Raw genomic sequence first — 144,179 nt, forward strand, 5'->3', positions numbered from 1 at the left:
TACACTTTTGAAAGCTACTCAGAATATACCATATATACAGGCTTCTATTGCTTGTTATGATCATTAATGTCTCTTGGTATCACAAATCCCAGTCTGCTTCAGGGGGTACCTATGTCTGAGCTGCACCAAAAAAACCCAGAAAAACAAACAAAAAAAAAACCTGCCAAAGAACAAAAAAACCCCACAAAAACAAATTTTAAAAAGCAACACTCAAAACCCAAAAACCAAACCAAACTAAACTAAACTACCAAAACCAAAACAAAACCAACCAAAAAAACAACAGAAGACAAAAAACCCCAAACCAACCAACCAAAAAACACCAGAAAACAAGACCTGCAGCAGTATTGTTTGTATTTAGAAATATTCAGGGAAGGGATTTTAGCAATTATAGGCATACCCAAAATAAAAACAAAACAAGACAAAACAAAACAAAACAAAACAAAAACAAAACAGAACAAAACAAAAACAAAACAAAACAAAAATCCCCCAAACAAACAAAAAATTAAAAACAAAAAACAAAAAACAAAAAAAAACCACACACACACCAAAAAAAAAAAAAAAAAAAAAACAAAAAAAACCCCACCAAAAAAACCCAAACAAGAAGTGTGTCATTACATGTAGGACGCATGAAATGTGATGTCAATTTTACTGAATCTGGCATTTAGGAGCTAATCATTATCATCAGTAACTGGCAACATGGTAAGGTCTGCTATGATTTGGATCTGTGTGGCCAGTTGTTACCCATATGCTGTATGCCGTAAAGAAAAATAATCTCCTTAAACCCTGCAGAATGGATGACTGCTCTTCAGAGAGTTGCTTAAATCTTTAACATGCTGCAAACATTTTAAATAATACTGGAAAGAAGATACCATATTGTTATCCTTTTTCTCTGTGTTTGATCTTAATAAAAAGTTAAACAATCTGCTAATAAATATAGAACTAATTAAGCTGCATTTTCAAAACCATAATCCACAGCTGGATAGTACCCTATAACAGATGAAAATCATCTTTTAGAAGATCACAAGTCAGCAATAAGCTGACTTCGTGGGACTCGTTCTTTGATACAGAGACTAGAAAACAGCAAAGTATGGCTATTCTTTTTGAAGTCCAGGACTAAATAATAAGAGTGTATCTAACTGGGCAATTATATCTGAGTCACCATTCTTACATGTAGTATTAAGAGTACTAGCATGTCCTAAATGCTTTGCATTTTGGAAAAAATCCTCTGTGTTTGTGCTGACTCCACTTTTGGTTCTTGCCTTCATGGTATCTTCGGTGAGGCACGTTTGTCACATATATGTGAAAAGCTATAGTCTTCGGAAAGGGGGTGTCCAACCCTGCACAGCAATTTAATGGGAATGCAGGCGGAATGTACCCTGTGAGAGACACTGTGCTGCACATCTCCTGGGTGATGCCACACTGGGGAAGGCGGACACCTGCCCAGCTGGCTTAGCAGCAGCTCCAGCCCTGCCTGCACAGCAAGAGTCATGGGGATCTGTCCCTTCCTTCTCAGCCATGCCCCAGGCTTCTCTGCTAGCCAAGGGCTCACTTCCATCTCCCTTCCTCACGCTGAGAGGTGCTTACTCACAGAAGTTATCCCAGTGACTGCTACAAATTAATCGACAAAGAAGAGGCAATGTGTGAGCTCCCCCTGCAATGTGTGAGCTATTAACCAACTCAGAGGGAGCCCAGCTGGCTACCCTGGTCGCCTGTGGTGAGGCAAGCGTGTTCAGCTGTTGGGCTGATGTTCCTAGCTGTCAGCTCTGTTTCAAATAGTTCCATGAGCAAAGCCTAGAAGTGACTTATTCACTCCCTTTCAGTAGCACTCAAGAAGGATGGAGCTGTGGAGTTTTAGTATGGCTGTGTTGCCTTTCTAAAAGGGATTCTGACTGGATCCAGGTGGAGTACTGGATAGTTAGCACCTTTCAGGATACATACCCGTGCATGTGAAAAAGTACATAAAACTTTTTTGTTTTATCTGTTACATTCCCCACAAAAACAAAACAAAATAAAATAAAAATTAAAAACAAAATTAAACTATCAAAAAAACCCGAAACAACAAAAACCACCACTAAAAACCACACCTTCTTCTAGTAAACAGACACCATTCAAAGACCCAAAGACAACATTTGAGTACCACGTTATCTCTGTTTCTGGAAAGTTTCTTCTAGGGAATGGAAGCTTCAGTCTCGCCAATGAGCTGACACCTTGTTCCAGTTAAAGGTCTGGATCCTGAACTAGTGAAAATGTTTACAGTGTATCTTGAGAAAAAGTTGTACAAATAGCTAGACAAAACAGTAGTGGGGAAGGGAAGGAGGGGAATCATTACTGTTGCCATTACACATTACATAGAATACTCTTAGGTGTATAGGTTCATGCGGAAAGTATGTCAGAATGCACGATGTATTTCCTCAAAGCTTTAGTAGGATTCTCCATGGATAATGTAGGCTTAGATAACACTGAGTGGGAGGAGAAAATCATTTGCAAAGGCCGAATGGACATTTGCCTCTTCTTGGCTTTTTCTGGTTGGTTTGTTCTCAATTGCTCATATTTATAGGAGATTCTAAGTGGTCCTCATTCTCGGTAGTATGAAAAAGAGAAAACAAATCCTCCAAGATTAAAGTACCTCCTTGAAAATACTGCCTTTTTGATTATATTTGTGCCACAGAGTAGGCAAAACTGGCTGCCAGCAGACCATTACTAAACAGGGTCATTGTCCAACCCACACACATAGCTATTTATGGCACTGCAGCTCAATGTCTGGGGGTCTGTAATCTCCTCTTGCTGACTTTCACAAAATGCATTTTTTACCGATTTCTTATTCTTCTCTTAATAGCTGTATTTTCCAAACAAAAATAATACAGATATTTTCAAGTGTCATACATCTCTTTATAATTTATTTTTTGTCAGACACAACTTAACTATAAATGTAGTTTGAGGGAATAACTATAATTAGCATTTTAGAGAGAATAAATCACTTTCTTAATTGTTTGCTCGAAGCGCAGCATTTGGACAGTTTTGCCAATGCATTCCTGAGAGACACACATACTATTAATCTAAGTAATGCAGCAAAACCCGCCTGGTCCTACAATTTCTATGTCTCTTCACAAGATGATAACCTGTGCAGTCCTAAGGGCTGCTACCTTTTGTTTGTGTTTCTCAAAAGAAAAACATGAAACAAGGTATATTCCAGTTAATCATTACCTATCACCTGTGGTAGTCCTAGCCCAGCCAACACTTTGTTCTTCCACCAGATCTCAGAGTGGCATCTCACACCTCTGGAGGACTCAGCCTCAGCCTGGGCAGGGCACTTGGCCATTCTCACCACTGGTGGAACCAGCTCTGGTTTAACTTCATTTTGGTTATCTCAGACACGTTTTCCATGTCTCTGTTATGTCTGACCTAGAAACGCAAGAGGTTTTGAAATAAAAAAGAAATGGTAAAACATGCATTTTATTAATCTTTCTAAATTCTGCTTGAGTTCTTCTCCAGTTTTGTACACTTGGTTGGAAGGGAGTGCGCACAGAGGAGCCAAGGAGTATGCTTTCACTACCAAGTCCCACTACAGGCAGCTAAAATAGTGCTCTGATTTTATATGTCTTATTCTAGCTACAAACACACGGATGAGTTACACCACCTGCAATCTTCACCTTTGACAATTTAAGAGTTTATATGATACCTCATTCTATACATAATATTGGAATAATATTAGTATTTTTGACACTTTTTAAATGTCATGGAGGTACATGAAATGGTAACAAATAGAGATTAAATTGTGATTTTGCAGGTTTTTCAGAGAAAAAAACCTTAAATTGTATTTTTTTCCTCAAGCTTTAAGACATATCTTTTTCTCAATAAAATGCAATGGCCTTCAGTCCCTGTTGTTAGGGGGCATGAACGACACAGTGTAAATATTTCAGCAAGCATCAGTGTATCTCAAATCAAACAACTTGTCTCATTGATGGCTGCTGCTATGTGCCATTGCATTTTCTTTGTAATTCAGAGATTCAATGCTACAGGCTGGCACAGAGTGGCTGGAAAGGAGCTGGGGGTGCTGGTGACAGTGACTGACCATGAGCCAGGGTGTGCCCAGGTGGCCAAGAAGGCCAATGGCATCGTGGGCTGGATCAGCAATAGTGTGGCCAGCAGGAGCAGGGCAGGGATTGTCCCCCTGTGCTGGGCACTGCTGAGGCCACACCTCGAGTGCTGTGTCCAGTTCTGGGCCCTCCCTGCAAGAAAGACCCTGAGGGGCTGGAGTGAGTGCAGAGAAGGGAACGGAGCTGGGGCAGGGTCTGGAGCACCAGTGCTGTGAGGAGCAGCTGAGGGAGCTGGGGGTGTTTATCCTGGAGAAAAGGAGGATCAGGGTGACATTATCACTCTCCACAGCTGCCTGGAAGGGGAAGGGCCCAGGTGGGGATTGGCCTCTTCTCCCAGGCAACCATGACAGGAAGAGAGGACATGGCCTCGAGCTGCACCAGGGAAGGTTTAGCTTGGACATTAGGAAGAATTTTTTCACAGAAGGGATGATTAAGCATTGGAATGGGCTTTCCAGGGACGTGATGGAGTCACCTGGAGGTGTTTAAGGAAAGACTGGAAGTGGCATGGTCTGTTGACAAGGCGGCATTCAGTCACTGGCTGGACTTGATGACCTCAGAGTTCTTTTCCAACATAACTGAATCTGCAATTCTGTGATTCAATGTTGTATAATAATACCAAGTTCTGCAGTTTGGATTTGACATACAGAGGGAGTCATCTGAGCCATTTATGGCATTTGGCATTCTACACCTCGTTTCTGGCAGAGCTGCCTCTCTGGCAGTGACAACCCTGGACGAAATCTCTCTCAATGAAATCACTGGCAAATTTCCCAATACCTTGAATAAGAACAGAATTGGGTCCCATGACCAGAAAATGCATGTGCATCTCTCATACTGTCAGCACAGATGTTCATGATCACAATCTAGCAAACCTAACTGAGGGACTTGTGACATCTGGGAGTAAGCTAATTATTTTAACACACAAAGATATAAACAGAACTTATTTGCACCCCAAAAAAAGATAAGACCTTGACTAAAGGAAATAATGCAAGGCAAAACTTATTCCAACTACGTTCAAATAATCTTTGTCTGATCCAAGTCACCTACTTAGCTGGGGAAAGATAAAAGCCCAAGAAAACCCAGTCCAAAAACCCCCAAATACCCAAATATCTCTCCTTGCTGATCAAAAGACAAAGACATGACATCAGCTATTGCTAAGAGGTTTTTTTTAATTAGTGTATTTTTCGTTAAAATTCCCCTGTGCAACTCATTTCCCTGAATATTCTTTACAGAAAAAACAGCTCAAAAAGAAAATTCTTAAAATATTTTTTACATTTTACAAACGTTTTGGAAAGGAAATGTTTTTCTTTATTTCGTTCTGGATGGGTCAAAGTAACTCATCATTTATAAAACTGCAGTGCAGGAGGTATTTCACAGAATTTTACAGTGATAAAACAAAACAGAAGCACTGTTTTTTGAGCAGCAGGTACCATTTCTAGTCTAGTACTGAAGGTAGCTGCTTTTCAAGCTTAGCAATGAACAATTAATAAAGAAACCCATTAAGGTCTGATTGTTGCTGCTAAAAAGGAAGGTTGAATTTCAGGCCTTTGAAGTAACTGAGAATGATTCAGGCCTCATTACAGAGATATAATCTACATTCATACATTTATGTTAGTGATTCAAATCTATTGGGACAGATTGAATTCCGTTAAATAGTGCATCTTTCCTGTGGAACTTTTCTCAGGCTTTCTCAGGCTAACCTAAGAGGTGACCTGACAATACAAAGTAGTTGGGTATTTAGGGATTCAACTGTGCTATAAAAGAAAGGCTATACAGAAAGTAGAAAAAAGAATGAGATATAATCTAAAAAGCTATGTCAGCTTTTCATTTGGACTCTGTTTTGTAAATGCCCTCCTTGTCATCACACAGGATAGAAAAGGACTCTATGCATTGCAGTAGTTTAAAGTACTGCCCTGGATATTGCACCTGCCAGAAGCAGATCTCATGTGAAATTCTGCTCATGTTGAATTTTCTGTTCTTAAACATGAAATCTTACAACCGATATACAGACAGTCATGAGGTAGAAATAAGCTTAAGCAGAACTCTTCTTGAGTAAATTCAAGACAGTACCTATTTTTCCAGGGTTAATTATAGCTGTTTAACCCCCAAATTATTTCTGATCTTAAAGAGATCTTAAAACGCCAATTCACTTTATTTTGCAGCACCTGACAGGAAAAAGAGAAAAACAAAAAAGAGAGATTACTTCAAATCTAAAACTTTTAGATATTATAGAAATTGTTTATAATTTAAGTTGTTGGAATCAAAATAACTTCAGTATTAGAAATAACGCATTGTATCCTTCATGACAAAGGCAGCACTCAAACACTGACATAAGCTTTGTAGACACACATGTAAGCTGTCAGGCATTCACAGAAAGGAGGGGTTTGCTTTACATTCTGGTTTTTTCTCTACTTTTTTAAAATTAATTACCATAAGGAAAAGCCTTTGGCAGAAGAAAATCCTAAATCAGATTTGCAAAGAGAAAGATTTCTGAAATGCTTTGCACTCAGTGCAAATACATGCAGAATAAATACTCTGAAGTACCATAAACAACATCGTAAAACATATTGATTCTAACATTAAATGGTTTCATTTTTAAGGCTGTTTAAATGTCACCCCCAGCAGCTGAACACATAAATTTAGGAACCAACTCTCTCCAGAATAAACACCATAATTGGAGAAAATAATTTCTAATTTCTGTTGTGAAGTTAACAATATATTTAACATCCTAATCTAATGAATCTGTCTAATTTTAGAACTGTTTGTTCTTCCTGCATTTTCTGTTGTTTAAACTAAGATTTACTCCAAATGCCAAATGGAATCGCATAGGAAGTTTTCCATTGCATTCTACTGATCTGCATTATTTAACTGCTTCTATTTCAAAAAGGTTTTGGGTTTATTTATTGAGCTACTCACTATGTTTCTGTATCTATTTCCTTGATATTCCATTCTCTTAGCAAATGTTCCATACACCCGTGTTCCAAAACAGGTATTTAACAACACTAAATACTGATTAAATATAATAGCTTGCAAGCTGCCCATACCCTGTCAGTTCCTGATGCTTTATTCTGGTGTTAAAAGATAGTACATCATATGGAAGATGCTTGTTAATCACTGGGAAAGTTGACAGTTCAATGATGGGCTAGAAATATGAATCTGTCACAACATTAAGTATGTGAAATGATAAATCTACTAGATGAGATGGAATCATAGGAAAAACCAACAACATATGCCCCTCCAGGAAAATAATAGCTTGAAAAAATCGCTTAAAATAGCCTTGAAAATGGAAAAATTGCTTCTTTCTGGCAAGGGAAACTGCATTAGTTTAAAAAAAAAATTAAAAAGACAGCAAAGTATTCAGACAGATTTTATGGGGAAACCTTTGCAATGCCAATAAAATCCCTTTTGCTTTGAAGTCAGACGCGTGATTCAGTAAACGACTCATGTTAGCAATTAGAAAATGGTCATTTAGGGCCCTGATTTCTTTTGAGACAAGGAGAGTGAGGGTGGGGAAAGAGACACAATAAATCTTGAGAGGCTTAAAAGGAAGAGCAGGCTAAAGTGTGAACTTTTTATTTCAGCAACGGAAGCGAGAAATCAGTGATTCATTGAAGGAGGGAGAAAGACCTCCATGGAAGCTGGCAGAGAAGAAGGAAAAGGAGCTAATTATGTCTCTTCCCTTTTTACTCTCTCTGACCAGCATATAATCTGCTTTTCCAGGGTCTGCCTGTAGTATATACTCCTTTCCAACCTCTCCACCCAACCCCTCCTCCAGCAGGGGGGAGGGGGAGATCTAGCAGGCAACAAGCTCCAGGTGGCTTTCTCAATCACTTCACTGCCAAAAAAAATAAAATAAAACCCTCCACTAGAAAACAAGTTGGGGTTTTGAGGGTTGGTTTTTGTTAGTTTGGGGAGGGGGGGGTTAGGGGAGGAGGTTGGTTGGTTGGTTAAGGGGGGGTTTCTTTTTGGGGGGTGGGGAGGGAGAGTGGAGGAAGAGTGAAGGGGGAGGGAAGCCTCCCTGGAGGGGATTGGTTCAACTTGGAAGACAGGGAAATTAGTAAAGCATGAGTCTCTAAGCCATGCTGGTGGCCGGCGCTCCGAGGAGAAGGACGCTTTAGGAGCAATTAGCAGCGAGCCGAAGGCGGCGGCTGCCGCAGCTGCCGCAGCCCGGGAGGAAGCGAGGGCAGCTCCCGGGGCTGCCTCCGCAGCAGGCACCGCTCGCTCCAGCTGCAAAAAGGTTTCAGATGTCCCACCACTGCCTGACCCCCTGCAAATAAGGGCTGACCACCAGAGGCACATCCCACCTCTGACTTGTAATCGCTGACATTTAGGCTACAGCTTCCAACCTGTTTACAACCAAAGGGGGAGGGAGAGGAAAGGAAAGGAAGGGCGGGGGGACAAGTTGGGATTTCTCCCTCTCTCTTTCTCTCGGGATTTTTTTTTTTTTTTAATACTGTTCTGGAGAATTCAAAGCAAAACAAAGAAACTTCCTCCTCTGGGGCTGTCAGTGAGAAAAGGACGAGTTGTGCAACTGGTTTGGGATTTGCAAAAAGGCAAGAGGGTGGGGATCAGAAGAAGGTGCAAAGCCACAAAGTGTGAGTGCGCGTGTGTGTAAAGGTGTATGTGTGAACCATCCATTCCGGCGCCCCTCTCCGCTGGTTATTATTTATCTTAGTCGTTGTTTTTGTTGTTGTCATTGACTTTGCTGTCATCTATTTTTCAGACCTTTCTGCATCTAAGATGGTGAAGAAAGGAGTGAGGAAGAGAACAAAGTAACTACTGGAAAGTCTCAAACCAGGTTGGGGAGTGTATGTGCATGTGGGGGGGTGGGGAAGGTAAAAAGGAAAGAGGATTAACCACAGCAACCCCCCCACCCAAAAAAAAAAAAAAAAAAAACCAAACCAAAAAACCAAACCAACAACCAACAGTTCTTTTTCCTGAGGGAGGACTCGAAGGATTAAAAGGCAGCAACTTCTGAGGCGATTTGTCCCCTGAGTTATGGATGTTGGTGCACTTACTTCAGGCCAGATCAGAGCTCAGAGGAATCTAACCAGAAGCAGCAACCACCGTCTCTCCACTTGCCTTTTACCAGGTTTTACCCTTCCAGTATGTTTCATTTGATAAGACATTTTCCAGCGCCCAGAGTTTCAGTACAATGTGCAAATGGATACTGACAAATGGTGCCTCAGCCTTTTCCCACCTGCCTTGTTGCTGCTTGCTGCTGCTCTTCTTGGTGTCTTCTGTGCCTGTCACCTGCCATGACCTCGGCCAGGACATGCTGTCCCCGGAGGCCACCAACTCCTCTTCTTCATCATCCTCCTCCTTCCCCTCGTCCTTCTCCTCTCCTTCCAGTGCGGGGAGACACGTGCGGAGCTACAATCACCTCCAAGGAGACGTGCGCAAGAGGAAGCTCTATTCTTACAACAAGTACTTTCTCAAGATCGAGAAGAACGGCAAGGTCAGCGGCACCAAGAAGGAGAACTGCCCGTTCAGTAAGTACGGCGGTGCCGCCGGGCAGGGGCCGCTGCGCCCCGGGCGGTGCCGCCCCGGGCCCGAGCCCCGGCTGGGGAGGGAAGGGAAGGAAGGGAAGGGGGCGCGGGGCAGGGCTGGGTGGGCTCGGCTCCTCAGGGACGCCGCTCACCACCAGCCCGTATCTGCGAATCTCTCCGGTTACATTTGTTTTGCAAATGGCCTCGCTGAGCACCGTTTGTTTCTTCGCCTGGCAGAAGAGCAAATTAGAAAGATTTGCAAGGAAGTGGCGGGGAGTGTGTGGGGGACATTGTCTCCTGAATCTGAAAATCATTATCCCCTGTCATTAGAGCGCCTTGACGAGAGCGCTGCATTGGAACAATTAATCGATGGCCCGCACGCTCCTCTCCTCTCCCCGAGCCGCCCGCTCCGCGCTCCTCCTCGCCGCTGCCGGGGCAGGGTGCTCGTTCCTGCGGGCCGAGCTCTGGCCCGGCTGCGCTCCCCGCCGCGGCCGTGCCCGCCGGCGCTGGAGCCGGTGCGCGGCCGCGCTGCCGCCCGCGGCGCGGCGGAGGCGGTCCCGGGCTGCAGCGCCGCTATACCGCTACTCGCTCCATTGTAAACATCTGGGGCTGCCTTCCCACAGACCTCACACGCGTTTCATTGTCCCTTTCTTTCTTTCTTTCTTTCTTTCTTTCTTTCTTTCTTTCTTTCTCTCTTTCTTTTTTTATTATTTTTTTTTTTTAATAAATTATGTCAGAGCAAAAGGCATATGGCAGTCCCCATAGCTGAAGTTTCGAGCTTTTCTCTAGAACTAATTAGACGCTTAGTAATAGCATGCTTCTTGTAATGTGTTTTTGGCTGTTAGTGCTAGAAATGTACCCTTTACTCGGTTTTCCTGTCTGTGCAATCTTAAATTGAACTGTACTAAATCACAATATATTGCTTTCTCTTGCAAATCTTAAGTGACTATGCCCCACTATAGGAACATGCTGAGAAAGTAAGCTCTGTTATGCGACTCGAGGAAACTCTAAGGCTTTCTTCAGTGGTAAAGACCCACATTTTGGTTCTTGTGTTGTTTTACGTAAATCCAGATAAACCCGGGAATAAATCTGCTGTTAAATTAAAACAACTGAAAGCGAATTAAGTAAATCCCTTGTTAGCTAATGTGTAAAATACAGAGTACTTCAGCAGGTTGCCATGCTGTATAGACACTGCTGTTAATTCAGCTGTATTTCTAGTAAATACCCATAATATAACCTTACAAACAGTGAGAAAAAGGCTGGAGTATCATGTGTCGCTGCTTCACTTGCTCCACCTTGCATCTTCATGCTTTATCATGCGCTCTAATGTTTGTAAATGCTTTAGATGTCAAAGCAGCTGAATCTTGCCACCTCCCTTTCTGTATTTCATAGAAAGGCTAATTGTTAAAAACAGAGCTGTGAGGAAGGCTTCACTTTGATGGATTCGTGTGGAATGAGGTCCTAGAATGGTGTTTCTTAGATTACCTTTGGATTTAGAGGAAAGTAGCACCCCTAAAATTCTGATTTCGGATTCTGAAAGCTTTATGTGCATTTCTGAGAACATCCAACCATTCCGTATAGCACACTGCTGCCAGAAAGGGCTGCAAGGTGCCCACTCTGACAGCAGTGTACTCAGGGAAGTAACTACACGTCTGAGCAGTCCCACTTAGCCAGCAGAATTGCTCAGTGAGTAAACTTATCCACATGCTTGAACTTCTGCAAAATCCTGCCAATAAGAGGTAGAACACATTGAAATGAGCATATACATCTCCCCACCTTTTCAGGCTACATGCAAGAACACAGTTATGGGAGGGGATGTGCATGGTCTGTCCTGGTTTTCCAGTGCATCAGAAAGAGAATTGGCCTTCTCAGTGATGTCATAGTTACCATCACATCTGCAGAGTGTCTGCTGAAAGAGAGGAGAATGTCATTTGTTTCATATAAAAGCAAAATAACGCCTTTATTATACATCATTTTGTCCTATCACTGATTATGTCCAGTGAAGAAAAGATTGCCATCGTCGTAAAACTTGTAGTTCCCTACTGTACTTACAAAGGCAGACCTAGTGTACATCCTTCAGGTCAAAACTATTACCACTCAGTTGACAGAAGTCAGAGTTCTATGTTGTTGATTAATAGTCATTATAATATGCAGTGTGAAACTGTGTTTTCTGTAAAAACACAGTCTGAGACAATTCAAAATGTATTTATTATGCCTTTATTCAAGGCTGTTTGTGCAGCAAAATGTTGCAAGTGAATTCACTATGTCTGTGTTTTTCACAGCATCATGTGTAGCCGTGCTATCATAATACTGCTATAATCCCCAGCTGGACTGATTCAATACAAAGATATGGTGTCTTTTCTATGGTCTAAGTAAGTTATTCCATGTGAATAGATTTCTGCCATGCATAGAGTTAGCCAGAGAGGCCACTAAATTGTAGCCTGTTTAACATTACAGGCTATTTAATCTTTAAAATTATTTTCTCTCTCTGAAACCATGTTTTCCTAAACAAATAAGAGTGACTATTGACACACAAGACTGAAATGTTCTAATCTAGAGGCTAATTTTCTCATATGCTAATGTTTAAAATCCATTTATGCTGCAGTAAAGCCTTATCAGTAGGTCTGTAAGATCGTGATATGTTGTGTAATTAGACAACAGCTTTCATGGCTCACTGCCAATTAAGCACTGTCAAGTAAGAGGAACAGTTGGAGAAAGTCAGAATAAACATTCAGAAAACAGAATTTAGTCTCCAGACTTTAAATGGCTCAACCAGCATTCATGGATTTGCTCTATAAATACTGTGTAGAGTGCACTAAATTAAAGTTTACTCTGGCAGCTGTATTACAACTTGCTTGCTTGGAGCTATTCCATCATCCTTTCTCTACCTGTGGAGTACCAGGTGGTTCCTGACTGTTCTGTCAGAAGACTGGCAGAACTTGCAGCAGTTGGCAAGTCTGGAGGTGTCTGTCACTAGATAGATGTAGGACACTTTATTTTATTGTTCCATGCATCTGGAAGTTAGTCCTCAAAATGCAACTACTACCTCGTCCTGCAGCACCACAGCTGTGAAGTCCCTTGCCCCTGTTCTTGACAGAGCCCTTCACAAGCACAAATAAAGAGAACTGTAGTGTTTTCGGAAGGCTTACACAGTAGATGAGGTTCAAACAAATCCAAAAATCCTCCAAAGAACAATCCTAAAAGCATTCACTATAGCTTGAGCTCTGGGATCACCAAGAGAAGCTTAAGGCATATATTAAAATTGAGAGGGAACTGCATGTGTGGAGATTCTGACTTTACTCTCACACGGACAGTTCTCTTGATAAAGATAGTGAAACTCTCTGGGATTAATGGTTGGCATGCATTAAAGCTACATGACATATGATAAGCTATGATATAGGATAAGCTGGTCCAAGAAAACTTGAATGTATATCTCAGTGGTATACAATGTTCAATGGACTTCTAGGGAAACCATTCACAGTACTATAAGGCACACAAAACCTCAGATTTGCAGGACAGACGTTATGAGCTAAGAAGAACAAAATACACAATACTTCATTTGCAGCAGCTGACCTGCAATCTGTGGAGGGAGTTCTGCCTGAGCAAAGATTTCGGGATCAGGCTCTTACTTAGGTTACCTGTTCAGGGAGTGCAGTCTGTGTCACTGAGCCTGGAGATGAGTGGGAAGAATTGCTGGAGAGATTCCTGTGGGCTTTGGACCAAGCAGTGCTATGCAAAACCTACAGTAGATGGCGGCACAGCCACTGCCTGGTGTCACCTTTGCTCGGAGAGGTGGACAAGAAGGGTCTGCATCCTCAACTGTGCAAGCTAATTTAGTTCAAGCAAAGCCAAAACGGGCTTGCACCAGCAGATATTCTATTAATTTGCCCTCTGACCGACCCAAGTGGACTATTTCAAGAAACAGGCACTGTGTTGCAGAATAAAAGTGTATGTCAGGGGAGCTAGCAAGAAATAATTAGCCACTTCCCACAAGCTAACCTATTCTGGGCTTTTCTTCTGAGCATTCAATTATCTTTTCTACTAAGCTTTAAGAACTCTTGAAGTCTCTGATAGATTTTGGTTTTGCTTTGGTTAGTGTGGGATAAGCTTAACAACATAGTGAGTGAAAGCAAGAAACTTTGGAGCCTCATTCTTTAGACCAAAAGATTGTAAACAACCACTCAACCACTAGAATTGCCGAACATTACTAATGAGGATTTTAATTGTGTGCATATATACATGACATATAAATAGGTATTTGATTATAGATTGTCTTATATGCAGAAAAATAGCATTGAATGTTTTTTGATTAAGTATACTTCATTTGATACTCGTTTTTTTCACCACACCTGTGGTGAAAAATAATAAAGTGCCATAGGTACCTTAACATCAGTTATGAAGCTCCAAGCAGATTAGAATAATAGGTAAAATACACACTTTCTCTACTGAAACTTTTGTAAACTGTTTGGGATTATTGACTCCTTATCATATTTGTTTGCAAATTAATTTGAGAACTTTTCACTGTTTTTCTAAAGACTTATTAGTGTTTTGCTGGTTTACTCTCCAAAGAGTTCTGTTTTATGGCTTTACCAATCAAAATACTTTAAATAGGAAATAAAGTGAGTGAAGTAATTCTAAACGTAGGCTCCTTACTGTGAAATGTGTATTTTCTTATTTCTCACTTTCAGTTTTATTAGTTGGTTTTTGGGGGGTTTTTTGTTTTGTTTTGTTTTGTTTGGGTTTTTTTGTTTGGTTGGTTGGTTTTTGGGGATTTTTGATTGGTTGGTTTTTTGTTTGTTTTTTGGGGATTTTTGATTGGTTGGTGGGGGTTTTTTTGTTGTTTTTTTTTTTTGTTGGGTTTTGGGTTGTTTTTTTTTTGTTTGGTTTGGTTTGGTTTTTGTCTGTGGAACTCAGTTATATAATTTATAACCAGCGGTATAAAACTGTAGGCACTTAGGAATTATGAATGTGGAAAGAACTGTACTATTTAATGTCTACATGACACTCTCCTGTTACCCTTACTGCATTCCTGCCTTGTGGACCCTCCATGCTGATACTGTAGCCCTGTCATAAATCTTTTCAAAATACACAGTTGTAAGAAGTCTTTTTGTCTTCATAAATCTAACTTATAGCCACTTGGGAAAAAAAAATCCGAAGAGCTAGGAGCAACTGGAAGTTTGTTCCTAAAACCCCAGAAGAAAGAAAACAAGGGACTTACAGGTTTATAGATGCCATGTTTCTGTTTTAATGGGAGGGTTCACAGGTAGTGGCTCGGTCAAAACTTTCCTTGAAAATGACATTAGCTGAGTGAGCAGTATAGAATGTGCTTACACTTCTGAAACATCTTGGATGCATTCACTCATAGGATAAGATCCTCTGTTTTGAAATAAGGCATTTTAAGATGACTTTCAGATGTCTTTGAACTGTGTGTGTGAATAGGGGCCTTTTCACTTCAAATGAGAGTCAGATCAGATCCTGTAATAGGGGAGTTTTCATTTATTGCAAAGAGCCTTTCATGTAAAAAAAAGAAAAACTTTTCTATGTGCAAATCTTGTTAACTTGTGTCTTAAGTTAAAAATTGCAGGTACCTGTATGAACATAGAGCAGCAACTCATGTGATGTGGATGGCTGACTTTTCCTCTGAGAAAGTAATATGATTGCACAAGAAATACTCTGAATAGGAAAAGATGTGTATGTAAATAATATATATGTATTTTTAGGCTTAGTATTTGGTCTGATAGTGTCAACAAAGCAGAGAAATTAGTTGGTCAGCTTGGGGTTTCTTATATACTCCCTTCTTGACATTGATATGCTATGTCAAAACATTATTTTCTATTTTGTGGAGAGCTTTTTGAATCAAATTCTTACAGTATCTTTTTCCCCAAAATTGCACCAGGTTGAAATTCCAGCTTGCTCATCTAAACACTTGCTACTACTGCTTGCAGTCATATATGTCACTGAACTACTTTATCCCAGTATTCTGGGGTATATAATCTAATGACCTCTTTATCACTTGGAACAGCACAAATATTTTATCAGCATTGCCAACCTATGTGAGCTTGATGAGACTGCATGGAAAAGTAACCCTTGCTTTCTTCGGGCTGTGAATACCAAACTACCAGATCAGAAATGGAGGACAGGTTTAGTCAACCTTAGCATGTCTGTTTCTCACTTGGTAGGTGTATTGGTGCCACTAGTCTGTGTGTACCTGTCAAACAAATTTTCTTTCTTCTGCTTCAATAATTTATTTTTATGTGATATTTTGCTATCTTGCACCCTTTCATTGCTGAGATGCTTTAACAGAGAAAAGTAGTCAATGCTTGCAGTGTTAGTTCTGTTAACTAGAGGGATCCTTCCCTAGCTCCCCTAATTGCTTCTGGTTCTTGTGCCAATTTGTTGTAAAACATCTCTGTTGATTACAACATAGTAAAAAGGAGACAGGAAACAGTGTTTCATGAAGTTTTGAAAAGTCAGCCTGGGAAAGCTCTCTGTTTATGAAGAGAATTAAAATCTTCAAGGGTAGGAGTCAAGAGGAAGTAGCTAAATCTTTAATCACTGAATGGATATTAAAAATTAATTCACTAATTGTGCAGATTATTAAAATTGATTTGGGTGCTTCATGAGTACAGTGCAACAAATGGAAGTTGCAGGGGAAAGAAATGGTTACAAGTAAGCCAAGTCTCATACTAAATAGTGGATTTAAAGGCACTGTTTTTAAATTAGGTCACTTGTGAACACAAGTTTCTTTGAACATTCAGTTCTAATTGCAACAGTAAATCAAAGAATACGCTCAAAGTAGATTCCCATGTAAGGTGGACAACTGGACAGTGCCTTTTTACTGCTACTAACACGTGCATCCAATTACTGGGTTGATATACTCACAATGTCAGCTGTAAAGCATTCCCCTATTTTATAGTTAGCCTAAAGAATTATTAGCCTGTCCCCTTTCACATTTACCTCTAAATAATCTGTCAGTAGTGTATATCTTCTACAGTTAAAGAGAAATTTTCACACACATCGAAGCTGACTTTCAAGAAGAAACTACACCAAATAGTTTTATTCCTTTTCTCTTTCCTCTCTTCCATAATTTTTGGTGTTGTCAAAGAGAGGAAAAGGTTACAGATAGTAGGAACATGAATGATTGTGCATGTTATATAAAAATAAAGATCAGATCTTTCATAAACCTTAATTTAGGAAAGCAATATGATGCCTACTCCTTTCATGGTGGAAAACATATGTGAAGGACAATAAGTTTAGTTGGTTTTTGCCTTTCCTGACTTGTCTTCCAATGAGGGGAGCAGAAGTGAAAATGAGGGGGTTGCGGGGGAGGAAGGGGGAACTGTGAGGAGTCTCTTTGCTCTTCTTTCTTCTTCCACTGATATTAGAGGTTCAAACGTTGCATAGAAATAAATGAAATGTAAGTTTTCTTTTAGGTTGCTGACACACAGCTGTGCAGCTGTAGTCAGCATGTGTGGGAGTTGGGGAGGGAATGCTGAAGCATTTTGGAATCATTCAGGATGTTATTTAATTGGAATTAAGGCACAGTGCTAAGTGGAGACTGGGTATAAATCAATGATATTGTGCCCGCATTAGAGGAAGTGGGTGGGATGTGTGACAAGTACCAGATCAGTACTAGAAAGGATGACAAGAAAGAAATAGGGGCAGCATGTGTCATGAGTGGGAGAGAACTGGGGAGAGGGGGAGCGTGGCTTGCCCTTTTTGGCAGCTGTGAACTTCCAGTGATGTTGAGTTGTCCTGTCTGATCTCACTGTAACATCTGTTTGCTCACAGACTGAAACGATGAAGACATTAAGGTGCCTTTTGAATTTGTATGAAAGTGTGCTTGGTGTTAGGGTACGAACTTTCCACTCCCAATTTGATTTTGTCTTCTCTGACCCTATTCTGTAGATGTTAGATACTATTTGGTACCTGCTCTAGAGTTTTCTTTTCCATTTTATCCTCTTCAAGAGGATTGATAACCTGCTTTATTCCTAATATCAAATTCAGTATGGAATACTTGCAAGCAGAAGAGTGGGTGAATTGGCCCTTGAAAGTAATAAACTATTTGAAAGAGCTACAAGCTCTGTATTAAAGAAAAAGAAAATTGGAAGAAGAAGTTGTTGCTACAGTGAGCAAGGGAAAATGTGTGATATAAAATGGAATAGATGACTGTATTTAACACAATTAATATTTTATAAGACTGCGTGTTTACTGTCTTTTCACAATTTTATTATTGCATTTTAGGAGAAGCTAAAGCTTCTGATGTTCTCTGAAGCGGCCTTTTAACTTCAACAGAACAAAGATTTTTCTCATTTATTTCCCAGATGCTTTTTTTTTTCTTTCTTTTCTCTATGGTTTTTCCTGAATGTAAACACCAAAAGTATAAACCATGTCATAAAGCCGTAGAACTGTAAAATATCCCAAGTCAGAAGGGTCTCATAACAACTGTTGTGTCCAGCTTCTGATCCTGCACAGGGCAATCTGGAAGTTGATCTGGAAGTACCTCGCTTATCCTCATGAATTATCTTAGTACCTGTGGCACGTTTCCCTTGGAGACAAGCTAATGAAAACCTTCCCCTGAACTGTAACCGGGGCTCATGACTCTGCCCCTCTGCCCTGTCTCGGAGGAAGCAGAGTGGTGCATGTGGTTCACATTCTGATGACAGGACACCTTTCCCTTGTCAAAACACTAGTGCTAATAACTCCAACACAGAAATTCTGTGCTCACTGAGGGTCTGTAACTGCAAAACTAATGGTAACATGGAAAGATGCACAAGAAGAGTCTAGAGCTAACCCCATCAGCCAAGGTGGGGTTGCTTGCTTTTATTCTGCTTCTGTGTCTGCTGGTTACTTTGTGGTTACTCTGTCTCTTCAGATGCTCAAAAGATAACCTCCCATACAAGATATGCGTGTAGTTTTGGTGCTACCCTTACAAGTAGCTGGGTCAACAGTTCATACTTAAACTGAAGAGCTGAGTTAAGGCACCACCATGTGTAAAATGGAGCAGAAAATTATTACAAACCTAATTTCAGCAGGCATTCTGACATACAAACCATTGCAAGCTCTTTAAATTTTCACTTCATGTGATTCTGACAGAAATCGTTTAGAGAGTGAGTAGAATATAAGAAATGGAAGGAAATTATGATTGTTTCAGTTGCTTAAAGGTGAAGATGCTGATGAAAGCACATGTGCAAGTCCAATTCTTATGAACAGTGACACCAATTCTTACAAACAGCAACATTTAATGCCGTGTCTGATAGTTTTTATTCATAAAGCAGCTTGACCTCTATTTCTAAACACCCAGGAGCACAATTAAGCAATGACATTTTAGCCCAGTCAATTGCTTATACCACTTAAGCAGCAAATAGAAAATTCAGTAAGACAAATACTGGGAGCTACAAGATATGCCCTTTATGAGACTTAAGGGTAGATTCAATATAAGCAGTTTTGCTGCTTTTCTAGGATTTTGTTTTGTCAGCAAACCTACTCCTAGGCCAAGAATGATGGAAGGAGATGCTGAGGTAATGCAGACTGGCAATTCCATTCACCCTGGGAATGAGCATGTTTCCTATTGCCAACATACAGTGGGAAATACTGCAGGACAGGGAAAGGGGGACAAGGGTAAAAAGAAATCTGTGCTCCAGGTGCTGTGAACAGACCATTTCATTCACAGCATTCTGTGTCTGAATAACCTGAGAAGTGGCAATTGGAACCCAGCCTGTGAATGCCATGGTGTTTAAACTACATAGAAACTCTGTATTAGTTACTCCTTAGTACTTCTTTTTCTCATATGACATAAACCAGTCAAGAACAGCGACTTCTGATTGCTTAAAAGCTGGTGATTGTTGTATATTAGGGAACTGAACGCACTGACATACTAAAAACATTTTAAGAACACTCTATGGAATACTGAAATAATACTGTCAGTAAATGCAGTGTATAAAATATCTAGATATAGGGCTTTGGATAAGAAAATACTCTTCATGTGAATGAAATACCTCACAGAGCAGCTATTCATTTGAGTTTGTCTGGGAAAGAAAAGGTCCAACAGCAGCTTTCTTTATAGAAGAGATTGGAGGGTATTTGAACTTTAGAAAATTTCTTAATGGCTGTGGTGGATTTTTGTCTCTAAACAAGACAGAAACAGATGCAGTCTGGAGTAATGATGTAGGATTGTGGAAATGGTTGGCCTTCACCGTGTGCTGTGAAAATACCGAGGGGATAAAAAAGCAGAGGGAATCCTTGGAACTCCTAATGGTCCTCATGGTGATTGTCAGGTAGTAGAGAGTAGGAATCTGCTTAAAGGGAGAGGGTAGAAGACTGCACAATTTGGCACAAGGATAGTCTGCAGGAATTAGACTTTGAGTATAAGGAATTCCATAAAGTATTGGGAAATAATAGGAAATAATGTTGGTTATCTGTTGTACCTCAAAATTTTTGAGTCTATTTGAGTCTAATTCCTTCTTAGCTCTTTGCTGCTTATAAAATGAAGTTAGCAATACTTCCTATACAAGCAAGGGTGCTATGAAAGGCAATTATTTGTGAAACACAGCAGTAACACCATGATGAGTGCCAGGAAGTAAAAAAAACACCCAGAGGCTAATCATCCTCTTCTCTGAAAGGCTGGGATATAAGAAATAGTAAGGGCAGTTTTGTCTTCCTTTAGAGCAGGGAAGAATAGGCTACTTTTTAATTCTGTCAGTCTAAGGTATTTTTGTCTTTCAACAAGAAAAACTCTTGCTTTAAAAAAAATAATAATAAGTATAACCTCTCTTGCAAGCATTCTGTCAAGATTACCCAATAGATTTTTTTGCATAGAATAAAAAAAGAATCTATGTCAAAATAGCTCCTAAATAAATAGCATTAGTAGAGACACATATTGGATCTGTCCTGTAAAACTGGATCTGGTTCTGCTGCATGAGCATTATAATCACAAGCAATGTTAAAATTTTTTTGCTTTGAAGGTATGAACCTTACAGTGTTTCAGCTCAAGGATCTGTATAATTTCCACAATTAAACAGTTAAAATGTAATTGTTATTTCACTGTCTTTACTGTCAGGCCTATCAGTAAAAGGAATTTGAGTATGATATCCTCCTAATATTTATTGTATTAATGTATTATGTATTTTTGGAAGTGCCTTGATTTCCCTGAAATATTGTCAATCTATTGGATTTAACCTACTGGAATTATATGGGGGTTTATTATTTTTTTCCTACCATTTTTTAAATTATTGATACTTCCCCTGTAGTGTCACAGACATTATTCTTTCAGTTTAATTTATTACAATTACTTCTACATGTCACAACTTTGCTTTGAAATGACAGCCATCCAAGTTAAAGTCTTTTCAACTTTAGTGAAAACACTTATAATGAAGCTGACACTTGGCTCATGTGGAATTAATCTGGTCTCTTGGTCATTTCTTCAGTTTCTTCTACTCCAGTCAGCTCTCAAAAAGACATATCTGCAGCTGGGGAGTACATAAGATTAACTTCCGCCTCTCTGTGGCTTCTTGCCTCAGACCACACACCAAATAATTCCTCAAAGCATCATCCAGATTTGCTCAAAATTTGCCATGCTTGCTTTATTCCTTTAGTTCTGCCACACATGCATTTGTGGACTCTGCTTACAGCTGATTCTCCTTATGAAACAAAGATGAACATTTAGAGACAAACACTCTTGTAAAATATCTATATTAATTTTTTTGTAGAACTCTTCCTTTTTCTGGTTTTATTAATTTTATATATGTACACGTAGATCATAATGGTCAACAAGACATAACTTTTTAGTTTCCGACTTACTAAGGACATAATAAAGATTGATACAGCTTTTCAATACCAGATGAATTACAGTAACTCTTTCACCCAAAATGTTTTTTTTTAATAAAAAAAAGAAAAACACAGTCCTTATCTTCACGAAGAACTTTAGTGCTGTGTGAACTATTAAGTTCAATAATGTTATAAAAAATTGCCACTGGAGGAAGTGGAGTCAGGTCTCTTATCCAGAGACCTCCAAACCTTAATCACTGTTCAAAATCTTTTGAACAGGAGTCACAGATATGAGGTATCCATACATGTACTCACACAGCAATGCAGACTGAAAAAGTATCTAATGATTAGCCAAAAAACCTCAGTAGATAAAAATATTAATTATTTCCATTACCTTGTACTTTGTGCAATAAGTTATAGATGAGATTTTATTAAACCCATAATGGGGAAGGGAATGTAATTTTGGTATTTGAGTCAACTGCAGTCTGGCATTTTCTGGGACTCCTAATGTTGGGTTTTCAACTAAATATTTTTTTCATGGGAGTTTCAGAATGTTTCTGCTTTCCAAAGAGCCAGTATGTGTATATAAGCTATTCATTTGTAGCTGTGTTTTGTGTGCTAAGCTATAAAAGTTCAACATGCAAAACCCTCTTTTCAGATATACCAACAATGTAAGGGTAGATTGCAGGACAGTGCAACTAATGTAGCACATAAGATGAAGTTTCCAAAGAATCTGTAGAGGCCTCATTGAAGAGCACACTTGTATTTTGCCCCAGCACGAGAAAGATATTTAGCTCTTGGAATGAGTCCAGAGGAGAGCCTCTAAGCTGGTCCCAGGCCCAAAATGCCTCTTGAGAATAAATAGAAATACGTGCCATTGTTGCAATATTTGAACACATTAATACCTTCAGAAGGACTATAACTTATTCTTTACCTAGAAAAAGATGACAAGTGTTAGAGACTTCTAGACATCTAAAAGGAATTTCAGAGTTTAGTCAGTTAAAGAACTTATCTGTTCTTCAGCTCTCTTGTTCCACTGGTAATGAGTCCTAGTCAGCATGACCTTGTAGCAGAGTTTGTTGCTGTTGATTTTTATTTTTTTTTTTTACATTCCTTATCCAAATGGTAGATTTGTTTTCTGATTCTGAAGGAGAGCTAATACTCACAAGTCATTTGTCACAAGCCACTAAAAGTGTCAAAGTCTTACAGCAGGTCCTTGGTGGCTTGTTAATCTCTCCTTTTTTACCCCCCCTCCTTTTTTTAAAAGGAAACAGACTAATTCACTTAAGCATAATGAGAGCCATGCTTGCTTATAGCCTACTATGTCCTACCAGCCCAAGTAAAATCTGTCTTGTTTCTTCACCTCCTTTTCTTGGCTCCAACAATTAAACACAAAGCTGAAAAGCACAGGCTTTTATGGCAGAGCTATTTCATATGTCAAATGAAAAATGGAGGCTGCCGTTTTCGTAACAGAAAAATATACAAATGTGCTTTTCCTTTGTGCCCCCCTCCCTTCCAAATTATCATCAGCAACATGCAAAAGATAAACCTCTATGTTAAATAGGGAGACCAGATGTATGTTTAACCTCTCACCCTCATTTTTCTAACTGGCTTCCATTAGGAACAAAAAGTTAATATATTCTAAACAAAAATAACTGATATGGTAAGGTGAACTTTTCAACTGGGTAAGAGTTCTTTAGAAAGAGGCAGCATTACAGAGTCCTGTGTTAGGCTAACAGGCTGTTTTACTGTAGTGATATTCAGGACAATAACTCTGGTTACTTTTGATCAGTAGTGGCTGAAACTTTGTTGAGTTGGGGCAAAACCAATTGTAACAAGTACTTAAATTCTCATGTGTTACAGAAAGTCTAGAAATATGTTATAGATCCCAGGTTCACTATCCAGTGTTAGAATTTTTCATCTCTACAGACATTTCCTAATCCAAACATAGAATATAGCTGTATTATTTTCCTCTTCTTTGGAGACAGGGACTGAAGCAGAGAGTTTAAAGATCAGGATTTTCTCTATTTTGTCTTTACTCAAGCTTATTCCACTATAAAACCATTGATCGATGATTCTACTCTCTTCATTATTTTGTGTTCACAATACAAGGATAATATGCTCATTCATAAGAGATAGGGGAATTGAAGGATAAAGGGTAATACTGTTCAATTTTTATAGCAGAATATTTCTCCAACTTAGATGTATATGAACGACAGACTAGACGACAAATCACTAATTACAGATGTAGAAAACAGAAGTCTACAAAAGTGAGTAACGAGAGGCAGTAGACAATTCTGTCTAAATACAGTGTTTTTACAAAGTGTTGTCTCTTGATAAAAATGCCCATCAGACAGTGGAGTAAAGAGGCAATGTTTGATAATGAGGTGTTCTTAATTAGCAAAGTTAGGAGCTGCATGTAACCTGTAAGGTATTCTTTGGAAGAGTTTGGGAGCTGAGTTTGCTTTATCATGAAAGATAAATGTTTAAAGTGCTGTTAATGTATTCACTACAGATTCCATCTGTAGAGAGTCTGTCTCTTTGAAATTACACAGTCTGAAAAACAGCAGATTTTGCATATGGAGTCTAAATTCATAGTTTTAATTTCTTCCTTTTCATACCATCAAGTTTGTATGGATAAGTTATTATTTAGGAGAAATTTAATATAAGAAAATATATTCACCCAGGAATCAAGGAGAATTGCTTACAGAAAGACAGGAGAAACAAGTCTGAAAAGAAGCTATTGCAATCAGGGAATCATTACCAGAAGTGAGTAGAGGAGAAGCCCTCTAGCAACTTGTTCTTACTCCTCAGCTGGAGGTTACTAAATCTCACCAGCTCATGTTAGCATTTCAAATTTTCCCACAAGCAAAATCACACATCTTAGCTTTACTGGCATAAATACAAGATTTCAGCCATTCTGAATTATGTTACCTAAAGCAAGAATACATTGGAGTGTTTGGAGAACAGCTAAGCTCCATCTGGGGAAATAGCATAGAGTGGCTGGTATAGATTTTTTCCCTTTAGGCATGATTCATAAAGAGAATGTGAGGTGTTTTAAAAGGGAAAAAAAGAAGTAAAAGGAGTGTTAAAAATTACATGACATTTGAAATAAAATTACCAAAATCATTTACACTCTGAACAGAGAGGACAGTGTTTTGACCCTCTCCAGAATCTCAGGATTTCAGTTATGTATTTCTAGTATTTCTCTGAAGTTGGCAATGTAAAGTAGTGAATTTATTTCCACTGTGATTTCAGTTTCTATCAAGAGTATCATTTCAACACTTTATAATACCACCTTAGAACCTAATCCAGGAGTAAATACAAGTTGATTTTATGAGCTATGCCAGTCCTGGAAAAAGTTGCAGATGTCAGCTTTGCAGAAGGCTGAAATAGCCAAAGGAAAAGGTCAGTTGTGGGATAAAAAGGAAAAGGAAATTAAAAAATAATTCCTTGTGCTGCAAGATGCAATGAGGGGGTAGAAGCATTCTGAATTCCTACAATAAACTCCTCATTTTTTTGTTCCTTCCAACTACTGTAGAAACTCTGTTTTCTCATTATCGGCATAAATTTCAAAGGGAAAACCTTATTGGAACCATTCTTACTGGATAGTTCCAGCAGGCAGTTTCTGTGGAACAGCAGCCCATTCACGGCAGCAATTTTTACCACATTTCCAGAGCGTGTCATCCACAGGATGGGCATTTTCAGATGGCCTCTCCCACCAACAAACATCTGTCTGTGGCAGTCTGGGAGCTCTGGGTAGGTGGGAAGTGGCTTGCAGCTCTAGAATAGGGAGAATGGTTTGGTCTAGAATAGGAAGTTCTGTAAAGCCATGTAACAGGTAACCACTGAACTTACCATATGAGAAAACAGTATTTGCTTATCTTTCCCTGACTTCTTGTAGCATCAGCCTTTGGTGGATCACTTCAAAGTAGCCAGGCAGGCCTTGTGTCCCAGGAAACAGTATTGCTCTGTGATTTATGATGATTGGGGAGCTCTGTTGCAGGAATAGCCTTGACACAGGCATTTGTTATACTTAAAAAGTGTGTCTGTTAATTTAAAATGTGTCAAATCACAGAAAAGGAGGACCAAAGAAAACCTCCTGGAAACCCTTAGAACAGCTTCTGTTGTCACCAGCGTTCATTATGTAAGTTTGTTTGTAAGTTTAACAAATTCAGTCAACACCAGATGGGTTTGCTCACCATTCTCCTTGGCTATAGGTTGTTCCACAATAGAAGGGCTACAAATAATTCTAACTTTTAACCAAAATGTTGTCAACAGGACAAGAGGAAATGGCCTCAAGCTGCACCAGGTGGGGGTTCAGGTAGGACATCGGGAGCAGCCTGATTTCTTTTCTGAAATGTTGGTTAAACATTGTAATGGACTGTCCAAGGAGGTGGTGGATTCACCATCCCTGAAAGTGTCACCATCCCAGGAAATGACTTGACGTAGCACTTAGTGATACAGTTTAGTTGCCAAGGTGTTCAGCCAAATGTTGGACTCACTCACCTTGAAGGTCTTTCAACTGTTTCACCCAAATAGTATCTTTAACTGACCCAAAGATTTTATTTTGTACGGTTTACTACACAATTTACGTATAAGAGGCAACTGTATTCTCTCCTTTTTCTTTTCCTCTGCTAAATTTCATATGCTAAGTTCATTGCTAAACAAAGAACAGTGTGCAAAGACACAGCCCACTATCTTGACCCTGAGATTAACTCAGTGGGTCAGAGCATGGTGCTAATAACACTCAGATTACGGGTTCAATGTTCTTGTGAGGTAATGCTTTCATTTCCTCTCTTTCAAGAACTGCTACCATGTCCAAGATCTCAAAGAAGAATACTAAGATTTCCAAAACTAGTAAGCCTTGAAACAGACCTCATTTCTGCCACTTGGCAATGGCTACTTTCTCCCCATTAGTAAACTAAGTATGGGCTGGGCCTGGTTTACAGTGTATTGGACAGGGCAAAGTATGAAAAGGCTGAACTACTCTGTCAAGAGTGATGGTTAGAATGCAGTGATGCAAATGAGTGATGTAGACAAAAGTAAATTTAAGACATTAATTGTTTATTGTCAAAAATGCAAATCTCATTGATTTGCATATGAGACCACTTGAAATTTGAAAGGATAATTTTAGTTAATGGGTGTTTTGGGGAAAGAACTTATTTTCCCTACTTTCTTAATTATGTTGAAATGCCAAAGCATTTTCCAAATAGAGTGAAAAGAAATATTGAGAAAGATTTTCTTACAAAATTGAAGTCCAAAATAATGTCAGTTTAGATGAAGCATGACATTTTCTGGGAAATAGTTAGAAATATATCATGAAAACTGTCCAATATAATTTTCTTCTTCACTATCATAAGTTTGACAAGATGTTTCTCTGTTTCTTTTAGAAGTATAAAAAATTAATTTTATCATAATATTTAGAAAATTGAATTGCAAATTTGTTTGAAGCCCATTACTTCTATGGGGAAATGAAATTAATTTAGTGATATTTTCAAATGAAATAATGTTTGGTTATAAAAGTTCCATGTACAGCTTACTAATTCAAAAAAGGAAAAGAATTGAAGAAAAAGCACATGCTCAGAAGACAGTTGTAGTATTCTTTGCCAAAATAATCAAACTCTTTGCTGACATGATGCTAAAGGCAGAGAATGACTGTGTTGTGTTTTGCACAGGCCTGTTCCAAGTTCCTGGTCCAGGCAAGAAGTTTTAGAGTTTATAAAATATCTAAGTCAGTCCTTAAGGTTCAAGGCACTGGTGCCTGTATGATTGGAGAAGTAGGCATTTCCAGCCAGTGCTTAGGTAGCTTCTGTCTCTAGGGTTTCTTGAATTAGAAATACTAGAGAATTGCAGCACATACCCATTATGGCTTAACACTGTACACAGAACTGTTGGTTTTCTGGCAGAAACCTCCCCATGGGTCATTCTCTCTCTGTCCCACATGTAGATGGGAACAGGCAGAGCTCCACCTTTACTTCCTTGGCTTCATTCCTCCTACTAAGTGAATGGATTTAATATAAGCATTAGGAAATAAGCTTGCTTTCTAATTCCCAAGCAAAGCATTTCTTTCCCTGACATTTTTTCAGGAGAAGCAAGACAACTGCCTTTTGTTCTGGATATATAGTGCAAGCTGAGCAACCCGGATGATTTTTCATTAATTTGTGTATTTTTTAAATGTAAGAACACATTTGTATACATGAAAGCACTTTATGAAGCAGTGTGCTTTGTGTGGCTGTGTGTTTGCATATGACATAATACAGGTCTCTTGCTTGTGTGTTGATGAGGGGAGAGAAGAAAACGTTGACAATTGTGGTTTTTTCCATATTGTGACAAAAAAAAAAGAGTATTTCCTGAAGTCCTTAGGTGTAATTTCACCTGTTCCTGTCATTCTAAGATGGATATATCAGCCAAAGCTATTCTTAGTCCTCCCCTGATGCATCAGGATGCCACAGAAGAAGTGTGGACTGTTGCAGCTAATATATGGAGATAATGGGTAACACATGACTATTTTTGTTTCTTCTCTTTTTTTTTTTTCCTCTCTGTTTTCCTTTTCTTTTACTGTCTGTATGTCTGGCTTTAATCAGTCACTTCTCTGTAAAATGTTTCAATTGGGCCTGAATAAACTCTTTGCTCTTCTCTGATACGGACCTGTGGATTATAGGTGAAACTACATTAAGAGGCTGCAGAGGTTAATTACGCCTGAAAGTTTCCAGTACTCTCCACATCAGTTGACACTCTCAGCACACTACATAAACAATCTGGGAGAAGCTATCATTAGTAAAGCATGAGTGCTGCACTTGCCCAGCCCCTGCACTTGCATTTCAAAGTTTTCATACATGCTTGTGCATTTTGCATGACCCATTTATGCGAAGAAATAAATTTGTAGGTCAGCTGCATAGCCTCTGTGTGATATTTCCTTCATATGTATAAGCAAAAAGATTCCTACCTGTCTTACAAACATTTAACAGCTAAACAGTCCTTTTTAAAACCTTCATTTTTATTTTAAAGTACTCAATCTTTCTTTTTTTATAAAAACTTGTATTAAATTTGGTAGAACACCTACATATATTGTACTTGTCAAGAAGTTTTGAGGTTTTGTAGGCTCATTTTTCAAGTTTAAGAAATTTTTTTTCTCTGTTGAGCTGAATGCTAAATTTTTGGGGGAAAATAATAAAACTGTTTAAACAGAAGTGTTGTCAAGAGTGCAGTGTAAACATCCTGGTAAATAATTCCTCTCTTTTTTGCAGAATCCATGTAGGTGTTAGGTTAAAAAACAGAAAGCATACGTTTTTCAAACAAATGCAGTCCTCAGGATAACCGTCTCATTTAAGATTGTTTCAGACCAAACTCCAGTTAAATCAGTTATCTCCTATGCAAAACAAAGAAATGAAAGGGCAAGTAGCTGCTTCCCTTTATCTCTTGTTATAATGTTTTCTTACATTCCAACACCATTTTCTTTACTGTTTTTGAAGAGAGGAGGCAGTTTTATGCTTTGGAGTGTGCAGGAACAAGTTGAGGAAGGGTTGGAAGGTCAGCCAGTGAGCTCAAAGTGTGGCAATTCACTTCTGTCTCACCTCATTCCTGCTTCTTCAGAGCAGCAGCACAATAATCTTTTAAATCTGTTTGATATGGCTCGTATGCTTGAAGCAACTTGGACACTGCTTACATGGGAGCTGTCTTGAATTTGCCTATATGAGATCACAGAAAAAAAATTCCTAGGACACTCAAGGAATTCTCCAGGTTGCTAGATTTAATTACCAGAATTTCTAAGGAATTCTTTTGTACCAAAAATAATTGGATCATCATTTTTTTAAGTGGATTAGATGCAAAAATATAATGTAAAACAGCCATTATGGTGAGGTATGATGTGGGACATTTTTAGCTGTCAAAATGTGCTTAGAAATGTATAACAAATGCCAACACGATACTGTGAATTGTGAAAAGAAAAAGACGTGAGTTCTGCTGTTTGCTGTTGCCAGTAAATGTCTACTTTGGTTTGGACACTATTACTACAAAAGCCAAGATAAGATTGTGATTTGCCAATTGCTGCATTGTGCTGTCCAACTCTGGTTTTGAATTAAAATACACATATGCCAAAAATTATGTTTATATAATTTAGCATGTTGTGTAATAAAAGAGTGTTAGGTAGTCCAGTTAATGAAATTATTGAATTTTGGCAGAGTGTTGCTAAATGAAGTTTTTATTTAATGTTTTTTAAGACATTGGGTGGAAGGACAGTTGAATTCTATTTCATATTAATTGAAACAGACTAAGCTGTTGATATAATAATGCCTGTAAGTAGCAATTAACTGCATTGTGACAGTAGTTTTTTCTAAGAGCACAAATCAGAATGTGCTTGCTTTGAAATAAAACAGTCTAAAGTGGAGTTTTTATTCCCCGTAAGCAAGAGCATATGTAGCCAACATCAATTTTGGACATGCTAGATGTTGCTGGTCCTAGGGGAACCACACACTGAGGAAAACATCTTACAACTGATAATGCAAGCCAAAAAAGGAGAATTAAATATTCAGTCATAGAAGCAGGCCCATGGGATATTGCACACCTTATTATCTTATGTTGGATGAGGTCTTGATTCTCAAAGCGAGTGCAGCCTTTTCCATTTTTTTTTTTTTTTTAGTACATGTACAGTTTTAAGGATCTCATTCTTTATATCAAAACCCCAATATCAAAACTCCATTGCAATCACTTGGATAGTTTTCTTGAGTTCAAACATCACTTGGATGGAGGAGTTTGCAGGACCAGCTTTGATTTCTTTGTGAGCTGCCCAAGCACTTTCAGTTGAACAAAATCTGCACACCCCAACTTTTATGAGTTGTTTGTTGTTTATTTTTCTGTTATCAAGATGACCAGTTGTGTGTTTCATAAGTAGGTTTAAGAGTGTGGCAAACAGGCTCTGGTCGTCCCTTGTTTGGTTTGACACACTTCATGGAGACTAACACTTAATTAGTCATTGTCTGATCCAAAGAATTTGAGTAGCTTGTTGTTTGTTTATTCCATTCCATCCCATCAGCACGTAGAGAAGTGTCAAACGTATCTGGAAACAGAAAATGATGTGAAATGTCCATGTTGAAGAATTTCTCATCATAGGTAGCAGAAGTTTGACCATTGCACCATTCTTAAATTCATGTTCATTGTGCAATGATAGATGACACTCTTTAAAGTACATAACAGAAAAAGCTAGGAAAAGATTGAAATTGTAGTTAGGAATATAACATAGAACTGAAAATGAATTTAGACACTTTCCAAGGCAAAAACAAAGTCAGTCTAAATTTGAAAATATAATCTACTTAAGATAGATTGAAATACAGTTTTCTGGAAATCAACATTAGCACATTCACAGGGTTTGTGCTGTCAGTCAAGATATATACTACTCTTTCTTCTGAGCATTTGTTTTCTAGTTTGGGTTTTACTGAATAAAAATGTTAAAAAGATTTCCATGCAGACAGAAATACCAGCCCCATTCCTTTCTGAATGACTTATATAAACACTTGCAACAACTTGCAGTCCCAGGATGTTCATTAAAGTCAGTGTCTGCTAAGCCTCAAAATTTCTGGCTTTACTGGCAATATTTCCAGTTGTTGCAAACTAGGTAATTAGATTTTTTTCCCTTTAACATAGCATATTTTGCTGCAGCAATAAGCAAAGAGTCTGGTAAAGAAGTTTTGAAGTATAATTTTTTGGTCAATCCAAGCCAAACCTTGACAGTTTGTATTTGTATGAAACCTTTCCTTTCATATTTATTTCAAATTGGAAGTAATTTAAAATTTTTGATGCTAGAAACGAGTGCTTTGGGTATCTACTGATAACGTCCAAATGTGCATACCTTAATACCTTAGACAAAAATATCATCACTGGCATACAGATCATGAGCATTTGCTTAGCAAAAATATTTATATAGATATCCAGGTCTTACTGCCCAGTTGTAGGAGGGTATTACCTGCCTTGTAGTGTTACCAGTGTACAGAAACCAAAAGAATTGAAAAGAGTAGAGGGGGGTGTAAGATATCTTACACAAAGTGGTTTACTGCAAAATAAGAGGGTTTTTTTGCTTTTTCTGGGTGGCTGAGGGTTGGTTTGATTTTTATTTAAGTTTGGTCTTGTTTTGATTTGGTTTTCTTTTTTATTTAAGTAATTTGTGTTGTTATCTAGCTGCCTGGTTTTGTTCTCCTGGCTGCAGTTGTGTTGCCCACATACACACATGCATGAACATATATTGCAGGGAATTTGGAGGAAGGGTTTACAGTAATTTACAGAAGTTAGCCACATGAAATAAAAGCAGGGGCATTTCTGTTAGAAACCTGGCTTCAGCTAGTGTCTGCCTAACCACTGTTGAGTCTAATGAATAGCAATGGAGCCTGGTATTCTGAAGTGCAGGGAATCATCAAAGGTAATAAAACTGAGATCAGACCAAAGCAGCATCTGGGAGTGAAGTTTTAAGTAGCAGACAGGAATGTGTACTAATTATTGCATTGTTAATATGTTGCATGTGTTGGTTGAATAGAGATGGTGTGACTAAGGGCAGTCAGTAGCACAGCCAGTAGCCCTGGATTTTATCCATCACAGATTCTGTATTAAATCTCCAGCTGCTTTATAACTTTCCTAATGCGACATATTCCCATGCAAAACCTGTCTGTCCAACTGAGCACACCACTTCTATCAGATGTCACCAAATTTATGTAGCAGCCTAGGACAAGTTGGCTTCCTGCTAAACCGGATTGAAAGCTTAGAAGAGACAGCTGGACAATGTTTCACTGCTACTAAAATATTTGCATTGTATGCATCAGACACTCAAGTTCATCAGAGTGCTTTGATGGTTCTTTTCCTATATATACAGGAGGAATATTTAGTCAAAGTGATGCTGCAGCACTGGATTCGAACACAGCATTCCAACATGTCTTTCATCCTTAGAGAAGACTCTTTTTTCTTGAAATGAATCATGAGGCTTTGGAAACAGTATTGGTTTTTTCCTAGTACAAGGTGTGTCAAGAAAGTACAAAACAGGCACACTACACCGGTCAAGAGACTCTCTTTATCCTGAATTCTACGTATCTATTATTTGAAATATCAAAACTGTGAAATTAAATTCATCGAACTGTTGAAGAGAGTAATATATAGCAATTGTACTTCAAATTTTCCAAGCCATAGAAACATAAGCTAAGTAATGTTCTAGAAGCACAGGAAGCAGTAAAAATCCTGTAGTGCTTTGAATAAGGTGTAGCAGAATAACATAATCCACTTTCTCACGTCTGCATGAGAAATAGCCTGGAATACTAGCTGAAGTAATATTTGTAAGTGTGGTCGTCATTTACCTCCATTTAGTCTTCCAAATTTTAGGGTTTTGCCATCTTTAAAATGCAGAAAATTCACCTGCTTATAAGTAATATGGAGTTTGTTTATCAAGGGGCTTTGTAAAATGAGGTATTGAATAGTCCACTGACAGTCTACTGATGTAGTTGGCAATCTATGATGAAAACTTTTGGTTAGAGAAAAGTAGAGACACACTGAAGGAGCTCTTATCACCATTCTTTTGGCCTGGAAATGGAAAAACATATGTGATTTGGCCAAGAGCATACATCAGAACCGTTAGTTCTGATTTAATAAATCAGTTAGTTCTATTAAATAAATAAATAATTTATTTAGCAAATTAAATTTTTGTTGTGGCTCCAGTCACAGAGCCATCAGGAAAGAAGGCAGCAGGGTACAGGCCACCACCTTGATTGTGGTGTTCTGGATTTGTTCAGTGATATTCAGTCCCAAACAATTCAATGACAAAATCCTAAGGACACTAAAGAACTTATATTTGAAAAGAGAAAGGGCAAGTGTGTTGTAGTTCTTCTGGGCTTTTTCCATTCTCCTGTATGCTATTTTTGCCAGTCTGTCAGGACTGAAATGAGATGTTCCCTATTCAAGTTTTGTTCTCTGACTCTAGGGATGAGTAAGTCTGATATTTCATTATTTTTTCCCCAACTCTCTAGATTTTGAAAACTATCTTTTTGCTCTGTAACGTATTTTACTTCGGACACAAATGCCCACCTATCTGATTTCAGTGCTAGCAGTAGCTTGGTCAGCCTCCATGGTGCAGAATGGGAGCGTTTTTGAAATCTGGAAATGTTTCCTGGGCTAGAGAGATGGTTTCCCACCCAGCTCTAACTAGCAGTTGCATATTTATCCATGGAATCCCCATATGGCTTTGTGGGTGGTAATGTGTAGAGGGCAGATTTTCCACCACAGCAATTTCCCCCAATACAGATTTATTTCTTTTTTTGCTCTGCAGAGTTTTCAATCTTAATCACTACTAAACTTAGGCCTGGTGTTTGTATTAACTGTATGATGAAATACTCTATATTGAACCTTACAGCTCTTTGGATACCCATTTGTTACTTTTGTCTTTAAAATTGGATAATTATTTTGAAAGTTTCCTCATCCTGACTAGAGGCAGAATAGAATGTACAAAATCCTGGCACCAAGACTTTAATTAAAGCTCCAGCCTGGAGGCAAATTGGTGACTGTGAGGGTTGAAAACCTCAGCCATGCAGAAAGTAAAGAACCAACAAAAACAGAGTCCTCTGGCTGACTCCTGCAGATGAGAGCGCTGCAGTGCTCTGTGTACATAGTGGGGGGCAGAGAGCAGTCAGCTTTTGGCATCTTTGTCAGCTCTGAAGTCAGCACTCCTCAGAAATTCATGGCACAGAAATATTACAGCAAAAGGGTCATCCTGAAATTGATAAATACCAGCTTGAAAATGTCTTACATTGTATAATGGTTGGCCAGAGCCAGCCTGAGTGGGACATATTTTGCCATGTTAACTTGTGAGCTGAATCCAGGAATTTTAGATGTGTACCTGACTTTTGCTATTAATATGCTTCAAGGGGCTGAGAAGTTTTTTTGGCTCCAGTCCAGTACAAACAGATCTTAGCTCAGTTAGAAGATAACTCTCTGGCAAAGGTTGCTTATTCCCTTATTTTGAGGAAATACTCTTTTATATTGTGGTGGAAAAGCAAAAGAATAAGGAAGGCATGGTTCAGTTGAGACCTGGGATGCAAGAGGACTTCTAATAATTCTGATACGCTGTGGCCTTCAACTGTGGCTTGGTCCAAAGTCAGATGCCCTGGCTAGACATAGCAGGTGCCACCTCCTCTTCCCTTGTAGGGTGCACAGACTACTGTTATCCTACTCCTACCACACTCATGGGGCTCAAGTAAATTATAAGTATTGCTTTGCTAAGAGTTTTTCTTCATTTCATGGAGCTCATTGGAGATTTTATACCCACAGGTCAAAATGTTTCTTATACCAGTAGCTTTTGACAATACTTTATGATGATTTAGTATAAAATATAAAAGCTCTTTGCAGTATTGGTGTCCATGCAGAAACCTCACAATGGCACACTGATGTGTATACATCTGGTTCAAGTCTGAGATTTTGCTCTTAAGACTGCTTTCAAAGAATTCTTCTCTCCTAAATGCTTAAAAGTACATGAACATTATCATCATCATCGTCTCATTGTGTTTTATTACTTCACAAGTGCTACTGCAAGGCAAAAAACTTCTGGAGCCTTCTCCTCATCCGTTCTTACCAGTTTTCCAGCATTGTTTATCAGAGGGGGTTACACCTTCTTTCACCTTCCTTTTGTGAGTCAAATACCTGTAGAAGCACTGTTATTCCTTGCATCTCTTGCTGGATTAATTTCCAGCTTGTCCTTGGCTTTCTTCACCCCATCCCTATGTAATCAAACTTTGTCTCTATATTCTCCCTGCATCTCCTGTTCTGGCTTCAGCTGTGTATGCATTCACTTCTATCTTTAGTCTGATCACCAGTTCCCTACTCAGCCATGTCAATCTCCTGCCTTCCTTGCCTGATTATTTGCCCCTAGAGTTGTTAGTTCTTGCACTCTATAGGTCCTTTCACTTGAGACGTGGCAGAAGAGACCAGCCCTCCTCTGGCACAGCCCCTTTTCAGGCAGCTGTAGAGAGACATGAGGTCCCCTCAGAGGCTCTTCTTCTCCAAGCTAGACTGCCTCAATTCCATCTGCTGCTCCTCCTCATAGGACATGTTTTCTCGACTCATCACCACGTCTATTGCCCTCTTTAACCATTCTGCAGTACTTGAGTGCCCTTCACTTTAATGAAGGCCCCAAAATTGGGCACAGGATTTGAGTTATGACCTCAGCAGTGCCCAGCACAGGGGGACAATCCCTGCCCTGCTCCTGCTGGCCACACTATTGCTGATCCAGCCCAGGATGCCATTGGCCTTCTTGGCCACCTGGGCACGCCCTGGCTCATGGTCAGTCACTGTCACCAGCACCCCCAACTCCTTTCCAGCCACTCTGTGCCAGCCTGTGGCACTGCCTGGGGTTGTTGTGATCCAAGGGCAGGACCTGGCACTTGGCCTTGTTGAACCTCACACCATTGGCCTCAGCCATGATCCAGCCTGCCCAGATCCCTCTGCAGAGCCTTCCTGCCCTCCCACCTAATGTGTGATTAAGCACCTAAGGCACGCAACCTCCTTCTTCCTAAGAAAACAGCCTGTAAAATAATTTGATTTTCAGCTTCTGCAATTAGAGGAAAGATTGCCCTGATATTTGTATGGTTTTTAATTTAAAGACATGAGGTATATATCTCCTCTATAGTGGCATTACCCTGATTCAGTGTTCTAATTAAAAGATATATTGAATATTTTGGTAAGTACACTTAAAAGAGGTCAGGCTGCTTTTTCATATTTTCTAGTTTAGTGATTTGAGGCAATTTTCTTTGTATTGAGAAGCTGGATTCTGGGACCACAAGGGCTGTTTATTGAGGTTGTGTATAAGCACTAAGAAAGCACGTTTTCAGTGCAAGTGAAGTCTTTCACCTTTGTCTTTAGAAACAGCAAGGACAACAAGAGCAGGAAGAGGACATGTAATGAACTCTTATCAGACTAGGGATTTCATGATTTGTTGTCGTAATTGTAGGACCTTAACCTTTCAAAATGAGGCATTTGCTTCTGCTTTAGGAACAAAAGATTTCCTTCCCTAGTTGTAAGTTCAGTCTAAGAAAAGATTGAGTAGAACATGCTCTGGAGTAAGCTGAGCCCCAAACACGTTTGCCAAGTTTATTGAAAGGTGTAAGAGGAGGCTGGTTCTTGATGAATACTCAGAGAATTAGATCACACGAAGGGAGCTGAGCACTGAAAAGCCATAGAAAGGGCCCTTGACCCTGTTTGCTTGAGTAATTTAGTGGCAGTATATTAAATATTGCAACTGACTACAAGAGAAGCAGAAAGTTCAGCAGTTTATGGTTTTTAGTGCCTTTTATTTAGGAAAAGAAGTCAGAATAAACCTTAAAAGAGAAAGCAATAAGCATAATTCTGGGTGTTTCTTTGGTGGAAACCTCTAGAGAACTCTTTCTTAAGTCCAAGACAAATGTTTTCTTTGTAATGTAAATCAAAGGTATCTTTCCCTGACACTGTGATGCAATGTCTTATCAGTGATAGAGTAAAAAAGTATACTCTTTTCATTTTCTTTCCTAAATTGGCAGAAGTTAGTTTTTTGACAGAGATTAAGTCAATATCATGTCCTCAGCAAATTCTATGCATCTGTTTGCTGTATTACACCACAGTAAGAAAGTAGCAGCTGTAATTGCAGGACCTGATAATGTTCTCTTTCAAACAAGCTGTAGTTTTGCCATTGACTTCATTGGGATTGAGGTTAGTTTACATTTCTCTAGTGTAAACCACTGATTTCTGAAGAAGAATGGCACTTCTAAAGGAATACTTGAACAGCCTTTCACAACCTTCAAGTCTTGAGCATCATGCAGATTTTATCTCATACAAAATAATAAATTGAAAAAATAATGCTCTTTGTAGTCACTGACAGAGGCATTCCCAAAAGTGATCTTTGTGCATAGCAAATCTGTAGACATTACTTCATTAGCAGTAAGGAAAAAACCTTCGCTTTTTTGTCTCACAGTGACATTTTATCTTATGCAGCTACTGCAACAATGCAGCAATGTGCAAACTGGCAAATCTGAGACTGATTCGTGCATGCCCTCATTTCAGGCTTATTTGTCTCTGTTGAAGTTGCTGAGGCCATTTGTGTGTGTATGTGTGTGTTTTTAAGTCACCTCCAAATTTGGTATCACAGAAATAAAAAGGAAAAGCATTTTCTGGACATTAGTTTTTTGTGGATTACTAGCAATATTCAAAAAGTGACAGAAGCTCTGAGCATCCCCATTTGAAAGTCACTAAATCACTGAAGTTCTAGAAATACAGTACTTGATTAGGCTATTATGTGCCACCAGTGCATTTACACATCATCATGGCTCAAAGTCCAAATAACCTCTTATTCCAGAAACCTTTTGTACTACCCACATAACGTTAATAAATGGTACAATACCTCATAGTGACATAAAAGAGGATCTCCATTGATTCCAAGGGAACAGCTTTTATATCAAGTAGATGAGGGTTTGATTCCTTTATTTTACTGAGTTACTTAAGTTTTTGCTTGTCTTTGTGAGTGGGAAGTATTTTGCTGTGGTTTTTTTGGTATTCAAATATGTCCCTTTCAGAGGTCAGATAGGAAATGTCCCCTCGTATATGTTTGCTGAGAGTTGTTGATAGAGTGATTATAATTTTTTTCTTTGAAGAAAAATATGTCCTTCACTGCAGATTGATTAAAAACAACTGTTGACTATTTGGCACAGACGTGGTTGATCATCAACATACATTAATACATAATTTTGCTACGTTGTGTGTATATTTTCAGATTGTGATAAAGTAATACATATCTAATAGAGAGTTGAGTTTGAGTTGCAAGGAAATGGACTTCACTGAGATATGTGCCATTAAAGGATCCAGACTGAAGTTCATGGAAACTTTTCCACTGTCTCCAATGAACTTTAAATCTGATTCCTAATGAATTTCCAATTAAAGTTTCCTTATTTTCTTAGATTACTCAGAAATACTGCCCTGTAGTTTTGGTTCACAGCTGGACTACAACAACACTTAGCTTAAACACTTGAGTTCTAATTCTCCTGTGTAAAACATTCTTTTAAATGAGAGATATTTCTTCCTACATTGATAATGTGATATTGAAAAGCAGGTACTTCTTTGTGAGGTGAGGAGATTGAAAAATATTTCATAGAGCTGACTTCTATTTTGTTTGATCTTTGAGCCTTTTGTCTTCAAGAGCTACCCTACCTGAACTTTTAAATGGGATCTCTAAAATCACGCTTAAATGCAGCTCCAGAAAAATCAACTTCTAGCATGGTTGTCTTGGCAGAATACCTGTTTTAAGTTTTAGTTTCTTAGAATACCCCGGATATGTAAATGTGTATCTTTAAATAATCAAATTGCATCCCACCTCTCCATTCACCAGTCTTATAAAATGCTCCTATATGCAACTGCCTTATATGTCTGAGACTTTTCAATGTCTCATGACCAATTTAATTTGTGTTGTTGTCCAAGTTGCTGGTGAAAACTGAAAATGTATGAACTTTCCTGAAGTCCAGCCAGATAGCTCACATCCTACTTAACTTTCTTCTGCAAAAAAAACCTCAACCAACCAGACATCAAAGGTTATCAGACTACCTTCATATTATACTCTTTTGGAAAAAGCATGTTAAATTTTTATGTCATTTTCCATTTATTTCCATGCATTTTAAGTGAATGTAAAAGAGAATAACTTCATAATATGATTTTTATATTGTGTCAGAATTACTAAGAGTAGTCTTCTTTCTCCTGAGTCAGAAGTAAATCCCAACATTGCTGGGCTGGTTTTTTTTTTATTCTTGATAATATCCAGTGGTAAAGCATTCGATTTATTTTTTTATTCGACTCTGTAAAGAATATGTAGTGGACAGGTGTGGTCAGCTGCCACAGAACAGAAGTCTCCGGATGCCACTTTTTTATTAAAGCCTGCATCTAAGGCCCTATGTCTTTGGAGCACCTCACCGAGTGATGTTTTTCTGAAAAGAAATTGTCAAATTCGTCTTGTGCCAAAACAAAATTATGTCCCACACAAGCACTTAGGCACTGTAAAGGGTCAGAGTCTGTCCTTGTTTATCAGGAGATGGAGATCATATTACAACCTTGCTGTCTTCATGCAATCCAAAGGGTGAATGTAAATGCGTGAGCAGGAGAGGAATATATGAACAGGGGAAAAAAAGGAGAGACAGAATTATTCCTCTTATCTTGTAATTATGCATCATCTGAACTTAATATACACAAGGATTTCTGCAGTTCCTCCAGATGTCAGAGACCAAAATCTTTGAGGACAGCCATTTGTCCAGCAGGACCCTTTGAGATAAAACTGTGCTCAGATTAAGATGCTGGCAAGGAAGAGTTCAAAGTCATGCCGAAATTGCTATCTAAGACCATTTTTCACGAGAATCCATGCTTGTCTCTAAGGCAAAGCACGAAATTTGATGCTTTGTCATCTATCCCAAGCATACAATAATTTTTATGGTTCATTATTACTTGGAAACATAGAATGGCTTCACACAACAAGTAACTTAAATCAGCTTTACTTCCATTAGTTCTTTATGCTACTATGATTTATGATCCTACAGGAACATGTAATTTAAAACTAATAATTTTGCTTTTATTGGTTTTAGTAATTTTGTTGATTCTCAGTGTTTAGTACTTTGTAACTTTCTACTAACCACGAAATATCTGCAGATATGTATATGCATTTATCTGATTTCATAAACAGCTACTCAGATTCATAATTTTTCATTTCTAGTTTTGCTAGAAAACGGTGGATTATAAGTAAGTTATTTGCAAGATAATCATTTACATATGCCTTTTGTCAAGCCACATTAGGAAAGAAATCAGCATGGAATTAAAAAATTCAAACCCAACATTGTTTTGTTAGTTAAATTACATTAAATGACATTATGTTGGATGCATAAGAAGTACATTCTGTTGGAAGCATAAAAATTTGTCAGAAGTTGCTTTTCATTTAACTTTACCTAATTTATTAAGCAGTTAGTTACTAAACTAGGTGATTCTGATTACTGTTGCTTTTTACTTTTTTTAAGTGGTAGAACTCATCTTCTGACACCTTATTTCTCATTGATTTCTTTCCTGTAACAAATTCCACCATTTTTCAAAATACAAATCACTTCTTAACTTTGAATGGATGACTTAGTGACACAAATAACTTGAATTAATGAAGGTATTTTCTCTGCTAAAATTCTCATGTAAGGTGTTTCATCCACATCCTTTACTACTTAACTATTTGACACCTAACTATATTAGCAAGTGCACTACTCCATTTAATATCATAATTTTAGTTTCAGTCTTAATATGTTGTCATGCAACTAAACTTATTAAATCACTGGACCACTTGAGCAACTTCCATGAATTGCTTCATAGAATTACTTAAGCAACTTTGATGATTCAAAAGTTCCGCACAGCTAGTCAATCACTCCAGTGAGACTAGGGAGACAATCAGAAGGGTAAAGCCAACTAACTTATGCCCAGCCTGTCCCTGAGCAATGGCAGCCCACTCCAGTGGCACAGATAAAGTATTCCTCCAGGAAACAAGGCAAAATAATCTTGCCTTGGAAATTGTATGATGAACTGTGGTTTTGTGTACTATATTATGTAATAATTCTGCAATATTCACTAAACATTTAATTATTCATTATATTCTCAGGGCCCTCAGGCTTTTTTCAAATAGATTTTTTCCAGGGTTAACAAGACTTCCAGGCAAGTGAAAATATCTTATGTGGAGAAGTCAGAGAACAAAGAGATTTAACTATAGCTGACACATCTCTGCTGAAACTGCTGTCACCACTGCATTTCTCATCTGTGTTTGTGGCTCAGAGGAAGCAGATCAATAAATCCAGCCATTTCGAGCACCTGCTGTCAGATACTGCTCTTCATATGTACTTTTAACAATTCCCTTTAAGCCAAGCCAGCCCAAGGTTTTTTGTCATCTCTTTATTAACAAAGTGTCTCTTGTCCAGACATATTTTTTGATGGTACTTTGGTGATGTGTAATCTCCGTTAGTCTGTGAGCATCCTGTGTGGATACACTTCAGCCCTGTGCTGTAGTGCACGCTGGAATACAGTCCATCACTTTCCGTTTTCGTCATGCATTTGCTTTTATGTCACTTATTGATGTTTCTGCTTATTCATAATATACAGAAAAGTCATGCATTGGGACATCTGGCAGACAATTTCTGTGATATGGAGAAAGATGCAAACACCTACATTAATGAGCTTAATATTAATAAACTAGATTATCAGTAGTGGATATTATTATCTTAGATATATGTCTATATAATTATATGTATTATCTGATATCACCAAAAAAAAAGTCATGGTCTTTACAGATGCCTGGTAAAAGTTAGCTAAACACAAGCTGAAAAGATGCCCATAGTTAGTGAAAAGCTTGAAATACTTTCTGAAATATATCATTCTCTCATTCTAGCTGTTACTGCTTTTGTTTGGCCTGCTTCCAGATGGGAAATAGCTTAGACAAGATCTATCCATTAGACAACATTGACATCTGTCTTGTGGGTAGAAATATGAGAAGGGAAGATAAATGATGTTTCATGCCTGTGCTGAAATATATCAAATTTTAAGGCAAACAAATTCACCCTGTGCCCTTGGATTACATGAAATATTTACAGTGTCTCACTGTCATTTTGCCTGCATGTAGAATCCCTTAACTCTTATTTTCCTACGTCATTCTTTGTATCAAAAATATTAATTACTGGCTAGTTCATTTTATACAGGTTTTATACAGACATATATATATATATATGTCTTCATAAACAGTACATCAGTAGCATTCATATTGTTGGATCTATATTTTAACATCAGCAACATGATAAAGTACATCCATGTACAATGTTTCGAATGTTTAGTAGATATGCAAAAACACACATAGGAAAAAAAATCCCTTTTCCTGCATGCATTTTATTGCTGTGAACAGTGAATGCAGACACTTGCAGGTGCATAGCTGAAGCTATTAGCTCTGTCAGATGTGTTTTGTTGCTGAACTTAATTTGTTTTTCTGGTGTCTTTTAAGTAAAGAATAATGTAAAACTTAGTGTGGCAACTCAGACTTTGCAGCCAGATGCAAGTCTACAAATGCTACCATTTAAGACAAGGTAAGATAGGAATAGAAGTGGAAACATCATTACTCAACTGGACCAATGACCCAGAAGCACAGAGAATCAGAACTACTCAGACAGAAAGGATGAACCTTAGTCTAGAGAAGACACAATTTCTTCACTACAGTATTACAAAGTTTTTTAAATTAGCTTTAAACAAGCTAGCCTCAGAGTTAACAGCAGTCAAGCCACTGGGCTGAATCCGCCTGAGAGCTAACACAGTGGCATGGTGAGCACTTAGAAATAATTGAATGGTCAGAGTTGGAGGGGACCTTAAAGATCATCTAGTTCCAATGCCCCATGGTGCTAATCACTTTATGTTAAAGAGTACAAGTACAAAAGAGGGAACAGTTCTTCTGAAAAAATGTGCTACAGATATACAAGATATACATTAATTTATGTAATAAATACATTTAGCATATGTAAATAAGCATGGACATACTTACAAAACAAATAAAATTAAACACATTATTTGCTTGTTTGGGGGAAGGAGTATTTATCAGATACAGTGTAATGCCCCTAAAGGCATTGCATTCAAGTTGAACTATTTAAATGAAGGTTGAACTATTTAAATTAAGTACTGCATGCTCCTAGCCTGCATGGGAGTTTGTCACACGGGTAGGATTGCTCTCTCAGGTACTGAGATGTCTTAATAAGCAAAGAAAGCCTGTTTTCTTTTAAAATATTCTATTTACTGCCTCAGCTGTTGCAAAATCTTTGTAGTCTAATTGTTCTAGTAAGTGATGTTACCCAAGTTTCTCTAGTCACAAACACTAATGAATTCCAAGGATTTCAGAAAATCTGTATTCAGTTTACACTGTAGTATTTTAATTTCTCTCTTAAGCTGAACTCCTGCCTCCAATTTTTGTATATATTTCTACCCTTTCTAGAGTGCTACCTATATTTAGCTGTTGTCTCATATATGTGCTATGTGTATCACCTTCATGAGAGGCAATGATATTCAAATTTGGTTACAGATAAAATAGATATTTTTATGTTGAGCAAAATTTTTGCATACTTGGGGGTTTTTGCTTTCTTCTGCCTGAAGTTTTTATTCCATTTTTTTTCTAGAACTGAATTTTTCACAGTGAATCCTACAGCCAGTGTACAGCCTGTATATTCCTGGCCCCCAAGTATCTGTAGTTTCTTTCCACCACAGAGTGGAAAATAAATTAACATCAATTAATAAAACAATTGTTTAATAACCTTATCTCATTTATTATGGCATTTCTTATAATTGCTAAACTGTATGTGGTGGTTCAAAGCTGCTAGAAAGCTTTTGTTACAATTCAGCTTTTTTGTTATATGTTTTCTTTGAACTTGCACTGCAATGGGGAAGATGAGGAAAAGGCTCTAGTGATACTTGAAACACATCAAAGGCTTAAGAAACTAAACATGCAAGACAGATGCTTTTGTTAATGGCTGCTGTATCTCATTTCACAATCTTTAGCAGCATATACAGCTTCATGATTTCACACGATCACTGTTTTCCTGCTTATTAATGGAAAAATTTGATAGAGTAAAAAACACTTGTTTCAGTATGAAATTCTGATTTTTTTACAAGAGTTTTAGCTTAAACATGCAACGTTAGGAAAAAAAAAAGCAATAAGTAAATAAAAAATTTGCTAGTATAATCCAAATCTTAAGGTTCTTATTGTAAGGAGAGATCAATAGCATCTTGTTTGACAGTACATGTATTGCAATCTATTGCATTTAACACTATAAAAGGGAATAGTAACTTCCACATTTAGCATCTGTAATATATGGCTAATCATATAGCCAGATAAGCATTAATCTTGGATTAGACATCAATGTTTATAAAAAGTTCTCTTTTTTTGCCAGATGATACCAAATCCAAACCAATTTTTCACTTAAATTATTTCTTAATGAGTTACTCTGACTTCAGCTTCTACAATTTGATCTCTGTGGGGCCTCTACATATTTTACATTAGGCAGTCATCTTCTTTTTTTTTTAATTAGCACAGAAACCTCAGCACAGAAGTAATCCTAGAAGTGACCAGAGTTAACCACTATGACTGTTAGAGCACATCTTTCCTAACATAGGCCCATCTCTAGAGTTCAGTTGTGTAGTTTGAATGCGAGACTGTAGAGGGAAAGGGAGTTTGAGACTCCCCATTCCTGCATGTGGAAGGATGCCCCAGGTATACTTCCCCTTGAACTCCTATATTATTAGCTTCTGTTGAGGATACCTTTTCTTGAAATTAAGTGATAGTTATGGTCAGGATATTAATCAACTAATTAATTTGAAACAAATATGGGCTGATGAGCATTGCCCTCTACTGCAACAATTCTAAGGGTGTGCATAGGTCCTGTTTACAATTATGAGTTCAAGTGGTAGAGAAGCCTCTTACAGCAGAAAGAGCTGGGTTCTGTCCTCACTTCTGCTTTGTAACCACAAATTTGTTACAGTACTTCACACATACTGCTTTCCATTTGTAGACCTCATTGAAAATGCTCATCTGTAAATATTCCCAGCTTTCCTCCTCATTCAGAGTATGATATACCACTGGGATTTCCTTATCTTGTTTAAATTGAAAATGGGCATGGACTAAGACTGTCAGTTTTGGTTTATTCCATTATAGTTAAAGTAGCAGCCTTTAATCATTACCAGCAATATTAGTGCCACAACAGTGTTTACATCTCAAATATGCTTCTAATTTTCCCAGTCAAAGGCAAATTGTTGGTGATATCTTAATGTTTTCTTAGGTAGCTAATGCCAAAATGCAAGGTTATGATCTTGATCTGAATATTTCCCAGATGTGTGGTAAGGTGAAAGGTGGAACAGCTAACAGAACTTGACTTCCTATCTGTGTTAGTCTAAGTTAAGTGAATTCTAAGTCAGGCATAATTAGAGAATGAGACCTCTAGAAACCTTCACCTTCACAACTGTTTGAGATGAAAGCTTAGCGCTTGGGTGAGTGTAACATAATCCACATGTTGGAAGAGAAATCAGAATCAGCTGTCACTGTCTTCTGCATATGTTTTACAGTGCCCCATTAGCCACCTTCTTGTCAAAAGTCAGTGATCTTCTCTGAGCATAATGCTTCTAATTCATTTACAGTGGAATCAGGACCAGATCCTAAATTTGATGCCAGTTTCAACACAGTGCCTTCCACTGGGAGTTCGGTTTGCATATGACAGATCCAGTTTGGAAAGGTATAGTTAATGGAGATGGATTCCAATGATCCTCAGTCACAGGAGTCACTTAACTGTTTTTCAAGACAGCCATATAAGATATAACATAGATAAGAAAAACAAGAAATAGAACAACATGAAAATTTTGAATTTGGCCCGTGGGTTTTTAACCAGAAGACCTTCAAAGGCTTTTTCAACTTGGAGTATTGTCTGAATTGAAAAGGCATCTAGAAATCTCTATTCTGTCCAAGAACACTAGAATTGTCAAGCTAGGAATCAGACACTGATATTCAAATAATTTGAGGTAATTAGGAAAATTTGGTTTTTTAATCATTGTAGTGTCACCAGATAAAACATTGACACAGATCTCAGACAGCAGAGTCCTCTTTCAAGTTTTGCTATTATTTTGCAAGGTCACTGCAGCAAATCAATCAGCCTTCTGAATCAACTGTTTTCTGGTTTCCCAAACTGATCTGACTGGCTCTGATTGCTAATAATCCTGCGATGAGAGTCACACGCTTTCCAGGTGTGGCAATATGTATGCTAATATGTAAAAAATAAGCGGAATGGCATTCAGGGGCATGTCTGTTAACACTTACAGAGGTAATGGCCTGTTTTTAATGTACATGATAAAAATCTTTTTATGAGGGTAGAGTGGGAAGACGTTTTAGAGTGGTCTCATAACAAATCCACCAGTGATTTGCTTTAGCCCCTTGTTACTGAGACATAAGCCAGGTTTCTTGAAGAAATGAAGTAGGCTTCTCCTAATAACTTTCACTTATGCTGGAAATTTTCATTCACATTTATAACAAATAACTCAGAGTTTTCCTGTAAATGAAGATGTAGCTCCAATTAGAAACTAGGCAAGAAATCAGAGATGTTACAAATTTTTGGTTCTGTGCTAAGAAAAATGGTCGATTTTAATCCACCACAGGCTACAGATTTGCAAGAATGTATTTTGTATAGTTTTCCAAGCTATGTATGTTTTGTTAGAGGCAGCACAGAAATCAGGAATTGATGAAGTATCAGCTGCAAATTATATTGCAGTATAATTTGTGACAGTACTGATTGCTGGTTTTATGTGTTACACCTTTAAGAAGAGATAAGACTTCTCCAAAGCCTCTCTAAAACCGGAAATTATTTTTTTTCTATTTCTGAGCATTGAACTTAAAATATTTTTGAGCAAACAATGGTGAAATAGCTAAGAATAGTGACAGCCTGGTCATTTACCCATTTATCTGACAAAGGTAGGATCTGGCATACTTACATCACCCTTTGGAAGTTCACCATCTTCTTGACTGTGTGTAGCTTGCCTTTCTTTAGGAATGTGACCACACTTCCCCCGTTTTTTCCATTAGCACTGGAATTGTTGTTTTTGACATCAGAGATTGATATTTAAAGTCATCAGTTTCATTAGAAGGGATTTCTGAGGTCAGTGAGCACTGAATCTCATCAATTGATATTTTAGCACTGGCACTGGAAGCGTTGAGATACTTAAGGCCACATGCTAGATCCCTTTGCACCAGAACTGTTCCATTTTGATACCAGAGAGCTGAAAAGGTAGTTTACCAACAAGAATTTCATCATCTCTGTCCTGTCAAAGATTTTATGGAGCATTTGCTGTTGCTCACTATGTAAGTGAAACATATGAGACTTGGAAATTAAAACTTATCACAAATGGTTTCAAATTATGTTGTTCTATTTGTTATAACAAAGAAAATATTTGGAATATAATTTTTACCCTGATGCAAAAATTTCGTCCATCTTTCCCTCCAGATTTTTATCTTCTGCTCTCTCTAAAGGCTTTTTTATTTTCATGGGCAGCTGAGAATGTAACTGGTGGGACTGAGTGGGGTCAGGCAGTTCAATTGCTCTGTAGTTGCATGGAAGTGAATTATGATTGAGCAGATGCATGACAATAGATTCAGCAGTGTTGTAGCTGTTGTTTAGTGTGTTAGTTTAAAACCAGCAAGGAGCTCCCAGAGCGTGGTCTTGGCACAAGATTTTAAAACAGCAAAATATGTTAAGTAAATAAATAGACTAAGAAATTAAAGGAAGCCACTGTGATCCTTAGTCACATGTTTCAACTTACTCTTTTTCTATCAAGTTATTTTGTTAGTTTCTGCAAGGGAAGGGGAGGAGATTACAGTGTGGGCTTGAGGAAAAAAGAGACACTGGAAAGTAAAGAATAGAAGAAAAAAGGTAATCCAATAGAGGTGGGCAGAAAAACATGGCCATTAAGAATCAAATTTTCATGCATGGTATCCTCATGCTTTGCCTTGTAGGATATTTGATGTCTGTGAGCCTAATTTGTGAAAGGAGACCCCCAAATTAGTAATTCTTGTAGGAATTGCAGTTTTCATATACTGAATCACAGGTGCTGTAGGATTTACCAAAATTCAAATATATTTTTTATTTTAAGTAGAAGTCCATTCACATTTCAGTCAAACAGGACTAGTACAGTCTTCACTTATTGATTACTTACAGGAATCCATGCCTCATGTATGAACATCACTGACTGCAGTGTTTGATGGTTTCTAATAAAGCAGAAAGGAAATATGGTTAATGTTTGTTTGATCAGATCATAAGCACAAAATAAGCAAATGAAGAACATGAGGATGAGGGACATAAATCTTACAGTTTTGAGGGAAGTATCCAGAGTATATGTAATCTATAAAGACAATTCAATGCGAAACAATTATGGTCTTGAATTTTTTATGAGCATCATGTAAATGATCACACTCCTGCTATTGCCTAGGAATACCACATATCTGAACCATCTTCTGCTGCTGCCTGGGCCTTTTAATGTTTCTTTACACTTCTGGAGCTCCAGTGCACTAATCAGAAATATCATATAGTAGTTTTGACTAGTTCCTTTGTAGCCAAAAATCAGCAGCACACCATGCACACTGTAAGTACATTGAAGTGCAAATAGTGTAAAAAGTACTGCTCTGTAGTTTAGTAAGTCCAACATACTCAGAAATAATGGATTGACTTCCTGTGTGTGAGAACACAGTTTTATGGGCTTGGAAGCATTCTCAAGAGATCATGTGGTACATCCCCTTGTCCCACAGCATATCTATCATCAACTCAGCTGGACACTTTTATCACCTGCTCTTAAAGTCTGCACACACTCCAAAGCATCTTTAATGAATAAAGAGAGTTTTTATCACCCTTATTAAAATCTTATTATTCTTAACATCCTCTCTTACTCTTCTGTGTAGTGGAGCCCGTTATTTCTGTTGTCTCTTGCATGGAATATTCCCTCCTCTTCCCAGAAATTTTTAAGTATTTGAAAGTTACTATTATACTTTTTCCTCCCAATTCTTCTCTTCCTAAGATACACCGGATAACTGTATTTAACTTTCAATTACAAATCTTGTTTTTCTATGCCTATCACTATGCTGGTTGCCCTCCTTATAGACATACTTTGAAACGAGCCTAGAACTTAGATGAGTGCTTCCAAGTGCTGGATTATATTTGCATTTTCAACATGTTTAGGTAAATTAGGAAGCTATTCCCTTTTCATGTTTCTCCCTCAAGGCCACATTATACACCAGTAGCCACTCAGAAACTTTTCTGCAAAACAGTTACCTAGTTCTTCATTCTGTATTTGCATTTCCTCAATACTTCACTCCATTTCTGCAGAAATCATTGGCAACGATTATCTAAATACATTTTTAGCCTGTTTTTCATTCTACTTAAAATAAATTTATATTAAACTAGGGTATTTATGATTATGTAATGTGATTGTGTCAAAAGCCTAACTAATAGCCCTTTTCATGATATGACCTGTTACACTGTTGTAAAATCAGAGTAGATTTAATGGAATTTACTCTTGACAGGTCTTTGTTGACTGCATCTCTGCTTTTCTTCATTTCTCTATATGGGGGGATGTATATGTAAGAATTAAAGGGTGACTCCACTGCTTCAGACTAAAGGACAGTCTACTTTCCTGTCTCTGACGGTAGCAGTAGGAGAAGCCCCAAGAGGAGAACAACCATACAATGCTAACTGCCTGCTATACTTCCCTAGTGTGCATCAGCATGCAACTCAGAGAGTAATGATGGCATTGATTTACTTGTTTTAGGAATATATTTTCAAAATTAATTGCTCTGATTGCTTTTCAGTTCAGGTAAACTGACGTCCTAACAATGAGTGCTGTAATCTAACAAGTGTGAAAAAATAACTTCTTTTGTTTTAAACATTAAATTGTTGTTTTCTGGGAAGTAATTTCATTTAAGATTCAGTACACAATAGCTCCTTTTTAATTTTATCAAAGTTACCTACAGTTTTATAGATTTTTGCTACTGAAGCCATTTCTGTTCCACCCTGTAAAGCCCAGTGTTTTAGTTATTCCTCAAATATTAGTTAATTGTTATTTCAGATCATGTATGTTACTCTTTCCTTTAGTTTTTCCAGTTCTGTTTACCTTTTATGAGACAAGAGACAAGGGTACCATTTGCATTCAAAATGCAATCATGGATGGATTTATACTTTATGACTGTATTTTTCATTTCCTAAACATTCCCTACTCTTCTACAGTAAATTCCTAATTTTTTAGTAACTATTATAAGACCAAGCAGCTGGGCCATAAGCCATTCTGTAACATATTCCATGTTTATAAATCTGTGTTTACCATGTTTATAACCATGTTCATAACCTATATTATTTTTCCTGTGTGCATTACTTTATACAACATTCACCTACACTGAATTTTTTCTGCTATTTTAGTGCCTTATCAACTTGGGTTCTGAGAGTCTTTTCCAATTATTCCCAATTCCTTCAGATTTAGTACCCTGAATAATTTAGTATAATCAGCAGGGTATTTCATGGCATTACTGTAAATCATTAATGAATACACTGAGAACAGAAAATACCAGGACTTCCTTGCTTACTTTCCCGAGAAAAATTATTACTTTTTTTCCCTATTTTTAACTCATAACTTGTTTATTTATTGTCTTCTCTACACCAGCTACACAGCATGTAGAAAAATAGAAAAATTTATGGAACCTGAAATACAATTATTGAGTGGTCATGCACGAGCAATTGTATATAGTTTTACATTTTATGTCTGTGCACAGGCTGTACAAGTAGCATGCTCACCACTGATCTGACATTCTAAGGTGTTTTCTGCATTCACATGTAAAATCCCATTATATGAAAGCTGTTCTTCAGCTGCTCATCTGCAAAGCTGTCTGCAGGTCTACAGTGATAACATATTTCCCAAGATGGAATCCAGTACTTCTGTGTTACACTGCACATGGTAGTTCACACTTAGCTTTATTTGGCATGAACTTTTTCCTACTGGGATCAACTTCCATAAAATTTTCAGTATAATTCACTGCAGGGACCATATATAAGCAAGACCAAGCCAGTCTTGTTTCCTTTGGTTTTTAGCAGTTTGATGCCAGGCCTTGCAAAGCAGCACCTACATGATCTCACCATCAGACTACACAAGGAGCAAACTGCTGGGCTCCCTCACAGTCTTCACAGGATGTCAGACACAGAACAGAAAATCCACAGGTGTGTCTGGCATACGGGTAAATCTCTGTTGGTAATATTCTGAGGAAAATTGAGCCAAGCCCTCTCAGGGACACACCAGACCAACCCTGGAAGGTGTGACTATGATTGTCAGACGGTTTTCCTCAGATGGCCTGGGGGCAGGTTCTCTTTGCAGTGTTAGACAGTGGTGTAAGCACGGGTATCTCTGAACCTGACACAGAAATACGCAGAGAAGATGGGACATTCTTTGCCTGCCCTCTACACATTTCCTGACACTAATTCTGCTGGTATGACAGCACAAATCACACTCAGTGTCAGATGAGTGGTTGATTTGGGTTGGTTGGCTGAGTGAGATTTGTGCTGTTAAATGACAGAATGTTGAGCAGAAAAACTGGAAATAATGTACCAAACCTTGTGGATTGTCTTTTAAGTGTCCTTAGTGCAATTTTGTGAACATTTGTGCTCACACTTACACAGTTCAAGGAAAAGGAACCCCAAAACGTTTCAGAAATCCAGACTAGGGAATCACAGTTTTTATAAAAGGACAAGACATGAGTTGCAAGCACGTGCAATTAGATCACATAATCCTGTGTGCAAAACATGCTTGTTAGCTGCTATCTGAGGATGTCAGCAGGGAAGATGGAAACAATATAGGAGACTTGAAGATAATGAAAGCAGAAGGGTGTGAAGTGATTGTGCTCTTCAGATCAGCCTTTTAAGTTTCTGTGCAAGATTGACGATTTTGTAATCCTGCTTTTTTATGAGGTGTTGAATGAATGCTTAAGAAGACAGCACTTATCAGTCCTCATCAAAGTTTAAAAAGAACTGTTTGTACTAGCAGTCTGAAGATACCAAGTCTAACCAGGTTAGAGACAGTCAAGTATTAAAGATGAAAACACTGTGAAAGACATATATCAGGTGCTTGCACTGTAGCAGGCCACAGTTTACATATGTTTGCTAGAGTAAAAACCTTGTTGTATGCCTTTACTGCATACCTTTGATGAAGGAAATGTACAGTGTACAGACGAGGTAAGACAAAGTATAAATCTAGCATTAAATATTGAGAAGTGGGTCATGTAGTGTTGTAACAAGAAAAATACAGTTATTGAATGGTGACCTTTTGATTGGCTGTCATTTAGAATGAGTTAAGTACATAAAATTATTTATGTCAGAGAAAGCAAAGCAATTAATGGATAAAACAGTAAACTGGTGATCAGAGGTCATCAGGTTCTTTTCAGCTGCTGAACTGCTGGCCTTAATATCTTCTCATATAGTAACAACATGCAAAAAATTTCTCTTTCTTTACTCCAAGGCTGTTGAACAACAATTTTTGTAACAATTGTGTCTTTCAGTAAATATTTTGTCTGAAAAAGTTCAGAAAGTAGGTTTTTTTTTTCAAAGTACCTACAAGGTTATGAGCTCTCAAAATCACCCATCAAATCATATACAACATTGTCCCAAACTATATAAATATAAGTATTAAGGTCAGAGGCCTGGGTTTTATTTTATCATATCCAGGGTGGCTAAGAAAAAAAAATCTGGAGAAAAAAAGCCAGAAGGGACAAAAAACAGATGTGAGGAATTTAATACCTAAAAATTTAAGGAATTTTTAAATACAGTGAAATACTGTTTGCATTGATTTTCTTAATACTGATTACCCATACCATACAGCTGCCCTGTTCTACACTTCTCAGATATTCATTCTGTTCCCAGAGTCTTTATAAAGTTTTCTTGTAAAAGAGATTATAATGATCAAGTAACATTAGGAATATTTGTGGCATTGCAGAAGAAAACTGCTGAAAGTGTTGATGAGTAACTACCACCAAATATAATTATGTAAAAAAGAATGATCATTATAGCTGTCCAGGGGTAATCTTTCATTATAAACATGTGGATCCCATATTTTAAAATACCATGGATTCCTTTTAGCCGTGTGAGGCAAAGACAGACATAAACCATTAGAACCAACAACTAATTGATGTTGTGGATTAGTGTGTTTGGCAACTTTCTGATTTTCAGGGAAAACACTAAAAACATCCTTTTTTTTGCTCAGAGAAACATAGCAGTAACAGAATAGTGCTAGAAACTGTTCTTAGTCATGGTATTTTAAAGAGGAGCCTGTAGAATTTTGTGATTTTTTCCTATTTTATCCCATTATTAGGTCATTATGCACATTGAGATTCAGGAGAAGATACTACCTGCCACAGGCAGTGCAGGGCACACTGCCATGCTTTGTGATAGCTACGCAGGTAGTTATGCTTTTGTCTCCTACCTTCAACAATAAGGTAAGTGTTTCAGATGAGGAAATAGCAGACCGTATTTTTCCAGTCCTGTTTTCTTCCACAAACGGGAGTCGAGATCCAGCATAAGAGCAAATGAGGTCCAAAATGAAACAAAACTGAAGAAAGAGAGCTGTTGTCCCATTTAGCTGTTGTTCTAGCAGCCTTAGCTAGAACAAAAGCCACAGTATGTGTCAGACAGTCTCAGCAGCAGACAACAAACTTGTCATTTGTATAAGGATTATTGATAGACAAATTGCAGAGGACATCTGCAGCACATTCGGTTTCCTGTCCCACAACATCTATACAATGCCTCATAAGAGTTTTTCATCTGTTTGTACATACTCTGACTGCTTTAGCACCCTGGCTCACTTCCATCTGCTCATACTAATTTTTTAGACACTCAGTGTCTAAATACTGTTTGGTGCCATTTAATTGTCATTTGCACCCCATTTGTAAATATAGATATTGTATCTGTTAGCTAATTTCCGCCCATTAGCTCTTTTGTGAATACATTCCACCCAGCTAGGAGCTCCTCCCTTCCCCAGGAGGGGAAGGACAGATTGCAGGTGAGGGAGGGATGCCTCTGTCAGTCACCATGCACTTGGACTGTTTCTTCTGCAGCTTAGCTGTCTGTTATCCCTCCCTAGTCTGTTAGGATGGACATTAAACCTTACCTCTATCCAGTTTCTTCCAGTTAAAGTTATTCACTTTGAATCTTATACAAGTGGTAAAATGCAGGAGGTGAATATAGTAATCATGAATGTGAAAGATAGCTTGGGGTTCCACACAGGTTGAAATAGACAGATCCACACAGCCCTTAGAAAATGTACTGAGATGTACTACTCACTTACAAGCTTTCCATTCTCCTGCATGTTTCTGTGGAGACATGGAAATTTAAGATTTGGCAGAAATCCTGAGTGCCTGGTCCTGTCTACAAAATGGAAACATACATGGACTGCCAAGTTTCGATTAGGAATTGGAATAGGATCCAGGTTTCCTTATAAACACATGAAGTAGTCATTCTGCTCGAGTCAGTACCCATCGGGCCCTAGTTAGAACATTGGTCCAGTCTTGGGCACCTTAGTTCAAAAAAATTAACCAACTGGAAAGAGACCAAAACGAGAGCACTAGAAGGTCTAGAAAATATATAGTACTAAAACTGACTGCAAAAAACTTGAATTGTTTAGTCCTTAGGGTTTTAGGTTGATTTGTTTTCTATTGAGAGTTTTTTCCAAGCCAGATCATTCCAGTGATATTGTTTATAGTGCTGCTCCACAAACAGTTACATTTGAAGGGTTGGTGAACTTCAGCACAGAGGCAGGAAAAAGAAGCCAGGGGAAGGGAGGGCTGAAACTCCTTAAGCCATCTTTGTCAAGAGATCTAATCAGATAACTAAAACCCTGTGTCTAATCATATGTACTATACTGTGATGGTGGTGTTTTGTTTTCCATTTTTTCTCTTGGCATAGGAATCACTACTCTTCCTTGGTTAGTATGAGTCGTCACTTATAGCTTCTCTGTCCCAAAACCAGATCAGATAATGTATTCCTACACTGTCTGTGTCCAATTTAAAAGTTACCAAATCCTGCATTTTTGGGGTCAAGCAGGCTGAGATGCTCAGACATCAACATTTTCCATCAACATTCATGCAGCTGTTTATATGTCTTCCCATCTTGGCTCAAACACAGAGTTCAAGAAATCTGAGCTCTGATGAACAGAACCAGGTACAGTTGGCTCTATGTGTAGCCATCCCATCTCAACAGTGTGAATTAAATCCATCTGAAGGAAGCAAACATGTTTATATTCCCTAGCACTTTGGCTAAATCTGATTACATGCTTGTGTGTTTGTGATGAAAGTGACAGACATGGTGTCCTTGAGGGAACATCTGAACCCATCATAACTGACAGCACAGACTTGTCCTCAAAGTCACTTCCATCATTTCCTTTGCTTCAGTTTAACCCATCTTGCTTTGGAATAGAGGGAGTGGTGGTGTTTAGAACTGTCCTTTGAAGTTGCCTCTCTTCACTGACCAGAGGGGAAAATGTAGGCTAATTGTGATCCTGAAGTAATTGTTTGTTACATGTCAGGATATGTACTAGCTAAATTGATTCCTGATAATTTCGTAGCTAGACTTAAACTCCTCCTTTGCTGACCAATAGCTTTCACTATTGATCACTAAGAGATTCTCTCATCCCAGGTGCTACTCTTCAATTTGCATGATCTACAGAGAAACACTGATTGAGACATCTGGCTCTGCTCTGAAATTAAAGCCATAAAAGCAGTAGAAGATGAAAAGGAAATAGTTACAGACTGTGTGAATCTGAAAATGGGCTCTAATAATTAGTCTTTTATGTGGTTTTTATGCACATCTTATGCTGACACTATGCTGATATAGGAAGGCTCAGAGATTTTGATACATTTCTCAGGCTTATCCAAATATATTAGATGTGGGCATATGAGGTGTTAATAAAGCCACAGAACTGGCTTAACTTCAAATAAACTTTCATTTTTATGACAACGCTTAGGTTATGGTTCAAGTTGGTTATTATTTGAGATTTCTGCCCATAACTGTGGCACTGTAGGTTGTGTGATTTTTATCTTAAGCTCCCTTTCAAAATCAAGCACAAAGTCTGTAAGATTGCCTTTCAGTGGAACTACTTTGGTTTATTGAAAAAGATTTCAAAGGAAAGACTTGCTTGCCATCTTCATTGTTTCCTATGTTTTTTTAATCTATGAATTAATCATCTTCCTTGTTGTGTTATTACTAAATGCAGGTTAATATAGACATATCAGTATTATTTGTAATTTGGGGATATTTTCAACTTGCTTTGCACAGGTGTAATTGGTGAAACAGAGTGGAAACAGAGGCAGTAGCCTCATACACCTTAGCACTTTACTCTTCCATTACTACATCCAAGAAATCTATTTGCTTCAAACCTCTTTTTGCAAGCCACCTACTAAGAACAGCTTTTTGAGCTACCACATCTCCAACATTATGCCTGAACACCAACTTGTTTTAACTCAAGCCAGTGGCAGTCAAAGGCACTCCTTCAGAGAAACTCCCTTTGTAGGGCACATAAGCCAAAGTTCTGAAAAGCCAGTTTAGTCTCACCAAGCCCTGTCCTCAGTTACCTACCAAGAGCTGCAGCTTCCTCCACGGGCCCAGCAGCTACTTGTCACCCTTTAGGAAACCAAAAGGTTTCTCAAGCTCTCAGTCATCATCACATTCTATCCAGCTCTTCATCTACAATGTTTTTGCAAACAGAAGAAAACTCAAAGGAGGGAGGGATTGTTTGTGGATTGCTACGAGATAATCTCTGAAGGGTGTAGGAAGATGGATGGTGGTTCTCTTCTTCGATGTAGGGAGGACTGCAACTAGTGTTGGAGATGTTTTAAATGTGTTTTTAAGAACTCCTTAAGAGAGTTACAAGAACAAATGATACAACTACAGAAAAGTGACCAATGCCTCACACTGCAAAGAAGTTGAACTTGGTCCCAGAATCAAGTGTTTCTTGTTGCAGACTGTGTCTGCATCACTGCACTTCTGCCTTGACAACAGATCTGATATTGATATTCTGTCAATATTTTTTCCTAAAAATTTTTTCCTAAAAATTGCTTGGCATAATTAAATCTAGTTTCTAGGATATTTTTCTTTGTTGGTTTGGTTTGGTATGAGTTTTGCTTCATATTATCAGCATTTTGATAAAACATAGGGCAATTTTAATTAACATTAAATTAATTAACCTAATCAAGGGAATGCAATTTTCACTTGTAGTTTTACAGACCCTCTGTGCAAAGCAAGAAGACAAACAATCAGGTTTCTGTTGCCTTGTAATATGCATAATGATCACTTTTATAAACTATAAAAATACAGTTGATTTAAGGTAAATTCATTTGGGTTCTATTGGGAATATGTATAAGGCCTTTGGGACCTGTAAAAAGAGTACATGCATAGCTACAGGGCACATCACAAGTTGATATTTGAAATCTTTCTAATTATAATGAATTGGAAATGGTTTGGGTATTGAAAGCTATGTTTTTACAGTGGATGTGGTCAATGGGGACTAGTTGTAATTGTTGGGTTTTACAGAGTTATGCTGTAAAATAATAGTGTGCTATCTGGTTTAAAACCATAATAGAGGCCAGAGCATTTTGGTATTTTTAATTAATTTATTTTCATTTCCAAGTTCCTAAGAACCATGAAACCAGAATAAATAACTCCTAAGTCTTTTTCCCCAATAACATTGGGTTTTTTGCACTGCTTATTATCAAGAATAATTACAAGTCAGATTATATCAAGAAAATTATTTACATTACATATCTTCTTGTAGCTAAGTCTTAAGGCATGGAAGTACCTAAGCCCAAGCAATGGTATAAAATCACATACATGAGGTGTGCAAGGAAGCATGTTGAAATGCCTTTTTTGTTACAGTCATAGAGAAAAGAAAAAGCTCCAATGAAAAGTTAACACTGATGGGAATAAAATAGAAATTTTTAAAAAAAGCAAGGGAGGGAGAAAGGCAAAAACACTGCAGTTTTAAGCTTTATACTGTGTGTCTCAATTTCCTTTTTTAATATATTCCTGAAGAATTTAATAACTCTTCAAGAATAATCAAATGAATATTTTCACCCTTACATCAAAGGCATTTTACTTAATTTTATTCAAATTAAATTATTGCAAAGTTCTAGAAAGTTCTTATGCCTTCTTGCAGATTTATGTCAGACGAGTAGATGCTCTCCTGCTGACCTTTGAAATTTGTCTACATCACTGAAACCAATGAAAGATTCCTATTGCCTTCAGAAGATTTCTATCAAATTAGAGATTCTTCTCATGGGAAAATCTGTAAATAGCAGTGAATAATTTGCAATGTAGACAAAATCTAGATTGTAACTGACCTTGTAGCTAGCAGGTAATTCTTGGAGGACTACAGAGAGTAACAAAATAGCAAAGTATCAAATTAGGTCCCTATTACTGAAGGGTTAACAAATCAAGATTAAATGCATTTAAAAGAAAAACATGTATTAAAATATCCAATTCTCCCAAAAGAAATACTGTAGAGGAAAGAGTATGCAAAATTGTCAACGAAAATTATACTTTTTTTTCCAACTTTCAAGTACAGACTCAGTGACAATAAATCCAGGATCATTAGTGATGATATTATCAACCTGATAATAATTTGGAACAATTCTGCTACATTTGCTACAACTAAATAGCCTAACCAGCTGTAATCAAGATAGTTGTTGTGGATATAATGTAAATGTACTAATATTTCTCTTCATGACCTCCACCGGGAATATAATGGAGTGTGAAATTGCAAACAAACTACCAGAAAAAACAGACTATATTTTCATTAATTATAGGAATACTTGTGTTGCTTAAAGTATTTTACTGAAAAGTGGTGATGTCCATCATTCAAGTGCAAGACACTTAAAATGGGTTAATTCTGTACAAGTTTCTTATTTAGGCACTGTTCGCCTTCAGCTCTAGTGAAATAGTTAATTGAAATAGCCTAAATGATGTTATTGTTACAAAGATAGTATGGCAAAATCTAAATCAGTTTAATCTCTTTCAATATGAAAATGTACAATGGCATATGTTATACCAGTATTTTTCTTGCTTCTTTGTGTTTTGGTTTGTTTTGGTTTTTCGTCATGTTGCTGGTATTAGAAATGGATCCAGACACAGTTCAGAATACAATTCTGTAGAAAGACTTGACAGCATTTTTGTCACCAATTTTTGGCATGGAAAATACAAAAACAAACAAACAAACAAACAAAAAAGTGTTACTCATGGTGTTGCAGCAGTGCTTGCATCACATTCTTGCCCTCAAGAAAGCAACTGGCTTTTCTTTGCTGTGAAAATGAGCAGCATTTTAAGAATAATAGAGATTAGAGCCCTGCAAATATGGACTCACTGATCTGCCTCTATCAGCAGCACGTCCCTGGTATATGTAAGCTATCACAGCCTAATCAAGGAGGACAGTTTTACCCCTCCTGTAATTTCTCTGTTGGTACACCCTTAGTGTAGCACACTGAGTTAGTCAGGCTATTGATCCAACTCTTGCTACATAAATTACAGAACAGAAGAAATGCTGGAGCCAGGCATCCTACTCCCAAATCAGTACACTCCTGGGCAGAAAACAGAGATGAAAAGGTGTATCTCCCATTACAGGTGCTTTGAACAATCCAGTATCCCAGAAAGTGTCTGTTTGAAAGGGGGTGAAAATCATACTTATTTACAAACAGAGCAAAATGTTTCTGATATCTGGAAGACAGCGTGGCCATTAGTGTTGGTCTTAGTATTTCCCCCATTGTCAACACACTTGCCAAAAGTGAATTTGTGAGCTCAGTGCAGCCGAGAGATTTAGTTTATCTAAATGTTCTAAAAGCAATAAATTGTTTAACAAGGGTTTTAAAGATTGAGGAAAATCCAATATTCCATTGATATATGCTATTTAATTCGATGCTATGGTTTCAATGTCTCTTCTGATAAATTTTAGTAAAATCTGTGCTAAGAAGGTTGGAATGGTTTCAGTATCTATGGGGTTTAAAATGCAGGGTTAGGAAACACGTGTGTATATTCTTGCAGTGGTTTAAAGAATACTTCTGCTGATTTTTTAGGTCAGTTGGTCCTAAATATTACAAGTTTAGTATTTTTCACGTTTACTGGCTTTTCTATTGTGAGAAAATCCTGTAACAAAGTGACTAAATAGCTCAATTTTTATTTTTTAGGCATATTGGAGATAACATCTGTAGAAATTGGAGTTGTGGCGGTTAAGTCTATTAAGAGCAACTACTATTTAGCCATGAACAAAAAAGGAAAAGTCTACGGCTCTGTAAGTACCCTTTTACATTCCAAATGGATTTCAGGAGTCAGCACAGCTCCCTGTCTTGCCTATTGAAAACACTGCTTGTCTGCGTATTGCTACTAATTAGAGCTGAAATGAGCTGTTCATCAAAATTTCATCCTCTGATAAACCAGGAGCACCCCTCTCCACAAGCTTCCTGTTGTTTGCTAAGCTCATGTCATACCAGCATAGCTGCTGGGATTTATCATGCTTACTGCCTCAGTCACACTGCTTATTAAGGAGATTTCAGTAGAGAGGGACTCACAAAATTTTATCTTTAAGGCTTTTTTCCCCTGTTTTTTCTACAGTGCAATCACACTTAGCAGCAATTCAGGGGTAGGGGAGAGAGGGATAAAGTGTGCCTGAAATCATGGAAACTTGAGCTGATGGAGTAAACACACCAAATCATTAAATTAAAACTTCGAAGAAGATTCTTAGAGTAGTAGGCTTTAAATTGGCTATATTGATTAATGATTAAGATAACATGAATTTAATTATCTGGGCAGAATTCAGATAATTGAACTGAAAGTTGTCCATATATACTTAATTTGTATTTGTGTAAATTTGAGGTTACTGATGCTTTCAGGGGGAAAAAGTTGAAACAATTAAAAAAAAAATACACCAAAACAAAAACAAAAAAACCCAACCAACCAAAACAAAACAAAACAAAACAAAAAAAAACCACACACAAAAAATCCCCAAAGAAGCTATCCAAATATTTTTAATAGAAAGCAATATGAGCAATATGATTTATAAATCTAACAACTAACCTCAAATATATCCTCACACATTCCCATGATTACACAAACCATTAGATTGTTCTGGTATTACATCTGGTTTGGTTTGGTTTGGTTTGGTTTTGCAATGTTGTTCCAGTTCCTGGAAAGGTTATGAGCCATTCTGCAGGTTGCTTAATGTTCACATCATCCATATGCTTTAGAGAAAGGAGGACACATATAGAGACTGAGTTTATTGTTGAGCAATATAGCTAGGACTCCTATTTCTGCTGAAAACCATGAAGTAATGATAATCTCAGGTGAGACCCAAGAGGCCTGTAGTCATTTGGCCACCTTTTTTAAGGAAACATTTCATCAGAGTGTGTCTAGCTCATACAAACTATATAAACTTTCCTCCCTCATCTGCTCTGTGGCTAGTTCACTCCTGGTTCAAGAACATATACTTCTGATTTTCTAAACTCTATGACTGTGTCAAAGAATCACATTAAGGAAAGACCAGAACAAAGAAATGTTTCTTATATTCCCGTAAATGTAGATTTAATTTCTAGATTTATACTGGTCAGAAATACAGAATGATCAGTGTTTATTGAGAAAGAAAACTGTGTACTGATTTACTCAGTACACTCATTGATCATGGGTATGCTTCTGTATGTAGATGAAGGTTTTAGCATAAATCACCACCTTCAATTCACACATCTCAGTTGAGCACTTCAGTCATTTGGGATGGTCCATCCCAAAGTCCAAGATAGGCTTTCTTACCCCAGTTGCTAGCCTTGCCTGGTGTGGTGAGAGTCTGTTTACAGTCTATCCCAACACTATATATGTACAAAAGACATCGAAGCAGCTTTCATGTACCATAGATGGAAATTGCTGCCATAAGATTCAGTAATTCATAGTGTATTAGAAATAGTGTTGACAGGAAGATACGAATGTGGGAAGCCTTTTTTTTAATTCCAGCTGAGATAATTTTTCAATATTCACATAATAAAATCATAGCATAATGATTTATCAAAAACCTATTCCATAATACTTTAGCAATTTCAAGAATGCTTCTGTTATTATTTTTCCCATAATCCCAGGATTTGCAGCTAGCCTCATATTACTACAGTGTGGCAGCTTGCAGATGGATATGAATACCAGAACCAATAAAAATTGTGAAAACACCCCTGAGCACGTGCACAATAGACATTGGTGCAGGCTTATGCTGAAATTTGTTTAAAATGAGCAAAGTGTGTAGCACTCAGACCTCTGCTAGTAAGACTTCTTAAGCACATCACAACATCATCTTTTCTCTGTTATCTAAGAATAGAAGTAAAAGTTGGATTTTAGTACAATTCTGCATCTAGGAAAACAAGCAAAGCTCCTTCTATGTCAATCAAATACTTTTCCATTTGACTGATTTCAATTAAAATGAGAGGGGAAAAAAAAGACTCACTATTAGGTTTCTTTAACAAAATGAGCTTCTTTAAGCCTCTTTAACAAATAGGCAGATAGGAGAAGTTACTGTGGTTTAGAACTGTGATTGATGAGCACCTGCCTTCTTAATACCTTGACGCCAGGAGTGACATATTACAGAAAACAACTGATAAATTATCTATATGATAGCTTTGTGAATGTAGGCAGTGTCTAATAGTAGTCTTATAAACAATCTTGCCTTGATAGTGTCTTGCCCACTGGCCATTGTTCAAATAACTTCCAGTCCTAAAATTAAAGAGCACTTTGGGAGTCAAATTGGATTTGAATGTATGCAATTCCACCAACCAGGTCTTCCCTGGTCCCATATATAAAATTACTTCTAATCTTGTTTTATCAATAAGATATGGGATCATACATGATTCCTTTTTGAGCTGAGTCTCTTTTCAGGTCAGCCAAGTGAACAGGCCTCACATCAATTCCGATTGCAGCATAACAGTGATTTGCACCTATCCAAAAAAAGCCCTTTTTCATTACCAGTGTATTTTAAGTAAGAAAAAGTCCTATTCCATCAATACTTGTTTAATGCATGGTATAAATAATCTCATTCATGATATTTAAGAGTTATATTTGTTAGAACTGACATGTAATTAATGATTCCAAGATTGCTTCCTCATACTTTTGAGTTTATGACTAAGAATTTGATTTAATATTCTTGCCATATTCCAACACAAGGAAGTTGATTTTCAGTTCTTAATGAATTATATCATTTAACTGCTATATCTATGCATTGAATAATTAATCATATCTTTGTTGATTTCTCTTATTGCAGTCTAACTGATGCAGCTTTATATGCTGTGGACACAGTGAATCTTTTATTTAAATGCACTGTAGAATCTAGAAGAGTGACACATACAAAAGACTACAATCTTTTGAAACATTTCTTTAAAGTATTTCCCTTTAGTATGCTGAAATATTATTCTGAATTTGTGGTTTTTTCTCTTCTTTTAACAGAAGGAGTTTAATAGCGACTGCAAATTGAAGGAAAGAATAGAAGAAAATGGATATAACACATACGCATCCTTAAATTGGAAGCACAATGGAAGGCAAATGTTTGTGGCCCTGAATGGGAGGGGAACCACGAAGAGAGGACAGAAAACAAGAAGGAAAAACACTTCAGCTCACTTTCTTCCTATGGTAGTCATGTCATAGATGAACAAACCATTTTTTGACGCAGTTGAACCAAAGGCTGTTATGTCAAGAATATTTGGTAATTCTCTTAAAAGGTAGATGTGGAGAAGTAGCACAGACATCTGCATGTTTGAAATGAGAGCAGGGGAAGCCTTTGAAAGTTTTGTACTTATTGCTGGCACATGAAATACCTTTATTTAGTTCATTGTCATATCTTATAATCAAAATGAAGCTGGATCAAAGGGGATGGAATTTATTGCCAGTGTGAACTTTTTTTTTTTTTTTTTTTAATCACTGCAACAGACCTTGATGGACATAAGACAATCTGTTGTGTGATCTTCATGGGGAATGCTATTTATGGAATACTAACTCATATCAAAGTCCTTAATTGCTCATTCAAGCCTAATGATTCAATGAACAGTTAGACACACAAGCATTTACTGGAAGCACTTGGGTCATATGCACAAATAATGACATTTCTGGAGAAGCCTTGTGGATGAATGGATAGGATAAGCAAAGTAGTGTATAACTGTTCTAACAAAATGAATAGTATGGTTTGCTTGTATGTCCTAAATTCATTTCTTTTTATTTCTCTCTAAGTTATTTATTTAATAGGATGTTAAATATCTTTTTTATTTGAAATGTTTCCTCATTTGCTTCTTTCTTATTTTCCCTTTTTCTTAGTACTTCACACAGAGGTTGATAGATTAAAATGTCAGAACCTCAGAAGTACTCAGAGAATAGTTATTAGACAAGGCTTTAAAGGCAGAATTTAGAGTGTATGCTCCCATTTTTTCCTAAACTGTCTTGCACTTAAGCATAAGACCAAACAAGCAGTGCTTGGATTTATGGTATTGGGTGTCTTTATATTGGAGAAATTTTTGTACTTATCAGCACTCAAGAAAAACCTTCAAGAAATACTTTGTTCAAAGGGTCTTTCCGCTATTTTGAAATTGAGAGGAGGGGCCACATCTGTACTTGGGTGTCAATGCATCTGTGTGCATATTCATCTGACTTTGATTTCAGTTTGGAGCTGGGATCTAGCACACTGCTATCAGTGTGATATTCTGCAGCACACATTGGGCTGGAAGCCTGATGTGGTCAGCCCTGTTAAAATCATTGAGACTGCAAGTGTTAAAATAAAACAATAGTGTGTAAGTCCTAAGTATAATGTTTGGCCGCTGAAAGGGAGGCAAAAAGGCAACACAGTCTTGCACACCTTATTCAGTTCATACTCCCATTCAACCCATTTGCCTTTGGTACCAACTTGAAGAATCACAGGCATATAGTGGGAGTGATATCTAACTAAGGACTGCAAGACGGGAGATCCAAAATCATGCTCTTGCATTTTTCAGAGATTATTACTCATGTGTATATTATATATGAGAGCCAACTGAAAAGCTGTGCTGGTTTCCAGCTTTAGCATGCCTTTCATAACCATCACAGTAGCTGGAGGCTCGAAATACATAATATCCAGCACATTTTAATGAAGTGTTACTCATCCCGTGGCTTAACTTGAGCAACTGCAGTATAATAAAGTTAAGCGTAATATGAAGTTTGTTCAATTAAAGGTACATAAGATTTGTTTTATATTTTGCTTTACTCAGTAATTTTAGAGAGCTCTGGATAGCTCACCAGTGTAACCATATTGAGATTCATTTTGTTAGAGCAGATAAATAGAAAACAGTACATCAAACAATTTGTACCACTGTCTTCACATTGTATTCCACTAAATAAATAAATAAGCCTTTGCAGTGTCTTTAGTAAGAAACAAAAGTAGTATAATATTATTTTGTTTTAAATACTTTAACTGATAACTATAAGATTATATTGATGCTGCAGTTTATCTTCAATATTTCTCGTTGTGAAAAAGTTGGTTTTATTTTTATTGTTTGGAGACTGTATTTTGGTACAAGGAGAGCCTTGCTTAATGTGTCTTTTTGAGAATGTTTAACCTCTATAAAGGCTGGTGTTGTTGGAACCTTCTATAACTTATTTAAGTCAATGTTTAACCAGCACTTCAATCTTAATCTGTTATTTAAATATTAGCTGTTGGTTTTTTTAAAAAAAAAAAGCAAAAAAAAAAGCTTTCCCATAAAATACAAAATGGTCAGATTATATTTCCTGTCCTTAAATAAAGTCAGCTGTTTTAAAACTAGGAATTCTTTGAGAGACAACATATTTTTAGTTGATATCTGATATTGTATTTCATGGTACTTTATCTCCAGTTTTCTTCTTCACAAATTACATTTTTCTAGAAAGAGAAATAAGAATTTCAGATTTTAAATGTAATTGCTGCTCACAGCAAAACTTTCACCATGATAAAAGCAAGTTTCTGTTGTTTAAATTTGTAATCAGTAATTAAAACTGACAAGACATAATAGACCACCCGTACTGAACCTTCAGTATGAGTTTGGATGAAAGCAGTATTGAATGACAACTTAAAGAACATTTAGGGTACAAATGAAATTCTCTTTTTACAGAATTACCTAGATGACTTGGTCAGGGGAGGATTATGCGTAAATATTATCATAGTACTCAAAACACCATGCTGCTCAAACGACAAGATCAGGAAATATCACTTTCCTAAAGTGAGCCAGGAGCCATTTGTGACATGAAGAGTGGTTTCTGAAAATTAACCAAAATAAAAAAAACCCTTGAAGGAATCAATGATTCCTGTGTGTTTGGTATACTGTAACACCCACTATAGTGGGAGCAAACTGCAGATATTAGAGTATCCCAGATCCTCAACCATAAGCTCTGTTTTCTGTCACCCTGAGCATAACAGTCTCCTGAGTAAAAGGAAAACAGGGGGAGGGGTTTAGAAAATAAAAGGGATACCAAAATCACTGAGCAACAATGTATAGTATGTTATATTTAAATAAAAATAATAAACTGTGGGGATTAGAGAATAAAAGTATTGTCTTTGTTTGTTTTATTAACCTGAAATTGTACTGCACAATAAAAATAAAAAAGAAAAAGATCTGTTGTATTACAGGCTGTGATTTCGTGCTGTATATCCCCCAAACAAAATTCACTTGAGCATTTCTCCATATTTTTAATATTTTGTATGTGTGAGGCCACTATCTCCACACTAATAACAACCAAATGCTTCAGATTCTTCTTGTATTTGAATCCACTTAGTTTTATACAGTGGAATAAAGCAATGAATTTAGAGGAAGCATGTTTGATGAAAGATTGAAGGGGTTTAGGAAGAAGAGCACGTAGTAATATTTTTAAAGTAAACTTTAGATATGGAAAAATAGTTACATTTTGTATAAGACTTTATTCAAGATATTTCAGTTTATGAAGTTCACCAAAGATCGGCAAGCTTTAGAAGTAGGAGCACAACTTTGTAGTTCATTCTCCTCCTGAAACTGATTGTCTCTATTCAGACAAAAGGAGTGATCTTAAAACCAATGTGTGAAAACAACCCTTCTTTTGAAGTATCAAGTATCATTATTTACTCCGTTAAGTTAGACTGTGAGACAGACCAAATTCATCTTCCTAATTTCTATTGAATTGGAGAAAGAAAAGAGAAACGTGTAACAAACACTTTTTGTTTCAGCTAGTCAATGTGTCAATACTGATGGTATCTTTCAGAAAAAAATCCTCGACTGAAACAATTTCCGTGCAACTTCAAGTAACAGAAGTAAAGAAAAGTTGTTTCCCATGACATTGTTAGAAAAAAATAGAATACGAAAAAATAATTGGTGTTCAACCTATAAATTATGATTCATAGTTACCCTTTTCTCCCCAACTTTCTGAATCTCATGTTTAACTATATGGAAGCTTTCTTGGAATAAGTTTAGGATTTTCTAATGAACCATGGTGCATCTCATACCTAATTTATGTATTTTCACTTGTTACTACCAGGAAAAAAAGTTACATGTCCTTCGTCTACTGCAACAGTTTATAAAAATGTGGTCCTGTGAGAGGCAAAATAAACAAACCTCAAGTGACTAAACCTCAAGTAACTGATAAGCCAGTAGTGACTTCTGAGTTACTGCAGTACAAATGAAAATAATTTCCTCTCCTCACCAGGACCTTTAGTGATGCCACAGTATGGTATTTCTTTAATGCAGAATAGAATCATAGAATGTTAAGAGTTAGAATGGGCTGTAAAGATCATCTAGTCTCAACCACCCCTGCCATGGGCAGGGACAGTCCCACTTTACCCAGCCGGGCCTTGAACACTTCCTCTATTGGGGCTGGGCAACTTGTTCCACTACACTCATTGTAAGAATTTCTTCTATACATCTGAATTTCACCTCTTTCAGTTTGTACCCATTATTGCTTGTCCTGTCCCTACAGTTCCTGACAAAGGGTCCCTCTCCAGATTCCCTGTAGTCCCCCCTTCAGATACTGGCAGGTTGCTCTGAGGTCTGCACACAGCCTTCTCTTCTGCAGCCTGAACAGCCCCAACTTTCTCAGCCTGTGTTTGTAGAGGAGGAGCTACAGCTCTCTTATCAGCTTTGTGGCCTCCTCTGAACTTGCTCCAGCAGTTCCATGTCCTTCTTATGTTGGGAGCCCTATAGCTGGACACAGTGGTTCAGGTGAGGTTTCAACAGACAGAGCAGAGGGGCAGAATCCACTCCCTCAACCTGCTGGCCACACTGCCCTCGATGCAGCCCAGGATTCCATTGGTTTTTGTGGGCTGTTGCGAGCACTTTGCTGAGTGATTCAGTGAGTGAAATGAAAAATTGTTCTTTTCTCCACTGTTTACATGATGCCTAGATAATTTTTATACTTTCCTGCATTAGAAATAGTCTTGAAGTTTCACTTGCCCATGTTTTCAAAATTGTGCATCACTGTTGTACTGCTATGTGCAGTGTATTTCTTATGCAGTTATGGTCATTTCCTATGTTTTCTTCCTTCTTTTACATGTTACAGCAAGATTCATAAATAGTTCACTGATGTCTGCAGTATATTGTCCTCAAAATCACAAACAGAAGACTCTCATTTCTGGTTCCATGTAGAACGTGACACAGAGAGTCTCTGATCCTGTAGTGTTAGGATAACCCTTGTCTCCCTTGAAACTGCACATGCACTTATTAATAAGTGTACTAATTAGGCTTAAAAGTTAAGTATGCATTGAGGATAACTTGGTAACTTTAAAAACTATGCACAAGATATGTTGCAAATGAAAATATATTTGCCACCTTCCTTCCTTTTCCATTGTTTATTTGAGGAAAGAATATTATGTCAGTATAATTATTATTTTTGTTGCTGCTTGTTGTTATTACTACTACTACTACTACTACTACTGCTACTACAATCTTCATTGCTCTTATTAATTGGTAGCCAATGCATGACCTATCCTGGTCTGTGGCTGAATCTTGCTTCAGTGGTGAAATAGGATAGAGATATCAGCAATCTTGTCAAAAAAAGATCAGTCTCTTTCTCTTCCTTATGGACAACTAAATCAACTTACTGAGTGCTACTGATTTAACATGCAGTTTGTGGTCACTTAAATATAACTTAAACTATAAGATTCCAGCTCTGGAAGAAGAGATATGGCTGTGTTTATCATGTTAAATGAGTACTGTATCCTTTGCCTGACAGAGACAGATAAGATTTAATCCATCTATTTATTTAACTGATTGCTTCTTAAATTGCTTATTACATGAATGATATAGTGTGAGAGAAAAGCCTTGCTGATAGCCATAATTATTACATTTCTATGGTAATTGGAAAATGCAGTGTGAAGGTACAGTGTCGGAATTGTTAAAGTGCTTTTATAAAAAATCCTGCAGCCTCTGTTCACACTGAAAGCCACCATCAAGTTGCAGATGAATGCCTGGCCCTCAAGACTGAGGAAGTCATTTGTACAGAAGCTCTGGTTCGCCCTGTGCTCCCCTGACTGGTCTAGTATCTCAACCATTCTCCACACCAAAGTCACAATAAACTTGAATCTCATTACATTTACAGATGTAGACGATACCAGTTCTATTGACAGTCAGAAAGTGACAGAAAATGAGTTTAAGTCACCTGCAGCAATCTTTTGTTTCTTCCCCTCCACTCTGTAAGATTTAAGGTTTTCCTTGGACTTTTGTCAGAGGCCTGACACAGCTTTTCCTCATTGCAGATGAAATGCAATACAGCATGAGTTTTCTAACAGCACATCCTACCTAAACCAACTAAGAATGAAAATTCATTTGTGAAGAAAATTAAATGAAAACGCTCAGGTAGAACCTTGCAAACACAGCCATTGCTGAAATCTGCCTGTGACACACAGGACTGGATATAACAGCACTCATGTGACAGGCATTATGCTTGGTTTTATGACTTATTTGTATTAGATTTTCCTCAAACTTGTCATCTATTTTGTTATAAATAATGTCAGCAAGATTTGGACAGTCATATGAGCTTGTCCACTGAGGAGGTTTAATACTAGACACATGGGTTTGGCCCAAGATATATTGAGTTTCTTAGCGCTGGACTTTGGAAGTGTACTTCAAGGAAATGCTACAAAATTTCTCCAAGGAAATACTATAAAATTTCTCCATTCTTCTGCTAATCCCTCTGGCTACAATTTCTGTGCTCACTGTTGGAGACAAAACATTTTAGAATAAATTATTTTTGTCTGTAAACTGATGAGATATGGATTTGAGAGATGATCTGCTCAGCAGGAAAAAAAAAAGTGGGATGGTTGCACTAATAGTTTTGTGAAGAGAAGTTGTCCATATCAGGACCATTACATTCTATCACCTTTATCAGTGACATGGACACTGGGATCGAGGCCCCCTCAGCAAGTTTGAGCTCAGACACTGAGCTGGGTGGGGCACTCAACACAGGGGAGGGAAGGGATGGCATCCACAGGGACCTGGACAGGCTTGAGAGGTGGGACCATGCAAACCTCAGGGAGTTCAGCAAAGCCAAGTGCCAGGTCCTTGGATCAGGGCAATTCCAAGTACAAGTACAGTCAGGGCAGAGAATGTATCAAGACTAACCCCGGAGAAAAACACTTGGCCATGTTTGTGGCTAAAAAGTTAACAAGGAAGGACCTGCTTGCAACCCAGAAAGCCAGCCACATCCTGGGCTTCATTAAGAATATTTGCCATCAGGTCAAGAGAGGTGATTCTCCCCATTTACATTGCTCTCATGAGACCCCACCTGGAGTACTCTGTCCAGATCTGGAGTCTACAACACAAAAAATACATGGTTGTGTTGGAACTAGTCCAGAGGAAAGCCACTATACTGGTTACGAAGATGAAACACCTCTTCTGTGATGACAGGGTGAGAGAGATGAGGTTGCTCAGTCTGGAGAAGAGGATGCTCCAGGGGGACCTCACTGCTGCCTTCCAGTACCTGAAGGGGACTTGCAAGAAGGCTGGAGAGAAACTTTTCACTAGGGGGAATTGTAAAAAGTTGAATTAAGTTTAAGGATGATAGGTTTAGATAAGATATTAGAAAGAAATTTATAATCCTAAAGAATAAGATCTTCTCAAAAATCACAATGCTTATGATGATCATATGAGAGCATTTCCATATCACCATGCGCATGTAGCATCATCTGATTTTTTTGGTAGAACCTCAAAACTACTGAGGAAACATTAGATTAAATTACTTCTTCAAATTTGTTGAGACCAGTCATAACTGGTTGGATTGATTTTTGATACAAGTTAACCTGGCAGTTTTGGTAAGTTGATAAGTAAAATATCTCTATTTTAACCACAGGTGATTTAAGAATAAATTATCAAAATCAATTAAGGGATATTCAAGTTAAATTATTTGGAAATACCTTATTAGCACTAAGAGCTCTAAAGTAAACTGATTTGAATAATTGCACATCTTACTGAGTTTTAGGCTGTAAGAGCTATCAGGAATGGTTTACATTGCTGATTCTGACACAGAGACAAGAATGGAGCAGATCTCTTCAAAGCTCCTTATAGCAATATTTTGTATGATCCAGCTAACTATCTACTAAATCTCTATAAAATACAAGACAATTAGCTGAAGGCACAACTTTCAGTTAGTACCAACAAGTTCAAACTCGAGCCAGTAATATGTAGAGATCATCTTAAAATTGTCCAGAGCCATACAATTGCCCAATAACTTCACACAAGTGTGTTGCAACAGAAAGAAAAGTTAGTGTTTAAAATCTTTCTAAGTAGAAGAAATCAAAGTGACTCAAAGCCACCAAAGAACAAGTTTTTTCCAAGAGCACTCACTTCCAGGAAATGTCGGCAAGTTTTTTGGTCCCGTCTTACTCACCTTTGTAGAGAGATACAATCTGGGTCTGACTCAAGCTTCCATTGCACACTGATTGCAGGAGGCAATAATGACACGAGCAGTTACAGCATGAAAAGGTCAGTATCCACTTCCTTTCAACACTCAGTAACTTGCGTGAAAAGCAAAAGATTATTTTCATAGATAATTACTATATTTTTCAGTGGTTCTTGTAAGAATAATGCCACAAATAATAAAATACTTCATTAACCAACTCCTCAAAATGCATGTCTTCCTTCTATGAGTTGACTTATGGATATTGTTCAAGAAAATTGACTTAGTTCAGCTGAAACTAGCAGCACTATAAATTAACCTGTAAATAGAATCACAGAATCATAAATTGTTTGGGTTGGAAGGGATCTTAAAGATCAGCTTGTTCCCACCGTCCCTGTTATGAGGAATGAGAATGAACACATCCCACTAGACCAGGTTGCTCAATGCCCTATTCAACTCAGGCTCATCACTTCTAGAGATGGGTCATCCACAACTTCTCTGGGTAACCTGTTCCAGTGCCTCACCAGTCACAATAAAAAATTTCTTCCACAAATTCTTCATATTTAATATAAGTTTTTGATGTGGTGGTTGCTTAATAATTTGTAGTGTTTATTTCATGTTTGTTTTCTTCTATTTATTTTAAACAAAGTGTGGTAGTTGATCAAATAGCAGACTGACCCTTCATTATATAGAGTCCTCTATTTATATTGGGGACAGCTCAGCCACATACAGTTTTTTCTTCTGACACTCTGTATCACCATTTTAATATACACAGAGAAAAAGGGAAAATATACAAAGTTCATTACTATTGTGTTACTGCTTCGACTCTGCAAGCATGGCAAAGATTCAGCAAAACTAAAATATAGAGAGATGAGGGCAAAATTATTCTTCCAGTTAATTGTAGCACTGCAGATAAGGATATATCATGAAATATATAGTATACTGCACGTTATAAATGTCATATTCTTAAATTAAGTCTATGTTTTATAATATGTAATAATATTTACATCCAACAATTATAAATAACACACACAAGCACAGAGGCTTGCACCATTGGTAGTTTCCTGCTAATCTCATTTTATTGTTTTAATTTCTTTAGCTCTGGAGGAGCACCCATGATATTCCCTGCTGGTGCTTCTACAACTTAGCCAGGAAGTTTGCTTAATCAGCAATCTTCATAGATAATGCCCATCCCTAAACTCTACAACTCCTACAACTCCATCTGACAAAGTCTTGGACCTCAAAATCATTAAGGCAGGTGTTCTCATTTCTCTGTATATTTGGCAGCTGTCAGTGTGCTGTTCATAGGAGAAGCACAGTTAACTACAGCTATTCCTGTTATCAAAACTCCATTGTTTTAGATGCCAGAAAATAAAAGGTAATACACAGTAAAGAAGATCCAGTATGATTAGCTATCTCTTTTTTGATATGGTGGAATATGACGGAGAACAATAAATAAATGACTGTCATCATTAAGGTATTATTATGCATACTTCTTAGACGTATCTTAAGGAGGTTCGGCTTATCTCTTACTGAAGAGATAGAATTCAAGGAGCTATTTATTTAAAAATAATGATTATACAGGCTTCCATTTGGAGAATTTTATTTTCTTCAGTCCAAATAAAGGAACATGAACAAAACCCCTGCAGTACTACTGAAGGCAGAAGCAACAATCACAGCTAATATCTCAAAACTTGTAAGTCATATAAGATCTGTGAGGGAAAATCTCGGTGGAATCCCCTTCTTTATGAGTGGGCAAAGATAGAAAGGCAATTATTGATTGCCAAGCCCTGTGACAGAACAAACATTTGAAAAGCTGTGCCCTTAATACTCATAATAAAGGGACTCAGTGCAGCCGGTGTCTGAGCCAAATAGCAATATGGCATAATCCTTGAAGTACGTCACCATGATGGTATTTCAGAACACTGCACTTTTTACTCAAATGGTCAAGGAAGGAATAAGAAGTAAATTGATATTTACCTATTCGGAATATAGTATCTAAACAAGACTTTATTATTTTAATTTAGTAAACAAAATTAGTGAGAAATAACATAGTAACTGTCTATTGTAATTTGGAAGAAAATACTCCATGTATTCCAGAGAAGCATGACATGAACATTGGCAATGCACTGTAACGACCAACATAAATGCTCAGTGTTCAGTCAATGCTCAGTCAAGAAGTGGCAGGATCACTTATGTCAACAAAGAGTTGCAGAGAGGGGGGAGTGGATACATCTAGAGACACACAAAACTTTCACTGAAAATATTTTACCTCAAATTATTTCTTATTTAAGCAAATTTTTACTTCAGAGCTATATCAGAGTAAAAGGTACTGTAGAAACACTGTCGGGCAATCTTAACTTAGAAGGCATGCCCTGAGTGCACCAAGATGATACATGGAGTTTTATGAATAGGAGACCACTGCAAGAAACATCTAGGCCAGGACAGGCATCATATCAAGAAAGCAACATAGAAATTTAAATGTAACTAGATGAAGAACGCAACAGGAAGACAGGAGTACTGGAAAGAATGGGTTAAATTAACATCCAGAATCTCGCAGCAAAGTTTCAATTTGTTTTGGGCAGTGCGTGAACCTTAGGGAGAAGTCGAAATTTTCTTCAAAATCAATCCTAGAAGTAAGCTGCTATTGGCTTCTAAATATTAAATTAAATGTGATTTTGTTTGTTTCAAGCCCTCACAGATTGTCCACGTTGTAAACATTTTCCTGGTAACATTATTGTGTTTTATGTAAATACGGAGAATTTTCTTAACGTGAGCCAGATTACATTTTAAACAAGCACCATGTAACAAGGATGGCCCTAATTAAACAGAGGACTGCTGGCGGTACTATTGCAGTACATAGAAATCTTGTGCCATTTCCTGTCTTTTTTTTATTGGGCATGAAATCCACAACAGATTTCCTGCCACCTAGGTAGAGCTGAACAAGGCACACTCTCAGTCTTACCTCTGCCCTGCAAGTGCACCAGCCAGCCCTGCACGGAGTCACAGCATTGCCTGTGGGTCTCTGTGGGTCCCTGTGCCCACCTGGCTACCTGACAGGGGCTGTGACAACCCAGGAGCTTCCATAGCGAGCAGTGGGACTTTGTGCTTTGTGAGCCCGATTGTGTCACTGGATGGGGTCAGAAAATCCAGGGACTTCCTGAAGGATGGGGTACTTTTGGGTGGCTGTTGCCACCTAACATCAGACATCACTTTTTGGAAGAATGACAACTTTAATCAATACTGGAAGTAGTTAATGAGGTGCAAACAGGTCTGATGTAGTCACTGTTTTGCATGACATGTTCAGATAAGGCCCTAAATCTGCTCTAATGTTGCTTCCTAGAAAGACCAATAAGAGCAAGAGAAGCATAAAAATCAGAAACAAATAATGAAGTCAAGACAAAAGAGAAGAGTTGAAGGAGAAAATGCAAGAAGCTGGCTGCACAGTGGGCTGGCAGACCTGGTTTTGTGCAATTATCTGTACTTTAGATTTCTGTCTGCAGTGATCATGAGAACTCCATCAGTACCATCACTCCCTGGACACTTCACTCTGTGGAACGAACTTCCGCACTCCCACAACTGTTGTGTCTTTGATCATGAATATTTGAACAGAAGATTTTTATACATATTTAGTTATAGATCTTTTCAGTAATTACACTTCCCAACAAGACAATTATCTTCTTATCTTTCTTCACACATCCAAAAAATATGAAACTAGAATGGAATATCACTTCATCTTCACAAATTTCTCTATCATGGCTGTATTTTCCCAACCAGATTGTAAGAGACTGTGGCTTAATTTGTGCTTGACTGAAGTATATCCACTTGAAAATGATCTTATCTTGACAGGAGTATTTAAAGAGAGATGAAGTCCAGTTTTGTCCCAGTTACATGCTTTATTGAAATTGTGTTTTTCTGGTTTATTGCAAATCTTAGTTTTGGCTTTCCTTTTTTTTCACTGTAGTTAAAAGGTAGACATAGCTAGTTTTACTCTCTGAAGGTCTAAAATCAACTCACTCCTTATGTTTCTGAATAGTAAAAATTCTTTCAGCTCAGCATAATGCATATGGTTCCTCCTCTGATAAAATTTAATTATCTTAATTCTCTCTCTCTCTTCTTTTTTTTTTTTTTATTTGTTACAGCATCTCTAGTGTCTATAGTATCCTACCACAGAGATACAAATAAAAAATTTCTGGCTTTTTCTTTCCCTACTTAGAGTCAGAGCATGACAGTTCGCCTTTGCCACAGAATGTTTTTCATGCCATTAGTTTGTACAGATATCTAAGAAATTATGTTTATGTCCAGGGCAGTGATTAAAATCCTGAATAGCATCAGGCCTAATATGGAACTTCTGTATGTTCAGTTGGGTTTTTTTCTGATTACTACTTTCTGCCAATGTGTTTTACTGCTACTTCATAATTTTGATTTTTTTTTAACTGCAATAAGATACGATGACTAATGGAAAGTTTATAAAATTTGGTATATCTACACATTACTTTTATCTGTCAAACTTGTTATCTTATTAAAGAAAATCTAATTTACTCCATAAGGTCTAAATTTCCTTTGCGGTCTATTAGCTATTAGAATACTTTCATTCTCTGGTTCACAAATCTTGCAGAAATTATATAATACAGGCTGGTTTATATACCGTGGAGTTGTCCCACATGTCTTTCAGATGATAATTGCAATTTTTTATGCTTTCTATTAGGGATATGATTTAATTCAATAATTTCGAATATAGTCTTTGTAGATAGTTCCCAAAGAATCCAAAGGACTAAGAAAAATAAACCTAGCATCAATATGCCTAATTTGCTAAATAGAAGTTCACATCCTCATTTCTATTGAATCTGCAAATGAATTAAAAACTATTCATTTAATCATTAAGACAATAGTTAGCTACAGGAACATAGCAAATAAGAAAATTCATGCTAGTTTTGTTGCTTATGAATCACTTACTAATGAGTCACACAAAATTTGGCAATATCCAGTAAAACAACCAAGCAATTTATTACTGAATCACTTTGGAAATTTAGTTAATCTCTATTTGCCTAGTACTCATTACTACTGCTACTATTTTATCAGTGAGCTGGAGATATAAACCTGATAATTTGCCATTCCAGAAATTTTGTCCAAGGTATAATCTATACCTAATGTCTGAAGGAAGTTCATCCAACAGTTTATGGAAATTCTGCTGCTTTGTCAAGTAGCTTGCTTGTGTATTGAACTGGCCTTTTGATGTGAAAGTTTTTCTTAAAATCCAATATAAATGGTCCTTGCTACCAATTAATCTAACTAGTTCACATTCTGTCTATTACAGAGATGGAAACACTTGATCACCATCCTCCTTGCAATAACCTTTTATGCATTTGAAGCCTGTTATCATAGCCCGTCTTCATTTTTCTCTTTACCAGACTAAACAAATGAAATTCTTTCATACCTGCTTTGGGAACCATGTTTTCTAAACTGCTTATCATCTGTATTATTTATGACAAGTTATCTCCAATTTCTGTGTCTTTCAGCAAAAGTGCCGCTTCCCCTAAAATTGCTCACAGTGTAAGGTAGCACAAAATAAACACATCTTAACTCTAATGAGAAACATGCTTTTAATAACTTTCTGGAATGGCATTTGCCTCTTTTATAAATTAAATTCAGTTGCATATGTGTCTCCAACTTCTTTCCTTCGTTTTCCAAGCCAGTCCTTGCACATTTCCTAATCATGTAGTCAGTGAACAACAGGTAAGATAATTTTCAAACATCAGTGACCTCACTGAGTTTCACTGACGGCCATAAGTCCTTAACTTGCTTGATTGTGGATCAGACAACTGCATAGAAGACAAATAACCAGTACAGATAAATATTAACCCAGACTCAGAGCCAAAATTTGTATGAACTAAGAATTTCCTCTCTCTGCCCTCCAACATTACTCACTACAGGCTTGTAGCTATGTCTTATACTTTTCCTGCTTTAACAATTTAGTTAATATATTTTTTTCTGAGAGCCAGAAAGTAAGTCAAGCTAAATTGGCTCAATTTTCATATAAACCTCATATAGACAACTGTTTAATTTAGTTAGTTTACTCTAACATGCAACACATGTAACATGTTTATATTACTCTAACACTTGCCAAGCCTCAGTGCCTAACAGACAGCTAACAGCATCTATAATAATGCAGAGCTATCTTACAAATCCCAGATATTGTTTTAAATATCTCTAAATAAGTAGTTAGCCTGTCTGCTGTAACAGGCCGTTTTCTGAACATTACTTCTAATATTATATAATAAAAACCCCAGGAATATTGTTTATTGTTACGAGCAGATAATTTAGAAAACCTTTAAGGTTTTTGTTTCTCTGCCTTTGGACTGAAGTGATGGAATACACCCCTGAAATGCTCCCTATTCAGTTGGATAATAGGGACAATTTCTTCATAGAAAGGGTTTTCAAGATTGGAACAGGATGTGCAGGGAACTGGTTGAGTTCAAGGTGGTGAGTCACCAGCTTGCACAAGGTTGAAAGATATATAGTTGTGGCACTGAGGGACATGGTTTAGTGATAGATATGGCCGTGTTGAGTTGGACTACAGGACCTAAAAGGAGCTTTCCAAGCTAAATGATTATAGGAGTCTGGAATATTTTAAGGAAAATCAGTGTCACATTTTAGGATACTTATCTTGAACTCAACAAAGGAGAAAAATGAAAAAAGATTTTCATAATTACATGCCACCCTGAAGTTTTCTGCTAATTAATTTTTAAATTGCAAATTAACTTTCATTGGACTTAGTAAAAAAACCCCAAATTTTAGAAGTGAAAATAATATTGTTCAAACAATAGTCATCATTAAAAACAAGCTATTGTTAAATGATACAATAGCGGCTTACTCTGAATAACTCTGAACCAATATGCTTTGAAATAGGAATGTGAAGGATTCTCCTTGTGATGATATGTCCAGCTTCCGACATATAAAGGGATTCTAATGCCTACATCAAGCTGCTTTTTAATGTAGAGAATGTCCTGAATCCAAGGAACAGAGCCTAGAACTCTGACTACATCCCCATCACATTGATGTGCAGACCATCAAGAATACCAGTATATTTCAATTCTTCCCCTTAATTTCGAGGTAATTCATATTCTTTAATCATGTTTTTAACTGTACTTGCAAGACTAAGTACCAAGAAATTGCTTTAATTACTTGTCACTTATTTAACTGTCACTATATATTTTGTAGGTGGATTTTATAAATAATGCTTTACTTGGCTTTCTTTTCTTTAAGATCACATACCATGCACTTCTACACCTACACCCTGCAGTGTTAATTCCACATATGAAGAATCAATATCCAAGAAAATAATTCTTCATTTTCTTTTTCACTTGCTACGTTTAATGATACATTATTCTTTCTTACTCTGAAAAAAAATACTCAGGAGATTCCATGAACCAATTGGGAAAAAAAAGCCAAGTCTTCACCTGCAAGGTCTGCAATACTTTGCAGAATTTATACCTAAAAAAGAAGGCACCCTTCAATTTTGCAAGACACGTTTGTAAAACATTGTAAATACACCTGCTAACCCTTCTGCTGCATGCAGTCTGGGATCTTCTCTATGCCACTGCTCAAGTGAAACAAAAGGTAAAAATACTCATCATTCAGGTCGGAAGGCAATGGAAGTGAAAAAGATCTTTAAAACACATTGGGGTGTGTTTAGGTGATAAATGAGCAGTATGAAGATTAGCTTATCTTTAGACCAAAATCTGTAGAGGCTCTGATGTTAAGGTGCATACTGAGAGCAAGCTGCTGAATATAAACAGTGTCTTACTGAAACCTGCTTGATGCCAAAACCAAGATGTCAAGACTGGGGCCCTGATGTGATTTAAATCTGTGTGTTTAATAACAAAATTACAAAATGTTCAGAACTTAGAGCCCTCAAATAAGTTTATTTTTCAAATTGCATTTCAGCATTATCTTCAAGAGCTACAAGCACTGAAATATTGAGGAACCTCAAATGATGGAAGCAGGTTAAAAAATATAAAAGTGCTGTGAACGAAACTCTCTTTCTAGCTGAAGCTAGGTAGAATGGGTAATGCCCATATTAAATGTATTATTGCAGCCTTACACTCCACTTCTGAAGGGCAATTGTTGAGTGCTTGATCCTCCTGTCACCTCAAACCAAAAACTATCCCTTTTTGAAATGTTTACTGTAGAAGATAGGAAATCTGTTTGCAATCTTAAATACAGACCAAACTTTTCAAAATATGTCTCTAGTATGTAAGCATAAAGGTGAACTTGTGGGTAAGGCACTGGACTGAAATTCTGACCTCAAATCTCAGCTGCCAGAGTGACTGTGTAGGACCTTGGCAAGACACGTAGAGAAAAATACAAATAAAAATACCTATGGAAAAGATCCAAAACTGTGTCTTTGGCAGATATGGTGACTGCATCAAAAAGCGTAATTTTATTTACTTGTTTTTCAGAAACACCGTGTATTTAGTAGGTAGGTTTTATACGAAATTTATTACTGACCCCTCTTTTCTTTAAGGTCACACACCACACACTTTCAATCTGACAACCTTTATTTGGTTACTGCTTAAATTCCATAGGCACTTCTTTCTTTTTGGTCAGGATTCCCAACACTCAATATGTTGTACCTCTTACTGTGATCCAGCATCTAAGCTTCAAGCTGCCTCCTAAGGCTGCTTTTCTTGGTGTGATGTGCTCACAGGAGCTGAGGATTTGGACAGAAAATCTTACCTCAGCAGAAACAAATCAACAAAATATATATGGCAATTGTGATGTGACACAGAATGAATTTCTCCCACAGGGGTGAATGAACCTCTGAAAAGTTCATGCCTGCCAGAGTTCTGAGAACACACTTCTGAGAGACAGATAAGGAAAACAACTCTGCCAGTCACTATATTGTGGAAGGCAGCACACATAATTGAGGCAACAAATGACAATAAGGTGTCACCATTAAAAATTATGACTTCTCTAAGTTTATGCATTATTTTAAGCAATCAATTTTAACAACAAAACAGTAACTGATATTTTCTACTCTTTGCCCTCTACAGCAAGAAAGTAATTACTGGTTTGTTATTTCTTTGGTCAGACTGGACTCACTGGTGTGAATTAAGATCTCAGATCGAGATGAGATTAATCTGCCTGATGGCAATTAAGCATATTTTATGAATCTCATACTGAAGCTCTAAAGTGCAGCTCTTCCATTCTGACACCAAGGAGGTCTGTGTGGGGTTTATAAGTTCTTGTGTTTTACAAGCCCATCTTTAAATGCTCTGTTTGATGCTGTTGTTCAATGCTTAGGATCAGAACATTGTTCCTGGATGTTCATCCCAAATCAAAATACCGCGGCATTAAGCATTTTCATCCGAATAGAACATCTAGAGAATGCTCCACATGTTTGGCCAACAGAGAACAGCTTATAATACTACTGCAATTACATCCTCTACAGATGGCACATGCTGTATGGATTACAGTGTTGCTTGTTCTGTTGCTGTGGACTCAGTTTGAATTGTCTCTGAAACATTTGAAGCATAAATCAATTATTCTCCCTCTCAAATGAAAATAAAAAAGTATTTCAAAGGGAATTTTGTGCAAAATGGCAAGAGTCCGGGGTCTAGGGTAACCTTTCGCTTTGTATCAAGGACAAGGAGCCTGCTGCTTAAAACAAAGAGGAAGAGGCCTCTTTTATTTAACGATTTTTTTCTCCTGACCTCATTCATCAGAAATAAAATCTTCATTGGAACAAACTATAATGGAAGGCAGACCATGTTCAACCATGTCTTGTATAGATCTCCAGGGCTGGCAATTGCTCTCAAGAACAACTTTTCCATCAGTGGAAAACTGAGCCAAACTCCTAATCTTAAAGCCAAAATGTTCATGGCTAGAAGAATTGTAAAACATTATAACGGAATGGTTTTCAAACTGAGTGTTGAGCCAGATGACAAGGTAATGTCATGGCTTGATCAAGGCTTATATAACTGCTTAGGTATGTGGCAGCATTAACTATCAGTTGCTCTCACTCACATTTACCTTTATCCATGAACTGACCATTAGAATTACTGTATTTAGAGAAACTCTGTAGATAAAAATGTCGAGTGATTTTTGAAAAAATATATCTTTTAATCTTGATCTTGTGTTGCAATTACTCCCAGACCTTATTGTGGTTTCCTGCACAGAATTATATCCTTAAGCATACCAGTCCAGCATTTAATACAGACACAGGACAATAAAAAGTCAGCAGCAGGAGACAATATGTTTTATATGTGCAGTTAACTTTACACAGCACTGGAAAATATTGGCAAGTGGCACTTAATTATGTTACCCCTGGATTCTTAAAACGTATCACAAAGAACACAAAGGCACAAAGCACTTATTTACTGCAGTTTGGTTTAAGAACATTTTGCAGATATACAGTCCTCACATATTAGGACACAATTTCAATATGTTCTAATTTTGCTAATACAATTATACTTTCTCACTTGTGTTCTTTGTTTACTCTTAAATAATTTCCAATTAATAATTCTATAAAAAGAAATCTGTGAAATTATTCCAGACGTTTAATTCCAGTATTTTTACCATGTTGGCTCTGGGTCTGGGAAGCAGAGGAGGGCAGAAGATTTTCTGCTCCATTGCACAATGCCTAGATCTGGAAATCGTATCAGTGATGGAAAGAACCCTACAAAACAAAAGGCGGTCTACAGATATATCGCCTACAATATATTTTAGTTTGTGCTCTTTTAAGACTACATCCTAACATGAAATTGCTGGAAATGCTGAGTTGAGAGGATTACAGTAAAAAAAATTAAGAAATGGTATGATGGTCAAGCCTTTATACTTTCTACTTAGTGATACACTGAGATTTCAATGACTTATTCATATCTAGGTAATACTGACCAAACTTGTAGAAACTATATCTCATTTATTTTATGTCTTGATAAAATGTTCTAACAAGAAATTAAACTGGCTCAGCACAGTCATAGTGCTAATATAATGCAACAACATCAAAACTTATCACCTGACAGTAACTGTCTGATTTGGTAGCTTGTGCAAGAATAATTTTATATATTAACATAAAATTACTCAGGACAATACACACCATGTGAAAAATGTGACTACTACATACACTGTGCAATACCTCCTGTCTGAAAAAGACTAGGTCAGGATCTGATTCAAGGCATTCTGGAGGAAATTCTGCAAATATTTGATCAGAAATTTTGAGTTTAAAGTGAAAATGGCAAAAAAAGGATAGCTGTAAAATACCTTATTTTAATTTATTGAAAATGCCTACCATCTACAAAAAATTCTCCACAAGTATGTAGTTACTTTTTCATAGATGGAAGACTGAAATTTACTTAATTTTCTATTAGGAAAATAAATTTGTAATATATTAATTCCTTGTGAATTCCACAGAACTCAGCAATGCTGTTCTTATACTGTGAATGTATCTTAAGAAATACTGTCTTTACTTTCACTTGGTGCAATATACAGCATAACTTTACTCCATTAGAAAAAGTGCTATTGAGTTATTATTGGATTCAATAATGTTAACTTTTGAGTAACATATTTTTTCTTATCAGCCCCATACTTTGATTTTATTGACAACATTCTAGTTTTGTCATCTTGATTTTAAAATACTGACAATCATCTCATTGCAAAATCTTCAGAAAAACAGCCATTCCTGCCATTCTTTTTAAAATTTTCTTATTACGACCAGGACTGCACATAGCCACAAAATTGCTGTTGGCAATTTGTAAGCACATGTGGAGATGTGGAGTGTGCATGACACCAGGCCATTTTCAAGGTCCACAGTTCTCTTAAATCCTGGAGAATCCATTCTGACAAGCAGAATAAAAAAAATCTGAGATTATTGTTGTGTTTGGATTTCTTAAAAACATGGATATTTGGTCTCAGTTCTAAAGGAAACCACAGAGAACACAGAGACCCGTCTCTGACATGGAATACTCTTCCAGTCACTTCTGTGGCATCTCTGCTGCCTTATACCTGTTTAGGATCTGTTTCAGCGTGTCTGTGTTAACTCCAAGGCAGAACCCTAATTTGTGTTGAGCTCTTCTGCAAAATGAAAGCTTCAAAATAAGCTAAACAAAAAAAGACATTGCAATGTGAGAAACTGGTATGTATTTTCCCTCCAAGCCTTACTCAAGGAAAAATGGCTGTTGTCTCCAAAAAGCTGAAGGTGTTTTCAAAGTTCAAAATGTAATTCACAGAAAATGAAGACAGCACAGATTTAAAGTCAAAGAAACCAAACAACTTTTATAACATTTAGTTTTGCCATCCAGAATAAGTACTGAGAAATCCTATCTGACAAGCTTGCACTAAAAAACTGGAAGAAAAGGAAGCAGTACTGCCCTGTATCAGCCTGTTCAAAACCTCAATGTGTACCTGTACTCAGAGATCTGTGTGGCTCAAAGAAAATTCACCTTTTCACGCTTTTAGTCTCCCTCAGATTTAAAAAAAAAGTTAAAAAAACAGTCCAGTGGGCATTCCCAGTACTCACAAAGTAAATAGCACACACAGAGACAGGTATTTTGCAAAGAACTTACAGTTAAAGTGACAGCCCAGATGATGAATCCTTGTTTTCAATTTATTAATTTATTAGATTAGGACACATCAAAATGAGTTCTGTATTTTGTTTTTACTCTCTTAAAAATTAATTACTATTAGAACACATACATTTCTTCAGACACTTAGGAGTGTTGTTGCAATGCAATGATTTAGTGTAATTTCATACCACTGGACAAGCAGGCTGCAATGTTGATCATTACCATATAAAATTATATTCGACTGACTAGGATTTGCTCCTGACATATGGAAGAATGTTATCATTCTTTGTAGGAATCACACTGTAGTCCTGTGGGTTTATCTTACTTTAATTACAATGGACAGTCTGTCGAACCACAAAGATGTAAATAATTAAACTTGACTTTGATCCTTTAACATCATTCTGTCTCATTAAGCAGATACACTTGCAGCTTCCACTGCCTTTTCAGAGAAGATAAATCTTTTTTTTTCCATATATTTTACTTAAACAGAAAGTGTGCTACTTCCTTCCTGAAGTATGTTTTTAAACCTGCTGTTCAGATGTTATAGGTAGTGTTATAAATAGATGTTTATCTGATTTATAGCTAAACATCTAAATGGCAACAGGGACTATCCTTTATTCAATGTATAAAGTGACACTTTAGGATGATATAAGTCAATTTCCAAAGGTAAGAACTTGCTACCATTGATCATCTGTGGTAGTAACTCTCACTAAGACAATAGGTGAGAAAAATCTCACCCTTATTTTTCAATGGAATTATATACATGCTTTCAGATATACCAACAGGCATTCTTTGGACACATGGCACTGTAGCCGTGGGAAAAAAAAAAACTAAAAAGCCAAAACAAACAGGCAAAGGACACTAAAATCAAGTGATGTGTAATATTACTACTCTGCAGTTTCTTTGGAAGCATTTTGGTTTTTTTGACTGAGCATAAACAGAATGTATAAGGGAGATTACAAAATGCCTTTGATATGATTACACTATGACTATCCCTGTGAAAGTAATTTCTAAGCTTATATCTATTCTGAAGACTAAAATCTTACTGCTACTACTTCTTATATGGTGCATCAAGCACTGGAGACCTTGAGAAGGGTTCTATTCTGCCCATAAAAAGGCACACAGCATTTGAACGGACTGCATATTTTCAATTAGTTAAATCGAAACATTTGAAACCCCTTACAAGCTTTTTCAGTTAAGCAATTTTAAATCTCTATCATCTACTGACTGTCATGCACCATCAAGCCCATAACAGGAGTGAGCATTAACAGGTAATTAAATTTACATAAGTAAAAGCTAAAGCAGGTCTCTTCAATATTCCATACTAGTTGCTGGTTTTTAAAATTTTCTTTTTATAATAGCTGTTACATCTTAAACTACTTAAACCACTATAAAACCTATATAAATTTATACACAATATATTTTATTTTTGAAATTATTATTTTCCTGATATTTATTATTCAAAGTGAAAAGATACAATACATGAAACTTTAGAATACAATGAAATATGTTAACTTGCAAGCTACATGTAAGACAAATTAGTAACCATGTACAGGATTGTTCTAATGTGCTGATTTTATCTAGAATAATTTTCCTCAAAGTAGGCAGTACAGGGCTGTGTTTTGTATTTGTGCTGAGAATAGTGTTGACTATACAGATGTGTTTTCGTCACACATGGTCAAGGTTTTTTTGCTTCTCACCCTACCAGTGAGGAGGCTGGGGGTGCAGAAGAGGCTGGGAGGAGACACACCCAGGGCAGATAACCCCAGGGATATTCCATCCCATAGGGCATCGTGCTCAACATGTACAGTTAGTGGAAGAAGGACAAAGGAGGAGACATTTGGAGTGATGGCATTTGTTTTCTCAAGTCACTGTTATTTGTGAGGGATGCTGCTTTCCAGGGGAAGGCTGAACACCTGCCTGCCTGTGGGAAGTGGTCAGTGAATTGTTTGTTTCGGTTTGCTTGTGTGTGCAGCTTTTGCTTTCCCTATTAAACTGTCTCTGTCTCAACACACAATTTTTTTCACTTTTACTCTTCCAGTGCTCTCTCCTATTCCTCTGTGGGGGAGAGTGAGTGACTGTGGGGCTTAGTTGCCAGCTGGAGCTAAATCATGAAGGCTATTAACCCACTTCTGAAGACACTGAAGTCTCTCAGACACTGGTCTCCAGACTAACATGACATCCAAGAAGTATACCAGCAATCTGCTAATGTGCACCCCTGTTGTGGTGTATTATTATATGTCTCAGTGCAACTTCCACATGTTCTAGTTTTAAAACTGTCTGACATTTCTCATTGAGTATGTTGTGGCTAAACATTTGCAGGAGCAGTTTTTCCAACATTATGCATTTAGTTATTTTAAAATGTTTATTTCTCTGAGTAGCCAAAAGTACCAGTACACAACCACTACAGAGTGGACTGAAAGGGCTTCCAAAATTACATTTAAAAAAAACAATGCACTGCTTGAGTTAAGAGAAGTGTGGAAGAACATCTGAAAGCAGTAATTCCCTTTTTCTTTCTTTTAAGTTTTATTTTTATTTATTCATTTGCACTACTGTAATTTGAAAAAGAACCAAACAGGTTTTTCAAATATTATGAAAACAAATGTGCTGCTGGATTGAATACCTAAGTGTCAGGCTGGGAAAACATTTTTACAACCACATTATAATTCCCTGAAAGATATCAAATGTCTTATTACTGAGTAGGCAATAACTCAGGTTTTAAAGCAGTTCTATTCTGCTTTGCATTGTTGCATTCATGCCTAGAGCTTCTGCACTTTGAGTGTGCAAGAGGGCAAATATATTAAAATGTCATCATTGCTTGTAGAACTCTTGTGATCTGAATCAAAGAGTCATTCACTTTTGGGAAATTTTCTTGAGTACTCCTCTCATGTTTTAAGGCAGTTTTGTTCAGCACTTTGAGAATGGAATGTTCAGTCTGTTTGTAATTTTTTTGTTTTGTCATATTCTGTTTGTCATATTCTTCTTTTCTTTTTGTACCTTTTCCATTTTGCATTTGGGCCACTCTGATTGGAAGGTTCTCCTTCTATTAGGGATCAAGCAGAACTAATCAACTGACAATAATAACCCCTACAAAACCTCTCACTTCTATCCTTGTTCTCCTTCCACCTTACTGCTGCTTCATTTCAGGAAGTCTAATTACAGCCAATTGTTATTATTATTTGTTTCTTTACTTACATACGAAAAACCCACAAAAAATAAACCAAAACAAACGAAAACAAACCAAACCAAACAAACAAAAAAACCCCACCCACAAACATTTCTTTCCTTTCGACCTTACTCTCAGTCCTTGCTTGTAATCAAATTAGAGTTGGACAGCTTGTCCCCTCACCTACTGCCCTTTACAGTCTCTTGCACAGCAGTGATCACGCTGCCAGATGCAAGGAGCTCACAGACCCCCCAGGGAAGCTCCAGTCTTATCAGCTGAGAAGAACTTTCCTTAACTGTTGTGCACCAGACCCCTGTGCCAATTGTTTGCCACGAAAAAAGAAAGCATGCGTCCAGAGACAACCCACTGCCAGCCTATTTTTGTTTTAAAAATGAAGTATCTTTTTTTCCTCTTATAACCTAGACATGGTCTGCATGTCATCTCCCAGCAGATGTGACAGCTGATCCACAAGAGACGTACATGACTGAAGACTGGAAGCCATATATTTCTGGCTATTCCTCAGTCTGTAAAACTTAAAAAGAGCACTGCTCAGTTCAGTGGACATGGGATGTTCTGCAGGATTTGACACAGAAATGAAAAAAAAAATAGTTTATTTTTGTGCAACAAGCAAGCATTGTAACATTATATTTCTGAGAAAATTTTTTTAAAGTTGCACTTAGTTTGCCTAAAAATAAAAGCAAAAAAATTATAGGAATAAAAAGTTTCTTATTTGTAGAATTAATAACTCTTGGTCACGGCTCATTGTTTTAAATAAGGCACAATAATACTTCAGTTTCATTCTGATCTATTACAGTTGCAAAATCTGCCTGTGGTCTTAAAAATTAGGTTAATACTAAAAGGCAGGCATGATTCTGGCATTGAACATTGTTCAAACCAGACAAAATGTAACCCAAAATCAGATTACAACATGCACTGCAGAGCATCCTAATTAATTTCCTGAAACCACACGGCTTAAAAGAGGAAAGTATTCAGAGAATGCTAAGTCATGAGCAGTGTTTACATCAGTATATGAAATTATATTTGCATGGCGTATTTATGATTTGAGATACAAACCCTGGGGCATAACTCTCAACTTTTTTATAGAAGCCTTCATTTACACTCTGAAACTCCTGGTACACACTTCTAGTCTATGCCACTGCCAAACTCATTTTTTCCATTTATCATTCCTGAACTATGGCTTTTGGACACAATTTTTAAGGTGTTCAGTAGGGGAGATCCCAGGATAATCTCAAAAAAAAAAAAAGAATTCTGCTCTAGAATTTATCAATCTTTATAGACTGCAGGATTTCTTTTTCATGTTCACTTTAAGTTTCCCATACTGTTGCACAAAAACATTAATTTAAGAAAAGAGTTTATTTTTTAAAATTTCAAGTGTTTATTTTTTTAAATTTCAATATCCTTCACATTTGTAGAGAATAAAATCTTTTATTTCTGCATTCTCTTCTAAGTAAAACTAATCAACAACAACTACTAAATCCTTTCTTATGGAGCATTCCCAGTTTTGGGTGGACACATACAATGTGATCCATTACCTAAAGCTAACTAGCCATATCATTGAATAATAGGGAACAACTCAATAATATTTAATACTATTCCAATTTATGAGTTCAGCAGCTCTTACCAAAGCTTCCATCTAGTCCTAACACGACTTACAATATTCTTGAGGTACTCTGCACAGGATCATTAAAACTTAAAGCATAATATTTTTAATAAAAAGTCAGTATATATTTTAGTTTTCAAAATGTGGTAAACTGTGAAAACATATTTAAAAAAATGTATGTAGATACAGACTGTAACTCATCACATTAAAATTTTTACATATTTTCATCTTGACTTATTTCCTCATCTTGTAAAATTTCTTTGCCAAATTCAGTTACCATGTATTTCCAGAGACTATATACTAAATTGTGAAGAGAAAAAGTTTTCTGTCTGGTATGCTGTTGATCCACCAAAAACTTCACAGCAGATGGTCTAAAAAATGTCTACCTGAGACTAAAGCTACAGAAGTAAAGCATGGTATTATTGCTTTTGGAATGGCAAGGCAGATTTTTGCCTAAGTTAATTTGCTGGATGACTCACTGCTGGTTTTACATCACATGGAATCGTTTAATCCCTCAGGTTTGGCTAAATTAAAAGCTAGATGTCATGAAATGACTTTAATGGGTCTTCACTTACATAGAAGTTTTACATTAAAGGAATAAATCTATTTCAGTTTCCTATGAATCAACCCAAAATACTTAATGGTTTAGCTAATAAAAAATTACTAACTTTATAGTATATGAAAGGATAAGCTTATGATTTCCAGGATTCTTTTTCTTGTACTGAAAACATCATTAGCTTTAACATCTAATTAGCTAATTTTTTCTATCACTCTATGTTCTACCTCCCACTGTAGAAAGGATAATAAAAAACAGACCAAGAATGAAGAAAAGAATATTTGCAGAAGATTTAAACGCCAAAATAATGGAGCCTGAATGGAAATGGAAAAGGTTATGATGCAAAAAAAATCAGGTTGCTAACCATTATTATATCTGAAGACAAGCAGTGTTCAGTACTCCTTGCAAGTCTAAATGTTTCAAATAGCATAACCAAGACCAGTACTTTGTGTTTTGTGAAAGGATGGAAGTTTAATTAAGTTTAAATTCTTCTTTATTTAAATGTGGGTACACCCAAACATTGTGGCTGTCAGCTTTGTTTTCTTTCTAGGGGAACAAGAAAGGGACACAATCCTGCTATGAAAATTAACTTAAAATGACACAGGAAAAAATTACACACAGTACAAGAAAACAAATATAAAAGGACACAGAGCAAAGAAAGAACAAATGAAATTCAGATGGAAAACCAACAGGTGGAAGAAAAACAACTAGTAAGAACAATCTGCTTATGCTATCCCTGGAATGTCACTCACACCTTAAAACTGGCCCAAGATTATTTTTACTTTAGCTAAAAACATCACACAGTTTTAAGAATAACTTTTTCATGCACCTTCTAACATGCCTAAGTTTTCAGTGTTTATTGCCCCAACTGATTTAAAATACAAACAATACAAGTGTAGCTCTTCTTTCCATTTGCCAGAGATTTATAACAAAGGTCTATACTAATGAAGCAATTTTGCAGCTTGATTTGAAAACCTTTGTTCTGGCATGTGATCAAGAAGCTGAATTTACATGCTGGTGTAAGGCTGTGCCTGAGCCACCTGCTTCCCACTGTCATAATCTAAACAGACAAATACCAGAAAACGGTCTTTTCAAAACCAGCAGGGCTAAGTGTGAACATCTTTTAGATATGCCTGAATCTGAGATGTTCTGAGTCCTAGTCCAGTGCCATAATCATGATTATATGATGTAACTTACTCTCAGACAGGAGGTATATAAAACTTACGGGATTTACTTTGTAATGACCTTAGATCTCAACTGGGATAAACAGTTCACTTTTTTACTTCATCAATAAGTCAGTAAGTCAGTTTTGGTTTTTGATATATTGGCCAAATTTGACTCTAAATGTTTGTAAAATATAATAAATAGAATCATAGAACTGTAGAACTGTTACAGTTGGAATAGGCCTCTAAGATCAAATCCCGTATTCAACCTAGCACCACCATGGTGACACCACTAAACCACGCCTAAAAGTGCCATAAACAAACATATCTTTTTTAACACTTCTAGGGATGGTAATTCTACCACTTCTCTGGCAAGGCTGTTCCAAAGTTTGGCCTTGTTTTTCATCAAAAATATTTCCTAAGATCTAATATAATCCTCTCCCAGAGCAATTTGAGGCCTTTTTCTCTTGTCCTGTCACTGACTGCCTGGGATCAACCCCCATCTCACTACAGCCTCCTTTCAGGGAGTTTTCTCCCCTGAGCCATCTTTTCTTCAGGCTAAACAACCTGAAGTCCTCCTCACAAGTCTTCTTCCTCCTACAGACCCTGCCCCAGCTCCGTTCCCTTCTCTGCTCTCACTCCAGCCCCTCAGTGTCTTTCTTGCAGTGAGAGCCCAGAACTGGACACAGCACTCGAGGCGTCCTCCAGCAGATCAACATATTTCATCAATGAACCTTACAGTAATTTCTACTGCAAGAAATCTTTCTACTTGTAAGAAACAGTAATAAACAGGCATTATACTTATGTGTATATGGTCTAGACTTTAGATCTAAAAAGATCTATATGCTATATACTGTCAATAGCTCACAAGTCAATTAACACCAATTAAGTCTGCAAACAGGGGCAACTCTGATAGTCCCAAGAGTCACACCATGTGCCTGAGAGCATTGTTGAAATGCTTCTTGGGCTCTGTCAAGAGCTTATTGATGTGACCACTGCCCTGTTCCAGTGCCCAAACACCTTCTGGGTGAAAAACCTTTCTCTTACATGTGACCTAAACCTCCCCTGATACAGCTTCACACTATTCCCTGGAGTCCTGTCACTGGTCAGAGAGATCAGTGCCTGCCCCTCCACTTTCTCCTCTCGAGGAAATTGTAACTGCAGTGAGGTGTCCTCTCAGTCTCCTCTTCTCCAGGCTGAATAGACCAAGAGACCTCAGCTGTTCCTCATACAATTTCACTTCCAGGCTCTTCACAATCTCTGTTGCCTCCTTTGAATGTTCTCTAATAGTTTAATAACTTTCTTTTAATTGTGGCCACCAAAGCTGCCCCCAGCATCAGAGCAGAGGCCGCCCCAGAGCAGAGCACAGCAGGACAATCCCCTCCCTTGCCTGGCTGCTGATGCTGTGCCTGATGCCTCCAGGACAGGTTTGGCCCTCCTGGGGTTCTGTTAGCATTGACCAGGATCCCAGGGCCCTTTCCATGGCACTGCTCTCCAGAATTCCCCTATCCGTCCATACATCCAGAGTTGGTGCATCTGGAGAATCCAGCATTTTTCGCTTGTTCTTCACATAGTTGGTGGCTAGCCAGCCCTCTACTATTTGTTGAGGTGTCTCTTTCTTTGCCATAAAAGGAAATCAGGTTTGCAAAGCAGGATGTGCCTCTCATGAAGCTGTGCTGGCTGTGACTAAGGACTGCATTGTCTTGCAGATGTTTATTAAAACCTGACAGAATTATCTTCTCCATAACTACACAAGTTACTGAAGAGAAACTGACAGGCCTGTAGTTTCCAAGGTCATCCTTCTTGTCTTTCTTGAAAACTGGGACAACATTCACCAGCTTCCAGTCCAGTGGGATCCAGATTCCAAGACTATTGAAAATCATTGAGAGAGCTTGGAGACAACATCAGCCAGATCTAGGAATTCTTGAATTAATCCCATCAGGCCCCATAGATTTAAAGGGATCCAACTCAAGCATCTTGCATTTACTAATGACAAATCTGAAAAGAATAAAAACAATAGGAAAGTAGGTTTCCTTGCATTCTGGCACTTTCCATTTGTGATCTGAACACAACTTATAATTTAGATTTTCTAGGTAACCAGTGGTAATTATCTCACAACATTTTTCTTCAGTTTTCACAAAAAATATGAGGCAATACCTTCAAATTGAATAAAAACTTCTGAGGAGAAAATTTGTTCATGTGGAATATTCCATTCTTACAAAATGGACAGCCTTGTACCTTGCTTGCCATTACAGTGGAAAGATGCAAAGCTAAAACAGTGATTATCAATAGTACACTGGTATGTCACAATGGCAAATCATTTTTTCTTTATCATTCTTCTAAAACAGGAGTGACTAATATGTGTCTCTAAGGTAATTCCTATGACTTCTGTCCATAAAAATTTTGTGAAAAATCTGTAACCAGTATGTTGAGTACAGCAGAGACTCTTAAGAGCTTGAATCCTCTCTAAGCCTGCCAAATTAGTTCACCTTACTTAGGTACTCCAGTAAGAAAGATCTTCTTGAAAAGCTGAGAGAAGGATCATAATACTTTTTTTTTAATGCCTTGCATCATTTTGTCTAGAATGTCTTGACTAAGTGACTTAGTATGAATAAAGTTTTGTTTTTCTAACTTGCTACACAATTGCCAAAATGTACATTCTATTCTAAAACAATATGAAATAGGTAAAATTTGCATGGGTTTACAGCTATTCACTGTTTGGTTGTTTAGGTCACTTCCTTCGTTACTCTTACCCTGTATCAAAAGATAAAATGAGCTTTGCAAACTTCAAGGCTGCTCCATGTGTCAGAAAGTCTACAAAACCAGCAGGAATCTACCCTGTGTCTGTGTCAGCAGGCATGGGATTGGAAAGACAAATGTTGTCATAACCTCCACCCACTGGAATCTGGTTGTTGGTTTAGTTAACACATCCTCTGGCTATTTGAACTGGTCACCCAAGAAGTCAACAGTAAGTCAAGTTGTCATGCATTCCTTATTAGTCATTTCCTCCCGCAGCTGGATCTTCTGCATTCATGTTTACAAATCAGCTGAAATCTTGTTTGTGCTTCGAGGATGAACTGAAGACATTAGAAGAGTATCTACAACTCTGCAAATTAAGATTTAGGTTATCCCATACCAATTTTTTGTTTGCCAGCTGTCTTGCTGCTCCAGAATTGCATGGGTTTTACAATATCTGGGATGTGTTGGGGTTTTTTGTGGATTGGTTTGTTTGTTTGTTTGTTTGTCTAGGGATTTTTTGGAGGGGGAAGGGGCATAGAAAGGGACACAGACAACACATCCTCTGAGCACTTCTTTGTAAGTACCCAGAGAGGAATTTCAGCTACTTTCAGTGAAGGAGATGCTTAAATTGTTTTCACTTAATGTGGTAGCACTGAGCAGTTGTGTTTGTACATATAAAGAAATATACACTATAATTCCTTTCTTAAACTTAATTAAACAGCTATTTCTGAACAATTTTTCCAGCTAACTGGGCAGCATTGAGACCTTGAGTCAACATAACTGCTTACTCGGGCTTATTTTTACAGAACAGAATAAAAATTCTACCTTTAGGAATTTCTTTATTTTTCTGAATGCAGAGTAGGCAGGGTACAAGAGATGAAAAATAGGCATGATACAAAGGAGAAATCTGGAAAAGTTCTAGCCAAATCCAGCTCATTGTGAATGGTATTTCTCTTGACTTACTGCATTTCTTTGCAAAATTATTCTTTCTCTTCACTCTAAAGAGTTACGCTCATCCTGCTACATCTGACTTGTGTGTCAGCCTTTCCTATGCAGATTAAACAGAGAACACTTCATCTTTCCTTACTTTTTTCCCTCAAGTATTCTCACTAAACCTATCTGGGTATTGAAATTTTTAAAAAATTAGTGTATTAAGAATCACCTGGAAAGAGCATAAAATTGTCTGAAGAAAAGCAGAATAGATTTGCACTAAAACAAAAGTATAAATAAATAAATATATCCAACAGGTGAATTTTGTTATTCTCTTCTCAAAGGCATACTGTTTATACACTAGTCAGAACAATTTTATAAATATGTCCTTTACATATTTAAATTTTTTTTTCTCTAATTAACTAATATCTAATCACATATTTTTGGAGAAGGGCTTGTATTCTATATTCATTTTTTGTAATATCCCATTCGCAACAAATTAATAAATAGAATACATGAGCTGTGAAGGTCAAACGTCTACTGAGATGGAACAACTGAATCTAAGAACTCACAGCCTTCCCTCTACAGTCTCCCACCCCCAATCCCATCATTCACTGATAACAGATTTACCATTAACAGGTTCTATAAGCAAAGTGATGGCATAAGCAGGGATGCACACAAACTCCTACCGCTGCCCCATCTCTGTGGCCAGGGCCCAACCACAATAAATTGAAGATAAGGTTTCTCTAATTCATTGGGAAATTTAATGGACTTTTTGTCATTTAGCAGAAAAGTGACATTTCAAGATATTACTTTATGCTAAAGCTCCAGAAAAGAGTCTTCCACAAGACTTTTGCAATTTTAATTTTACAAGAGTGCCAATTGATTGTTATGGGCCACAGAGATGGAAAGTCATTCCTGCAAGTTTTCTAAAAGGGTGAAAATTCTTATATAATGTTTAATGATTTCACTATCAGGTTTCTTAAGTATTTTTAAATTAATAAGAAGTTAAATGCAAAATAATCCCATTGCTTGTATTAACAGAGTTGCAGCAAAATAGATGCCAGTTTCATTTGTGCATATTGTGAAATAAGTACATTTTGCAAAAATGTCTATTTGCTTTGTCAGGATGTGAACTATTTTCTCAGAGGTCATCTCACAGCAGTCAATTTCTTAGATAAAACTTGTCTTGAACCAATCAAATATATACTATACAGCTATTACACCACTTATAATAATAAGACAAAACTGCTTGACACTGAATGCTTTCTTGTGTGCTTGTTCTCAGCAATTAAATATCACAGAAGAAAAATGTATCTATTGGCACTTAAATAATTTTTACCTTGACAATAGAGGGTTGCATTCACACACAGGACTTTGTAAAAAATTCACATTTGTGCCAATATTTTACAACCCCTGCTGCTGCTGCTTCTGCTGCTGATGTCCTCAAGCAGTTACCTTTCTTGTGGTCCACTGTACTATAAGGTTTATTTCCAAGAACTGATACAAAATAAGTGGGATCATCTACTTAGCCAGCAGATGAAAACAAGCAGCAGGGGGAGGGATATATGGATTCCAATCTCTGTTTATGAGAACATCCTTCCTGTCATCAATATCCGCATTCCATTAACGTATGGTTTCAATTCTGCCTTTGCGATGTGGTTCAAGCACAATAGTCAAAGCATATATGTTCCAGTCAAGCACATTTCACTTTATATTAAATCAAGTAAGAAGGGATACCATAGCAGTTTCTGTGAAAGCTCTAGCTGTTTAGTAACCTGCTGCTCCTAATAATTTTCAATGGCACTGCAAAGCTTTTCCATTACGTAAGAGCAAATGCAACCTCTGATAAAATATTATGGATAATAGCCATGAAAAATAAGATGTACTCCAAAATGCTTATGGTTTTCATTATTTATCTAGTTGTTTAAAATTTACACTAGTTAAAATATTACTCTGTCAAAAACTTGTTCGAAAGAGCACAAAATGAGAAAAGCAACCTGAAATAGAACAATAAATCATTAATAAATCAAAATCTCTATGTAATTTCCTTTCTTTCCATAGCATGTACACTGTATCCAAGTTCATGGCCTGTGACTAGCCTTAGGAAAATGTTTGGAATGTGTACTGATACTGCAAAGGAGCTGAGGAATCTATTAAAAAGGTATTTCAAGGTACATAAACTATACTATGGCTTGAATTGCTGGGGTCAGCTCTAGGGTATGCACTACAGCCCCAGTGTCTGTGATACAACTATGAGTACAGTGTTCATGCAGACACTTATATACAACCACCAAAATCTAGGTGTCTCAATCTGAAAGATTGATTCCACATTAATGGTCTTATGAGGCAACTTTAATTAACCTGGAGATGCATCAAACAGATGTCTTTCTTTATGTCAGCAAGCTGTTGCCTATGTAATCCTAGAAACATTCACATAGCCTGTCAGGAACACTGGAAGGTAAGTTTACTGCTCATATTAACATCAAGAATTAAGATATTTTTGCAGAACATTGCATCACCACATGCATGTATAACTGTCACCAAGTATGAGCTGAATCAGACCCAGGGACTGGATCTACTTGATTTTTTTCCATGCCTTAAGTTTATGACATTGGCACAATCCATGGACAAGGAAATAAAATCACCTTGATCTGCGGCTCTATTATCTTTTCTAAGAAGTAAACATTCCCAACTAATTTATAAGTTTTCAGTAGAAATTTAACCAGAATGAATATGATTACTGAATGACTGATTCCTAAACTTTGCACCAAATTTGTAACTATGTGTGAATTCATTAGACTACTGTACACCAGCCTCTATTTTCAGACAACACATATTACACTGTGAAAAAAGGATTGATATGGTGAAAAATAAAGGATTGATATGTGGAAAAAAGAATTTCTCTTATGATGATGGGAATTACTGAAGACAAGACATTTTTAATGTTGGAAAAGAATAGTAGCATGCCACCTGCACCAGTGATGTATCTCTAATCTCTGTTATCTTTTCTGAGGCTTTCCATGTTTCTTGCTAGAGGGATAAGACTATTAGTATTGCAGAAACAGTATTTGTAACACTGCACCTGGATGCTGAAGTGGCATTTTTCTTGCTTATACAAGGTGCTGTATATAACTTAAACCTGCTTGGACAAATAATATAGTCACAGAATATCTAAGATGTTTATTAAAATGCCTTCTCTAGTCATTGTGTGTGTTAGATCTATTTCTCCTTCTTTAGAAATGAATAGGACCAAGATAAAATCCTTGGGTTTAGTAGAATTGCTCCTGATTCACAAAGCTGAACAGCTCCTTAGCCCAGAAGTTAAAATGGGTGTTGTCCAAATGCCTCTTAAACACTGACAGGGCACTGAACCATATCACTAAGATGTTCCAAAGTTTGACTTTGACCCTCTCAGTAAAGAAATGCTTCAAAATGTGCAAGCTTTGCTTTGAATCATCCCGACACATCCTGTCACTGCACACCAGGGCGAGGTGCTCAGGAAGCTGCAGGGAGTGGTGAGCTCACCCCTCAGCCTCCTTTTCTCCAAACCAGACAAGCCAAATTCCTCCAATAGTCTCCAGGTCACATTTTCCAGCCCTCCCACCAGCTCTGTTTCCCTCCTCAGGATACACTGAAGGCCCTTCCCATCCTTCTCCACCCGCAGGGCCCAGCAGGGCCCAGGCCGAGGCCTCCCAAGGCTGAGCCCAGCAGGACCATCCATCCCCTCCACGGGCCGGCTGTGCTGTGCTCAGTGCTCTGGGATGGGGTTTGTCCCTGGGGCTGTGCAGGCTCTACTGACCCACACTGACCCAGCAGGACCATCCAGCCCCACATCCCTCTGCAGCTGTCCAGCCACTCCTCTCCACTTTATCCCTGTGCCCCCTGTTACTCCATCCCAGGTGCAGAATTCAGCATTTGGACTTGTCAAATTTCAATCCATTAATGACTGTTAAATCCAATCAGCTAGATTCCTCTGCAAAACCTCTTTTCCTTCCAAAGACTCACCTCCAAGTCTGGCATCAGCAAACTTGCTACTGGTGCCTTCACCTGCTGAATCCAGATGGTGATTACACAGAACAGAACCAGCCCTGGAGTGGAGCCCTGAGGAACAGCAGTGGTGTGACCAGTCACCAACCAGATGTTGTCCCATTCACTCAGTCCTTCAGCCAGTTCTTCACCCACCACACCATGAACCTGCTCATCCCACAGCTGGACAACTTGTCCAGAAGGATGCTGCGAGGTATAATACTGTTAAAGAACAGAATCAGTGCAGATGGCCCTGGGTCCAGCTGCAGTGGAGCTGCAAGCTGAGTTCTGGGTGACAGGAACTCCAGACAAGTGGCCCCACATTACTGACCTTTGCTTAACAAAGGGCATAGGAACCTGCAGCCAGGAGACCAACACTCCGAGACACAACAGGAGCTAAGGACTCCAGACTCTTGCAAGATTATACTTGTGAATGTATAGAAGTCCACGGTTTCATTCTTTTGAAGTCTCTCCTTGGAGGCACCCAGCAAGAGCTGTGATTTTGTTACTTAGTTATTGCATCAAGATTGAAGTTTTTAAGGACAAAGACGTCTGAGATTCTATTGTGGAAAACATTGTTTTGAGTCAGTGAGAAAGTCTTGTCTGACAGTGTGTGGTGTGTGTAGGGAATTAGCAGGGCACTGAAAGGGGTTTCTGTCCCAGCTCAGGTGATGCAACTGCCAGGATGGCTCCTGGGTGGCAGGACAGGAAAGTTTCCTTTACAGTATCTAAAGCCTAGCTACAATCCAGGGAAACTACAACCCCTGCCTTCCCTTCCTTCACTAAGTGGACCTTATCATAGCATAGCAAAAAGGACTTTCCATTTGTAAAACCATGTGATGACTGCATGTGATGATTACATGGTTTGTTACACGTTTTTAAATCGTACCTAGTACAATCTTCTACATAATTTTCCTAGGAACTCAAATTAGTTCTGTCTTGGTTCCAGCCAGGACAGAGTTAATTTTTTCAGTAGCCTGGAGGGGGCATGCCTAGGACCGAGGTTATTCTATACCAGCTCGTTGCCAGAGGCAGGGGGAAAGGAGTCACTTTTCAGAGGAAGGGGGTCCTTCCTGCTTGGGGTGACATGGGTGCAGTCAGGTGGTAGGCTCCACAACACACCTTTTGGCACATGACTCACTCTCTTTTTTGTACACTTTTGTTATTAATTTTGTTGCTGTTACTGATTCTTTCATTTCATTGCTGTTTTCAGTAAATTGTTCTTACCTTAACCCCTGAGCTTCACCTTTTGTGTCTTCAATTCTCTGCTCTGCCCCAGCACAACTGGGAGGGGGAGGGAAAGCTGGAACAAATTCCACCAAGACCCATGGACTTGAGAACATTGAGTTGATACAGCTGGTCCCTTACAACTTCGGTGTCCACAGTGGAAATTCAAGTTCCTGCACTTGTAGTCCACAGACTCAGGGTATTGGTAAGCCCCAGATCTATTATTAAACATTGAGAGAAAAGCCACATTGAATGCCTTCACTTTTGCTTCATCTCTAGCAGTTAACTAAATATCTTCAACAAGTATTGGTCCAAAGTTTTCATCAGACGTCCTCTTTTTATTAATATACTTTAAAAAGCCTTTATTGTTGGCTAACAGATCACTGGCCAGTCTCAACTCTAATAGAAATTCAGCCTTTTGTGTCTCCCTCCTGCATATACAAACCACAGTTTTGCAACTTTCCTGCAAAAGGTCATATAGTTTTTTTTTTCCTCTTGAGCTCCATGAGGAGTTCACTGTTCAGCCAAGGGGGTCTTTTGCCCCTCTTGCTGCACTTACACTGCAATGGGATGGCCTGCTCCTGTGCTTTTTAAAGACCGACCTGCCCCCATGGACTTCTAAGTCCACAAAAGCAAATTCTCAGGATAATCCGCTAAATGGTTTCTTGAATATCTTAAAGTTAGGTCAGAGTGGCAGCTCTACTCTTCTTTTTTCTCCTTACACTAAATACATCAAACCAAGTCATTTAATGATCATTGTGGCCAAGACACCCCCCTACCATCACAGCCCCCATGAGTTCTTCTCCATTCACAAATAGCACGTCAAGGAGGGCAATCTTCCTAGTTTGCTCACTCAATATCTATGACAAGAAGCTATCTGCTAGAACCTTCAAGAATTTTAATAAATAGACATAAAAAGAGGAGGGGGAAATTATATTTCCATTTACTATATTCATTTGTTGAAGAGAATCAAGCATTCTGAAATATAAATAAAACTGTTTTAAATAAGCATGTCATCTGAAAGTTTCTTGTGGGCAAAATAGCTATCATTTCCTGGAGTGGAGCCTAACTTTAATAAAAGTGACTCCAATACTATGAGAAAGAACTGGATACTGGGAATTTAGAAAAGAAAACAAAAAACATTTGACCACATTTCAATATTGTGGTGCAGGAAGTGATGGGGAGACATAAAATTACCTGAAATCCTGCCAAAGCTTGTGGAGGAGCTGTCAGTTCCTAAAGAACAGGGTGTGCCTCAAAACCATTGCGTGGTTCTTGTAATAACCAAACAATGAAATTCACTCCTATGAACTAGGTATTTAGGGGCAGAGGGTGTTACTTCCACAGCTCAGTGTCTTGGAATTGTAGTAATTGACCCCTAAAGAAAATGATCCTGCAATATGTGCCACAACTAAGAGTTTTTAAGTGGTACTATATTTGACGATGTGTCATTTTCTATTAATGCTGAGGCTTCTTTCCACATGCGGCTAGAAACACATATCTATTTTCTTGCAGGAATTCAGATGCTGTCATTCAAATACCAAAGACAACACAAAGAAACCACATGCCCAAGTTTTTTCTATTACTTTGAATATTGATTATGTTCCTAGTGTAGTAGTCGCTAGCAGTAGTTACAGTGCCTCAAAATAGGTCTTTGTTTATATGCATAAGTAAAAGAAAAATTGAGTTTCAACTAACTCATATTACTTTTACTGGATCACATCTTTCCTCTGACACTGTGAAATCTCCTTGACAGCGCTTGAGTTGATGTAAGTTCATTTCATGGGAGCAGTGTTATGGGCACTGGGATACAGATGTCAGGACACAGAAATTAGGAGTGCATGGACCAGAGCTTGTGGAGGACTGGGCAGTGAGTCACAAGGCTGTGAATAATACTGATCATTAAAACCAGGGCAGGAATAACAGCTGTTGGAACTTTTACAGTTTCAGGGTTTCTTTTCGCAGAGCCTATTAGTTGGAAAGAATTAATTTGAGATAATAGAGTACAACTGGCCTCTGAGGCATTTTGTAGGTTTGTAAATTATTACAGTTTCATATCCATAACTAAAGCTGTTATTGCCCGTAGTACAGCAAGCTAGCTGAGAAAATCATACAGTAAGCAAGGCAAATTAAAGTGGACATGACCTTTGTTCCATTTCTTGCACTACAAGAGAAATGTGGAATGAAAGGCTGAACCTGAACAAATGCTTAATCCCACAGAAGGCCTTCCTATTTTTCTGGACTTGTAAGTCGTAAATAAAATATAAAAGCTAGAAGGCACTGGTATAAGGATTATTGTAAAAATACTACTAAGAGAAAAATGCAATCATTCTCAAGAAACTCTCAGACAGCAACATGAAACCCTAGCATTCAAATGGAGTATGTCACTCTAGTGCCCATAAAAGCTAGCCCAAAGAACCTACAGTTGGATGTTGTGTGGATGGAATTCAACTAACAACCCTATTAATATTTCTTGAACTGACAGTGAAAGTACCAAAGGGGGACAATAATAAATTATTCCTCAGTAATTCTTTCAGTCCTCCTACTGAAAAAAAGAAACCTAATGCTGTTCAAATAATACAGTTGACACAATAGCTCCAGCCAGAGATTTATAAACAAGCAAAATACATAAAAGAGTTAAAGGACATTACATCAAACCAAAATCTAGGAGAACTAAAAAATACCTGTTTTTTAGAACTAACTGATTAACATCTCATTACTAAGAGTGAGCAATGATCTGAATAGAATTACTGTCACTTTTCAAAAATTTCAAAATTTCTTTCATTTGCAGAGACACAGATATACTCATAGTCAGACAGGCCTGTTGACATTGATCTGTGAACTGCAGATTTTCACAAACAACTTTGCTAACAGTAATGTTCTTCTCTGCCATAGGCTACCTTGGTGCTGGTTCTTACTCCTCTCACCATTTTCTGTCCTTCCTTGGGCAATATACTGATGGGCAGAGTATCTTCCAAAGAGATTCAGTGGAGGCTGGTCACACACGAAACTGTCCTCCAACACTTATGAAAAAACACAGCAACATTAGCAGCTGGACAAGTGGCTTGAAATAGTCAATAGAATCCGCAAATCAATATGGGAATTATGAGGAGATTAATTAATTGTATACTGCAGTTTACATCCTAAATAGAAATAAATAGAAAATAAGTGTTTACTTCTCCAAGAAGAAACTTTAAAGTCATGATTTGGAACTCTTATTATGTCCTCACCAGGTACCTTATTTCAATTTTGTTTATTTTTTCAAAAATATTACTTAACTGGTCTATATTTATAAGAGCAACCTGAAAAATAAATAATTGTGTCTCTGTAAATAAGATATTGTTTTTAATTGCTTGGGAAAGGAACCCAAGGGGATCAATTCATCTGAAACCAAGAGTTGCAACTAAAAGCCCTTAGAAAAGGAAAACTCAGATCTATTAAAAAAATTATAATCTTACAAAGAACACTACTACTGAAAATTAGTCATCTTTTTTTCTAGGATCTATAGATGTACAATATTTAGAGAAGTACATTGCCAGGCTCCTACCACATCTATTAACTACATTAGGCATCTACTTATTCCTAATTATTGACTTCTAAGTCATAGACAACCAACATTTAAATTCTTCCTCCAGTCAATAAAGAATAGTAAAGCACTCATAGTGATGAGCATTAACAGATACCTGAGCTTGAGTTGCACTCAATTACTTGAGTGCAATTCCTATCCTTTTGAGAGTGTTCAAAAATCATCTTCTCTGGGCAAAGCCATGGTACTTCACCAACCTTGAAGGAAGTCTTGGTATGTCTACCTGTTAGATACCATTAAGCTGGACAAATTAATCCATCCCTAAATTCCACTAGTACTTCAAAACCCATTAGATAAATATAATTTTTCATGCTCCATTTTGTTTAAACTTTGACTTTTAAAGCACGGGTTTCAAGCTAGTTGCTCCCTTCATTCAAGTACAAGATTCTCCCTACTGTGCAATCTTCAGCAATCTAAAATCTAATCCCTAATGTTCTGAGGGAAAACTGGGGTCCTCTGAGAAAAGGTGATTAACCTCATTTATTTAATTTTGGACTTGTTTTTTCCTTTAACAGATGGTGACCTTCTCTAACTGCCAGGAATCCTCATGCACGTGTTGACCTGTAACTAGTCATTTATTCCAGAGAAAGTGTGCAATAGTTTGACTCTCCGCTTTATCCTGGCTGACCTACAAGGTTTTTCCTAATGTTCCTACTCACAGCAAACTGGACTTTTCACCATATGACAGTGACCTCAGAAGCCAACCACATACTCTGTTAGATAAACAATATGTTTTCAAGATAAACACAATGGTGGATCAAAGCATGAGTTTTTCCAAAAAGGGGCATGTTAGCTTTATTATTTGTTATGCAATCATCCTCAGTTTGTTGCATGGCTGATTTTCTTTCCCTTGCGTATTAGTTTTCATCTGTATTTTACGTATCCATTAAAAACCACCATATACTCACTCCAGCAGAGATTAAATGTCTAAAAGATGAATTTAAGTTCATGATCTCTCCTATTTCTATGTAATTACATTGCCTTCCATGTTGCAGGTCTCAAAATAACTCTTCAATTCCCTGCAATCAAAACTCTCAAGCTAGTTCAAGTTCCAGGAATTCAGTCTACAGAGAGCTCAAACTAAACAGACTCTGGCCCGATGAAAATCAGGCACTTTTCCAAAAGGTGATAATGGATAGACACCAGATGGCTGATGGAGGGGAAAACAAATCTCCTGGTATGTGCCAAAAAAAAAAAAAAAAAAAAAAAAAAAAAAAAAAAAAAAAAAAAAGAGAAAACAACAATTAAAAAGCAAAATGAAAAGTGGATTTAAAAATTGACATCAAAGGGAAATAGTAAAATGTAAGGTGAGGGTGCTGCCTGGCAGACGGAACAAGCCACAAACAGAGATGAAGGAGAAGAGGATGCAGGAGTTCTGGAGGACAGGGTCAGGTTTCAGTGGCAGTGTGCCGCCCAGCACCCAGCTGAGAAGAGAGGCAGGAAAGGTCCTGCTGGCCCTGCCCTGCGAGCAGAGCTCCAGCCCCTGGAAAGTTCCAGGGAATGGCCGTGTTAGAGCTGGGCAGCCTGGCCAAGCTTCGCCTGTGGGCTGAGCAGGGAGGAGCAGCAGCAGGTGTGAAGCCAGCCCAGAGCACAGACGAGCCTTTCCTGGGGCAGCACTGCAGGTGTCTGCACAGGGAGCCGGACTGCAGAGAGCCATCCCCGCCCCACAGCCCTGCCCCACGTGTGCTACCCACTCCCTGCACGGCTGCGAGTTTTAAAAGTTTGCTGCTCTGCGGTTTGTTTTTGTTTGTTTGGTTTTTTTTATTGCATGTTTTCAGTTTAAAACAGCTTTGGAGTTTTAAAGGCTCCGTTGTTTTTTGTTTACTTTCAGGGAAATGTGGCATGAACTGCCTCAGAGCTTTACTTGACAAGGAATTCATCATGGAAGAGAGGTGACATCTCTTGGGGACAACACAATAACTGAATTGCAATAAACAATATTGTTAGAAATATTACCCTTAGATTCACTCTAAAATACTCTGTCAATATGATTCGGAAAAAAAAACATAAGATACATGGTCTGAGCTCACTCCCAGTGCAACTATAGGTAGGTTTATTGGATTCAATTGCATATTTGCAAAGGCAAATAATGTCCATTCCCAGTTTAAATGTTCAAGAAAGTATATAGAATATCTGCAGAGTTGGGATAAATTATTATCACAGAAAATAACTGAATTTGCCATTCTTAGAAACTCTGAAGTAGATATACAGTTGCAGATATCTGTGCTTATTTGAAAATCAAAGTCTTCAACTAAATAGAAGACAAGAAAGTCCACAAGCCACTGCATATTTCAGAGACTTTTTCTACTTTCATTAAGGTTAAATAATTTTAATAAAGTTAGTGGATTTTTAAAAGAAAAGGCAAATTTGTCCAATATTTCTTCTGCTGATAGAGGTTCTAAAATTTTGAGCTTAGAAGATGTACATTCCATGTACCTTAGAACACCTTAAACAACGAAGACTGTAAGTTTTCATACTTCAAACTACCCTAAAAACACGTATATATAAAGACCTGTTCATTCAAATCAGTCAGTTTAAAATCTAAATATGCTTAGACTTCAGAATTGAAAGGTGCCAAAGTACAAAATTTCCACAGCTGTAAACAGTAAATACCTGAAGTGGGGAGAGTAAGAATGCATGAAACTTCCAGTTGAATGTGTTTTGCATTAATGTATACAAATCAAATGTTTTGTGAACGATTTAAGTAAGTGGATGAAACATCAGGAATGAAGCAATATAATCCAGTAAAGTAAAGCATGCATACCCTGAGGCAGAAGTGGTTTTAGTTTTCTTGTCATAGCACAGCATTTTGTTGTGTGTTTGTAATGAGGTAGAGGACACTAGAAACAAGGAGCTGAGCAAAATTCTAGAAAGCCTTTGTAGATATTTTTGTTGCTAAAAATCAGGTCTCTTTTTAGAGTCAAAATCCATACACTTTGAAAACGTTGTACTTTTCTTCACATAGGTTTTCACTTTTCTCTCTAACCAGCAAAGTATTTCCCTGCCTTTTCCTGTATGCAAATATAATGCAGATTGCAGACAATGTATACTTGTAGCACTGCTTGTTTATTTTTTACTGCCACACTCAAGAATCCATTTCAATTTGAAACCACATTTTTCTTCATTCTTTTTTTCTTTAGCTCTGAGCTAAAGAATTTAGAAATGAGGCTGCAGTGTTCCCAGGGCTGGGAGTTATCCACAGATCCAGCCTTGTCCTTCCCAAACAAGGAGTCAAGGGAAAACCCAAACAACTGAGATTTCTTTTAACCCATTGCAAGATCATGCTTCATACTCAAAACAAAGACAAAAATGGCTCTGTAGGCAACCTGCCACGTACTGAATGAGCTTTGCAGAGTTCAGATATTTGCTATAAAGTGCTATCTTTGGAATAGGTCCTTTTAATTAAATGTGTGGTTCCTATCTTTGCCCCCTGGGTTATATATCCATGTATTCATTCTTCTCGCAAATCATCTCTGTGTTTCATTTCAGGTTCATACATTGTTGATTAATTACCTTATTACCAGTAGTAAAATAAGCAGCTTGAACTATGTCTTTTTGAGAGAATATAAAGTCTTTAGAAGTAGGGTAAGGCTGGCCCTTTCCAAAAACTGGCTTGGGATGATCACCTCTGTACTAAAAACTTGAGCTTCAGGTGATGCACCTTACTGCACCATTTAATTAGAGAAGCAAAAACTAGTGGGTTCCATGAGATTTATTGTAACTTCTTTTTCAGTTGTTCTGGGAATATATTTCAGGAGCTAGGAGTTGGATAAATATCAATCCCTCCAATATATTTCTGCATACTTTATTTTCACTAAATATGAAGTGTTCTTTATTAGTAGCCCATTGGAAGAAGAGGTAAATTACAATAATCTCTGTCTGTTTATGCAGCGATATTTTATAAGGAAAAGGCTTGTTCCTCTTATGTTTTACTTTTCCCAAATCACACAATTTAATCATAATGTTTTCAGACTGGTTACCTTACTGCATCCTCCTGTTTTACAGGTTGAGAAGAGATTATGGGCCTGGAAATAACTTTTCCACATTTTGCAGGGAGCTGGCCAGGACCTCGTGTGAATCTTCTTGCAGGATCATTTTGAGCTGCACTACCCAGCACTGGGCTGCCCAGAAGGTAACCCAGGAGTTATGACATGTGCTTTACTGGTCAGTATACAGCACTTTCCATGCCATCTTGGTGCTTTTCACACTTCAGGGTGACTCTGCTGAAAGCATATTGTCTTTGATCTCTCATAGTGCTGCCTTTCAATGATGTGTATTTTTAGATGCAGTGGAAGTAAGCCATTGATTTTTTTTCTCCTTTTTTGAAGAGGGTTTCTCACATGTTGTTTACACTCTGTGAGCTTTAGTGGAGTGTTTCTTCTCCACTGAGAGGAACATACTGTTCACGTGCACTCTTTCTCCTGCTCATGTTTGTGTTGCCTGGAAAAGACCAATTTTCCCTAACTGCATCATGCCATGCACTATAAATCACATTTGTGTCCCATTTAAAATATAAACCACAACAGACACAGAAGAACAAAAGGAACCACACGCCCAGCTTTTTTTGACAAAACTCCCACACATTGATAATTAGAAGCACATAAAACCATATACAAGCTAGGAGAGCTTGAGCGACTGTCATGCCTCATGCTGTCTGTCTCAGCCTCCTCCACTTTCAATTCTGCCACAAAATTGCCTGGAACAGTAAAAAGGGCAGGAGAAGATTAACATAAACAATCTGTGAAACAATGGAGATTAAAATAATAGTAAAGATTGCCTGACAAGTGTGCTTTCATGAGACTCTGGGAAATCTTTTCTGTAATTAATTATCTGCACTTGTCCAAGGGATATCTGAAGCACTTAAACACTGAAAGGAGAACAACGTGTTTTAAAAGCCATCTGTAACACAAATAATTGTTGAAAATGTTTTAAGTAACTTAGTGCATAGACAATGCGGATGGAGGATTCTGGCTGCATATTTGTTTGTTTTATGTTTTGCAATCGGCCCTACAGACTGGAACCATAATCCTGTGAACCCACATGTATAAGTATTTCCACTAGACTGAACAGAACTCTTCGAGGGACTGGATTGTGCAGTTTGTTATATATATTATAAAGGTAATTAATAGCATTCACTACATATTGTTGCTGCTGTTGCAAGGCTCTGTATGTTGTGCTTAGGCTGTGTAAGGTATGGTGAATCCATATGCCTCATACATCCCATTGTCCTTTTAACTTCTGAAACACCTAAGAAGAAACCAAACATATTAGACAAGCATTGAAAGAGAAAAAATGGTGTGAAGGGCTAAAGGATTTTACCCAGCAATATTTAACAGATAAAAGACAAAGTTCAACAGAAAATTAGAGCTCTTCATTCCCCACACAGATGGCAGTCCCCACTTCACACTAGGATTTTACACAATGTGTGTATTACAGCAAGTATGGCACATGGCAAAGAGGGGAAGAAGAACATCACTGATGTCAGTAATGTAATTATGAATATTTTATTACTTAAAAATTACCAGCACTAAGAGCAGTCTCATTTATCAACTGAGGTAATTTTGGCACCAATTCTTTCACAGTGAAATATATTTATCTTCCATTAACTTCACCTCTAAATCAGGTGACTAATGATTGATAGTACATAACTGTCCTTAAAATAAAAGGTGTCATTCTGTAAAGTCAATTTTTTTAGGTTTTTTTCACTTATTTTTAGATTTGCTGTTAAAAAAATCTAAAAATAGGTACTTGCTACTACTTGTCTCTGTGGGTATGTTACAGGTGTTTCATACAAAGCAGTGAGGATGCACTTGAGGAACTTACACAAGATCACATAAACTTCACATCTCCAGATCATCCTGCCACATATTGTATCACATTTACTCACTTTGAGCAGTGCCATCTTTCAGGAGACCATAATTTCCCCAGAATTACCAAGAATACCTACTGGATGTAAATGAACGACCCTGCTAATGACTCTTATTTATAAGAGTTCATTATTCCCACAACAAATTTACTTCTCTTATATGTATAGTCAGAAGCAATTAACAAGAACAATGATTTACGTTTAAGACCCTAAATTAGTGTCTAGGTCCATGTGGATAGCCAGTAAGACAGACTGACAGCAAGCTGAAAGTTAATTAGCTATATTTGCTATTTTTTCAAAGGCTAGCTAGAAAGACCCTCTCATCCGGAGGTAATTAATTGCCTTTTGGCCATTGAAGCTGTTCATGATTGCAAGCCTAAAAGGGCTTGCTATGTGCCACGAAAACAACAGCCATATAAAATCCTGGAACATACTACCACTAAGCCATAAGAAAATTCAAACAGTTCTTTGTTCATAATTCAAAGAAATAGATAAGAACACCAGAGGAAAAAAGCAAAAACAAGCCCCTTTAACATGGAATTCTGGGAAAGAAGTTCTTGAATTCAAGTAGTTAGTAAATAGGAAGTAAAAATTATTTTTCTCTTCAGTTGTCTAAAAGCCAAACAATGACTTATACTTTAGCTCCAGTAAAATTAAAGTGATCATGAGTTCTGCCACTTCTTTCAATAAAAGATTTTCTTTTTCAGCTATTATTTTCTATTCCTCCTGTCTTTACTTCCAAGTCTCAACAGTTAAAGTTTATGAAAATATTTATCCAAAGCAGTACCCAATATTTAAAATATTTTAAAGCATAAATAAAATATTTGTTGTATCTGAATTTGTTCATGTGCCTTCCAACAGGAGATTCTTTGTTTAAAATTTTCCAGTTGACAGTTATGCTATTAATCTAGAAAGTGATCACAAAGCAGAAAGAAATCTTGTTGAAATAGAAATAATTATCTAAAAAAAAAGATCATTGTTCTGCTTTCTGTTTGGAATAAGGATGAAATCTGTATAACCCAACATTTTCAGCTTTTCATAGTGGTCTTTGGAATTGCAACTTTTGAGCATAATACCAAAAACTGTTTTCAAACAATTTTAATTTTTTTAAAAAAGAAACAACAAAAAAATCTGACACATACATGTGTATATTCCAGTTTTGCATAGTTTTTAATAATTTGTTTTCATGTTGTTTTTGCTACCAGCTTTATTTCAACCTTTCTATGAGCAGCGTTTTTAAATGGATTTAACTGTATCTTATTCTTTCTCCAAGTTATTGTTACAATATAAAAGAATTAAAACTATTCTGAATTAGTCTGATAAATAAATATTATATGTGTTATCTACTTTCACTTCTCCCAGTGCTTCACACTTTCTAGTGCATTTCAGGGTGGTACCTAAGATAGAATCTTCACAGATCAAAGCTGCTTCATATGAGTAATATTCTAAGCTCAGCAGTGTTTGCATATTTTATTCTACATTTTTCTTTAAATTCCCTGTCATTAAATAGACATTGATGAAGACAACTGACTTGAAAATCACTACAAGTGATATAAATCTTCTCAGTTTCTTGAAAAAATCATTTCACTTGCAACTGATAAAAACCATCAGATTCAGACCACTACAATTCCTGCATATTCTCAGCTGTGAAAATCGTAAATGGCTTTTCTGGGGAAGCTTAATCAGAGCTCTCAGAGGTCACATTTGGAGTCTCCCCATATGGCAAAAAGAAAACTTAAAGCAGCCTTTCAGTAATTCTCTGTCTCTCAGTAATTCCTATACATGAAACTTTATTTGATTCAATTATTTAATGGATTTTTTCTGTAATGGCAACTCAGCTGACCATTTCCATGTTTTTCTTAATACAAAATGAGACACGGAGTCCTGACTCAAGAAATGGTAGCTTAGAGATTCCTCATTATGTGGTCAGTCATTCGTTTATGGAACTAAAATTGAAAGAATATCTTAATTACCCATACAATAGACACTTCCCCTCACTGAAACTGTTCACTGAGGACACACATGTGCACATTATATTCTACAATTTGCTGTATTCAACCTACATGTTTGATCTTGCCTGAAAATAATGATGTTATGTTGATTATTTATTACTTTCCTTTTAAACTTAATATGAGTCTATGCTATGATATTTGGGACTGTAGTTTTTTTAAGTCGTTCTAATTCGTTTTAATTCATTAAAGAAGCGAGAGGAAGATTTTTGTTCTTTCTATTTAAAAGTGTCAGGAAAGGAGAGAATTAGAAAGTCAAAGAAGTGGAGTTTATATACAATTAAAAACTGAATCATTCACGTAGTTCAGTTGACATCCAGGAAGAAAAATATAGCGAGACATCTTGAAGCCTTTAAAATAATATTTTTTAACCCTGAGGAATTCTTATATTACCCATGCTAAAAATAATAATGAAAAGGAGTACAAATTCTTTTCCTCCATTCTGTTTTTTAGATCATGGTTAACATGCATTGTATGTGCTGTAGGTATTATTTTTAGGTCAGTTGCCTAATACTATATTCTAGGCACTTTCTTTACGGGTCACAAAGGGTTCAGGACTAGACATACACTGCTACTCTGCTGCATGGGTAGAAAGTGTCTTTCCCAAGGCCTTTTACTCACAGAAACAGCATTTGAATTTTATAAGACATTTTGAAGGTTTGTTGGTTTGTTTTGGGCTGGCTTTTTTTTTAAATTTATAACACTCTGGTTAAGAAAGTTTTCATTGTCCCTACTTTGTTTGCTCTCTTTTGTAAGCCAAGAAGCCATGTTGGCTAAGAATTAATTAGTGTAACTTCCCAGCTCAAGAGTAATTCTCCCTTGGAAATGAAGTTAAAAATGCTGGTCCAGCAGAGAACCCATACATCAGGACTGTTTCAGTTTAAGTGTTTCTCACCCTTCACAAACACACGGACCACATGAGACGATGGAAACCCTCTACACATGTTTCATAAGCTTGCCAAATTATTCAACTGAAAACTTGGTAATTGCATGTAGCTATTTCTGGCCACTTAAGCAGAGGCCTCACGCAAACAGATTTCATAGGTCTTCAGCCTAGATGATTGCCAATGACACATACTCTGTCAGAATATTCCTTCTTGTCTATTATACTGTGCTTCTGTCTATTAGCTTCTTGGCAAGATAAAGTATCCTTCTCAAGATCTCTCTTGGTCAGAGCTTCTGTAAGCACTATAGAAAAATCAGCATGATTACCTGGCATGGCTGCTCCTCCTTCTGCACAAATCTCATCTTGGAGCTGCCTTCTCTTGCCCACCTACGCTTTCCGTAAGTTTTGCTCACCAGTGTTAGAATGAGACTGATTAGAGCCCTTCAGCTGATGGATGGATTAGGAAAGGCTTTAACAACTGCTCATTTCAAGTGCCATGTTTTTTGAAAGTAGCTCATTCGTTCCATCTAGTCAGGATTAAAAGCCAATCACAAGTAAGCCAAGCAAATGGTAGCCAAAGCATAAATCATCATTACATGCTGGCAGCTGGCTGCAACTACATGACAACTATTCACAAACAGGATGCTTGGTGCCCTTTTATGTGGATCTTGTGTTCTTTGCACATGTTTGTTCCACATGAATTGTTTCCTTGGAAATACAGGGAGAGAACTAAGGTGATGAGAGAATAATAAAATAGCTCATTGTCTCCTGCTATCTTTTATTCTTGGACAAAGGACCCTTCTATTCACGGATAAATTAAGATTTACCAAACTGATACAGAGATAAGAAAAACCTGCCATATGTCCTTCAGACGTGATGCACAAAGCATATACGTTCTTGAGTCTTTGCCACTAATATAAACGAACTCACAAAACTGTGGGAACTGCAGGCCGTTCACCAAGGTATCCACCCACCCACCCACAGCATTAGTACCCATCCACAATTACCGGGTGTTCTCTAGCTATGTGGTATTTCTGCCCTACAACATGGTCTTTTTAGCCAGACAAAATTAAAAATAATAGCAAAAGGTTCCCTTCTTGGCGTCTCAGCACTATTATTACACGAGTGAAGATCATCTCTCCTGAAGGAGAGATGTTTAAATTAGTGTGTTATATTGCTTCATTTTTAAAAGTCACAGTTTGGAATTAAATACGATTTATTGACTTGAGTGTCTGGGTGTTTTTCTATTTTTTTTTACTTTCCTTTCCCTACTTCTAATTGCCTCTCATAAAGAAGTCAATGATATATGTATTTCTGTGACATGCTATATAAATTTGTACAGTTACACTTAGAAGAAAAAAGTATAAGGAAAACCTACTAACTTACAGAATATATTTTTCCCCTCATAATTAAAGCAAAGATTTCTGGTAGGATTCTATGCTAAGTGTTATTCTTTATGGTATTATGTCATTAGTAGAATACAAAGACCCAATATCTGTAATAAATACCCCTTATCAAAAGTGTTAGAACAATCTAACAGATAAGCCATGTAGCATACTCTTTCTCTAGCTGTACATTCAAATATATTCATACCTCCTAGCAAAGAAAATATTTCAGGAAAACATTATAAACTATCTCAAAGTATTGCAAACATCTGCTGTTCTGTTGTTCTGCCACTAAAGTTCAATACCTTATTTAGGATGTTTGTAAATACCAGATGCAAATACCAAAGAAAGGTGCAAGAATTTCATCATAGGCATGGGTTGGATAATAATCTGTCATGTTAGATTTCATCTTGAATCCTAGTCTCTGACAGTGGCTTATGCATCAAAACATTTCACCAAGTCCTTTCAAAATGTGTCAGCTTTAGCAGGTGTAAATCTGAAAATTTTAAATGTAAATGTAAATGTAAATATAAATGTAAATGTAAATGTCCTGGAATGTTTTCAGACCTTGCTGGGTGCTCCATCTCATTGTTTAGAATAGTACTGCATGGATGTTTAATGGAATCATGGAATCATTAAGACTTCCGAGATCACCAGGTCCAGCTGTCAATATCCAATGTTTTCAAGTACCATATCCACACATCTTTAAAACACTTTCAGTAATGATGACTCCACCATTGCCCTGGACAGCCTGTTCCAATGCATGACAACTCTTTCCATGAAGAAATTTTTCCTAATGTCCAATCCAAATCTCCCCTGATGCGTCTTGAGGCCATTTCCTCTTGTCTTGCTGTTTCTTAGTGGGGACAAGAAACTGACATACCCTTGGTTACAAGTTTCTTTCAGATAGTTGTAGAGACCAGCAAGGTCTCCCATGACTCTGCTTCTCCCCAGGCTAAACCCCAGTTCCCTCAGCCATTCCTTATAAGACTTATGTTCCAGACTCTTCACCAGCTTTGTTACCATTCTTTGGACATGCTCCAGCACCATTTGCAGCTCTCTTCCAGTTCAGGAGAACTCTTTGTTACTGCTGAAATCTGGGAGGGTTTACTAAAATATCTTATTGTGCTTCTGTTTTGTATATAATTCTCATTTAGTTAGACCAAGAAATATTTACAGATATCCCAGATTTTTAATTTCATAAATCTTGCAGTTAGAAGAGACACATCGATCTCACAGAAGAAATTTATATCCAGGAAAATCAGAACCCCAGTAAAATCCATTTATACACGGTGCTATGAACAGAGCTTGACATATTATGAAATCTCTTCCAAAACTTAATACGACTTTTCTAAGACATATCCAATGTGACTTTATGAAACAGTGATTGCTTTTATGCACAGGATTACTTCATGAAACAACAAATTCCTTCCAAATAGCCTTAATTATTAAATGTGGCACTGGCACATTTAATCCACATTGATCCATTAAAGGCACATTAATCCACTGATGTCTTCCTTCTCAATATTTCATTTTGTCCTAATATCTAACTGTACAAATTTAAGTACCTGGACGCTTGATTACTGGTATACATTGTAAGAATTGTCAGTAGTTTCATACTCTGATAACAGATTAAGTATTATGAAAGCTATTAATTCTTCTAGACCTGGAACCTATTAAAAGTACCCAAAAGCTGAACCAGAGAACAGTGCTTTCTATTAAATTCCCAGCAGGAGTGACAAGTCTATTAATCTGATTAAATTACCTCATAATTTCTGGTTGAAACCAAGGCCTTGTTGGTCTAAATGCACATTTTATCCTGAGACCGTTTTTTGGATTAATGGGATTATTTTAAGCAAAATTATTTTAATATTATTTTTATAATCAGGTAATAATGATCCTTTTATTTCAGTAAGCCTGTTTGTTGTCCTAAAATGGGTAAATCAAAAGTACCACTTTTATATTTACATACTTAGAAACACATTAGTAACTTTCATGTCGCTGCAGAAGTGTCAGTAAGACAAAGAAATTTAAGCATCTGTGAAATGCTGGCAAAGGGTCACATAAGCTTCATAAAATTCTTCAGGGAAAGATGATGTCTACTGGCTTAGACCTTTGCCCACAAGACCTTACGGATGTGTCTAAAGCCACTGAAGTCAAAAGGCTTTAAAACGCTTTCTAACTGTTAAAATACACATTAGCACCCTTTCTAAACAAAAAAAACCTCATCCTGAACAGGGGACATAGACAGGCTCAGAGCTTCTCTCTGTGACCTGGTATTCCATGTGGGCTGGAATAAGTGTTGCCCTGAGGAACTGGAACTGGATATACCACACAATGATTCAACAACCAACATTTTTCCAATTTGTGCTGGTCCTCTATATTTCCAAGAATGGGTGGTCCCAGCTGGCATTGCCCCAGTGTTAAATAAGGTAAAGGTGTATCAAACAGCGAGTCTCAGGAAGATATTACTATTATACTTTGTCATATGGCTCGTAAAAGTAGTTTTCTTGCCAGCAGCAACAACAGTAGCAAGTAACTGGAATTGTTTCATTTCAGAGACTAATGGCAAATAAAAATAAAGACTTCTATGCTCAGAAAACAACAGCCCTGTAAGTTAACAGAAAACAGAATAACTGGTAGCTTGCCCTCTAAGTAACAAATCCAGTTTAAAAACAACCCACATGTATGCTCAGAGGAATCCTTCTACTAAATATTTCTCCCTAGCTCAGTTGCTGTCTACAGGGATACACCTTAATTTTGCTATTTACAGCTGTTCCAGCAGCTTAGAGTAAAAAATATATAATACAAAGAACCAAGTTAGCGAGTCTACCAAACCTGAACTTAATTGTTTCCTTCAGCTGTAACTGCATTGTTTTATAACACGACCAGTTTTAATCACAGTCCCTCCTGCACCATAGAATAAGCAATAATGCTTAGCTCTTGATGAACTTTTTCTGTGGCTGATGAACAGGCCAAGAAACTATTGCAAAATAGGATTTAAAGTAATATTTGAAGCCTCCTTCAAGTTAAAATCCTCATTTTGGTGCGCTACTTTTTGATGTCTACCCTCCTTCCTACTGGCAATAGCTTTTGTGATGCTTTCACTTGAATAAAATTAATTTATTTTCTTCAAGATTCCTGTCATAAGACTGTAGTAAGCAAACATTTCCATCTGTTTTGGGAGACAAATGATTAAAGATTTGCCAACAATGGAAGTGAGTATGGATACAACACAACCCGGCTCAGTCCCCAGACTTAATACCCATAATCAGAGAGGCAATGGACAGAAAAGAAAACAGGACAGAAAACAAAGCAAAAGCTTGGATATAAATGACCCAGAACCGAGGAACAGATGAGCTAAAATATCATTCCAAACTTAGTGACTTGATCTCATCCCAATGTGGACTGAGACTGGGTCCATGACAGCATTGCCTTGCTAAGTGGGAACAGAGCTGTGCCACAGCCCTGTGTCTGCTTTGAGAATAAGAGAATTCATTGTTGCAGTCTCGATAACTTAAATATTAAATGCAGATTGAGCTAGTAAATTCAGACTCTCAGTTTTGAGCAATATGGGAGGTATATGAATCCAAAACTGAGTCAGGCCTCAGGCTCTCTTGCTGTTAAGGCAAAGCTGTATGTTTGCCTAGAATGCATTTCCAAATTCCGTACATAATGGTTCTCTTTCTCCATATATTGCTAGTTCTGGAAAACCTTGTCCCCACCAGCTTCTTATTCTTTCTATCTTCTTATTCCTTGGATTGTTTTGTATTTTTCTCTTGTTGTTATGGATTTTTTTTTTTTTGCACTTTGATTTGCACTTTTTCTCTATGGCCACACTACTTCTCATTCTTTTTTTTTCTCTTTATTATTTTACTCATCCTTTACACATATTGGCTGCCATAACCGTATGGGAAATGTCTGGAGATATCCAGCAATCTAGTAAATGTCATAAAATTACTTACTCCTTTTCATCTGAAACACAAAGAATTCCTGCAATTCCTTTTATATTCAGTGCAAAAAAGATGCTCACCATCTTTAGGAATCAGCCAGAGGTTTCTCCTTTTTCTATCATGAAGTCCACTGAGCTCACAACGTGCACTAGTAATGATAGCAAGAATGGAAAAGGTAAACAAAAAACAGTGCTGGGTGAAACTTAAAGCAAAAAAAGAAGGCTCCATATCTTAGACGGTGAACTTATGGATGCAGGAATTTGTGGATTGATGGGACATCTCTCAAAATCATTAGAAATAAGGAATGTGATGCACTAAATATCTCTTGCACATATGCAGATTTAAAGATGGAAACAGCAAAACCTTTTTATTAGATTTTTGGTAGTAGATTCCAGGAAAAATAACACTGACAATTACTTTACTCTCATAATCCAGAAGTTATTTTCCATAAATTTCTATGCTATGTTACAGGAAAAAAAAATACCAAACATTTCATCTGAAGTCTTTGGTCCTTAATACAATACTCGGGTGTGGTTCTACTTTGAAAAGGAAACCCATATGACATTCCACTTTTGCACGCTGATTTTTGCATAAATTATCACTTTATAAGTACAATGAATCAGATATTTGAAGCATCCTGAGCTTTTGTTTATATGAATTTTTTTTTATCCCAAACTGCCTCTTGGAGATAATGAGGCTAACAGCATCTCATCATTTTTTCTTCTCATTATCTATGGAAGTGTATCTATGATGTCTTGTTTTCTGCAGCATACACTAACACATTTTCTTGCTTATTTAGACTTTCAATAGACTTTACATATTAGCTTTAGGATTGTTAGCATGTTTTCTCAATCAGGTAAACTGAGTTGTATTCTGAACAGATTTAGATGGATATATGTCATATGCATGTAAATTGTATTATAGACAGACTATAGCAAGGTTTGAAGGATGGAATTGATGACTATAGATCACTGAGATATTATTTTCCCCTTGGACCTCAAGACAATTCTACCAGGCACATGAATTTCCCTGTCAGCCTCAGGATCTCCTAGATTCTCCAGAGCTGCAAAACACAGTCACACCACAGTTCCTGGGTCTAAACTCCATCCTAGCATATCTTGCATGCCTCTCAGAAGAGGACTTGCAAGAAAATCCTCAAAGACATCTTTATAGACAGTGTTAGCATGATGAGAAATTAGTGTCTCAAGGGCACCTTTTAAAGGATCAGGATCACCAGTGAGATCCCGAGCCATAGCTTGCTGCAGAATATCTAAAACATTAAATCATACATGCAGTTTTTCCACCCAAAGCTTTTAATTAGGCTGTGTCCTATGCTTATCTGAAAACTCCAAGGCTGCATCTTCCCACTGACTTGTTGCTGTGTACACTAACCCCTTTTCTTCCTTTCATTTTTCTAAAGAAAACATAAGCAGTATGTGCTTTTCATACAGTGGTTGTCAAAGTCACTGAAAGTGATATGTCATCTGCATCTACCAACTGAAGCTCTAGTGAGTTTAAAATGTCAAAGTGGGAGAAGGCTTGGCTGCTAACCTAGACAGTATGAAAGGGCTCTGAGAATGCCCATTCTGGATGTTTCACTGGAAAACTGTAAAAAGTGCATTCCATACAGCTTCCAAAAAATACCACAGTCACTACCAATGGGAAAATTGGGAGGCTTTTAGAAATCAACCTCAAAATTCTTCCATCGTCTGTGTCCCTGGACATTGTGTTCCAAGATTAGCTCTAGAAATTGAAAAAAACAAACTTTAAATAGCTTGACACAAATAAAACTAACATATAAATTACTACCATTCAACAAGATTTTTTAAATCATATTTTTAATAGATTTATGAAAAACATAGTGTTTTAGTGCATTTGCTTTAATATCAGAGAAAAGGTATTGTAACTAGGAATGGTGAAGTTGTGCACTCGCAAATTTGACCTTCAGAAAGGCCAGGACACCATAGCTGTAGGAAGGTCTCAAGGACACAGAAAGAGAAGCATGTTTCCCAGGCTGGTCCTTTCCTTTTCAAGATAGTCAGTAGACTAACCTAAGAATAGGTTAAATTGGAAAGGCATTTTCAGAAGAGTGATGCTATGTATAGACTACATGCTGAACATGTTGTGATTCCTTCTGTGGCTCCTTCTGTACTGATTCCTTCTGTGATTCCTGTGTGCCTGGGCTGCTATCCTGTGCAATACAGCACAGAAGAGAAAAAAATCTGCTTGAGCCTCAGGCTGGGGGCAAGCTACCTAGAACAAACAGTATGGATGCAAGATGTTAGTCTCTGGGGCATTCTGAAATCCGAAGTGCTGGTGAGAATACCTTAGCAGGTATCCCTTTCTGAGGCTTCTCTTCTTCTTGGTTGTCATTGTCCAAAGTTCTGCTGCTAACTTTGACTGTTGAATGTCATGTATGTATGCATGTATTTTCTATGTTATCTAGAATACAGGGAGAGAGAACGAGGATTATTATTTATTCTGCATCGTGAACAATGTGCTTAATTCTAGTTATTGTTCATGATAATTGTGTGTACACAGTACTGCACCACAAAGGAAATGTAATTCTTCTTCACTGATGAAAAAATAATGTCAGTATACCACAGAATACGATTTGCTAATACTGGAAATCATACAGCTATGGTACCTCCAATGGGCACAAAGAAAACATATTCACTGAACAGCCAGCTGCACTTAAACACAAATTCATAGCTACTGAGTTTTTTTAAAGTTCTGCCATGCTGTTCACAGTATTGACCAGCAGAAAATTTAACCAAATAGCTAAAACATGACAACCTCACATGTACTGCCATATATCTATGTACCTATGCTTAAGAAAACATAAAAAGATCAAAAATCAAACAACATTCTTCCTTGAGAGAACACATTCCAGACACAAATGCTAACAGAGCCACAAAATCTTTTAATTCAAATAAACTAGCACCTTTTGTAATGTATAAATCACTGGTATGAACACGTGTTAAAACTAAATACAGATGAACACACTACAATAATTTTTTCCAAGTGTAACTCTTGGAATTATATAAGTCACTGTGGTTTCCAAGAAGACAAATGGTCTGGAAAATGAAAAATAAATTAGTTCTGTGACTAATTGGAGTCAGAGATTGAAGGTCAGACTTGGTTCTGCAGTTGACCCTGGTGACCAGTAAAAGTCCAGCTTGGCTCACGGTACAACTTTCTGTATTTAAGAGTTGTTTACAGTAGAGAAACACTGAAAGTGTACATTAGAAAACTTCCTCTTACAAATCTAAAACACATGCCAGTTCATAGGCAAGTAATAAACTTATAAAGAGTTCTGTTGACAATTTCAAAGTCTTTGGTAGGACCCTGAGACTTAAAATTGGAAACATTCTAATAAACATCTCTTCTTTTAAATTTTGCTGCTTGTACTAAGATACCTGACAAAATGTATCAAATTCTTAAAGAGTTTCATGTCCTCCACTCTTTCCCATCACACAATGAAAAGTATCATTCAACTTTGAGCATATTTTGCTCATTTATGAATCTCATCCAATTCTCTTAAGGTCAAGAGAGTTAAAATATTGAAATAAGTTACTTCAGAATCATGCCTCTTCTTTTTCACACAATATGATATTAATTTAGTGCATTAGCTTGGATTCATAATGGTTGATAATTTTATTGCAGTGCCTAAAGTATTTTTCTCCCTTCAAAAGTGTTAGAACTGACTGTTTATAAAATGCATCTGCTTCCTTGCATCATGTAATCAAGGATGATAAACTCTTTTTATGAAGCATCACACATATAACATGTTATACAAGTTCACAAAGCTCTGACGAGCCTGAGACTCCTTAATTCAAGAAAAACCCAGCTCTTCATGCACAAGCAATATTATTATTATTATTGTTATTGTCCTTGAATACACTTCTAGCCATAAAAGAAGAAAGCATTTTCCAGTGGGAAAAATTCATCAAGATCAAATCTTCCTTTACCCAAGGTCCTAAGTAAACAGGTGATATGACAGATGGAGAGACTGACTTGAAGAGAGCAATCTGGCTTAGGAGCTGTGGTAGGAGCAGGTGCATCTCTGACTATATGGCAGGGAGAGAGGAAGCTCCGTGGCCATCAAGCCTGCATCACCTAGTAAGCGTTAGGATAGAGCTGTGCTTGTCTTGGCCAGCTGTACTTGCAATTTTAGTCTTTTCTGATCTCATCTGGCCTACTCCATTTACTTAGCTCTTCACCTTATCCAAACTTTCTGCACACTCCTGGTGCTTCCATGCTACATACAAAAAAGCAGAGTACTGCCTATTTCCTTAGCCTGCAGAAATGAAGACAACCACAGTAGCTTCCAAGTAGCAGCATATTTCAGAAAATGTTGGAAATGTTATTTGAAAATTATGCCTTTTCCCAATACTGATCTATGACAGTTTAAATGCATTTGCTGGTCTTGCCTCCAGATAATTCTCAAAGTACTGTGGATTCCATTTTAAAGTCAATCATATCACAAAAATAGCCTTCCAGAAACTGTCTCCTCAAGAGCTGGAAGCTGTGATTTTTCCATGACTAATAAATTCCGTGTCTGTTTAATCTATTTTAATTACAGTGATGCGTCCATTTTTCCTCTTCCATTGTTAAGCATACCGCTAGAGTGCCTAAATGAGTTACTTCTGTCCTTGTTTGCCTCTGGTTTGGGAATGTCAAGGGTACAGACCCTTTTATTTCACTGCTCTCATAGTAAAGTATTCTCTGACCTTCAGTGTCTTAGCCAGTGAGCAAACCGGAAGTCATTAAACAAAGAAATATTTTCAGCATAAAATATAATTATTTCTTGGACACTGCTATAATCAGATGACTCTTCTTTAAAATAGTGTCAGTAGATCAACCGATAATGGGTAAATAAAAATTCCTTATATTGCATAAGTTAGGAAACTAATTTATCTAAACAAATATTCAGAGAAATAAATGCACGTTGATCTTTGAATTTTTTTTAAAGGCAGTGATGAGGAAGATGCAGAGGGGCTTGAAAAATAGATGCAAACTAAGTACCTATGGATCAGAGATAACCCAGTCCTTTCAACTCAGAAAAGACACTTGTAAGTCATCCAAGTTTCCAACCAAAACCCAGGCTCTATTTATTTCGGACTGTGAGTAACCTACCAAAACCTAGTACTCAGGTAGCCTAATAAATATGAAATTTGAAGGGATATTTGCTGAGTAGCACCATTGTAAGAAATAATACAAATTAATTCTCAATACAAATTTACTTTCATGTGTTGGCCATGTATAAAGAATTTTCCACTTTCACAAAAGTGGGACAAAAGGACCTGCCAAATGCTAGACTGTATGTCACAGACGAGACAGGCAGGAACTGAGGGTACTGAAGTGATGTCTGCCAATGTTTTGAACCAGGTTTACAATCCTTTTTCCATGCCAGCAGATGGAGAGAACACAGAATGAAACTGATGCTGATCTCCAGTGTGTTGGATGAGATCATGTGCCATGGTAGCTGTGTGAATTTCTAGCTTGACTGATCACAGCACATGACCCGATGTTTTCAAAATACTGTCAAAATCCCAAAGCCCCTGCCAGTTCTCAGGCCTTTGCACCATCCTGCTCTTGTCTTCACAGCTCCCTCCTCCATGCAGAGTAGAGGAGATGCACATCCCTGTTGAGAACTGAAAGTGCAATTCCCCCACCAACCACGTCTGCTGTTCACTCACCCCAGGAAGAACAGAGCAGCTAGCCAGCTCTTCTCTTACTCTCATGAAGGAAAACCAAAACCCTTACAGGATATTCAATAAATGGTTCAGCATTTAGTAGGTCTCTGAAGAAAAATATCTAATAAAAGAGAAAAACTTTTTTTCATTTTCCTACATCCTTCTTGAATCGCTATTATAAGACTTAATTCTCCCCAGAGATGTTACCACCTCACTGTTGAAAAATGCTGACTTAGAGTAGGTCCCTCAGCTAACTCAGATAAACTCTACTCCTGCAGATTAATAGCTCTCTCAGGAAATCTTAAAAACATACTACTTTGGATTAAATTAAGCCAGAATCTTACTTTAATAATAAGAAGGGATAGGAAAAATAGAGTTTGGCATATAAATGAAAAATGTGTAAGGTATTTTATTGTACCCACCTTAGGTGATAATATTAAAACACTAAGTTTAGCTTATAGTTTAGGAAAATAATGTTTCTGTCATCAGATATTCTCCACTTAGACTTTATTAATGTTATAAAATACTATTTGACTGGCAGTTGATGAGATGTGAAAGGAAAATCCCCTACAAAATATGCCACATAAAAAGAGTTCAGCTTACACACTATTATTTTTCCTAGTTATTAAAACTAAAATTTCCATGTATAAATATCCCCAGAGCATGGGCTTCCAATATCAATTAATTGTTAATAAAAACAAGTAATTAAACTACCTTGCCAATAAATTGTGCAATGCTAATACAAGCATGGAAATTTACAGTAACTATGAGAAATAATATAACAGAAGGGAAATGGGTAAGACTATGCCGATGAGATTTGTGGGTTTTCTGCTTTGTACTGTGAACTCATCAGAGGTCATAAACTAAATCCTGGACTTTGGCCAAATGAAAATTTAGATAAGAGAGCCTGGGAGTTACAGGAAGGTGTATTTTCCCCTCTTGGTTAATGTCAACCTATTGCCAGAACTAGAAATACCGGACTGCTGGAAGCACCCACCATATTTCAACTGTCATATAATGCATACACGGTGATAATTTGTGTCATGAAAATTGTTATGCCACCATTTGAACTTAGAATATACATTAGTCCTGCTGTGTTGGTCAGACTCTCTGCAGAGAGAAACATATCTTGCCTTGATGAAAGATCTCCCTATACTTCACCAACTAGAATCTTCTTATTTGCTTGAACTTCTCTTTTCTATCTTTGATTGAAATTATCTGTATAACAATTTAGGAACATATATGTGCCTCCATGAAATTAGAAGCAAATGGCCTTTAAAACATCCCTTAATGTGTCATTCTTTAACCTGAACTAGAAACAAATATTCTTAAGAGTGCTACATAATCAAAAATGTGTTTGGTGGTAAACCCATGTTCCCATTCCCACAGGGGCGGATATTACCATGACAAAAGCAGAGTCAAGAGTCAATATTATTAAAAGTCAGGAACTCCATTCTAGTTATGGCTTCCTGTGTTATCTGAGCCACTCTCATAAATTCTCCAGACTTTGCTTTCCAGCTCAGTAATGTGCCGGTCATGTGGGAAGCTGAAATGTTTAATACGTGTTTGTGAGTCACTTGATACCACAGAGGAGTTTTTAGAACAACAGGTACATGCTAAAGGCTTGCAGCCAGCAAAGAATTTAAGCTTGCAATTAAATTTAAGTCTTCCAACTTGAATTATCCAATGATCTTGGGCTGAAACCCCTCTGAAGCTGGAGAAAAGACTTTTCAGCTATCAATTAAAACCATTGATATTTCATTGTACTCACTGATGGAGAAAGTTTTCAGTTACAAGTGGATAAGGGAAAGAACTGCATGAATGGGCAGGTGCTGCTAAGAGCAGCTCTATTGTGCTTATCACTGGAGCTTCTCAGAAATTTAATTTCTGTGAAAGGCATTTCAAGACCTGTCAGTGAGAATCAGTTGTCAGGTTGGCTCTAGAATTTTCATCATAGCATCAGCCAGTTAAAATAGGAATGGTGAAAGTCAACCACAACATTGAAATTCCTGGACTGAACTGGAAGGTAAGAAACACAAAAAAGGGCATTTCCAGCCTTCATCTTCTTCTCAAGGTTACACATTTAACCTCAGAACCTGACCACATGTTCTTAGGAATGAAGTATTTCCTGATGTTCAGCAGTTTAAATCAGATACTGATTTAATTAAAAAGGAGATAATTCTTAGATACAATGGCATCAGAGATGCTGAAACATCTGCTCCAAACTGTTCTGCTGTTTCATTTGAGAAGGTATTTCACTGTTCAGTCTTTGCATCACCACTGTACACAGAGTCACCACTACACTTCTTCAGGCCCAAATAATTCTTACGTAACACCAGAGAAGTAAAATATCTTCACCATGGGAGTTTAACGTATTTTTCAACACTCAGACACAGAATATGTCTTAACATACGGCAGTCCAGGTTAAAATCTGTCTTCCAAGGCAAAGAAAGGATTTGGATTAATATCAACAATATCAAGGATGAGTGGGACAGATGAGTTACGTCTCATGAGCTACTGTGGCAGTGACAGCAGGAACAGAATATTCAATTTCTGTAGCAATGTATATTCCAATACAGTACACACTATTCACTATCTGAAGTTTTCTTTTTGCTTAAATAAAACCACGAGATTTTCAGCAACTGCCAAACTGATAAACAGGTTTAAAATTAATTAAAATGCAAAAATGTTTATTCTTTAATTATGTACTCTTGTAGTAGTTTGGTTGCTTTTTCGTGGGGTTCTTGTTTCTTTGTTTGTTTGGAGGGTTGTGCTATCTGCTTCTTTGTTTTTATTAGAATTGGTACTACATCTCATGAAAGCCTAGGAAATTACTGAATTATACAATAATTTTTAAAACTCTTTGCACTTTCCTATACATAATAAGACTGATTATAACTGAAACCATGAACGTATAATTCTCTAAGAGTACATTTAAAATCTTACTGTCTTCAACATTGTCTTCCCAAACGTATTTCCAGGAGCCAGTTATTTCAAATAATAGACTTTTTCTACAGCTTCATACAGCATCTAAAATCCAGTGAAGGGGTTTTTTAATAGATCAGAAACAGTACACTGTCCACCCACATATCAATCAGACAATTTAAACTGCTTGACAGTTCTAGGTTAATATTTACTGGCGCCATAAGTCCTGTTGCTGAGCACCAATCAGTTTGGCACGTAGTGTCCCATGTGGTTGCATGAGCTCTGCATTTGGAGAGAGGCTACATCTTGCTGTTTCCCTCATGCTGGATGGATGTTGTTCAAATTTTTAGTGCTCTTTTCATGGGAAAATGCCTACTTTGTTTATACTGTGAAAATACCTTCAATATGGAAACTATTAGTCCATTCGAATTTGGAATTTAAAAATTGAAAAAAAAGTCATAAATTGAACAGATTGTTGGACAATAAGATTAATACTTATACTGCGAGTATACTTACTTGTGAAAACAGTTCTTAGAAGTTCTTAAGGTTGTTCACTTGTTTAGTCTAATTCTCCTGATATTGACAAATAGACTTTTTCAAATTACAGCTAGCAATCAAGGAGTTAAAAATCTGAATTTTTATCAAAAATTGATACTATCCAGGTGTTCAGCTGTCTTGGAAAAAGGCATTTGAGATTAACCCTCTCTGCTGTAAATATCATTAGGAGACAGCCAGTGTTACAAAACTTCAGTATAACACAGGGATAATGAAAAAAACATTGTTCAAGTTCAGAGAAATAAATTGTCAAACACATGATGTGCAGAGTGTCACAGTGCCCATGTTGGCGGCAGAAGGCTTGTAACATCTCATGCAGAGACAAACGCAATATTGCATTCTTCTGTCATAGGCACACTTGAAACAGATTAATTGCTACTCTGAGGCTATAAAATATTTTGTGTTGTTCACATAAAAACTGTATTTCATTGCCTTCAGGAGGGTACAGAGTCTTTACCTGTAGTTTGGTAATTTTATTCAAGTTACAGGATCAATGTGTTAACCCTGACTTGAGAGAGAACATAATTCTGATGCAGATTACAATATCAGAGTCTCTGGTGGGAACCTCTAAAGTTTTGACCCTTGAGATCAAGCTCCCTAGCATCTCGTTTGGTTTATGTAATATAATTACTAAGCTGCTTAAAAACAAAACAGAACAAAATGCCTCTTTCAGTGAACTATTAGGAGAAAATGCAACCTAAGGGTTAAAGGCTGCAATCATTCACAGGTGGGATTGTTTGGGGAAGTGTGCATTTTAACAGGGGAATCTACACACAGCCAAAAGAAGCCACCGCAAAACAATTTGGGTGGGAGAGGGAAGCTTTTAGCAAAGCAGTAAAATAGCCGTGTCTGTTTGTAGTTATTGGGCTGTTGTGTTTTTTGCTTAGTAGGTCAACACAGTGTTGTCTTATTAATTTGTATCTGGGCCTATCACGCAAAGGCTGTTTTCTTCACAGACGGTTTCAATCAGAGCAGTCAAACCAGCAAAATAGGATATCCTGGTCGGAATTATTTTCTCAACCCCATTTTGAACTGTTGCTTTTTCAATCAGTCTTGGCAGATTTCATTATAAGGTGTTTTTTATAGTTTGCACATTTCACATGACATAACAGTTTTACATAAGAAAAGTATGTCTTCAATCACAGTGTAAACTGGGATACAGAATACTCCTAGCTGAAGAAATAAGCTTTATCATGTTACACATCATGAGACTAAAATAGCTGGTCTACTACTACTACTATTACTCTTACTACTACTATTACTACTGCTGCTGTAGTCTTTTCACGTGTTTCTTGTAACGATATTCTATACTAGGTACAATATCCACTCCTGACTTCTCAGAAACAGAACTGCGTGAAAAACTGACTTTTCATTTCCCTGGTCAAACCAGATAAAGTAATTCAAAGTAAATCTAAAGCAGCTCAAAATAGAAAAGAAGTTTTCATCTCCTTAAAGTAAACTGAGAAAGAAAAGCTTTTATTCTGTGTTTTTACCTTTAAAATTTAACAAGCATATTTGAAAGCAAAATATCTCAATAAAGATATTTGAAGGAGTTTAAAAATAAACATTTTGCTTTTACAGAAAAATAATAATAAAAAAGTAACAAACTTTTAACCAAAATGTGGCATGAATTCCCAAGTACTTCTAACTCAAACTACATCTGTAGTTTTCAGTCAAGAAATATCCATCTTTCTTTTTCCCCAGGTCCTTCTTTCAATTTTATGCGCTTTTCCTCTGGCTGTTCCTCATCTCAACAACCTTTAACAGAGATTAATCTTCCCTAGATTTCAGCGCTTTATGTAACTAATTTTCTAGACCTAGTCAAAATCATTCTTGCAAAAAGAATTCGATTTCTTTCAACTAAATAATAATTATTACTTAATGATTAATATCATTAACAACCAGCTTTTAAATCTTTAAGAAGGCAAATCTGTGCATGCCTACTCCAGACAAAGAAACAGTAACACCAAGATTGTTGGAGATAAATAAACATGTTCTCTAAGTCTGTTAAATGTTATTTTCATTTGTTAACTAAGTAACTCAGTATTGAATCTTAAAGTCTTCGAGGGCCATAATGATATGTTTTGACTTTGTTTGTGACTTTGCATCTCACAGAATTTCATCTTGATGTAGTTGTTTGATATCATAATATACATACTTTCTATTATAGTATCCATACTGAGAACAAGGCAGTAAATGAATTCTTATTTTTACCAATGGATCATTAAATGTATTTAATGTAATGATTGTAAATTATTGTAAATGTAATTAACTGCATGATGTTTATTTATAAGGCAAGTAATTATGCTGTCCAAATATAAAGGGTGAGGGAGTTTCACAATTTTCTCTTAAATACACAAATTTCAACTCTAGGCACTAAAGCTCACAATGTACATATATACATATATATATACATATATATACACTATATATATGCAGTCCTGTATTGTACTCCAGTCCACACATGTTGTAGACATCATTCCTTGATGGCTGATGAAGGACATGGGATGACAGCTACACTGTCAATACAGGTAACAGGCTATGTAAGAAATTCCAGATCTGTTTGATTATCTTGTAGTTCATGCCAACAGGCAGTCAAAAGGCACCAGCATGACTGGAACAGAGGCTGCATTACATCAGCTCAGCTTTTAGCTACTGTGGTTATGTTTAATAATGTTGCCTTGGTTGCTACCCTTGAGCTGTGGTGCCTTCTCGGTTTACTACAAAGGGTTAGTCTTTCTGCTGCACACTTTCTTTGCTGAGCTATAGGCTGGATCCTGCTGTGGATCTAAATCTTGAGATTTCTTCTCAGTTGTCACTGCTACTAAGTTTGTTTTCATTCAGAGTTTCAGGTATTAAACCTCAACATCACTGCATCAGTTCATTATTGGTGGATTAACTTGAATATATGTCTAATATGGGATAGATCATATTTAATAGTTTCAAAGGTAAACACAGGAGTTAAATACTTTTTTAAATTATATTTTTATTGTTTTCTAGGGTCTCAGTTTGAAAGACAGGTCTCTGCTAAGGAAGACAGGAGCCTCCCTTGGAATGGAAAATGTCAATCCCATCCCTCCGAATTATTTTGACTTCGAAATTAAGGGGCTCTCAGGCAAAGATATGAGAATAGGAGTCACAGTTCTTTACTAGTGTGTGTAAAAAGCAAACAAACAACAACAACCGCAGCATTGGCACCAACCAGAGCAGGAGCCCAGAGACCCTTCAGGGCCACGGGCATTTCCCGTGGTGCAGTTCCGGGCACCGCCAGAAGGAGGCGCTGGTGGCTCCCGGCCAGGCAGGGCGGGCCGGTGATTCCTCCAGGCCTGCAGGGGGCGCTGTGGGCAGGGCTCAGTGAGCACACAGTGATGGCGGCTGGGCCCAGACGGGAAGGGATGGAAAATGTTTGCTTTATAAACCCCTGGGGCAGTGTCAGTCTCGGTGCCCAGATGGAAAGGGATGGAGGAGAGGCTTTGCTTCATAAACCCCTGGGGCAGCCGATCCTGGTGCCCCTGCAGCACTCTGAGGAGCAGCGCTAAGCTGGCAGGAATGAGCTGTAATTCTGGGGTGGTGGATGAGATTTATCAGAAACTCTGTGGCGGTAGCTGGAACTGCGGGATGTCCCAGCAGAGCAGAGAGTGCGGGTTTAGAGTGTAGAGAAACCCAGAGCAGCGCTGAAGGAGCAGCAGGGCTGGGGCAGCACAGCCCGGCTCTGAGCAGGGCAGGAGACGTGGGCTCAGGGTCCCGGGCACACGAGAAATGGTAATAGGTGCCTCTTTTAGTGAGGCCCGTGATGATAAGGTTCCAATTGTGTGGCTGTGGTAGCGAGCAGAGGCTCACCCCACTGCAGAATAAACAGCTCCCAGCTGGGTTACAGCGGTGGCAGCAAATTCCTCTCCCCACAGCTCCCACTGTCCTCGTCCGAAGCTGGGAATGAGAGATGCCAGCAGCTTCCCCAGCCTCCATTCTTTACCTGCCCAATTCCCACGGTATCTCTGTCCCTCGGAGAGAATCTCCCATAAAAGTGTAGCCAGATGCCTTCTCCTGAGCTTGGCCACTTCTTTTGTTTTTCTTATGTGCTCATAAGTACCTGGTAGTTCGTGTTTCCTAGCAACTTACAGGGGAAAAATTATATAAGTAAAAAGGAACAAAAGGCAAGAAAACCCAACCCCCAACACAGAGGGAATGAGTACACACTAGTTCCTAGCTTCTCTAAAATCAATGTTTTACTATAACCATTTCTGCTTACAGTAGGAACAGAGCATTCTTCTATAACCTATTTAGCACAAAACTTCCTGAATATCTAGCTCTCTAAACTGAAGTTTTCACACAAATTTAAGAAGATTTCACAGTTTTTGAATGCTCTTCAGTGACACTGCCAAATACTCAATGTTCACATCAGGGTAAAGCATAGATCCAAGAGATGGTTTGAGATAGGCATGTCTTAAGATCTAAGATATGACAGGGTGTAATTCACTAGTTACTAACTCAGTTATACTCAGACCATTTTCTTTTGTATGGACTTTAAGAGCACAAGGGTGGCCAGATCACAGAGGAATGCTTTTCAAAAGCAGAACTTTCTGACAGAGCAATAGTCACTCAATTACATAGTTTCCCCACTTACTAGATATTTTCCCAATTTAGTCGTTGATTTCATGTTAGAAACTTATACCTTATAAAATAGACTGCATCTGTGCTTCATTAGACTGTAAATTTAAGGGAGGGCTAAGGGAGAAAAAATCTGGTGTTTCTCCAAACTTCTCTGGATTCTCCCTATGGGACTGACAAAGGCAGAAGGCAAAAGAAAGAAATGAAAGATTAACAAATAACATCTCAAAGAAGGGCAAATGAAAAAATGAAGTATGAGATCTACTACAGAATACTACTACAGTTCAGACTTACTCCTAAATTTTGCTTTAGAAAACAAATGCTTATGTTTCATTTAAAGAATAGAAACTTCTACTAAATGTACGAATGAGGTTTGAAAACATGCACACACACAAAAGAAAAAAAGACAAAATAATTAGGACGAAATTAGGACAAAAGATGAGGACCACTGATGAATAATACAACAGTTCCTTTTATATCGGGGCTGTTCTGTACCATAAGTACACTTTTTTTCCATCACTGTCCTGCACAACAGCTTTTTCTCCAAATTGGAGAGACACAAACTGATGGATTGACCACTTGGTGGATAAAGAGCTGGCTGGATGGCCACACTCACAGTTGTGGTTAACAGCTCATTGTCCCCATGGAGACCAGTGATGTCCCTCAGGGCTTGGTCCTGGGGCCAAGACTGTTCAACACCTTTGTCAGTGACATGGACACTGGGATCGAGGCACCCTCAGCAAGTTTGAGCTCAGACACTGAGCTGGGTGGGGCACTCAACACAGAGGAGGGAAGGGATGGCATCCACAGGGACCTGGACAGGCTTGAGAGGTGGGACCATGCAAACCTCAGGGAGTTCAGCAAAGCCAAGTGCCAGGTCCTGCACCTGCACTGGGGCCATCCCAGACACACCCACAGGCTGGGCAGAGAAGTGATTGAGAGCAGCCCTGTGGGGAAGGACTCGGGGCTGTGGCTGATGAAAAATTCACCACGAGCCAGCAGTGAGTGCTCCCATCCCAGAAAGCCAAGGGGATCCTGTCTCCATCCAAAGGAGCATTGGCCAGCAGGTCAAGGGAGGGGATCCTGTCCCCTGTTCTGCTCCTGTGAAACCCCACCAGGAGCACTGTGTCCAGCCCAGGTGTCCCCAATGAAAGAGGGACATGGAACTGCTGGAGCAAGTCCAGAGCTGATAAGAGAGCTGGAGCTCCTCCCCTGAGAAGACAGGCTGAGAAAGCTGGGGCTGTTCAGGCTGGAGAAGAGAAGGCTGAGTGCAGACCTCATAGCAACCTGCCTGTATCTGAAGGAGCCTACAGGGATTCTTCATCAGTAAGTTTAATGACAGGATAGGGAATAATGGCTACAAATGGAAAGAGAGGAAATCTAGTTTAGATATTAGGAAGAAATTTTTTATTTTGAGATTGGTTAGGCTTTGGAGCAGGTTGCTCAAGTAGATTGTGGGTGCCTAATCCTGGAAGTGCTCAGTGGCGGGCTGGATAAAGCCTTGATCAATCTGGTCTAGTGAGAGGTGTCCTTGCCCCTGGCAGGGAGGGCTGGGACTAGTTGATCTTTAAAGTCCGTTCCAGCCCATCGATATTCTATGTTTGATTCTTAACATTTTCTATTTCTGTGATTCTAAGTATTTATTGACTTCTTCCTAGTTCAATCCTTCATCATAAGATTGCTTTTTAGTGACACACCATTTCTTTCTTTCTGCTCTGTCACATACCTTTCTACTCATCTGACTAGATTCTGACAACAGCTTCATGACCCAAGTCCGTACTTGCTTTCCATCAGGATTCATACTTGGTAACTGTCCCATTTTTTTTCCCTCCCACTAACTTCTTGGCACATTTTTCTCAGTGGTTACAGTGGCAGCTAACACTAATTCTATCCTCTTCCTTACTATGCACTTACTTTTTTCCACGTTCCCTCATGCTTCTCAGTTTGTAAATTTAATATGGGGTTTACAAAACCACCAACACCACATGTCTTAGCACTTTCTTAATGTTTTCGGCTGAGGACAAGAATCATAGTTTGTTTTTTAAAAAATGTAACAATGATTAATATGTTTAAAATTGACCAATTGCCTCCTTTTAACAATCGCTTCTAAATGCCCATGTCACTGACTCTCCAACTGCAAAAGAAGAAAAAAGCACATCAGCTCTAGCATACCATGTCAGCCTTCGTTTACAATTTTACTACTTCCTAGATAAATTCACTGCAGAAGTTTATTTGTAACTTCTTTAGGTTATTTGAGAAATGTACTTCAATAAGCAAGTACTGTCTGTCCTCTGCATCTGTTAGCATAAATGCTTCTTACAATGCTTTTACTCTTTACTCTTTTGGAACAGTAGGCAAAAAAGCAGTGCATTCCTACTCTGTTATCAGCAGTGCCTCTCCCCCATAAATTTACTCATTTACTCATTAAATTTGTTCATTTGTCTCTCACAGAAAGAATAGATCTTATTTTTTTGTATAATTACTCCTATGGGAATGGTAAGGGCCTAGTTTGTCAAGTGCCTAGTTTTATTCAACATGCAGAAGAATTACCAGCGTTCATGATCCAGCACAGCACTGTTTGACAACTCACTGGAATGAAATCCTGTCTTGTGCAGATAAGATTAAAATAAAGATCAAAATAAAGTATTCAGAAGTCAATCTGATTACAATGTACAAATGAAAACAAATCCAAACAGAAAACAGGAGTGGAAGATACAGTCAGATTATAGGTATATGAATTTCATTCTCAAAAGAAAAATGTCATTTTGGCTTCTCCAATTCAGCCATGAAGCCCACCAGGCATCTATTTTATTAAAGGGCCTAAATTCTCCCCTTGAATTAATGGCCTTCTCTAGTCAAATATCATCACTCAGTCAGAGGTTTATCATCCATCTTGAATATTTTCTCATCCAGATGCAATAATCTGTGAATAGTGGCCCCAGAGAAAGAATCTAATTCAAAAGGTGCTCACCAGCTGCAGTGTTTAAAGTGCTTTCTGTTCATCTTCTGTAACTTTAACTCTAGTAAGGCAAAATTATGAGGCTGATTTTTTCTACCCAATCCAGAAATGAAATGAAGCAGGAAAAAGAGAGGCACAAACGCCCAAAACTGCAGTATTATTAACTTACTGCCAGACACCAGCCTGGGCTTCTCTGATGCCGTAGTTTGCCAGATTATCAAAAAAAGCAGATCTCAATCACAGAATCATAGAATCACTTACTTTGAAAAAGACCCTTTACATCTTTGAGTATGCCTAACACTTCCCAGGTCCCTAAGTGACACATTTTGAAGGTATGCCAATACCTTCAGGGTTGGTGATTCAGCCATATCGCTGTGCAGGCTGTTTCAATGCTTGACCAATCTTTCCATTAAGAAATTTTTCCTAACATCCAATCTAAACATCTCTGGATGCAACTCGCCCAGTGATATTGCCTAAAATTAATGACCAAGTACCTAAATACAAAGATAATCACCTGTGCCAAAGTCCTCTGTTAAAAACTCTGGTTTTACTCTTTAATCACTTAACAGTACTGTGACCATGTGCTCCTCACAGGCAATGGTGAAGGCCACTCCAAACATGAGTCAGGGAAATGGCTGGTAAAGTAATCCCAACAGTAAACTGAATAAACAGAAAAGGCACATGCAGGCACGGTAACCCTGTCCAGAAACAGGAGAAAATCCAGTGGAGTCCATGGGGTTACTGAGGTGCTAAAGGCAGCTCTGAAGAAGGCTCTTAAACTCTACTGACAAAGCCTGAACTTGGGTCCAACCTTCAGTTAAGATCTTCGTAGAAGTTTTGCTCCAGTCTACTGCAACGATTCTGGTGTTAAAGTGCAAGCAAGAAGAAAAATCTGGTTCAATGGGGCCACAGCTTTTGGCCTTCTGACTTTAAACAGGAGTACAGAGCAAAAATATTGTTTTCATTAGCTCTAGCAATAAGCTGGCCTTCTGGGTCCAATCTAAAGCTGCTATGAAAAGAATTAATTATTTTACCAAGCTCTCAGTTTTGAGGAATGAAGATTACATAATTCCAGCCTGGCCTCCTTAATTAATTTAATACGGGAATGTTACTTGCCCACAGTCTGTCTTCCATTGTCCAGTAATGTTACACAAACTAAAAAGTAATCATCAAAAATAAAAGCTTATGTTTATTATCTAATTACCAAGAAAAACAGTCAAGTTTGGACTTTTCCTATGTTAAGCTATATTGGCCCTCAAAAGTAAATCTAGGTATTTATTTAGTCTAGTGAATTGTTTGATACTTCCCTTTGCTGGTGCCAGAAGGTAGAAGACAGGAGGGCACTACTCTCCCTGTGTGTAGAAAGAACCTGACAGCTGCTATCCTCCAGGCTGACAGAAGGACTCCCAGGAAGCTCCTGCCGCTGGCCCAGGGAAAGCCTCCTGCTGGAGGACGCTGGCAGGATTTGTTCAGCAGGACACAGCCACTCTGAACAGCAGCCAAATGGGTAGGCACACCCAGCACACTTGTGTCGAAGCCACAGGCTGCTCAAATGTTCACTGTCTGCACCCAGACACATGTGTAATGCCTGCTGAGATGGTGGATGCTTCCCACCCACAGCAGGATTGAGACCAGGCCCCTCTGCTCAGTAGCAGCCCAGAGACTTCAGACATCATTTTGCAAAAGGGAGACAGGATGAAACTTAGGCATAAAGCTAACCAAGCTAACCACTGTGGTGTGGGTCTGGTGCTGCACCTAGGAGACACCGTTTTCCTGCTGCATGTGTGTTTGCATGGAGTTCTCTGTCACAATCTGCTCAAGAGCTGCTTGAAGGAATGTTCCAGCACCACCAACCCACCCACCAGGCAGAAACAACAGCGCAGCCTCGAGCAAACATTCCTTCCTCCAAACAAGGTTATCGTGAAAATACAGACATTTCTGAGAAGCTTATTTTCTTGATTTGCAGATTTTTCAATAAGAAAACATTTCTAATCCTACACAATGCACATTCCAAAAAATTTGAGGAGGGAAAAGAAGTATGGAAATAATGGCATAAAAACTTTTATGTTACTAAGCCTCCAAAGAAAATTTAAAACACATGTATTTTTTAAAGTAATTTTTTTTCTACAAATTGGACCATATTCAAGTCATTGCTTAATTTTTGCCAAACCAGCCAAATACAGAGCTTTGATGAATGTGCAGGTGATGTCATTTCAAAAAGTCCAGGGACATTTAAAGGGGGAAAATAGTTTATGATTTCACCTCTGAATGAGAACAGTCTGCTGTTTACTCAGACTCAATGCTTGAAAACAATACTACTCTGGCCTACAGAAAGAGAGATAATTTTATTTATTTCAACAACAGAACTGTTTATACCTAAACAAAGCTGTAACTATTCTTCCTTTCCAATTGAATATAAAACACGAAAATAACCTTGTAGTAACACCCCAAAATAAACCTTCTTGAGCCATTGCAACATTGAGCTCTTTGTTGCCTTTGCAGATCACTCTTCTGTACATGACCTCCATATTTACAGTAATGTTCCCGTGCATACACAGAGAGCAGAATCTTAAAATGAAAATAGGATCAGGACATCAAAGAGCAGAGTTGTGTCCTCAGGAAAATGAGAAAGATATGAACAAGACAAGAAGTTTCCTTTCTTTTTGTTACCTAACTGATCATCAGATCCAACTTTCCTCTTTTTAGTCAATATAAGGAAGAGCATGTGAAAAATAAGCAAAGTCTTCCCTGTGTTCCTAAAAGTTCATAACTTATATGAGCAGTGGCATGACTCTGCCACTGTTTTCTGCACAGAGTAGGCAGGACCTGCTGTGGCTTTGAGGAAGGATCGCCCAGCCACACCATGCCTAGCCTCCAGGCATGACATCTTCCAGGTGAAGAGCAGGGGTGTAGTTTGCTCTGCCACGTCCTTCTGAGGTATTCCCTTCATCAGCCACCAGCTACTTTTGAAGGAGAAGTCTAAAGCTGTGAGGTAGTTGGTGTCATTTAACAAAAACAGTGTAGCCAGAAATTGACTCCTGATAATTTCTCCAAAAGTGAGCAATGTTGTTCCCCACACATACAAGCACTTTGTATTTCCTCTTACTGAACTCATAAAACTCTAGATTTAATGATCACATCTTTATTTCCATATTTAATGTTGAAAAAGACTCCTTCTGCTTCACCATGAGGTGTTGGAACTTCTTCTTTTTCCACCATTCCTAATGTGCCTCCACTCTTGTCCCCATAGCATTTCCACCTTTGTGGATGACCTGCCAGGTAGCCCTCACACATCCTTTCAAGGCCACAGTAAATGTAGCCTGCCTGCTGCTCCCAAGACTATTTTTTAAAGTGCATGATACCCTGGGGAGTGTGCAATATTCTTTGCACCTTTTTATGTTCTTAACTACTTCTATTTACACAAAACTAAGTTCAAGTATACCCCCATAGGTTGCTCTGTACAAGGAATGTATATGTTTACTTCTTTCTGCCCATAGCATCACATTTGGCTCTTTGCCACTTATCTGAGAGTAACACCAGGAAACATTCCAGGTCAGCAGATCTTGGTCTGTGAGATTAATTTCAACATATTTATATCTTTATATTCCTCAATGTAATTGTGTAAGAGGCTAAGGAAGAAAAACATAAGAATACCCTTACTCCAGCCTGAGCTGAGAAAATATTGTAATCTCAGCGTGGTGGAATTTAACAGTTTTGAGTGGACTCAAGAGCATACCAGATATTTGAGAAAACAGATACCAAGAGAGTACTTTAAGAATACTATTCTGCCAGCTTTTCACCGATAATTTCTTTAAACAGTGAACAGTAATCCTAGATAATGTGACTGAAAAGAAGGTCATTCAGTCTATTGCTATAGGAGCATCAGTGGTACTGAAGTTATACTTAAACCAAGAAGGATGTGGAGGATTCTGTGAGCTCATGGAAAACATTAGATCTGATCTATTTCTGTCTGAGGCTTTCACCCAAGATCTCACCAGTTTATGAGTCCAAAGTGTGTATATCTGTACTTTAAGAGCTCAGAAATCACTTGGTCTAACCCTGCTTGACTACACTGATTTCCTGTATCTGTAGTTTATGCACCAATTCTCCTAGGCATTCTCTAACAAAAGGTCTAAAGAGTATTTCATCTTCATTTTGAATTGAGGGAGGAGACTGAGGAAGCTGGTGTTGAGGAGTTGTAAGGATATTTTGTTTTGTACTACAAGGGAGTTAACAAGCACCTGCATAGCTCTGTGTTTGCAATTATGTATCTAGCTGTTTAGAAGAAATTTAATTTTTATAGAACCCAGTACCCGAGCAGCTGGGATCTTGTTTAGAAAATAAACCACCCTAAAAGATGACATCAGGCAGCTGCTCTTGCTTCAAGAAACACTTGCTACCATCTTGTCATTTTGTCAGACAAAATGACTAAGTAAAACAAATAAAGAAAATAACCAACCTTGAACTAAACAAACAGTCTAGCATTCCACCCCAGCAGACTGTCAAGAAGAAAAACATATACAAGCAGAGCCACTTGGCTAAGAAAGCTGTGTAGACAGATTTGAAGCTTTGGTCCCAAAAACTTACCCTGTCCATGTGGTGGGGTGAAGTAGCAAAGGGGGAACTTCAGAAAACTAGGCTAAAGAGACTGGGTAACAGTGTAAATATTGATTAAGCCCTATAAGTTTTAGCTAAAATTTAAGACTGGTGTTACAGCAACTCACCTCACTTGTAAATAAAAAAGACTTTGCCTCATGTGCCTGAGAAACAGGAGCTGGTAGCAACACAGACCACAGCAGATAAAAGGCTGAGATGGATGCAATGAAATTGCTGTTAAAATCTCCATAGTTTAGCACATTAGGAGGCACTGAAAATAAGAGGTCAGACTTGCAGTGCAGTGTGAGTCTTGAAGTTATGCTGTGCAGAATTAACTGGGCTTTATTGTGTAATTTATATAATTTTACCATTATCATTCATTTCATTGCACGATCATTTATGAAAATTAAGTTTTCATAATGAATTTGCGTATACTTCCTATGTGTCTGCATGGGAAATCCATCACACACTGGTCGATTCCTTTTCCAAGGACACTTCTACCAAAAAAATTTTACTCATAAAATTCTTGCAACAAAGAGAAAAAAAGGAACAAGTCAGAGTCAATTTTGCATATGTAAGTCAGATGAATATTTATAAGCAATGTTCACCCAGCTCTGTCCTGTCATATCTCCATTACAACAAAAGGCTTCCATGCTCTCCCAGTGCCAACAAGTCCTTTTTGCCATTTCTCAAAGTGCTTTTCCTGTTTATTTCACACACAGCTTCTGTCTCAGACCAAATATAGCATTCTAAGTTTCATTCTCTTGGATAGTCCCACTCTCTAGATCCTGTTTACATTCTAGATGCTGTGTAACTTTGATGGAGGATTCTACTGTTCTCCTTCAGAAGAATCACTGCAGACGTTTCACATTTCTGACTAGATTTTCAAAGAATCACATTCATTTAGCTTGGAAAACCTTTAGATTGGAACCTTTAATATTATCGAGCCAGCCATAAAAATAACCCATTGTTAAGTCCTGTGCCCTTCTAAATTTGCTGGAGTCAAAGGGCCATGAACTTGATGATAGATTCTGTAACTCTGGAGATTGGGCAAATAGCGTGGGTGAAGCCATCACCCTGTGTCCAAGGCTTGAGAAACATCTCTGGAAACATCCCCACCCACTCTGCTCTGCCAGAGAAAATGAAGAAAATGAGTCAGACGCAGAAAGTTTGTTCCCTCAACTTCTGCTCTTTGGGGTAAATCGATAACCACAACCCTTGTTTTAATCTTTCCATGGCTCAACTGCATACTGTACCATCCTTCATGGGGCTAGGGCTGTTATCCAGATCTGGTGCACTCCTTCCCCGTCTAATAAGTAATCTCTGCTCAAAAACCAATCTTGATAAAAGGTAACAATGCAGTTTTAATGAAAATAGGTAGCATTCACAGGTAAACATAGGAATAAATTGCACTTTTCCAGATAATTCGATTTTAAAAAATCACTGTTTAAATCTTCTCTCAAAACAGGGGATCAACTGTCCTTTAAAAGGTATTTTAAAGTAAATGATGGAAAAGTTTTCGGTAGCAACTGAGCTCTGTTTTGCCAGTCTGGCTACAAAGAGGTGCAGCAGAATGTGCTTAAATGTAAAGTCCTGAAGACAGAAAAGACTGGTACATACAGGGGTAGCTCTTGTGGGGCAAAGATAAAAGGAATCTCTACCTCTGCACAACTGCTATGTTGCAACATTCCTCAGACTCTGAACCCAATCAGCCTGTAGCCAAGAAAAAATGTTTCCTGATTTGTTACTTTTGTTGTATTTAGCTTCTCTACTTCATTTAAAATTCTTGCTTTTAGAAACAAACTTGTAAATATTTACAAAATTAGTCATACTAAACAGCAAAGGAGATTAGATAAATGCTTTGGTACTAAAACAACGCATTTCACACAGCCTGATTGTATAATTCAATTTTATATTAGAGGGGAGATATGCAAATACAAATGGTGAAATGTACCCAGTTTTATGAGGTCATATTTCAAATATATGGTTGAATTCCAAATTGAGTTCTAGTTGCTATATTTACTGTGGGAAAACTAAATTTCATAAATATATCAGCACCTGGAGATATTAGATGATTTCTGAATTACCATTTTAAAACATTCATAAATCAAAATGTTTGAGTGTGAACAAAAAGCATAGATTTGGCTTTTTTGTGGTTTTGCTACAGAGATTTACATTGTTTGATCATTCATAGCACCTGCTTCTTTTCACATAAACACATGTAAAACTTGTGTTAACTACTAAAAATGCCAGTATGCCATTTTATTTCTTAATGATTTATCAGTACTGCATTAATAATGAAAAAAATAAGAAATTAGACTGCACCACATTTGTAGGTAGTTAGTCTGTGGTTTATTTCTGTGTAAACTGCATTTCCAATTTATTGAAAAGCAATGTGGTTTATAAACAAAAATTACTCACATTGTGTTCCATCATAAAAAGACTGTCGTAATACTAGAACAAAGGCATGCACAAAAAATTTCTCATTAAGAACACACAGGTATTGAACATATTCAATTTCCAGAAAGATAAGTGGAAAACAGGAAAAGTTTCTTGTGTGAAAAGTTTCTTCTTCTTCTTTAGTACAGCTAAAGAGAGTAAATATTTTACATTGAATAAATGCAATGTTCCTTGTGTTAAATCACATCAGATGTTATCACAGATCAATCAGAAGGACAATAAAAGCAGAGAGAAGAGTAATGAAATTGTACTTTGTAGAACATCCAGTTCAGTGTAACAGGAACTGTAAACAGTTCCCCACCCATGGAAATAGCAAAAACAGGGGGATGGGCATGGAACACCTGCCTACAGAGAAGAACCAACAGCTGCTGAACAAAGAACAAAACACAAACTATAAAGAAAAATTGAGATGAAACCTCTTAAGTCTGGTACAACAACCAGTCTAGACTGAAGGTCCTAACCTTTCCCAGAAATCCAACCTACCTACTTCTATGTTTGTACTTCTAGGAGAAAAATTATCCCTGGGTCACTTTATTAATCCTAAAAATTATTCATTTCCTAGAGTTATGAAGCTGTCTTGGTTGACTTATTTCAAATCAAGAAAACTGTGAAGGTAAATACAATATATTCAGATTTATTTGAAAGCTTCTAAGTCCATGCTAAAAGCCGAGGTACAATACTGCCCTGACACTGCTGTTGTTCTTCTTGCTGTTGTTTTTATTGTTATGGACCTAGAAAAAAGATACTTTATTGCCATTCAAAAGCCTATATTCTGATCCAATGCCATTAGCAGCTATAGTGATCATGTAAGCAAAGCTAAAAATGGAATAAAAATTAAATTGCAAATAAATGTTAATTCCAAGGAAGACAGTCACAGAAAATGTTATTGAACTGAACATTAGAGAAGTAGTGTCAACTTAAAGACAGACTCACTTCTTTTTCTTGCCTTCAGGCCTTCTTGGCAGAACGGGAAGACTACATTTGAGTCATGCCAGTACCTTCTGACAGGTTTTTACTAAAAATTACTTCCTTGTCTGAAACCAAATTCTAAGCACAAGTCTAGGCACCTGAGCAAATTGCTGAAATCCCACCTCTCTGTGGATGCTTTTAACACAAATCCAGGATACTTGGTTCACACCACAGTTTTCTCAAAAGTCAGGGATGGTGAAGAGGGCTACCCTTTTGAGAAGTGTGCAGTTCAGCCCCTAAAGCAGTGACAAACTTTCTGGAAGAATCTAGCAGTCCTTGCAGACTGAAGGGGGAGTTGTGGTGAGAGGGCTCTAGGCTTAGTCATGTCTCCGTGTTATGAAAGTCTACATCTTTGTCCTCAGCTGCAACATGGGAGTAGTCACATATTTATTGTATTTCACTGGATTTTTGTGAGGGAATTAGTTTAGGTCACTTTTCAGAACAGACAGTATTTATTAAGTCTGCTCCCACCAGCAGGTATTAATTACTATTTTATTTTGTAAATAATTTGTAGCGTTCTCTTTCAGCTGCACTTAAGGTTTTCCAAAGAAAGGAGCCTGTTAGTAGCTTCAGAAATGTCTCACTAAGCCTCCAGTTATTTGTGTCTGTCAAGTTCTCCAAGTTGGAAATGGAAGAGTTGCGTTAAATATCCCTATTAACTTTCCAACATGTGACTCAAAGCAATTCCTCTGTCTTTGATTAGCTAGAAGTACATCTGCAAAGTTGAGTTTACAATACACCACATAATCTCTAATGCAGATCTTCTTCTGCCATCTGGACCATACGTGTTAGTGTCAACAACAGCAATAAACAATGCAAGACACAGCTCACATAAACATTTCAGAAATCATAAGCTTAATCATTGTTCAGAAGTTGGACCAAGCTATGACTAACCTCTTCAGCAGTATAAGCCCTCGGCTTACTGACTTTGAAATATAGCCAGAAGAAAGCATATCCAAAACCTGAACCTAGAGATAAAAGGAAATTCATGTGGCATAACGGTGATGTGAACAGCTATAAACAACTTTTAAAGTTGGTCAACTATGAAACTGAAGTTGTGTTGAATTGCAAGCCTTGCTGAGTGGCAGTCTCTGCTAGCACTGCAAACACTGTTGCTGTTGCAGGATAAGACTATTTTTAAATTCATTTTATTATTTACTTTGTTTCCAGACCATTGATGTCTGCTGGGCTGTCTGCACTGCTGCCCCTCTAACCTCTGGTTTTCCAAAAGGATTCTGGCAACAGCATCTATGGGTAAAATTGATTAAAACGTTGAACTTGGGGGGAAAATATCTGAAGCAATAATCAGTGGAAAACATTGCAGATATCAGAGCCTAGAAAATGTCTGTAAATCTGGTCTGTACAAACAAATGCAAGGTGTTCACATGCAAGTACCCATGTGACTGATGACACATGGGTCAGAGCCAGAGTACTAACAGCTCCTGAGGCCAGGGACATTCTCAATGGCTTTCTGCTTTGCCACCTCCCTCCATCCTATGATTTCCAATCATGAAAACTTGAATGCATTTAAAAGGGAAGAACCACAGCATATTCTCCAGTCTGACAGCAGTCTAGACATGCCCTTCAGTTATATTTAGGTTTTTGGTCAAAGACAGAAAGTAAGAGGGTGTTCCAGCATTTCAGATAATAATCTGAACTAAGGAAACTTGTTTTCTCTTTATTTCCCTACATAGACATTCAGTGAGGGATAGATAAATTATAATATTTCAGGTCCAGTCTATATGAGATTGAAAAGTTTCTAGTATAATATTGTAGATAAAGCCCATGCCAAGCAGGAATTTCTTTAGCCTCATTCCTCAGTCAGAAGCAAATATCTGTAACCTATTAGCACCATACATGACACTGCATGTACTTGAAAAAATCATCTACCAGA

The 144,179-nt window shown here is 37.5% G+C and overlaps 1 protein-coding gene across 2 annotated transcripts; it reads left to right on the forward strand.

Moving 5' to 3' along the window:
* The first annotated feature begins 8,150 nt into the window (after positions 1 to 8,150).
* FGF10 (fibroblast growth factor 10) lies at positions 8,151 to 66,598 on the forward strand. Of its 2 annotated transcripts, none has more exons than XM_088156112.1 (4): positions 8,151 to 8,331; positions 8,818 to 9,586; positions 60,150 to 60,253; positions 63,430 to 66,598. In XM_088156112.1, the coding sequence occupies exons 2-4, from the start codon at positions 9,250 to 9,252 to the stop codon at positions 63,625 to 63,627; spliced, it is 639 nt and encodes a 212-aa protein (XP_088012238.1). In that variant the 5' UTR covers positions 8,151 to 8,331; positions 8,818 to 9,249; the 3' UTR covers positions 63,628 to 66,598. The 2 variants fall into 2 exon arrangements, with proteins under 2 accessions (XP_088012238.1, XP_014739761.1); XM_014884275.2 differs by lacking the exon at positions 8,151 to 8,331 and adding an exon at positions 8,484 to 8,689.
* The last annotated feature ends 77,581 nt before the right edge of the window (positions 66,599 to 144,179 follow it).

This window comes from Sturnus vulgaris, chromosome Z (assembly GCF_052056855.1).
Source record: "Sturnus vulgaris isolate bStuVul1 chromosome Z, bStuVul1.hap1, whole genome shotgun sequence".
Taxonomy (NCBI): Eukaryota; Metazoa; Chordata; class Aves; order Passeriformes; family Sturnidae; genus Sturnus; species Sturnus vulgaris.

Coding starts and splice junctions, on each gene's coding strand:
- FGF10 (XM_088156112.1), top strand. CDS start 9,250: ATGTGCAAATGGATACTGACAAATGGTGCCTCAGCCTTTTCCCACCTG. Junction 9,587..60,149: donor GAAGGAGAACTGCCCGTTCA/GTAAGTACGGCG, acceptor TTTATTTTTTAG/GCATATTGGAGATAACATCT. Junction 60,254..63,429: donor AAGGAAAAGTCTACGGCTCT/GTAAGTACCCTT, acceptor TTCTTTTAACAG/AAGGAGTTTAATAGCGACTG.